The sequence below is a fragment of the Anomaloglossus baeobatrachus genome, chromosome 2 (assembly GCF_048569485.1).
Source record: "Anomaloglossus baeobatrachus isolate aAnoBae1 chromosome 2, aAnoBae1.hap1, whole genome shotgun sequence".
Classification (NCBI taxonomy): Eukaryota; Metazoa; Chordata; class Amphibia; order Anura; family Aromobatidae; genus Anomaloglossus; species Anomaloglossus baeobatrachus.
The window spans coordinates 623,840,427-623,984,605 of NC_134354.1; the positions used below are offsets into that span (position 1 = coordinate 623,840,427).

Here is a 144,179-nt window from a genome sequence, read left to right on the forward strand (position 1 = left end):
ACAAACAACATAAAAAGGTTCTGGCCCTCCTATCGTCTCAAGGATTCATATAAGCCCAGAAATTGTTTGGACCTTTAACCCAAATGTAATCGGACTTCAATACCCGTCAATACAGGTGCCAATTAACATCCGTGTCCAAAAAAATGGATAATTCTTACCTCACTCCATAACAAAGATATGAATTGGTCTCACCACATATTATTTGGATGTCATCAAACGCACATATTGGGGTCACGAAATACCCCTACCTCCCGACGCGTTTCATTCAAGTATCGAACTCTTCAGGGGAGTCTCAAAAAATATATTACATCCTTTTAGGGTCCTTCAGAAACTGAACCCATATATCCGCATGACATGCTGAAAACAAATATACAATATCATAGGCATCAGCATGTCAGCCCACCAAACAAATCCATAGATGAAATTGGTACATAAAAAAACTCACCAACTAGTGAGGATTCATCACATAACCACTCTGTGACGCATCTAACTTCGGTCCCAAAGGTTATGGACCCATAGCCTATACACCATGCTGGGAGATAATGTGCAACTTCATAAGATAAGAGTCAGCACATCAAAGCTGCTGTACACACAAAACAAACAAGCAATTAGGGGACTCACCATGTGGCTGGAGCGGCCGTGCTTATCGCTCTATCAAAGGAGCCACTGCACGCCGCCCAGATTTAAATATTCCCACCACGTCATATCATATGATGTAACTTCCGGTCATGTGACTAATGAACAGCTCAGAATGATTATACAGTTTCCATGGTGCCCGGACAAACCATCCAGCGTCACTACCGCCCTCCGAGTCACATGACCGCATCTGAAGCATACCACGTCATATTGTCTATTAGGTTACCATGGCGCCGGGCTACACCCACCCGGTCATGTGACGCAGACAAAATCAAAACATCTATGCGGCCACACAGAAGCCAGGACCTGATACCCGGCTCCTATCAGATCACATAACCGCAGCTAAGTCCGACTATATCATACTGCTGGAGCGGCTCCCGTCGCGCCGGAATTCGCCGCAGTGCACAGTGCCTGCCTCCAAATCACATGACCACAGTGGGGCTGCACCGTACAAGAAAATATATGCAGTTACCATGGTATTCAATGACGCTAGATGGTGCTGACTTACCGTTCAGAGCAACGCATTGTCAGCTGGGTGAACCCAATCCGGCCACAAAAGTCGTCGGGTTAGATCACCAGGCGACACAACTGTCCCCAGGTTATAGAGCTGCAATTAAACCCCCTTAACAATGTTAAATATGGTTACAAAAGCTCAAAATAACACTCATGTCAACACACGCCATTCTATCACAAACGATTGCCATGATAACTCATACAATCGTCCATGAATGGTGTACATAGAATAGTGTGCGTAAAAAAACAGCAACATTTTTTCACCTCCTACCCAACAAAAATTGAAACAAAAGAGGGCATATCAAAATATATTTTCATTTTTAGGGCATATCAAAATATATTTTTATTTTTATTTTTTTCTTTGTGATGGGGAGGCTGCCCCCGTTCAATAAAAACGGTGCCACCCTTAAACATCATAAAAGAATACACGGTGATTGCATACTGCATAATTACAGATCTCGGCCAAATCACCAAAAATATTTTTTTTCTCCATTCTGATACACAACTGGAGAAACATTAACTGGAGAAACATTAACTCCATAAAGATATGTTTTCATTTTTGTTGGGTAGGAGGTGAAAAAATGTTGCTGTTTTTTTACGCACACTATTCTATGTACACCATTCATGGATGATTGTATGAGTTATCATGGCAATCGTTTGTGATAGAATGGCGTGTGTTGACATGAGTGTTATTTTGAGCTTTTGTAACCATATTTAACATTGTTAAGGGGGTTTAATTGCAGCTCTATAACCTGGGGACAGTTGTGTCGCCTGGTGATCTAACCCGACGACTTTTGTGGCCGGATTGGGTTCACCCAGCTGACAATGCGTTGCTCTGAACGGTAAGTCAGCACCATCTAGCGTCATTGAATACCATGGTAACTGCATATATTTTCTTGTACGGTGCAGCCCCACTGTGGTCATGTGATTTGGAGGCAGGCACTGTGCACTGCGGCGAATTCCGGCGCGACGGGAGCCGCTCCAGCAGTATGATATAGTCGGACTTAGCTGCGGTTATGTGATCTGATAGGAGCCGGGTATCAGGTCCTGGCTTCTGTGTGGCCGCATAGATGTTTTGATTTTGTCTGCGTCACATGACCGGGTGGGTGTAGCCCGGCGCCATGGTAACCTAATAGACAATATGACGTGGTATGCTTCAGATGCGGTCATGTGACTCGGAGGGCGGTAGTGACGCTGGATGGTTTGTCCGGGCACCATGGAAACTGTATAATCATTCTGAGCTGTTCATTAGTCACATGACCGGAAGTTACATCATATGATATGACGTGGTGGGAATATTTAAATCTGGGCGGCGTGCAGTGGCTCCTTTGATAGAGCGATAAGCACGGCCGCTCCAGCCACATGGTGAGTCCCCTAATTGCTTGTTTGTTTTGTGTGTACAGCAGCTTTGATGTGCTGACTCTTATCTTATGAAGTTGCACATTATCTCCCAGCATGGTGTATAGGCTATGGGTCCATAACCTTTGGGACCGAAGTTAGATGCGTCACAGAGTGGTTATGTGATGAATCCTCACTAGTTGGTGAGTTTTTTTATGTACCAATTTCATCTATGGATTTGTTTGGTGGGCTGACATGCTGATGCCTATGATATTGTATATTTGTTTTCAGCATGTCATGCGGATATATGGGTTCAGTTTCTGAAGGACCCTAAAAGGATGTAATATATTTTTTGAGACTCCCCTGAAGAGTTCGATACTTGAATGAAACGCGTCGGGAGGTAGGGGTATTTCGTGACCCCAATATGTGCGTTTGATGACATCCAAATAATATGTGGTGAGACCAATTCATATCTTTGTTATGGAGTGAGGTAAGAATTATCCATTTTTTTGGACACGGATGTTAATTGGCACCTGTATTGACGGGTATTGAAGTCCGATTACATTTGGGTTAAAGGTCCAAACAATTTCTGGGCTTATATGAATCCTTGAGACGATAGGAGGGCCAGAACCTTTTTATGTTGTTTGTCTGGTGTTTGTGATACTTCATCACTTTTAGTTGCACTATTAAAAGTTAAATTTTAAAATAATTTTTTCGGACCAAAAGAAAAACTTGCTACTTATCAGGAAGTTACCAGGCAGATTAGCTCAGGAGGAGCTTGAGTGAAGAGCAGAGAAAGCTCAGGGAGGAGCAGGAGTCGAGTCAGGGACATGAGGGAGTGAACAGCAGAGTAGCCCGGGTAGGGCAAGAGTGCAGTCAGCTCAGGGACGAGCTTAAACAAACAAGAAGTGAAAGTGAAGGAAAGGAAAGTGGAAAAGGAGGAAAGCAAGAAGTGGTGACAGAGCAGAGAGAAGGAGAAGCCTGAGAGCCCAGCTGTGTGTAGGGCTAGAACAGCAAGGTCAGCGACGGCGGTGACTGTCCGGAGGGGGACCGTTTGGAAGTTCCTGGAAGGACCCCGTTGGCTGTGTGCCCGGTGGTCTGGAGCAGTGTTCCGAAGGACAGTCAGCACCAGGGCAGGGGCCTCTCGGACCCCGGCAAGGCTAGGAGTCGCCCAATTTGTCGAATCCGTCAGCGAAGGGGACGCAGATCCCCCAGCAACAAAGTCCCGATTGACGGCAACAGCCCGACCATTACCGGGGAGACACCGCCACCGCCAAGGCACCAGTTTCCCCAGGGCCAGCGCCTGCGGGCAAAGTGTAGAGCTCCTCCGGCCCAGATTGCAGTCGGGGAGCGGGTAACCGGAGGGAATCCACCGCTACCATCAGTCAAACAGGTGCAAGGAAGAGAGACGTCACCGTCACCTACCGGGAGTGCAGGTGCAACCGTCTGTGGGACCGTCCTACCAGCCGTTGGTTTACCGTACAAACTGTGTCCGTGTCTCAGGCTGAGTGAGTACCACAGTGCCGCAAGACACAGCGCTGCCCCACGTCCCTGCGCCCTCCAGGCCCTACACTTCACATCTCTTCACCGGGCCCCGGGATCACCAACCCCTACCCACGGAGGGGCAACACAACACCTGGCTGCTCCCATCACCATCCCCGGGACCCCCACACTGAGCAGCGGTGGTGCCATCACCACAACCGTGGGTGGCGTCACGAACTATAATCCCAACAAACACCCCCCTTTTCACTCACGGGCGAGGAGTGTCGCTCGAGACACCCCGGGATCCGGCCCGCAGCTCGAGCCACCAGGAGCAACTGCCGGACCCGAGCAGAAGGGGTGAGCGCGGTGTGCTGACACCCTCCTCCCCGCCCGCGACACATACAGTCCTGGATGGAGTATGCTGAGCCTTGTAGTTCTGCAGCTGCTGTCTGCTCTCCTGCATACACTAGTGAATGGAGCATGCTGAGCCTTGTAGTTCTGCAACTGCTGTCTGCTCTCCTGCATACACTAGTGAATGGAGCATGCTGAGCCTTGTAGTTCTGCAGCTGCTGTCTGTTCTCCTGCATACACTAGTTAATTGAGCATGCTGAGCCTTGTAGTTCTGCAACTGCTGTCTGCTCTCCTCCATACAGACAGCAGCTGCAGAACTACAAGGCTCAGCATACTCCATCCAGGACTGTATGCAGGAGATTTTGCCCCCCCCAAAAAAAATTACGTGCGCTTCGCCATGTTTTTGTATGCTAGCCAGGTACAGCAGGCAGCTATGGGCTGCCCCCAACCCCCAGCTGCCTATTTGTACCCGGCTGGGAACCAAAAATATAGGGAAGCCCTTTTTTTTTTTAATTATTTCAAGAATGACGTCCAATCCGGATCCAATATCATTTGATCGGTTTGCTGGAAGGCAAAGCGATCAAATGATGTGTCAGGTTCAAGGGCCTGAATCACATGACACAGCAGCTGATTTAATAAACAGCTTTTATACAATCAGCTGATGCATCAGTGCAAAAAAACCCCCAAAAAAACAAATTACACACTTCTGTGCAGACTCCTGTCCGACAGCAGCAGCTGAAAGTTTAGCCGGCCAGGCGGTAAAAAGCCGACCTCACTGCTTGACTTATAGTGTCAACTGATTCCGTCAGGTCACCGCATCAGCTGATCATTGCCAGGTCTGAGAGAGAGAAAAGAGAGAGAAAAGAGAAGAGAGAGAGGGAGAGAGAAAAGAGAGAGAAAAGAGAAGAGAGGGAGGGAGAAGAGAGAGAGATAAGAGAGGAGAGAGAGAAGAGGAGAGAAGAGAGAGAAGAGGAGAGAAGAGAGGAGAGAGAAGAGAGAGGGAGAGAAGAGAGAGAGAAGAGGAGAGAAGAGGAGAGAAGAGAGAGAAGAGAGAAGAGAGAGAGAGAAGAGAGAGAAAGGATAGAGAAGAGAGAGACGAGGAGAGAAGAGAGAGAGGAGAGAGAGAAGTGAGAGAGAGAGGAGAGAGAGAAGAGAGAGGAGAGAAGATGAGAGAAGAGAGAGAAGAGAGAGAGGAGAGAGAAGAGAGAGAAAAGAGAGAGAAGAGAGAGATGAGGCGAGAAGAGAGAGAGGAGAGAGAGAAGAGAGAGAGGAGAGAGAAGAGAGAGAAGAGGAGAGAAGAGAGAGAAGAGAAAGAGAAGAGAGAGGAGAGAGAGGGAGAATGAGAAAAAAGAGAGAAAAAGAGAGAAAGAGAGAGAGAGAAAAAGAGAGAAAGAGAAAAAGAGAGAGAGAGACAGAGATGAGGCGAGAAGAGAGAGAGAAGAGAGAGAGAAGAGTAGAGAAGAGAGAGAAGAGAGAGATGAGGCGAGAAGAGAGAGAGGGAGAATGAGAGAAAAAGAGGGAAAAAGAGAAAAAGAGAGAGAGAAAGAGAGAAAGAGAAAGAGAGAGAGAGAAAATGACAGAGAAAAAGAGAGAAAAAGAGAGAGAAAGAGAAAGAGAGAGAGAGAGAAAATGACAGAGAAAAAGAGAGAAAAAGAGAGAGAAAGAGAGAACAAGAGAGAGAGACAGAGAGAGAGATGAGAGAGAGAAGAGAGAGGAGAGAGCAATGGAGCCTCATTCTGTGAACTGCTCCGATTTTAGAGGTGTGGCCCACGGCTCACAGCTGATGTCCGGCTCCTCCCCTCAGTGCATAATTAAATTAAATTAAATTATAATTATAAATAAATAATAATTATAATTTAAAATTAAAAATAAATTAAATTCTTTACCGAGGCGGCCGGGACTTGAACTCGTAAACTAATGCTCCCTAGGCAGTAGCTCTATCCATTGAGCACTGCCTCCAATGAGAAACATAGGAAGATTTGGTAGTGTTCACCTCTGCATTACAGAGTGAATTCTCCAGTGACAGCGCGGCTCACTTCAGGTGCTGCGTGGCGAGGACACACAGCGCTCGTGTTCTACGGGGCACCCTGTCATCTTCATGTAGCAGAGCTAAAATCGTCGTGTGGATTACTTCGGACCTGGATTGTTGTTTGGGGATTAATAAAGAGGTAAATGAGGTTTTTTTTGTCTTTTATTCCAAATAAAGGAATTTTCGCTATGTGTGTTTCTTTACTTTCACTTACAGGTTAATCATCGATTAACCCCCGTTATTACCTTGATTGCCACCGCACCAGGGCAATTGGAGATGAACTGGGTAGAGTCCCATGACTGTCGCGTCTAATGGATGCGGCAATTCCAGGTGGCAGCCTGCTGATATTGTTAGGGTGGTGGGCTCCCCATAACGTGGTGCTCTCCATCCTGACAATACCAGCCTCCAGCCGTGTGACTTTATCCTGACTGGTATCAAAACTTGGGGGAACCGCATTTTGTTTTTTAAATTTATTTACTTATTTTACTGCACGATATAGACCCGCCAACCAGCGGCTGTGATTGGTTGCAGTGAGACAGCTGTCACTCATCGTGGGGGCGTGTCTGACTGCAACCAATCATGGGCGCTGGTGGGCGGGGAAGGCAGGGAATACCTGATTGAATAATGAACCGGCAGCCATTTTCAAAAGAGGAAAAGCCGCCGGAGATTTGTGACAGCCGTGCAGCGCCGCGCCCGTGATCGGTGAGTAGAAAAGAGAGACGGATTGTGCTGGGGATGCAGTACGCATGCAGATGCGCAACGTGGGCACATACTTACTGTGAAAAGCCATGCTTTTGGTGATCAAACCGTTCTCGAACGTAACTCGAACTGCCGAACTTTAAGCAAATCGTTTGAGTTTGTCGAACGAATCGAACACCGCCCAAAATCACTCGAACATGAAATTGGCGAACCGTTCGACTTGAACATCGCTCAACTCTAGCAAACAGCATGTGTGACTCCAGCCAATCTCGGACACTGTCACACAGGGTGGGTGCATGGTCTGACTGCAACCAATCCCAGATGCCTGGACTGTTGGAAGCAATGTATGATGGTTAATGAGCGGAACTGGAATTAGTGTTACAGCTGTGTGGGGGACTCGGTAAGTATAACTGTCCTGCTTTAATCCCCCTAGCCCTTTCTACCATCATTTTACAGCATAATGTTCTGGTTCCCATTAGACTTACATGGGCGACCGGGCAGATGTTCGGATTCAAGTCTGGTCTTGAACCAGATTTTTTTTCTAAATCCAGTTGGACCCGCCAAATCCGAATATCTATGGGTTCAACCATCTCTATTTATAACTCAAAAAATTGGTGACAGGTTCCCTTTAATGCGGGCTCACGAGACAAGCCTGGATTATTCCCCGCACATGTCTGCTGATCTGATGAGGAGACATGTGCAGCTACCATCGATCCACCCGCACCTGTTAACTAGTTAGATCATGCTGTCAAACACTGACAGCATGATCTAACACACGACAGCGGGGATTGCGTCATTCCCAGCTGCCATCAGCAGCACCGAGACACGATCACAGAGTCCCGATGTGTTGTCATGACAGCAGGGGTCAGCTGAGGACCCCTGTCACTGTTATGATGTGCTTCCTGTGAATGCTGTCAGAGTGTTGCCACTCACAGGAGAACAGCCTTTTTGCTGTTCAGAGGGATGCTGAAATAGAGACATGATCATGGTGTGTAAGGCCGGTTTCACATTTGCGTTGTTTTGACGCAAACGGAATCCGTCACTAATGTAGTACAGTTCATTTATTTACAGTGTAAGCGCGACACCATGTGGACACATGCGGGTAGTGCAGGAAGCATGGTGTCGCTCTTCCACTGTAAATAAATGAACTGTACTACATTAGTGACGGATTCCATTTGCGTCAAAACAACGCAAGTGTGAAACCAGCCTAAGCTTCAAGGGGGATATTAAAATCAATAAAGAGTAAAAATAAAAGTTTTAAAAAATAAAAAAAACTCTAAAAAGTACCTTTTGCCTAACTGAAAATAAACAAAAAACACATATTTGGTATTGCCGTTTTCAGAAATGCCCAATCGATCAAAATATAAAATCAAATAATATGATCGGTACAAGGCGTAGTGAGGGAAAAAAAATCAAAACGCCAGCAATTTTGTTTTTGGTCGCTGCAACATTGCATTAAAATGCAATAACAGGTGGTCAAACATCTCATTTAGCCAAAAATGATATAGTTCAAAACGTCAGCTCAAGACCCAAAAAATAAGCCATCACTGAGCCCCAGATCCCTCAAAATGAAAACGCTATGGGTCTCAGAACATGGCGACAAAAATCGCAATTTTTTTTTCTTTTACAAACTTCGGATTTTTTTTTCATTACTTAGATAAAAGTAACAGTATAAACATTTGATATCTACGAACTCGTCCTGACCTGGGCAGTCATAATGTCTGGCCAGTTTTACCATATAGTGAACATGGTAATTAAAAAACTCAAAAAACAATCGTGCAATTGATTTGTTTTTTCACCGCACTTTTTTTTTCTTGTTTTCCAATACAATATTATTATTATTATTTATTATTATAGGGCCATTTATTCCATGGCGCTTTACAAGTGAAAGAGGGTATACGTACAACAATCATTAACAATACAAAACAGACTGGTACAGGAGGAGAGAGGACCCTGCCCGCGAGGGCTCACAGTCTACAGGGAATGGGTGATGGTACGATAGGTGAGGACAGAGCTGGTTGCGCAGTGGTCTACTGGACTGAGGGTTATTGTAGGTTGTAGGCTTGTTGGAAGAGGTGGGTCTTGAGGTACAATATGTGGTAGAATGAATGGTGTCATCCAAAAGTACAATTCATCCCGCAAAAAAACAAGCCCTCATATGGCTATGTTGACAGAAAAATTAAAAAGCTATGCCCCTTGGAAGAAGGCGAGGAAAAAACGGAAAAGTCACCGGGTAGAGAAGGAGTTAAGGCAGTTCAGCTATCTCTTTCAAGTTGGGGAAGTAGAAGTGGAAACACCTTTGTTGTGATCAGCTCTGTAGAGACTGATGTAGATGTATGCATTAAGTGCATTATATATCTTAGGAGTTTTTCATATTGTATACGGATATGTATTTTTTTCTGTTCATTTCTTTAAGTACTGTATATATATTTTTTGTTTTGTATTCTTGTGTATATTTATCAATGTCCCATGCAGCGTCAAGTTAAATAGTGTATTTGAATCCCTATTAAATGTAAATTATACACCTTTGCTGTTCATGAACACCTTGTTTCATTAGATCAGTTGTTTTTGCTCAGATGATGATTAATTAATTAATTGATTTTAGAAGCGGACATAAACATCTGTATAGCTTAGTGTTTGCTTGTAGGCAGTGACTGAAGACTGTGTAAGATCAGAAACGCGTTGCTGTTATCAATTTTATCCACATTTGCTCTGTGCCTCTGTGTTGAATTGCCTTCACTTTTTAATGGAATGAAATAAATAATTTTCCTATTTTTCTGGTTCTCTGCATGGATTGTGCTGGTCTTACCTTTCTCATGATTTCATAATGTGGAGGCTGTCTGGTTTGGAAAAACCTGCGAATGAGACATCTATGGACTGTTTTTGTTTTCTTGGGCTAAAGTAAGGCTGATTTTTCTGTTTGTATTCCTCTGGAAGACTTACGACTTAAATAAATCTTCCCATTTAATCACGTACCTGCTGTTTGTGCCTACCTCAAGCGCTGCCAGAATTAAGTGAATCCCTAATATATATATATATACATATATATATATATATATATATATATATACACACAGTACAGATCAAAAATTTCAACACACCATCTCATTCAAAGAGTTTTCTTTATTTTCATGACTCTGAAAATTGTAGATTCACATTGAAGACATCAAAACTATGAATTAACACATGTGGAATGAAATACTTAACAAAAAAGTGTGAATCAACTGAAAATATGTCTTATATTCTAGGTTTTTCAAAGTAGCCACCTTTTGCTTTGTTTACTGCTTTGCACACTCGGCATATATATACATATATATATATATATATATATATATATATATATATATATATATATATATATATATATATATATATATATATTCTGCCCACTACCTATAGCAATGTGTAGTATCTAGTGAGTCACAGATGGTCTATCTATTGGTAAGTAGTTGCTATGAACCTAGGAAGAATGTACTGTGACATGATATACTGTCATGTATGATTTCCAGTCCATAATGGCTTCTGTAAACTTGGACGTACGGTATATTTATAGAAGCTATTTAGCCTCCTCTGGTGACAGTAAGGTTAATGACACCAGTTTACACAGTTAAACTTCAGTTTGATGACTGTTGTATTTATTATTTCATATTATATTAGGAAACAATGTTTTGCTCCATTCCTTAAAGGGAATCTGTCAGCAGATATTTGATATGTAATCTAAACACTGAGGGAGATAAGCACTAAAACACTGAACTGAGTGATGTGTTACTTATTTAGCTCTATTCTGTTGTTTACTTACAATGAATGTTTAATCACCAGGTGATTATCACTACCCCAACTACAGGGCTTGTGAGTAGTTGTTCAGACAACTCACTGTCAATGAACAATGTGCAAAGAGAGCTGTGGTGTGGGCGGGGCTATATTTCTGAGCTCTGCTAGTGCTACATGCTATATCTAAGAACTCTGTGTCAAAACTGCTGCACTCAGTAAACTAAGTGATACTTTGCTGAAATCAGGGTCTCTTTTCCTGCATTATGCTGCTGTCAAATGAAGTAGCAAAAGCTCTGTGACAGATTCCCTTTAAAGGGAACTTGTCACTTGATTTATGTTGCCCAAACCATGGATGTGGTGTGGATTACTAGAAAACTGGGCGTAAATGAGATCATATGAGACCCACCTACTTGGAAATTGAGGACTGAAAAGATCAAATAAGTCCTAATTTGAGCTTAATAGTGTTAATATTAATATTTTTGAATTTACTTTTAATTTAATCAATTTAACTGTGCTGCCGCACTGGGATTATTAGAGAGACTGTTTATTGTTGCTGCACATATATACTATCTGCTCTCCTTTCCTAAAAACTAAATACACCCTTTTTGAATATTATGGTTTTATGTATGTGACATATCATAATAAACATCTGGCGCTTAGACAACAACCCATGACAAATGATTTGTTCATCAGGAAGTGTGACTATTTTAGTAAAAGCAGAAACCTAGGCAATTTGCTGGTCTGGACCTTTCAGGATTTAGTTAACATAATGCTAAGAAGAAAAAATTCTTAGAAAAATAATTGTTGCAGTCTATTAATTTGGGAAGGGTATTATTAGTGATGAGTTTACTCATGTATTGACTATGATGGAAGTCAATTTGGAACGTGAGCATTTTAGCAACATCTGGAATCTTGACTTTCATTATACTTGTGACACCCTGGACTATTCAGGTCGTCACAGGGTTCTGCACAATCTGCCCTTCCCGTGCAGAACTCAAACCCCCATGGTTCTGGGAACCTAACCTGCGGTACTGCCTCCACCAGCATTCACAAATCCTAGATACAGCTTGCACCACACCTGTCAGGCACACCAGTGGGCTGCTTAAGCAGGAATAGGGCCGCCCACCTAGGGGTCAGGCAGAGAGGTGGGTGGTGTCAAGTTAGTTGAGTGGTAGCCCTCCAGCTGTGAGGAGCTCTGAGGAAGCTGGGAGTTGGAGCTCCCAGGGGAGAAGTAAACTAGGTCGCAGACGGTGGTCTGGACCTAGAGGAGTGTGCTGCCCCTGCAGTGGTCGAACCGCTCGGATCCGGGGGTGATTATTCATGGATCGAGGGTCTCCGGACCCGGGGGCTCGGGCCACACTCGAATGAAGAATGGTGGTATTTACAGGGGAAATATAGTTCGTGACGCCACAAGTGGTATATGGTAATTGGGAGTACCGCCGCAGCCGTTGGGAGTACCCGGGGTGATAGAGTGGCGCAGCTAAGGTGTCATCGCCCTCCACAGGTAGGGGAAGGCCCCAGGACTCAGTGGCATGCCGTAGGATGCATGGGTCACTCAGGTATTCACTCAGTCAATAAGCAGACGCTGACAACCAGGTAAACCAAATCTCGGGGTATCGCTGCCGCTTGAGGGGAGCACGTCAGGATCCTGTCCCCTATGGTGTTGCCTGGTGATCCGTGACCTGCCTCCTGGCACTAAGTTTAAGTTCAACGTGGTGGCCCAGAAGTCTGAAACTTGCTGGGACCCGCTCCCCACTATGGCTAAGAGTGGGAGCCTGCTCTCAGGCTCACGCTTGGGATTTTACGGACTGTTTTGTTGGAAGGCCCTATCCCCCTCATTGCGCTAATGCCCCGATTCTAGAGCGGGTGGGAACAGATCATAAAGGCTCCGTTCTCCTCAGGTGAATTGTCGGGTCGCCCGAAGCTTCTCCCCGACCTAGGGCCCGTGTACCCCGTCGTGCCTTCAACCCTGGACCAGTGACAGTGCCAGGCTGCTGACCGTCCTCCTTGACAGGTCCAGGCACCTAGCCGCAATCCTATGCGGCCGGGGGTCAGACTCCTCTAGCTCCTCTCTCTTCCTCTCTTACTGACCTACTCACTTCACTACTCACCTCCGCTCCCTGACCCCCCAGGTGGGTGACTCTATTCCACTCAAGCCGTCCACTGGTGTGCCTGGTGGGTGTGCTGCAATGTGTATCTAGGATTTGATTTGCTGTTGGAGGCAACACCATAAGATAGGGATCCCCCTTCTTCCTAAGAACCCGGGTAGAGTCTACAGCTCAAGACCACTGGCCTCCTGCTACTCTTGGTGCCCCGCCTCTCGGGATGCTGAACTACTGGGCAAGACGTCCCATACCTTATGATTACCACCCCAGCACCCACCCCAGCCCAGTACCAGTGGAAGAGCTCCCCTGTTATGTGTTGAATGAATGTGTTGGTGGTGGTTTACCGGTGATGACCTCCTCCGCGTCCGAGACAAACATCGCACCCGGATGAGGTGCAGCACCATGTGGCGCCGAAGCCCCAGGGGCGCCACACTTACAAGGTCTAAAAATTTGGTAGATACAATCTCAAATGAACAACATCAATTGTAGAGAAAAAGCTAAACAAAAAAAAAAGAAAAATTCAGAACAGCCATCAATTCAATAGCTTGTAGAAGATGTCTGTAAAGCACTGTGGCATTAATGGCGCTTCATAAGTGAGTAGAATGAATAAATAAAAAACACCTTTAGTGGCAATAACATGAAATAATTGTTTTTTGTATGACCAGTCTCTCGCATTCTGGAGGAATTTTGTCCCACTATTCTTTACTATGGTGTTTAAGTTAATTGAAGTTTGTGGACATTTGTTTATTGAGAAATATCTAAAAGTCTCACCATGCATTTCAGTTGTTTTTAGTCTGTACTATGACATTGTCATTACAACACCTTGATTCTTTTATTTTTCATCTATTCTGATGTAGATTTCCTGGTGTGGTTGGGATCATTGTCCTGTTGCTTGACCCACTTTCGTCCACGCTTTTATATGTATACATTTGATGGCCTCACTTTTGACTCTAGAATACTTAGGTAAAAAGAGAGAGGTTTTGGTTTAATCAATGACTGAAGGTGCTCAGTTCCTATGGCTGCAGAACTAGCCAAAATCATCACCCCCTACACCCCTCTGGTTAACAGTTTGCATGAGGTGTTTGTACTGATATTATGTGCTTGGTTTTCACCAAACATGGCGCTGGGCATTATGGTCAAACATCTGCACTGCAGTCTCGTCTTTCTAAAGCAGAGGTTCCCAAACTCCAGTTCTCATGGCCACCAACAGGCCATGTTTTCAGGATGTAGTATTGCACAGGTGATGCCTTAATGATTCCATCACTTGTTGAATGCTAAGGAAATCCTGAAAAGATGACCTATTGGGGGCCGTGAGGACTGGAGTTTGTGAAACACTGGTCTAAAGGAGATTTTTTTCAGAAGTATTGTGCTTTAGCTGTGCTACCATGTTCTTTTTAGAAAGAAGACTTTCTCCTACTGAAGCGACCGGTGGTAGGGCCGCGGGTGTGTGTGTATGCTCTATTCCAACAAAATCCCCATACTCAGATTTTACCGGTAGTAACATTTCTTTACTAGGAAACATATTTATAATACAATCAACCGAACTATCTGCGCACATGAGTATAGTGGAGTCCCTGGATTTTCACTCCTTCCGGGTATGCAGCAAGAAGAAAGGAAAAACAACAACAAAGAAATGGCGGCAACTTTCCCTAACTTTCCCTACAATCACGTACCAGTCTATCCCGGAAGAAGATGCCGCTCCCACGTCGCAGGCCTGGAGTCTCACGATCAGGGCCGGCGTCAGCACCCGGCATACCCGGGCAAATGCCGGGGCCCTGGAGAGCCGGGGGGGCCCACTCGGCCTCGTCAGCTCTGGTGCACCTTGGCCGGGGCCCACTCTCCTTAGTTCTGCGGTCCCCGGGCCGAGTTCCGGGGACCGCAGTCCTCGGCAGGAATCTGCGGCGCCGTCTCTTTAAGGCGCGCATACTTCCTGGTTTGAACTTCATCTGTGGGCGGAGCTACAGACCGGCATCCTGCTCAGTCCCACAGATGAGAGTTGCAGTGCCAGCCAGCGACCCCCAGCACAGCGTGTCCCTCCGGCGCTGTGTGGGCCCCTTCTCCTCCGTGACCTGAGCGGTATGTGCCCTCCCCAACCCCGATTTATGCCCCCCCGGAGCCGCGCGTGTCTGTCTCTGTCTGTATGTAGCAGAGCTAGGTGTGTATGTATATAGCAGAGCTAGGTGTATATGTATATAGCAGAGCTATGTGTGTATGTATATAGCAGAGCTATGTGTGTATGTATATAGCAGAGCTATGTGTGTATGTATGTAGCAGAGCTATGTGTGTATGTATGTGGCAGAGCTATGTGTGTATGTAGCAGAGTTATGTGTGTATGTATATAGCAGAGCTATGTGTGTATGTATATAGCAGAGCTATGTGTGTATGTATATAGCAGAGCTATGTGTGTATGTATGTGGCAGAGCTATGTGTGTATGTAGCAGAGCTATGTGTGTATGTATATAGCAGAGCTATGTGTGTATGTATATAGCAGAGCTATGTGTGTATGTATATAGCAGAGCTATGTGTGTATGTATGTGGCAGAGCTATGTGTGTATGTATATAGCAGAGCTATGTGTGTATGTGGCAGAGCTATGTGTGTATGTATATAGCAGAGCTATGTGTGTATGTGGCAGAGCTATGTGTGTATGTATATAGCAGAGCTATGTGTGTATGTATGTGGCAGAGCTATGTGTGTATGTAGCAGAGCTATGTGTGTATGTATATAGCAGAGCTATGTGTGTATGTATATAGCAGAGCTAGGTGTGTATGTATATAGCAGAGCTATGTGTGTATGTATATAGCAGAGCTATGTGTGTATGTATATAGCAGAGCTATGTGTGTATGTATGTGGCAGAGCTATGTGTGTATGTATGTGGCAGAGCTATGTGTGTATGTAGCAGAGCTATGTGTGTATGTATATAGCAGAGCTATGTGTGTATGTATATAGCAGAGCTAGGTGTGTATGTATATAGCAGAGCTAGGTGTGTATGTATATAGCAGAGCTATGTGTGTATGTATATAGCAGAGCTATGTGTGTATGTATATAGCAGAGCTATGTGTGTATGTATGTGGCAGAGCTATGTGTGTATGTAGCAGAGCTATGTGTGTATGTATATAGCAGAGCTATGTGTGTATGTATATAGCAGAGCTATGTGTGTATGTATGTGGCAGAGCTATGTGTGTATGTGGCAGAGCTATGTGTGTATGTATATAGCAGAGCTAGGTGTGTATGTATATAGCAGAGCTATGTGTGTATGTAGCAGAGCTAGGTGTGTATGTATATAGCAGAGCTAGGTGTGTATGTATATAGCAGAGCTATGTGTGTATATAGCAGAGCTAGGTGTGTATGTATATAGCAGAGCTATGTGTGTATGTATATAGCAGAGTTATGTGTGTATGTATGTGGCAGAGCTATGTGTGTATGTGGCAGAGTTATGTGTGTATGTATGTGGCAGAGCTATGTGTGTATGTGGCAGAGCTATGTGTGTATGTGGCAGAGCTATGTGTGTATGTGGCAGAGGTATGTGTGTATGTGGCAGAGCTATGTGTGTATGTGGCAGAGCTATGTGTGTATGTGGCAGAGCTATGTGTGTATGTAGCAGAGCTAGGTGTGTATGTAGCAGAGCTAGGTGTGTATGTATATAGCAGAGCTATGTGTGTATGTATGTGGCAGAGCTATGTGTGTATGTGGCAGAGCTATGTGTGTATGTATATAGCAGAGCTAGGTGTGTATGTATATAGCAGAGCTATGTGTGTATGTATATAGCAGAGCTATGTGTGTATGTAGCAGAGCTAGGTGTGTATGTATATAGCAGAGCTAGGTGTGTATGTATATAGCAGAGCTATGTGTGTATATAGCAGAGCTAGGTGTGTATGTATATAGCAGAGCTATGTGTGTATGTATATAGCAGAGTTATGTGTGTATGTATGTGGCAGAGCTATGTGTGTATGTGGCAGAGTTATGTGTGTATGTATGTGGCAGAGCTATGTGTGTATGTGGCAGAGTTATGTGTGTATGTATGTGGCAGAGCTATGTGTGTATGTGGCAGAGCTATGTGTGTATGTGGCAGAGCTATGTGTGTATGTGGCAGAGGTATGTGTGTATGTGGCAGAGCTATGTGTGTATGTGGCAGAGCTATGTGTGTATGTGGCAGAGCTATGTGTGTATGTGGCAGAGCTATGTGTGTATGTAGCAGAGCTAGGTGTGTATGTAGCAGAGCTAGGTGTGTATGTATATAGCAGAGCTATGTGTGTATGTATGTGGCAGAGCTATGTGTGTATGTGGCAGAGCTATGTGTGTATGTATATAGCAGAGCTAGGTGTGTATGTATATAGCAGAGCTATGTGTGTATGTATATAGCAGAGCTATGTGTGTATGTAGCAGAGCTAGGTGTGTATGTATATAGCAGAGCTAGGTGTGTATGTATATAGCAGAGCTATGTGTGTATATAGCAGAGCTAGGTGTGTATGTATATAGCAGAGCTATGTGTGTATGTATATAGCAGAGTTATGTGTGTATGTATGTGGCAGAGCTATGTGTGTATGTGGCAGAGTTATGTGTGTATGTATGTGGCAGAGCTATGTGTGTATGTGGCAGAGCTATGTGTGTATGTGGCAGAGCTATGTGTGTATGTGGCAGAGGTATGTGTGTATGTGGCAGAGCTATGTGTGTATGTGGCAGAGCTATGTGTGTATGTGGCAGAGCTATGTGTGTATGTGGCAGAGCTATGTGTGTATGTAGCAGAGCTAGGTGTGTATGTATATAGCAGAGCTATGTGTGTATGTATGTGGCAGAGCTATGTGTGTATGTGGCAGAGCTATGTGTGTATGTATATAGCAGAGCTAGGTGTGTATGTATATAGCAGAGCTATGTGTGTATGTAGCAGAGCTAGGTGTGTATGTATATAGCAGAGCTAGGTGTGTATGTATATAGCAGAGCTATGTGTGTATATAGCAGAGCTAGGTGTGTATGTATATAGCAGAGCTAGGTGTGTATGTATATAGCAGAGCTATGTGTGTATGTATATAGCAGAGTTATGTGTGTATGTATGTGGCAGAGGTATGTGTGTATGTGGCAGAGCTATGTGTGTATGTGGCAGAGCTATGTGTGTATGTGGCAGAGCTATGTGTGTATGTGGCAGAGCTATGTGTGTATGTAGCAGAGCTATGTGTGTATGTAGCAGAGCTAGGTGTGTATGTATATACCAGAGCTAGGTGTGTATGTATGTAGCAGCGCTGTGTCTGTATGTATATAGCAGAGCTATGTGTGTATGTATGTAGCAGCGCTGTGTCTGTATGTATGTATCCAGCAGAGCTGTGTGTGTTTGTCTGCATGCATGTATGATGTGTATCTATGTATGTCAGTGTATATGACTGTATAGATGTGTCAGTTCTATATGTATTTTTGTGAGTTTGTCGTTAAATATGTATATGTATGTGTACGTATGTGTGTCTGCGTGTGGATGGGGCCCACTGGGACTCTTCCGCCCGGGGCCCACAAAAACCTGGAGCCGGCCCTGCTCACGATGATGGGTCCCGGTGCAGCGCTGAAGGGATGCAGCTCCTCGGTCTTTTCCTTTGATCTTCCCCCGCTGGTAACGGATTCTAATCAGTCTTTTAGTCCCGGGGCACGCCGAGCAGAAGAAGGGAGGTCACAGCCCCTGCACTTACACTCTGGTTGCGATGCTCTGCAGTCCGGTTAGATCCTTGGTGAAAACAAAGTCCTGCAGACCGGGAATGGCAGAAACCACTTCCACAGGGTGATTTCTCCAAGACTCCGGTGGCAAAAGAGCCCTCTGTTCAGGGAGACCACACGCAGCTCTCCTCTGGCTAAGCTCTGGAGCTGAACAACCTTCCCGCACTTTTTTTTCTTCCTGGTTTTCACACACAAGCTGCAGTAGGTGATTTCCCAGCTCTGTGTTTGTGATTGCACAGTTTGACACTGCCCCCTTGTGGGCAATTGCTGAAACAGTATTCAAATCCATTTCTACATTAATGATGCAGTCTGAATTGTTGATCCCATTACATACCCCCCCACTTAAAGGTTGGCAGTCCCTGTCAACTACCGTCGGTTCCCAGGCAGCGATGACTGCAGATGTCACAGGGGTTGGTTGAGAAGTGGGCCATACATACTGGTCCCGGTAAGACCGCCCGGGCGGGATCCCAGCAGTGGTGCGGTCAGTGCGTCTCAAGGGTCGGTTGTTCCCCTCCCTGTCACTGTCTTTACGCCCCACTTCAGTCAGCACTCCGGGGGAAGAACTGAGTTGTGTAGGTGGGTCACCGATGTCAGAGTCAATGTGATCACTATGCTGGGAAACGTCCGTGACGTCAGTCGTGTTGGTAGCGTCACCCCCTCCGGGTACTGTGGTAGGGGAGTCAGGCTGGGATCGGCAGGGACGCAACATATTTCGGTGCACAGTGCGGATGCTGCGACTGTCTTCACCCCGCACTCGGTATACATGCCCGTTGGGGTAGGGGCGTTCGATTACCCGGTAGACCTCAGTCTCCCACTTGGCTTGAAGTTTCCCTTGGGGCTTCTTGATACGGAGCAGGACTAGCTGTCCCAACTTCAAGGGCTGCTCTTGCACGGGGAGTGGGTCAGCATGTATCTGGCCCCGGATTTGTTGGCTCACCAGCCGGTGTACAGTCTCCATCTTCTGTCGGTGAGCATTTAGCCAGGAGGGGTAGTTATGGCAGACATCATCTCCAGGGCGGAATAGGTTCAGGTCATGGACCCCTTTTCCGGGGCGGCCAAAGAAAAGGGTGTGTGGGGTGTAGCCAGTCACAGAGTGGACCTGGTTGTTGTAGGCCCATACTAGATCAGGAAGGAATTGGGGCCATTGGTCTTTCTTATCATCGGCCAAGGTGTGGATCAGCTGGAGTAGGGTCTGGTTGAAGCGTTCACATGCACCGTTCCCTTGTGGGTGGTAAGGAGTGGTCCTCGACTTCTGGATCCCATACATCCGATGCAGCTCTTCGATGACTCGGCCTTCGAAACAAGCCCCCTGGTCGGAGTGCAACCTCTCCGGGCACCCGTAGACGTGGATGAACTGTCGACAGATGGCCCGAGCAGCCGATTCAGCCGTCTGGTCTTTGGTAGCAACAGCGACAGCGAATTTTGTGAAGTGATCCACCATGACTAGACAGTACTGATAGCCACTGCTCGCCGTCCCAATCAGCAGATAGTCCACCATCAACAGCTCAAGGGGCCTGGATGTTTTAATTGTCTGAACAGGTGCACGCTGCTCAGGGGACTTGTGTAGTTCGCAGGTGCGACAGGTCTGGCAGACGTCTTCAACCAGCTTGCGGAGCTCCGGACAATAGATGGACTGTTGAATCCACCGAAAGGTCTTGTCTATTCTGAAGTGTCCATTCCTTTTGTGGGCTTGGGCCACCATCTCACGGGCCAATTGCTCAGGCACCACAACTTGTGTGCATTCCTCCAGCATGTGCGACAAGAGAACCTTCCGGTATAGCACTCCTTCTCTCAGAATCAGCCGGTCCCACTGACTGAGCAGGGTCAAGGTCCCGGTAGACAGTCGTGCCCGTATATCGGCGGGAGGCTTCTGCTGCCGCTTCACCCATTGTTTGAGTAGAGCCCATTCAGGGTTCTGGTCCTGGATCCTGCACCACTCCTGGGGTGGCAAGGCGACTCCCACTGGAGTTCCAGCTTCGCCCACAACAAACTGGCGGTAATCCACCATCTGTTGGGCGAGCTTTGCAAAGTCAGGCGTCTCGTCCCCTTCTAATTCTTCATCCCGGTCTCGGTTGAGTAAGGGGTATGACACTCTAGACAGGCTGTCCGCATTTTGATTCTCAGCTCCAGCCCTATATTTGATATTGTAATTGAACTTAGAGAGCCGAGCCATCCAACGCTGCTCCATGACTCCGAGCTTCGCATTTTCTAAGTGGGCCAACGGGTTGTTATCGGTCAGGACTAGTACTTCGGTCCCCGTGAGGTACCCTGCAAATTTCTCTGCCATAGCCCACGTTAGGGCCAACAGTTCCAGCCGGAACGAGCTATAATTGGTGGGGTTCTTCTCGCCCTCATGTAGGGACCGACTGGCATAGGCTATGACCCGTTCCTTGCCTTCTTGTACCTGTGAGAGTACTGCCCCTAGACCCTGTAGACTGGCATCGGTGTGTAGTTGAAAGGGCAGGTTGTAGTCCGCATATGCCAGGATGGGGGGAGACGTTAAGACACCCTTTAGGGCTTGGAAGGACTCTTCCTGGCTGGGTCCCCAGCTGATGGGTCGTCCTCTGGGGCTGTTGGTGGTCCCTCGAAGCAGGTCATGCAAGGGTGCAGCAAGTCGGGCGAAGTTTTTGACGAACCGGCGGTAGTAGCCGGCCAACCCCAGGAAAGCCCTGACCTCCTTGACGTTTGTGGGCTGCGGCCAATCCCGTACGGCGGCTATCTTCTCTGAAGATGGCTGGACACCTTCGGCTGAGATCCGGTGGCCCAGGTAATTGATCTCGGGCTGCAGAAGACGGCACTTGCTGGGTTTCAACTTCAGGCCATGTTCTCTCAACCTACTGAACACACGGCCCAGCTGCTGCAGGTGTTCTTCAAATGTGGCCGAATAGACTACAATGTCGTCCAGGTAGATGAGGGTGAAGTCGAAGTTGAAGTCTCCCAAGCAGCGCTCCATCATGCGTTGTTCAGACCAAAGGGCATCCGGTCGAACTCGTACAGGCCCATGGGTAAGATGAAAGCAGTCTTCTCTCTATCTTTCTCATGCATAGGTACCTGCCAATATCCGCTGGCCAGATCCAACGAAGAGAAGTATTTGGCTTTCTTCAGGGCTGTCAGGGATTCTTCGATCCTTGGCAAAGGGTACGAGTCCCGGATGGTGCAAGCATTCAAACGGCGGTAGTCCACACAGAATCTCAGGGATCCGTCCTTCTTCTTGACTAACACTACCGGTGCCGCCCAGGGGCTCTGGCTTTCTCGTACCACTCCTGCGTGTAACATGGAATTCAGGAGATTTTTCACTTCTTGGTATTGCTGGGGAGGAATTTGGCGGTACCTTTCACGGATAGGAGCAGTGTCACCGGTGGGGATTTCATGCTTGATACTGGTGGTGCACCCAAAGTCGGTGTTATGCCGGGCAAAGGACGCCTGATGCTCTTGAAGTAGCTCTTCCACCTGGGACACCTCCCGTTTGGAGTATTGGGATACGTCCAACTGACACTTCTCTCGTAGTTCTCGCCCCGCGTTGGTGTCACCCGCGACAGCGGCCATGGCAGAGACCGTCACTGTCCAATCTCCCTCTGTAGACGGTACAAACTGGAGGGGGCTCATAGGGTTCACCTCTTCGGTTAGAGCGTAGACTCGGGCGAGCTGTGTCCCGGCTTCTAGGTCAACGCTCACGTTAGCCGTGTTGCCCAGCCTGACAGGAATTCTTCCCTTTCTCACTACTGCTAGAGTTCGAGCGACTAGTGGATTCAGCTTCCCTTCCTTCGGGGAGCGCGGCTCAATCAACACCTCCACGCCTTCAAGCTGTCTCATGGTGCTAAGGGGTAGTGAGATAACTGTCTCTTTCCCAGCTGGTAAGGTGATCCTAGTATGGCGGGGTACGGTGACCGTGGCCAGCGGCAGTTGTTCTTCTGTCATTCGCTGGATGTTGCAGGTCCGGACCACTTGCTGAAAGGCACGGCGGGTGGCCCTATGTGCGGTCACTTCTTGCCAGTACTTGGGCCCCTTCTTGGTAAACAACACCAGATTCAGGTCTTTCAAGATGTTCATCCCAATAATCATGGGCGTTTCTGATCCAAAGCCTTCCCTGACCACGATTATCCCTCTCTTCCCGAGATCTTGGCCACAGATTTCGGTGTTCATCCAGGCAACTCCCGTCACCGGAATGGGTAGATTATTGGCTGCTTTGATCTTGATGGCGGTATCAGGGTCATAGGCAACCCGCGGCTTTAGACATTCTTCGTAGAACTGCTCGGAGATGGTGGATACCTGAGACCCAGTATCCATTAACCCTTGTACGGCGATCCCTTCCAGTAATACTTCCAGGGTGGGGCTATTTGATGCAAGTTTGTTCCGTGGCTGGCTCTGTTTTCCTACACCCCTCTCTTTGGCATCCCCTGCCGAGTGAGCCTCTTTGGCAGGGGCGTCTAGTTTAAAGGCGGCCACTGTTGTGGGACATGACTTGCTGGTTCTGGTAGAGCGGACTGTGGAGGAGCTTGAAAGTTCTGGGGGCAACGGTTGGCTCTATGGCGGGGATCGCCGCATGTCCAGCATCTTCCCATCGGCCGGCTGGGTTGTTGTCTCGCTTGCCGGCCCGCCTGTTGGTCTAAGGTGAGCTGTAACACCTGTTTCTGCAACTCTGCCACCATCTGTTTCAGTTCTTCCGTGTTGCTGTTCGGAGTCCCGATACCAGATATGGACCTGCAAGCCGCGGTATATGTCTGTGTCTCCACGACAGGTCCCCTTGAACGTTCTATAGCTTCTTGTTTGGCCTCAGCGAACGTAAAGGCCGGATTTATCCGGAGTAGATCTTGCAATGAGCGGTTAAGGTACGGGTCTCTCAATCCGGTCACGAACTGATCTCGCAACACCAGGTCACGGGTACCCGTACTAGCTATCTGTTCTTCGTTTCTACCGACTTGTTCTAGTAGCACTTGAAGGGCATTGGCATATTGAGGAATATCCTGCCGACTACGCCACATGAAGCGACCGGTGGTAGGGCCGCGGGTGTGTGTGTATGCTCTATTCCAACAAAATCCCCATACTCAGATTTTACCGGTAGTAACATTTCTTTACTAGGAAACATATTTATAATACAATCAACCGAACTATCTGCGCACATGAGTATAGTGGAGTCCCTGGATTTTCACTCCTTCCGGGTACGCAGCAAGAAGAAAGGAAAAACAACAACAAAGAAATGGCGACAACTTTCCCTAACTTTCCCTACAATCACGTACCAGTCTATCCCGGAAGAAGATGCCGCTCCCACGTCGCAGGCCTGGAGTCTCACGATGATGGGTCCCGGTGCAGCGCTGAAGGGATGCAGCTCCTCGGTCTTTTCCTTTGATCTTCCCCCGCTGGTAACGGATTCTAATCAGTCTTTTAGTCCCGGGGCACGCCGAGCAGAAGAAGGGAGGTCACAGCCCCTGCACTTACACTCTGGTTGCGATGCTCTGCAGTCCGGTTAGATCCTTGGTGAAAACAAAGTCCTGCAGACCGGGAATGGCAGAAACCACTTCCACAGGGTGATTTCTCCAAGACTCCGGTGGCAAAAGAGCCCTCTGTTCAGGGAGACCACACGCAGCTCTCCTCTGGCTAAGCTCTGGAGCTGAACAACCTTCCCGCACTTTTTTTTCTTCCTGGTTTTCACACACAAGCTGCAGTAGGGGATTTCCCAGCTCTGTGTTTGTGATTGCACAGTCTGACACTGCCCCCTTGTGGGCAATTGCTGAAACAGTATTCAAATCCATTTCTACATTAATGATGCAGTCTGAATTGTTGATCCCATTACACTACCATCACCTGTCTTTTTCTAATTGTACTATCCTGAACATTTAACATGTTAACTATGTCCTCTACAGCCTGAACTGTATGTAGCTCTTGGGTTTTTTGCAATTTCTCTGACACAGTCTGACTTTGGAGTGAATATACTGGAACCCCCACTCTTGAGAATCTTCTCCACTGCCTAGAATATTAACCACTTGTGATTAATCTTTTTCACAGTAAGCTAATAATGAACTCCATAGTTTTTTGAAAATGGCATTATACCTCTTGAGTGAGCACTGCCATGCTTGGGTGCTTGGTACTCTTAACAAGCAGTTGGATGCTCGAACGGGCTCAACTCGTGTGCTGAGTATGTGCCGCCCCTGCAGCGGATCGAACCGATCGGATCCGGGGGGGGGGATTACTCGTGGCTCAAGGGTCTCCGGAACCAGAGGCTGGGGGCCACACTCAAATGTAAAAGGGGGGTTATTTACAGGGGAAATGTATAGTTTGTGACGCCACCTGTGTTGTACGGTAATTGGGAGTACCGCCGCTGCCGTTGGAAGTACCCGGGGTGATGGAGTGGGGCAGCAAGATGACGTTACCCTCCACGAACTCTGGATAGGGATGAGGGGTTGCAGTGCAGGGGTCAGTCGGCTACTCACTCAGCAATGAAGCAGACGCTGACAACAGGGTAAACCAAGTCTCTGGCTGCTGTTGCCTCTCGAGGGGAGCTCGTCTGGGTCCCGTCCCCTGCGGTACTGCTGGTGGTCTGTAACCTGGCTCCTGGCACAAAAGTGTTAAATTGTCCCTTGTGGCCCGGTAACTTGGAGCTGTCCGGGCCCCGCTCCCCACTGGGGCTAAGTGAAGGAGCCTGCTCTCAGGAGCCAGGCCCACTCGGATGCCTTCGGCGCCGGCTACAACCGGCCTCACTAACTGCCGAGGGCTCCATCGCTCAGTGGCCTGCTCCTCCTCTCTGCAGGTGCACCCCGGCTGCTCCACAACCGGGACGGGGTACCTGGGAGCGGATGTTGCCGCATCTGGGGCAGACTTCCGGACGGGTGCTGCCGTCGTTGCGGCCGGGCGGAGTGCTGTAGCCGACGTCATCTCTGTTGCGGCCGGGGATAATGTCATGATTATTCATGGATCGAGGGTCTCCGGACCCGGGGGCTAGGGGCCACACTCGAATGAAGAAGGGGGGTTTTTACAGGGGAGATATAGTTCGTGACGCCACACGTGGTATATGGTAATTGGGAGTACCGCCGCAGCCGTTGGGAGTACCCGGGGTGATAGAGTGGCGCAGCTAAGGTGTCGTCGCCTTCCACAGGTAGGGGAAGGCCCCAGGACTCGGTGGCATGCCGTGGGATTGAGGGGTCACTCAGGTACTCACTCAGTCAATAAGCAGACGCTGACAACCGGATAAATCAAATCTCGGCGTATCGCTGCCGCTTGAGGGGAGCACGTCAGGATCCTGTCCCCTATGGTGTTGCCTGGTGATCCGTGACCTGCCTCCTGGCACTAAGTTTAAGTTCAACGTGGTGGCCCAGAAGTCTGAAACTTGCTGGACCCAGCTCCCCACTATGGCTAAGAGTGGGAGCCTGCTCTCAGGACTCACACTTGGGATTTTCCGGACTGTTTTGTTGGAAGGCCCTATCCCCCTCATTGCGCTAATGCCCCGATTCTAGAGCGGGTGGGAACAGATCATAAAGGCTCCATTCTCCTCAGGTGAATTGTTGGGTCGCCTGAAGCTTCTCCCCGACCTAGGGCCCGTGTACCCCGTCATGCCTTCGGTCCTGGACAGCAAACAACTCGGTAAGAGTCATATCACTGGAATCAGGGTCTCTGGCTCTATATCATGCTGCTCTCAGATGGGGCAAAAACCTGGTGACAGATTCCCTTTAAAGAGGACCTGTCACCAGATCAGAAGATGCTGTTCTTTTTCTGTTATTTTGTTCCTTGCGCTCCCAAGTTGTATGCAATTTTTTTTCTCTCTTTTTTTTTTTTAAATCCATCATATGGATCCAGATATATGGGCCTTTTTATTTAACGTGACAAATACATTGATTTTATGCTCTTTACTGACTAGTTATGTAGAGCAGCCTGAGGACACACTTCTGCAGAATCCAGTAAGCAAAGCCAGCCGAGAAATGACCATAAAAATTTGAGTATTGTATATAAAGGCCCTTATATGTAGAACTTGTATGGCGGATTAAAAAAAAAAGTTAACGGAAACCGCAGAAGTGAAATAAGAGTAGCAACTGGCAAGGTTTGTCCATAACAGATCCTCTTTGACCCCTTCACCACCCCAGTCTGTTTTCACCTTCATGACCATGGCTGTTGGATAAGCCAAGCTCCCAGCGGGGGGGGGTCAGTGCTTGTGCCCGCACGATTTCCAGGATGTTCTGGTACATCTAATGCGGGCGTCACACATTAGCGATCGCACCCGCCCCTGTCGTTTGTGCGTCACGGGCAATTAGTTGCCCGTGGCGCACAAAGTCGTTAACCCCCGTCACACGTACTTACCTCCCGAGCGACCTCGCTGTGGGCGGCGAACATCTTCTTCCTGAAGGGGGAGGGACGTTCAGCGTCACAGCGACGTCACACGGCAGCCAGCCAATAGAAGCGGAGGGACGGAGATGAGTGGGACGTAACATCCCGCCCACCTTCTTCCTTTCGCATTGCCGGTGGGATGCAGGTAAGCTGTGTTCGTCGCTCCCGGGGTGTCACACGGAGCGATGTGTGCTGCCACGGGAACGACGAACAACCGGAGCACAGAAGGAGGAACAAGATTATGAAAATGAACGTCATGTCAACGATGAACGAGAAGGTGAGTATTTCTGCTCGTTCATAGGTGTCACACGGTATGATATCCCTGACGATGCCGGATGTGCGTCAGTAACGATGTGACCCCGACGACATATCGCCAGATATATCGTACCGTGTGACGCCCGCATAAGGTCTGGAAGTCCCCGCAAAATAGGACGTATCAGTATGTCCATGGTTGTGAAGGGGTTAAAGGGAATTTATCTGCAGGTTTTTGCTATGTAATCTGACAGCACCATGATGAAGAGACAGATACTCTGATTCCAGCATTGTATCTTAGTTTACTGGGAGCATCAGTTGTGATAGAATCAGTTTTCCCTGCTGCAGATCTAGCAGAGCTTTGAATGTTGAGCCTTGTGTAACCACACTCAAACTACTGATTGTCAGCTTTCTTTGTACACTGTATATTGCCAGAAAGCTGCTAATAAATGATGGGGCGGGGTTGGACAAAGGCAGGATGCAGCTTATCTTGTACTGATAATCTCTTGCTGATAAAATACTGATTGTATTGAACCAGCAAAACACAGTCTAGAAAGTGACATCCCTTGAATCAAAATCTCTACTTCATGCTGCTCTCAGATTACATAGAAAAAACCTGGTGACACATTACCTTTGATTGTGCAATTTTCAAAGTAGCAATATACAGAGAAAGTGGAAGCATATGCAAACAAAAGGAATTTCATTAAGAGTACAAAAGGTTTAATATCAGTGTACAAATAGGTTTTTTAGTCATGCCAGAGAATTTTTTTAAAAAAGATATCAAGCAATGAGATAAAACTATGACACTGAGGTATAACAAAAGGCAGAAGTAAGGGCCTGTATATTTTAAGTGGATGTATCACACAAAACCTGCAGTAAAGTGTGGTCTTGCTGCCCTTATTGCACGTAGGCTTATATGTACCGGAACTCTCAATTCTCATGCCATTCTATTTCAGTGGGCGGCTCCTCTTCAAAGCCATTCGATCGACACCTTAGATGCTGACATTTTTTTTTCCTTCACCTCCGAGCATGCACTGGTACTGTAAGGCTGGCTACACATTTATACAGCGCAGGTTCTTTCAGATATAAATCTGCCAACATACAAATGTGTGTCAGTATAAAGAAAACAGAGTAGGCACTCACCGATTTTTGCACTTCCATTGTGTGCGAAACGGCCGTCGTCTAATGTGCTGTCCTGTTTCTCCCCCTCCCCGCTTGCCACAACATGTAATTTCAGCGCACAAATAAATGCCTGCTTTTTCTACACAGCAAAAATCGGTGAGTGCCTACTCTGTTTTCATTATACTTACCCATTGGATTTCTTGTCTGCCTTTTGGAGAGAGCACGACGTAGCTGCAGTAGATGTTTTCAGCTGAGTCTTGCTGGTTATACCAGTATGCAGTAGGTAACCACTGTATGTGAATACGGACAGAATTGTTTAGTCGGAAGTAGTGCCCTGTATTTTCCTTCTTTATTCCTGCTCATACAAATGTGTGTCTCTGTCCCCAATTTTTAGTGAACACTAACAAACTCTAAATAAGTCATCATTTTGGTTGGCCGGCCACTCCTGGGAAAGTTCGCCAATGTTCCATATTTTAGCCTTTAGTAGATAATGGCTCTCACTCGGGTTCACTAGCGTTGCAAAGCTTTAGAGATGGCTTTATAACCTTTTTCAGACTGATAGATCTCAATTAATTTGTTTATCATTTGTTCCTGAATTTCTTTGGCTCATGGCATGATGTCTAGCTTTTGAGGATCTTTTGGTCTACTTCACTTTATCAGGCAGGTCCTATTTAAGTGATTTCTTGATTGAGAACACGTGTGGCAGTAATCAGACCTGGGTGTGGATAAGGAAACTGAACTCAGCTTCCCTAAAATGTGATAGGCTATGTCCGCTCGCTGCATTTTTATAGTGACCACAAAAATGAACCAAAAATGCATTCTGTGGTGAAAAAAAAAGTGTCTTGTGGCAAAAAAAAGCATGCATTTTTTATGCATTTTTTGCAGACTTTTGGCATTCTAGCTGTTAATATGCTGCAGTAATCTGGAGATATTTCACCGCATGCTTCCAGAAGCCCCTCCCACAAGTTGGATTGGCTTGATGGGCAATTTTTGCGTATGATACTGTCAAACTGCTCCCACAACAGCTCAATAGGTTTGAGATCTGGTGACTGGGCTGGCCACTCCATAACAGATAGAATACCAGCTGCCTGCTTCTTCCCTAAACAGTTCATGCATAATTTGGAGGTGTGCTTTGGGTCATTGTCCTGTTGTAGGATGAAATTGGCTCCAATCAAGCGCTCTCCACAGTGTATGGCATGGCGTTGCAAAATGGAGTGATAGCCTTCCTTATTCAAAATCCCTTTTACATTGTACAAATCTCCCACTTTACCAGCAACAAGGCATCCCCAGACCATCACATTACCTCCACCATGCTTGACAGATGGCGTCAGGCACTCTTCCAGCAGCATTTCAGTTGTTCTGTATCTCACAAATGTTCTTCTGTGTGATCCAAACACCTCAAACTTCGATTTGTCTGTCCATAACACTTTTTTCAAATCTTCCTCTGTCCAATGTCTGTCTTCTTTTGCCCATATTAATCTTTTCCTTTTATTAGCTAGTGTCAGATATGTTTTTTTCTTTGCCACTCTGCCCTGAAGGCCAGCATCCCGGAGTCGCCTCTTCACTGTAGATGTTGACACTGGCATTTTGCGGGTACTATTTAATGAAGCTGCCACTTGAGGACCTGTGAGGAGTCGATTTCTCAAACTAGAGACTCCAATGTACTTGTCTTGTTGCTCAGTTGTGCAGCGGGGCCTCCCACTTCTCTTTATACTCTGGTTAGAGCCTGTTTGTGCTCTCCTCTGAAGGGAGTAGTACACACCGTTGTAGGAAATCTTCAGTTTCTTGGCAATTTCTCGCATGGAATATCCTTCATTTCTAAGAACAAGAAAAGACTGTCGAGTTTCACATGAAAGTTCTCTTTTTCTGGCCATTTTGAGAGTTTAATGGAACCAAAAAATGTAATGGTCCTGATTCTCAACTAGCTCAAAGAAAGGTCAGTTTTATAGCTTCTCTAATCAGCAAAACTGTTTTCAGCTGTGCTAACATACTTGCACAAGGGTTTTTAAGGGATTTCTAAAGATCCATTAACCTTCTAACACAGCAAACACAATGTACCATTAGAACACTGGAGTGGTGATTGCTGGAAATGGGCCTCTATACACCTATGTAGATATTGCATTAAAAACCAGACGTTTGCAGCTAAAATAATCACCACATTAACAATCAAATAATCACCACATTAACAATGTATAGAGTGTATTTCTGTTTAATTCAATGTTAGCTTCATTAAAAAAAGTGCTTTTCTTTCAAAAATAAGGAAATATCTAAGTGACCATAAACTTTTAAACTGTAATGTAGGTGTACAGAGCAGGGTCACTTCTGGGCACACGTGTGTATAGTGCAGGGTCACTTCTGAGCACACGTGTGTACAGTGCAGGGTCACTTCTGGGCACACGTGTGTATAGTGCAGGGTCACTTCTGAGAACACGTGTGTACAGTGCAGGGTCACTTCCGAGCACACGTGTGTACAGTGCAGGGTCACTTCCGAGCACACGTGTGTACAGTGCAGGGTCATTTCTGGGAACACGTGTGTACAGTGCAGGGTCACTTTTGAGCACACGTGTGTACAGTGCAGGGTCACTTCTGGGATCACGTGTGTATAGTGCAGGGTCACTTTTGAGCACACGTGTGTACAGTGCAGGGTCACTTCTGGGATCACGTGTGTATAGTGCAGGGTCACTTTTGAGCACACGTGTGTATAGTGCAGGGTCACTTCTGGGATCACGTGTGTATAGTGCAGGGTCACTTCTGGGATCACGTGTGTATAGTGCAGGGTCACTTTTGAGCACACGTGTGTACAGTGCAGGGTCACTTTTGAGCACACGTGTGTACAGTGCAGGGTCACTTCTGGGAACACGTGTGTACAGTGCAGGGTCACTTCTGGGAACACGTGCGTACAGTACAGGGTCACTTCTGGGCACACGTGTGTAGAGTACAGGGTCACTTCTGGGCACACATGTGTATAGTGCAGGGTCACTTCTGAGCACACGTGTGTATAGTGCAGGGTCACTTCTGGGCACACGTGTGTTTAGTGCAGGGTCACTTTTGAGCACACGTGTGTACAGTGCAGGGTCACTTCTGGGCACACGTGTGTATAGTGCAGGGTCACTTCTGGGCACACGTGTGTATAGTGCAGGGTCACTTTTGAGCACACGTGTGTACAGTGCAGGGTCACTTCTGGGCACACGTGTGTATAGTGCAGGGTCACTTCTGGGCACACGTGTGTATAGTGCAGCACACGTGTGTACAGTGCAGGGTCACTTCTGGGCACACGTGTGTACAGTGCAGGGTCACTTCTGAGCACACGTGTGTACAGTGCAGGGTCACTTCTGGGATCACGTGTGTATAGTGCAGGGTCACTTCTGGGAACATGTGTGTACAGTGCAGGGTCACTTCTGAGCACACGTGTGTACAGTGCAGGGTCACTTCTGGGATCACGTGTGTACAGTGCAGGGTCACTTCTGAGCACACGTGTGTATAGTGCAGGGTCACTTTTGCGCACACGTGTGTACAGTGCAGGGTCACTTCTGGGCACACGTGTGTACAGTGCAGGGTCACTTTTGAGCACACGTGTGTACAGTGCAGGGTCACTTCTGAGCACACGTGTGTATAGTGCAGGGTCACTTCTGGGCACACGTGTGTACAGTGCAGGGTCACTTCTGGGCACACGTGTGTACAGTGCAGGGTCACTTCTGGGCACACGTGTGTACAGTGCAGGGTCACTTCTGAGCACACGTGTGTACAGTGCAGGGTCACTTCTGAGCACACGAGTGTATAGTGCAGGGTCACTTCTGGGCACACGTGTGTATAGTGCAGGGTCACTTCTGGGCACACGTGTGTATAGTGCAGGGTCACTTCTGGGCACACGTGTGTATAGTGCAGGGTCACTTCTGGGCACACGTGTGTACAGTGCAGGGTCACTTTTGCGCACACGTGTGTACAGTGCAGGGTCACTTCTGGGCACACGTGTGTACAGTGCAGGGTCACTTTTGAGCACACGTGTGTACAGTGCAGGGTCACTTCTGAGCACACGTGTGTATAGTGCAGGGTCACTTCTGGGCACACGTGTGTACAGTGCAGGGTCACTTCTGGGCACACGTGTGTACAGTGCAGGGTCACTTCTGGGCACACGTGTGTACAGTGCAGGGTCACTTCTGAGCACACGTGTGTACAGTGCAGGGTCACTTCTGGGAACACGTGTGTATAGTGCAGGGTCACTTCTGGGCACACGTGTGTATAGTGCAGGGTCACTTCTGGGCACACGTGTGTACAGTGCAGGGTCACTTCTGAGCACACGTGTGTATAGTGCAGGGTCACTTCTGGGCACACGTGTGTACAGTGCAGGGTCAGTTCTGGGCACACGTGTGTACAGTGCAGGGTCACTTCTGGGCACACGTGTGTACAGTGCAGGGTCACTTCTGGGCACACGTGTGTATGGTGCAGGGTCACTTCTGGGCACACGTGTGTATGGTGCAGGGTCACTTCTGGGCACACGTGTGTATGGTGCAGGGTCACTTCTGGGCACACGTGTATAGTGCAGGGTCAGTTCTGGGCACATGTGTGTATGGTGCAGGGTCACTTCTGGGCACACGTGTGTACAGTGCAGGGTCACTTCTGGGCACACGTGTGTACAGTGCAGGGTCACTTCTGAGCACACGTGTGTACAGTGCAGGGTCACTTCTGGGAACACGTGTGTATAGTGCAGGGTCACTTCTGGGCACACGTGTGTATAGTGCAGGGTCACTTCTGGGCACACGTGTGTACAGTGCAGGGTCACTTCTGAGCACACGTGTGTATAGTGCAGGGTCACTTCTGGGCACACGTGTGTACAGTGCAGGGTCAGTTCTGGGCACACGTGTGTACAGTGCAGGGTCACTTCTGAGCACACGTGTGTATAGTGCAGGGTCACTTCTGGGCACACGTGTGTACAGTGCAGGGTCACTTCTGGGCACACGTGTGTATGGTGCAGGGTCACTTCTGGGCACACGTGTGTATGGTGCAGGGTCACTTCTGGGCACACGTGTGTATGGTGCAGGGTCACTTCTGGGCACACGTGTATAGTGCAGGGTCAGTTCTGGGCACATGTGTGTATGGTGCAGGGTCACTTCTGGGCACACGTGTGTACAGTGCAGGGTCACTTCTGGGCACACGTGTGTATGGTGCAGGGTCACTTCTGGGCACACGTGTGTATGGTGCAGGGTCACTTCTGGGCACACGTGTGTATGGTGCAGGGTCAGTTCTGGGCACATGTGTGTATGGTGCAGGGTCACTTCTGGGCACACTGTTAGCACTGTCTCCCGTGTTAGCGCTGCCTCCCATTGTACAGTACAGCGCTGCCTCTCACTTCCCGCAGTAATGCCCGGGGAACCCCGCAGCCGCCCAGCCCGTCCTCTGTACCGAAATACTCCATGGTGATAGCCCCGCCCCGGCCCCGCCCCCTGCAGGTAGTCTTATCACAGCTGGCCGGGGCACAGAGCTGCCAGTCTGGTGACAGCGCTGGGTGCTGCGGCTCCTCCAGAGAACGCTGCGGGGATGAGCCCCAGCGGGTACCTGCGGGGGGCAGCGGAGCTCGGGGGTCCCCCGGAGATCCGTGACAGGGGGCAGACCTTCCCCAGGTCCGTGTTCCTGGCTCTCCTGCTCCTGGCTCTGCTGCAGGTTGGATGCACGTTGGGCTTATTCTTCTACGTCAAGGCTCAGGTAAGCGCTGTACAGGAGAGTGGCTGCAGCCTGTGCTGGGACTGGAGCGGGCAGTATGGAAAACATCCCATAGTGGTGGATCGCATCACATTGCTGCTTATCTGCTCTATGTTATGTCAGTGGGGTCTATTGGAGTTTCATTTGTTTGGGAAGTTTCATCAGTTTTTCTCAAATTAATAAAAAAAAACTGATTGAGGTTTCTCAGCTTCTCTCATCACACAATCTGGGAAACTGGACAGCACTAGGATGGCGTATAGATGGTGCATATATGGCATATAGATGATGTATAGATGGTATATACAGTAGCTGGCATATGAATGGCGTATAGATGTATAGATGGTGCATAGATGTATAGATGATGTATAGATGGCATATAGATGTATAGATGATGTATAGATGATATATAGATGGCGTATAGATGGCGTATAGATGATGTATAGATGATGTATAGATGGTGTATAGATGATGTATAGATGGCGTATAGATGATGTATAGATGATGTATAGATGGCGTATAGATGATGTATAGATGATGTATAGATGGCGTATAGATGATGTATAGATGGCGACTAGATGATGTATAGATGGCGTATAGATGATGTATTGATGGCGTATAGATGGCGTACAGATGATGTATAGATGATGTATAGATGATGTATAGATGGTGTATAGATGTATAGATGGCGTATAGATGATGTATAGATGATGTATAGATGGCGTATAGATGATGTATAGATGATGTATAGATGGCATATAGATGATGTATAGATGATGTATAGATGGCGTACAGATGATGTATATATGGCATATAGATGATGTATATATGGCATATAGATGATGTATAGATGGCGTATAGATGATGTTTGATGACGTATAGATGATGTATAGATGGCGTATAGATGATGTATACATGGCGTATAGATAATGTATAGATGGCGTCTAGATAATGTATAGATGGCGTATAGATGATGTATAGATGATGTATAGATGATGTATAGATGGCGTATAGATGGCATATAGATAATGTATAGATGGCGTATAGATGATGTATAGATGGCATATAGATAATGTATAGATGGCGTCTAGATAATGTATAGATGGCGTCTAGATAATGTATAGATGGCGTCTAGATAATGTATAGATGGCGTATAGATGATGTATAGATGGTGTATAGATGGCATATAGCTGATGTATAGATGATGTATAGATGGCGTATAGATGGCGTATAGATGATGTATAGATGGCGTATAGATGGCATATAGATGATGTATAGATGGCGTATAGATGGCATATAGATGATGTATAGATGGCGTATAGATGATGTATAGATGGCGTATAGCTGTCGTATAATAATGGACGCAAAGGTAAGTTTGATGAGATTACTGATGATTTTGTGTGGCCTGAGTGATTAGTCAGACATGTGAACAGCGCCATAGTCTATGACAGGTACGAGCTCCATCGGAAAAACATGTCTACACCTTGTATGCGAAAAATGCCGTCTGAAGGAGTCTTACAGGAATACTTCTGTGATGTAAATCCAACTCATTCTCATGATAAATGATTGAACGACAACATGTAGACATATTGTCCATGTGCAGCATTGGGAATAGTGGAAAATCACAGACATCTTTGCAACCAGTGTCCCATTCCATCAGTGCATTAATCATCCCCTGTAGGATAATAATATATACTATATATAGTTACTAGTATATTCACGTTGTAAGTAAAGTTCTTAAATTGTAGAAAAAAGTGTGAAGAAATGTATGGAAAGTGAGCGCCAAATTCCTCTGTATCCTGGAGGTTGGGGACACAGAGTCCTGGTTATCTGTATAATGTGATTTATGTCCTCAGAATTGATGAAACATATTCTGTGTACTGGCTGTAATCTGTGACCTCCATATCACACGTACCGCTGTATGGTCCTTCCTGGATTATAAAGGGTGTAGCGCGCCCCGCAGTGCCCGTGCAGTGTCCTATCACCCCTCATAATCTTCAGTCTCAAATACACAGTGATGTGATGTCTTTGCATTTCGTAGCATACCTACTTCTTCTTTCTCAGAATTTGACACTACTCTTGAAATATGACAGTATGTCCTGACTTCCTTTTCATCATATTGTCACATTCTGTGTAGGAAGCTGTTCTGTGTGTGGAGGGAAATACTGGCCCTTCAGTCCATTGGGGACAGAGGAGTTACTGGTAACCACCATTATTTTGTAGCCTCTGTAGAAGACATGGGTCTCTGCTCACAGCTCTTGGAATGAAATCAGCGCATGAATATGTTTATTCTCAGTTAAAAACTTTTAGAGAATTAAAGTTCATCTTAAACATATAATATCGATTTTCCCAATTAAGGCTACGTTCCCGTGATGAGCTTTTGGTGAATTTTTGATGTTGCACAATCTCTGCACCATTTCTGTACATATTATCTTAATTAGGTTACATACATTTTATTTATTATTTTTTTTTGCTGATTTTTTTGTCTCTTGTTGATATGTTTAAAATAAACTGCTCTGCTTTTGATACTTCCAGGTATTTGACTTTGACAAACATTTATTGCTAGGCTTCTGTGATATGCATGTGCGTTTCTGCATGTAATGCAAGTCTATGGGGAAAATCTGCACGGAAAACTCAGCGTACACGCAAAATAAATTGATATGTTTTAAAATTGAAACAAGCACCGCAGGTCAGTTTATGTTTAGTAAAAACTAAGCACCGTGCGGTGAGACTTCTATAAATCCCATCCACTTTGCTGGAACCGTAAGATGCTGCATTTTGGATGTAGAGTCAAAAACTCACCGTGGAAGAAAAACACAGAAAAGCACTCCCTGTGTGAATCGGCACCACACACAAAACTATTCCAGGTGAGAATCACTCACCTTCAATCATTCTACAGGACAGGCACAATGCTGGATAAAGACACAATGGAGGATATCCCTGTTCACCTTGCAGCACCAACCACCTGCTCCATACCCTCCTGCGCAGGCACTTCGATTGTTGTGGTGGGTAGGCATAAGTACCTACCTTACGCAGGTAAGCTGATGTTCCTCACTCCTGAGGCTTCTCACACAGCGATGTGTGGTGCCGCAGGAACGAGGAACAACATCGTACCGTCGCTGCAGCGGAATTATGAAAATGTCGGACACTACACCGATGATACGATTACGACGCTTTTGCGATCGTTAATCGTATCAAAAAGGATTTACACACTACGATATCGACATCGACAGCGACGCCGGATGTGCGGCACCTGCAATATTGTAGTGTGCAAAGGGCCCCTAAGGGCAATTCATTCAGACATTTTATTTTTCCACATATGAGAACAATGGACTGATTTTTGGGATCAAAGTACAAAATAAAGCACTGATGGCATCGCGGGGCCTACTTTCCTGCAATCAGGTTTAGCCTCAGCCCCTGATGAAGCCAGGCATGGTGAAACATGTTGGGGAGGCTAGTAGAGGAATGATTTTAAAATAAGCAGGTTTAGGGGGGATTTGATTTATAATAGGACTAGAAGGTGGCCCGATTCTAACGCATCAGGTATTCTAGAATTTATTGTGTAGTTAATGTATGATTTTTGTTATATATATAGATGTTGTTGTGTGTAGTTGCCAAGTGTTTGTGTAGGGCCTGTAAATGTTCTGGGTGTTGTCTGGGTGGGTGTGTGTGTGAGAGCGGTGTTGTTTGTGTGGAGCGCTGTGTGTGTGTTGTGTTGTTTGTGGAGCGCTGTGTGTCTGCAGTGTTGTCTGTGTGTGGTGCTGTGTGTGTTGCGCGGTTTGTGTGGGTGTGTGTGAGTGGGGTGCGTGTGTGTGTTTTGGGGGAGGTATGTTTTGTGCAATGTGTGTGTGTTGCGCGGTATGTGCGTATATTTGTGTATGCTGCGGTGTTTGTGTGTTGGGTGTTGTGTGTGTGCAGCGTTGTCTGTGTGTGTGGGTGTCTGTGTAGGGCGGTGTTTGTGGTTCCCAGTGTGTGTGTGGTGTGTTGTGCGGTGCGCGTGTGGCAGTGTGTGTGTGTGTGTTTTGGGGGGAGGTGTGCACCCCCATCGTGCTCCATCCCCCATCGTGCTCCATCCCCCATGCTGCATATCCCCATCGTGCTCCATCCCCCATGCTGTGCACCCCCCATCATGCTCCATCCCCCATGCTGCGCACCCTCAATCGTGCTCCATCCCCCATGCTGCACACTCCCCATCGTGCTCCATCCCCCATGCTGCGCACTCCCCATCGTGCTCCATCCCCCATGCTGCGCACTCCCCATCGTGCTCCATCCCCCATGCTGCGCACCCCCCATCGTGCTCCATCCCCCATGCTGCGCACTCCCCATCGTGCTCCATCCCCCATGCTGCGCACTCCCCATCGTGCTCCATCCCCCATGCTGCGCACACCCCATTGTGCTCTATCCCCCATGCTGCGCACTCCCCATCGTGCTCCATCCCCCATGCTGCGCACACCCCATCGTGCTCCATCCCCCATCGTGCTCCATCCCCCATGCTGTGCGCCCCCCATTGTGCTCCATCCCCCATGCTGCGCACTCCCCATCGTGCTCCACCCCCCCATGCTGCACACTCCCCATCGTGCTCCATCCCCCATGCTGCGCACACCCCATTGTGCTCCATCCCCTATGCTGCGCACTCCCCATCGTGCTCCATCCCCCATGCTGCGCACACCCCATCGTGCTCCATCCCCCATCGTGCTCCATCCCCCATGCTGCGCACCCCCCATTGTGCTCCATCCCCCATGCTGCGCACTCCCCAACGTGCTCCACCCCCCCATGCTGCACACTCCCCATCATGCTCCATCCCCCATGCTGCACACTCCCCATCGTGCTCCATCCCCCATGCTGCGCACCCCCCATCGTGCTCCATCCCTCATGCTGCGCATTCCCCATCGTGCTCCATCCCCCATGCTGCGCACTTCCCATCGTGCTCCATCCCCCATGCTGCGCACTCCCCATCGTGCTCCATCCCCCATGCTGCGCACTCCCCATCGTGCTCCATCCCCCATGCTGCGCACCCCCATCACGCTCCATCCCCCATGCTGCGCACTCCCCATCGCGCTCCATCCCCCATGCTGCGCACTCCCCATCGCGCTCCATCCCCCATGCTGCGCACTCCCCATCGTGCTCCATCCCCCATGCTGCGCACTCCCTATCGTGCTTCATCCCCCATGCTGCGCACCCCCATCGTGCTCCACAGTCACACAGACAGTATATACGCACACATCTGATCGCATACACTCACACCCCACTTCTGCCTGTGCCCTCCGGTGGGTGGTCCCAGCAGCTGTGCTGCACTCCGTGTTCCTCTGCCTTCTGCCGACACGCACACATCCGATCGCATACACGCACACACCCGATCGCATACACACACACATCCGATCGCATACACGCACACACCCAATCGCATACACGCACACACCCGATCGCATACACGCACACACACGATCGCATACACGCACACACACACACATTGACGATATCGCACATACGCGCTCACACACTCACAACATCCGGAGATACCACATGCTTCCGGCCATGTGATCCTCCGGCAGGTCCTGGAAGGTCACTACACGCACAGTATCGCCGCCGAGAAGCAAGCGATATCACTGGATGTTGTGAGTGTGTGGATGCGATCTGATGTGTGTGTGAGGTGTGTGTGAGGTGTGTGTGAGAGTGAGTGTGATCTGATGTGTGTGTGTGTCTGTTCTTATGTGTGTGCGTGTGTGTGTGTTCCGCCGCTGCAGGACCTTGATGCACTCACCTGCTCCCGGTCGGCTTCTGGTGAGTATGATCCGGGGTCTTCTTTCTTCAGTCTTCTCTCTTCTGCACATGTGTACTGGGAGCCGGTGTACGCTGGTAACCATGCTACACAATATTACCCGATGTGTACCATGGTTACCAGCGTACCCCGTCCCCCGCACGCACGGGAGCCCACAGCAGCGTACGCCGGCAACCCCAGCAATGCGAGGGTATGTGTCGGCTGGGTTGCCGGCGTACGCTGGTGTGGGCTCCCGGGGGTACAGCACTCACCTGGGAGTCGGGGCTCCGTGTCGGTTCGGGGAATGTGTGCGGGGGGCGGGGCCAGGGTGGGCATGCAATGCGTGAGGGGGCGGGTGTGGCCGAGTTGCCAATGCGTGCAGGGGGCCGGGGCGAGAGGCCAATCCGTGTAGGGGGCGGAGCCTGGGCGAGCAGCCAATCCGTGCGGGGGGCGGAGCCGAGGCGAGCGGCCAATGAGAAGCTTGTCGCGGTAACGACAGAATTTTGGAGCAAGACAGACAGACAGACAGAATAAGGCAATTATATATATAGATATTAATAGTCAATTTTGGTCTGCGGCCAGAAAATCCACTTAATCCTGAGATGATTTAATAATTTTCCCCTATCTGCTACCTTTTAAATTTAGTCACTTAATTTAACTAATAATAAAAGTTAATTTTTAATGGTCTTTTGTTAGGCTACCGCTAGTTACCTTTGGCAAATTGTGTTTCATTTAATTAACCCTATGCTGAACGGGTAACAGAATTGAGGTTTAGTGTGTATTCATCTAAAAAGTTGGACACCATCAGAACAGACGCCAAACATAGTCCAAACTGTCTCTATCTGCCTCATTATAGCGAGGGGTTTTGTCCGGGGTGTTGTGTGAATCACATTTTTTGGTGATTTACACGAAAACCTGACATACAGTAAGTGCTCAGCAACAATTTAATCCAGCCTTATACTGAAAGCGATCAGGAAAGTAAAGTTCCCCAAAATGTTACCAATAAAAACCCTAATTTAGGCCACCAAAAAACAGCCCCCCACTCAGGTTCATCATCTGTCACTTGAAATATTGGGGGTTCCCACGTTACTGTTAGAAGACAGATTCTGGACTAGCGATATGGCTCCTACCAACCAAATAAAATACAGTGAAATCTACACTCCGAAATTCAAATGCGCCCTGAGCCCTCCTGTAGCTAAACCGCAGTAAATGGCCATGTACCAAATTTTTCGGACTATAAGATGCACCGGACCATAAGACGCACCCTGGTTTTAGAGGAAGAAAATAGGAAAATAAAATTTTAAGCAAAAAATGTGGTCATGACACACTGTTATGGGGTGAGGATCTGCTGCTGACACTGTTATGGGGGTAATGTCCCCAAATTTTCCACTAAGTTACCCCATTCTGGTAATGATCCTCCCGCCTTGTATATGATCCCAATCCTTGTATATATATTTGTCCCTCATACTGGTATGTGCCAACATCCAGGTACCATATATGCCCCCATCCAGATATATGCCGACATCCTGGTATGTGGCCCGTATCCTGTGGCACACAAAAACATAAACGTTTATACTTACCCTTCCTCACTCCCTGCAGCATCGCTCGTCTTCCTGTCTGTGCCAGCAGCAGCGCCACTGACCTGTGTGGAGCCGTGCGCACAGCGATGACGTCATCGCTGTGCGCACCGTTCTCCACACACATCAGCGGGTAGGCAGACAGGAGGACATCTCGATGCTGCCAGGATCGGTGACTGGTGAGTATACAGTACTTATTCACTGCCTGCCGCGCTGATGATGATACGTGGGGGGGGGGGGGGGGGCAGTGAATATAGCCACACGTGATCACTCCAGGCTGTAGTTGCCAGGGGTGATCACGCAGGTCGGTTGGTAATTATGCGCGCATCCCCCGCACATCATCCCGCCCACCTGTCAGCGCCGCCTTCAGCGCTGAGAGATGATGGGCGTCGGGATGCAGTGCATATTAAAAGAGATAATGAGCTGGCCCACGTAGTCACGGTAGGCACTGCTACAGCCTGCTCCTGCCTCTGATGACCTGCTCCACCACCACCGCACCCCCCTTCACCGCAGCTATCGGACTATAAGACACCCCCCCCACCTTCCCCCAAAATTTTTGGGGAAAAACTGCGTCTTATAGTCTGAAAAATATGGTATGTGACGGTACTGTAGCTGAATTAATTCCTATGTAGCACCTGAAGGGTTAAAAAAACGTCCTGACAGCAATTTGGGAAGTTTCCAATACATAGGCATATATAGGCATAGGATTCTATATACATAGAAAATAGTTTTGTAAATCCGATAGAAAAAAAATGACAAATTGTTGCTAAACTTTAACCCTTCTAACATGCTCAGAAAATAAAATAAAAATTTATACAGATGTAAAGTAGACATATGGGAAATATTATTTTCACCTAAAATTCCAATGTTTTCACAAATAAATGCAAAAAAAAAGTTACCTATATTTATCATTAAAATTGGTAGGTCACCAAGTGAGTTGTGTTATTTTTCTTACCACCAGTTTCAAAACCTCTTCAGAAAGATTAAAAAAAAAGTTCAAAACTCCTCAAATGAGCTGGAAAAGAGACTTCCATATAAATTATTAGGAAGAGACTTTGAAGAATTTTTGAAGTGGATTTTAAAGAGAATTTTGGAGCAACTTGGCTTCAAAAAGCTAATGGAAATTGTCCATGTGATCATAGCCTCAATCTCTTACAAAGCGGTCAGATTTCTGTTGCCTAGTAAGAGCATATGTTTCGTCTGCATAGAACCCATAGGTCAGCGCATCAATTTCCTATGGTTCTGAAGGCACTCAGAACCAAATGTTGCACCTGTATATTTTGCTGTCTACGTCACACTTTAATTGCACAGGGGAGGTAAAATAAATGTTGTTTTGCAAGAGATGGAATGTGTAAACTTCTCCAGGCCAAGAACTCTCAGATCATGAACCAGGGACGTGTGAAGTGCTTGTAAGGAGCTTACACAGACGTTTTCTTTCCACATAAAATATCAAAAATTGCATTATTAACTGCTTATGAGAGTGATTTATTTATTTCAAGTAAAGCGTCTGTGATTGCTTGGAATCACACACACTGTCTACGTCTGTATAGTGGTGTAAAAATAAATAAATAAAAAAAATTAGCATAGGGTCGCCCGATATTTTGATACCCAGTTCAGATAAAGCATATGGCTACAGGCTGCAGCCCTCAGCTGTTGGCTTTATCATTGTTGTGTATCAAAATAATAGGGACCCCATGCAGCTTTTTTAAAAAATGATTTAAATAAATAATTTAAAAAAATGGCTTGCAGTCCCCCCCAATTTTGATACACAGCCATGATAAAGCCGACAGCTGGGGGATGGTATTCTCAGGCTGGGGAGTCCCATGGTTATCAGGTTCCCCCAGCCTAAAAATAGCAGCCTACAGCTGCCCAGAATTGCCGCATCCATTAGATGCAACAGTCCTGGCACTTTACCTGGCTCATCCAATTGCCCTGGTGCTGTGCTGTGTCACGGTAGTATAAGGGGTTAATAACAGCTCACAGCTGCCAGTAATCCCTACATTAGTAATGGGAGGCATGTATGAGACCCCCATTACTAATCTGTAATTGAAAAGAAATAAGTACAAATACCTAAAAAATCCTTTATTTGAAAACACAAAATACATAAATATTTGAAAATACAAAAACCCCCACTCTCTTTCACCCCTTTTATTAACTCCCAAAACATCCAGGTTTGATGTAATCCACACAAGGTCCCACAACGATTCTGGTTCTGCTACATTCTGCAGTTACATCTCCTGGCAGAAAACTGCACCGAAACTGTGTCAAAACTGTGTTTGTGCATTTTTTTTGCCAATTTGATACACCATATTACTGCACCAAATCTGCATCTCCTGGCAAAATATCTCATCAATACCAAATCAAATCTGCATTGTGTTGTGATGTGTTTTTTTGCCAGAAGATGCAGATTTGGTGCAGGACTATGGCTTATAAATTTCAGCACCACATCTACATCTTTTGGGACCCCCCCCTGCAGTTTTCTGCCAAGAGATGCAGGTCGAAGGTGAGGTCACTAGGTTCAATGAGGTTACTGGAGGTCAGCCTACCTGCTGTCACAGATGGGGTACCGTGGGAACCTCCAGCTGTGACCACAAATAAACTGAGTGATATACTCTGTGCCCGCACGCTGTGACTTCAGTATATAGCAGAGCCAGAATCATCGTGGGTCATGTGGAGTACGTCGGATCTGGGTATTTGGGGTCAATAAAGGGTTGAAAGAGGGGTTTTTTTTGTGTATTTTATTTCAAATAAAAAAAATTTTGGTGCTTGTTTATTTCTTTTCACTTACAGATTACTAATGGGGGGGTCTCACAGATGCGTCCCATTACTAATTTAAGGCTTAGTGGCAGCTGTGAACTGTCATTAACCCCTTATGTTACCCCGACTGCCACTACATCAGGGCAATTGGATTGAGCCCGGTACAATTTTGGGCAGCTGCAGGCTGCTAATTTTAGTTAGGCTGGGGCGGGGCAATAACCATGGGTGTCTGCAGCCTCAGAATACCAGCCCCCAGATGTCAGCTTTATTACTCACTCGGGCCTCACTCGGGCCGACTGCGCATGCGCCACTAAGTGTGTCGCTACCGCTTGGATTCAGATCAGCTGTTTTGCGGGTATTTATACCCTAGGAAACACACCACTCATTGCGACCCCCAGTGAAGAAGCCCTCGCGAAACGCGTTGGGGTCTGTGGAGCTGCACCTCACCTTTGCTGATCTGGCTATCATGGGTATGTGTCCTTGTTTATTATTTTTCTGACCTCCAATCCCTCTGGGTAATTTTATTGTGCTAGGGGCGAACTCTCGCCCCTTTCCTACTTCAGTCTAGCTTAGTGCATGTGCATTGGGCACTTTTTGTACCATCTCTCTGCCCAGTATTTTTGCACTATGTTGCACTCCACTTGGTTTATATGGTAACTATTGCAGTCTTAGAGCTATTCTGAGAGTTATCACTTTGTGACACAGGTTCCCAGTCAGTACTTGATGTGCTTTTGCATATATTCAGCATAGGTGTGCAGTTCTTCTCTTTTTGTATCCTCTCCAGCACTCTTTTGAACCTTTTTAATCTGTGTATTTTTTATACAACTGATTAATAAACTTTGTATACTCATTTGCATTAAGGTAGTGTTTGTGACTCGTTCTCTTTTGTTTTTTTGATATTCATGGAGTCTCTACCGGGGATTTATTACCCTTGTTGTCCTATATAGCGGTTATGGTGATCGGATGTGACCACCAAAAATTTTCCCCCACCTGTTCAGATGTTGTTTATATTTATTATGGCTGGGCACAACGTTTTTTAGATTTATTTATTTATTTCTTTAATTGATTTTAAAAAAAGCTGCATGGGATCTATCTTATTTTGGTACACAGCAAAGGTAAGCACAAGGCTGGGGGCTGCAGCCTGTAGCTGAATGCTTTATCTGTGCTTGGTATCACAATATTTTTTATTTAGTTATTTATTTTTACACCACTAAAGTTTAATGAGCGATCCTTAAAATAGTGTTACCGCCACGCTGGAGTCTCAGTAAGTATGCTCTAATGCCCTTAGTCTTTCTACCACTATTTTAAAGCACAATGTTTGGGTCCCCTTTTACTTATATGGGGATCGGCGTCTGGGCAGATATTCAGGATTAACTATGGTCCTGAGTCCGTTTTTTTTTTGCTTAGTGTAGTTTTTATAAATCACTGTTTTTATCAACAGGAGATTATCACTAGAGTGGTAATAAACCTGCTGCCATGCAGTACAACTATACATCCACCACTGATTCACAGCTTTCTGCCTATGCACAGTGTACACAGAAGCTGCCAAACAATAGTGTGGGCGTGATTATACAGTTTTAATCAAAATTTCACCACCCAGTAAAGTATTGGATACAACGCTGGAATCGGGGTTCTCTGCCCCTATATCATGCTGCACAGAGATAGGGTAGCAAAACCTTGGTGATAGAATCTCTTTAACGGATATGGACACCTTTTGTGGACTTTTTTATACTAACTTTTTCTTAGCCTTATCTTACTTCTGAACTTTTCACTTAACAGATTTATGTACAGATGAAAATTCTGTTCATAAATCCATTTAAAGAGGCCCTGTTACGAGTAGAGATGAGCGAACTGGCCGTGGTTCAGCTCGAGCTCGGTTCGCCGACGGAGGTCTCGTTCGAGTCGGTTCGTCGAACGTTCGACGAACCAAACTCGAACCAATAGGCTATAATGGGAGGCAATCACAAACACATAAAAACGCATTATAAATGTACACATACAGTTAATAAACATTTGCCATAACACTTACCAGTCCCCGCGATCCCTCCTGCACTCTGTCTCTTGCCGCTATTCCATCCGATGATTGCTGAATCCTCCCGGTGACCGGCACTGCCAGCAGTGATGCAGGACCTATCGTGACGTCAAAATAGCCATGTGACCAGTCACGTGGCTATTATCTCATTGGCTACAGACTGGTCACATGACTATGACGCGTCATGTAGGACCTGCGAGTGCATCTCTCCGGTACACGGTGCACATTTGTGTATCGCCGTGTACCGGCGACATGCTGTAGCACACGGTCGACTCCCCGTTCCGTTAGGGACCGGCTGACACAGCCGGTCATTAACGGAGATCACCGTTGCCATAGCAACGCAGTTAGCGGTGACGTCACCGCTAACCGCGGCTCCAGGAATCACATGATCGGAGCCCTGTTGCTATGGTAACGCGTCTGTCACCGCCAGCAGCCAGCAGCACTGATCTCTCACTCCGTGAAGGCTGCACGCTGCTTTCCGTGCAGCCTTCACGGAGTGATTTCTGCACGGGAAGCAGCGTCTTCCCCAATGCAGCAGTGATGGGTCAGAGCTGCATTTGTTGAATGAGAAAGACAGAAGACCATGGATCGTGGAGGGCTGACAGGGGGTAATAAAGATGGAGTCTCTAATGTGTCTGTGTATTTATTTCTATTAAAGTATTTTTTCTCTGTGTGGTGTCTTTTTTTAACCCTTTATTGGAGATTCTTAATGGCCGGGTCAAAAGTGCCTGACATTAAAAATCTCTGGCTTAATACTAGCTAGTAAAACAAAGCCAGTATTAACTCATGATTACCCAACAAGCCACCCGGCTCCAGGGCTGTTGGAAGAGTTGGATACAGCGCCAGATGATGGCGCTTCTATGAGAGCGCCATTTTCTGGGGCGGCTGCAGACTGCAATTCACAGCAGAGGCGCCCAGAAACCTCGGGCTAACCTGTGCTGCGGATTCCAATCTCCAGCTGCCTAGTTGTACCCGGCTGGACACAAAAATGGAGCGAAGCTCACGTCGTTTTTTTTTTAATTATTTCATGAAATAAGTGAAATAATTAAAAAAAACGGGCTTCCCTATATTTTTGGTTCCCAGCCGGGTACAAATAGGCAACTGGGGGTTGGAGGCAGCCCGTGGCTGCCTGCTGTACCTGGCTAGCATACAAAAATATGGCGAAGCCCACGTCATTTTTTTGGTGGGCAAAAAACTTCTGCATACAGTCCTGGATGGAGTATGCTGAGCCTTGTAGTTCTGCAGCTGCTGTCTGCTCTTCTCCATACAGACAGACAGCAGCTGCAGAACTACAAGGCTCAGCATACTCCATCCAGGACTGTATGCAGAAGTTTTTTGCCCCCTGAAAAAATTATGTGGGCTTCGCTATATTTTTGTATGCTAGCCAGGTACAGCAGGCAGGTACGGCTGCCCCCAACCCCCAGTTGCCTATTTGTACCCGGCTGTGAACCAAAAATAAAGGGAAGCCCTTTTTTTATTATTTCATGAATTTCATGAAATAATTAGAAAACAAATGACGTAGGCTTCGCCCCATTTTTGTGTCCAGCCAGGTACAACTAGGCAGCTGGGGATTGGAATCCGCAGCACAGGTTGGCCTGAGCTTTCTGGGCCCCACTGCTGCGAATTGCAGTCTGCAGACGCCTCAGAAAATGGCACTTTCATAGAAGCGCCATCTTCTGGCGCTGTATCCAACTCTTCCAGCACCTGCCTGCTATACCTGGCTAGCATACAAAAATATGGCGAAGCTCACGTCCTTTTTTTGTAGTTTTTTGGCAAAAAAAAATAAAAAATGCTTCCCTGGATTTTACATTGCCAGTGAAGGTAACACCAAGCAGTGGGGGTTAGCAGCCAGTAGCTGCTTGGATTACCCTTAGCTAGCAATACAAAAAATGCAGCGGGAGCCCATATATATTTTTTTTAATTATTTATTTAAATAACTAAAAACAAAATGGGCTACCCTGTATTTTGATTGCTGGACATCACAGTGCTGTAAAAATAAATCTTTAAAAAAAATGACGTAGCGCTCCGCGGTATTTTTGATTCTCAGCGCAGATAAAGCAGACAGCTATGGGTTGCCACCCCCATCTGCCTGCCATTACCTTGGTTGGCAATCAAAATACAGGGAAGCCCATTAATTTTTTCTACTTAAAAAATAGTTAAAAAAAAAATGACGTTGGGTCCCCCCATTTCTGATAGCCAGCTAGGGTAAAGCAAACGGCTGTAGCCTGAAAACCACAGCTGGCAGCTTTACCGTGGTTGGGGATCCAATGTGGAGGTCCCCTCAAGCTCTTTTTTTTATAATTATTTTATAAATATTAATAATTACACAAAAAAAGTAGGGTCCCCCCCAAATTGGATCACCAGCCAAGGTAAAGCAGACAGCTGTGGTCTGGTATTCTCAGGGTGGGAAGGTCCATAGTTATTGGACCTTCACAGCCTAAAAATAGCAGGCCGCAGGCACCCCAGACGTGGCGCATCCACTAGATGCGCCAATCCTGGCGCTTCACCCCAGCTCATCCCGTGCCCTGGTGCAGTGGCAAAATGGGTAATAAATCGGGTTGATACTAGCTGTAAGGTCACCTGACATCAAGCCCAGCAGTTTGTGATGTCATGGCATCTATTAGATACCCAACATCATAAACTGTCAGTACTAACAAAAAAAAAATCGACAAAAGAAATTTATTTGAATAAACAGTCCCCAAAACATTCCCTCTTTCACCAATTTATTGTAAGAAAAAATAAAGGAGTCCCACGACGACTCTGGACCGTCTAGAATATGGGGGGTAGACACTCAGGGAACGTATCCCCCATTTTATAGGAGTGCAGACCCTTCATGTGAGGAATGTGGGTGCAATGAATCTGCACTCACTCTCCCCGGGTCCACAGCAGCAGAGTCCATGTCATAATGGTTGCTACCAAAGCTGCAATGCCCTGCTCATGAGGTAAGGGCATTCCTAATCAGGAGAACTATTCTACATTTCCAAATATTGGTATTTGCTGATATTATTGCTCTTCCACCTACTATATATTGGGGATAGGATCTTGGAGATGGAATACCCCTTTAAGTCCAGTTATCCAGCTGAATGAATACTTAACAACAGAGCTCGCTATTTAGATGTATTTTCTTGTGGTGTATAATGGACTCTCATGTTTGGTAGTCATTCAGCAGGGCAACTATAAAAGCAAATCCCTCCATTTGGAAATGATCAGTCTCCTGATCAATTATGTTCCTTACCTCATGAGCAGGGCATTGCAGTAATAATAATAATTTATTCATTTATATAGCGTTATTAATTCCATAGCGCTGTTTGTCTTTGGAGTGTGGGAGGAAACCCATGCAAACACGGGGAGAACATACAAACTCCTTGCAGATGGTGCCCTTGGTGAGAATTGAACCCAGGACCTCAGCGCTGCAAGACTGTAGTGCTAACCACTGAGCCACCGTGCCGCCCATTTAGCTTACAGATGCATAACCACCACTCACTGTGTCTGAACACAGGAAGCTGAGCTGACAGCCGCTCTGTGCATGCGGCAGCGTCTATTGTGAAGGAGAGGGCCTCGGGGGATCAACGCTGCACAGGTACCGTGGGACACCGGGGAACACCGGTGGGGTTATAGGGGGTGACCTGGCAGGGCCTGGGGAGGAGTTTTCTGTTGCATGTGTCATGGCACATGCGATAGAAATCAGAGGAGTAGGGTGAATGCGGCCGGCGCGCTGCTGTGCGCGCGGCCATCTTGGATTTCTGGGAGGGCATCAGGGGGGGCACTTTGGCGACACCGGGGGACCGGGGAGGAGATTTATCATGTTTGTTCATGCAAGATGGGAGATAAATAATTTTTTACCGGCGCTGTCATTTACTGTAACGTGATCATCGGTGTACGGTGTATACCTGTGATCACGTGAGCGGGGACCGGAAAAACCGTCCTGAATCATGATCTCCAGGGTCTCAGCTAGCCCTGAAACCCCGGAGATTTTCTGATGCTGGGGGGCGCTATTCACTTATTTCTGCCTGCTGTTTATAAATGGCAGATCAGAATAAGGCTACATTAACACGACCGATCCATTTTTGCGGTCTGCAAAAAACAGTCCGTTTTTTTTCACGGGTGCATCCGTGTGGCATCCGTTTCTGTTCCGTAGACGGTCCGTATGTCATCTGTTTGTCATCCGTGTGCCTTCCGTTTTTTTTGTGTACTGCAAAAAAACTGAAGGAGGGTAAATGCATAAATTTACCCAGGATCCATAGCTTCATCCTACATGAGGCGGTCACATGTTCACTCCAGTGCCATTTTCTACTGCTTTTCACAGCGTAGAGCGCTCTGGTGATTTTCTTGTGCTTGTGCACTTCATATCAGTCTTTTCTGTCATTATAATGGCAGAAAGACACATAATGTCCCACTCTCCTGCATTTTGTAATTTTGCACCCTTTGGTGCCTTTCATGTGGCACTAAGGGGTGCTTAGCTTTGTATTTAGCCAAAAAAATGAAAAAAAAATGACGTAGGGTTCCCCCTAGTTTTGTAGCCAGCTAGGGTAAAGCAGACGGCTGCAGCCTGCAGACCACAGCTGGCAGCCTCACCTTGGCTGGTAATCCAAAACTGAGGGCACCCCACGCTGTTATTTTAAATTAAATAAATAATTAAAAAAAAAACCACGTAGGGGTCCCCCCAAAATTGGATCACCAGCCAAGGTAAAGCAGACAGCTGGGGTCTGATATTCTCAGACTAGGGAGGTCCATGGTTATTGGACTCTCCCCAGCCTAAAAATAGCAGGCCGCAGCCGCCCCAGAAGTGGCGCATCCATTAGATGCGCCAATCCTGGTGCTTCGCCCCAGCTCATCCCGCGCCCTGGTGCGGTGGCAAACGGGGTAATATATGGGGTTAATACCAGATGTGTAATGTTACCTGGCATCAAGCCCTGGGGTTGGTGAGGTCAGGCGTCTATCAGATACCCGACATCACCAACCCAGTCAGTAATAAAAAAAAAATAGACGACAAACACATTTTTATTTGAAAAAACACTCCCCAATACATTCCCTCTTTAACCAATTTATTAGAAAGAAAAACAAATCCAGGTCTGGTGTAATCCAAGGGGTTGCCATGACGATCCACACTGTCCCAGTCAATGAAGAGCAGGATGTTCCCCATTGGCTGGGAGAGCAATGCAGTGACTTGAGCTAACATCAATGGGTCAGCCCAGGTCACTGCAGGGCATGACAAGTGCTGCTGTCAGCGAGGTACATTACCTGCGCTGATCTCCTGCACACTGACAGCACCTGTCACTGAGTTCAATGACCGCCGCCTTCACAGCCAAGTATCGTGAGAGGCCCGTGACATCACCGCTAGTCAGTCTCGGGTCGGAAGCGAGAGAAGGTGATGTGACAAGCGGCGGCCATGGAGGACAGTGACAGCGCTGAGGTCGGGATGGCGGGACTTCATCACCGCAGGTAAGCCGAGCGGAACCATGTGTGCAGAGTGCAGTGTGTGTGTGTGTGTGTGTGTGTGTGTACACGTACATGCCGCGTGCAGGAGGGGGCGGAGTGAGCTGAGCGGGGAAGTGTGGGCTTCCTGCACGTAACTAGGATAAACCTCGGGTTACTAACCAAAGTGCTTTGGTTGGATACCCGATGTTTATCTTGGTTACCAGCTTCTGGCAGGCTGCCAGCGATGGCTCCTGCACACTGTAGCTATAAAAAGCCCTGCTTTTTGCTGCTAGAACCGTTCTCGAACGTATCTAGAACTATCGAGCTTTTAGCAAAAAGCTCGAGTTCTAGTTCGATCTAGAACAGCCCCCAAAATCACTCGAACCGCGAACTGGAGAACCGCAAACCGCGCTCAACTCTAGTTACAAGTTCAGATGTGGCCCTTTTTTGCTCATATTTTATTTGCACTGCTCCCTTGAGTAGTCCATTTTTTATTCTTTTATATATCCATTATGTGGTTCCAGAAATATGAACTTTTTTATTTACTGTGCCTAGGATGCTAATTTCTATGGACTTTACTAAGGGGGCATTGTTCTCTGGATAATTATGCAGAGCAGCTTAAAGACTTATCCCCAGAGAATCCTGTGAGTTAAAGGCCTTAAGGGTGCTTTACACGCTGCGACATCACTAGCGATTGCTAGCGATGTCGACCGCGATAGCACCCACCCCCGTCGTTCGTGCGACATTTGGTGCTCGCTGCCGTAGCGAACATTATCGCTACGGCAGCGTCACATGCACATACCTTGTCAGCGACGTCGCTATGACCGCCGAACAATCCCTCCCTCAAAGGGGAGGTGCGTTCGGCGTCATAGCAACATCACTACGGCGTCACTAAGCGGCCGGCCAATAGAAGCGGAGGGGCGGAGATGAGTTGGACGTAACATCCCGTCCACCTCCTTCCTCCCGCATTGCCGGTGGACGCAGGTAAGGAGATGTTCGTCGCTCCTGCGGTGTCACACATAGCGATGTGTGGTGCCACAGGAACGACGAACAACATCGTATCTGTGGCAGCAACGATATTAAAGAAAGGAGCGACGTGTCAACGATCACCGTTTTTGAACGATTTTGCGATTGTTGATCGTCGCTCCTTGGTGTCACACGCTGCGATGTCGCTACCGGCACCGGATGTGCGTCACTAACGACGTGACCCCGACGATATATCGGTAGCGATGTCGCAGCGTGTAAAGCATCCTTTTAAGGCCACGTCTCACCAAGCGAAATTGCTAGTGACATCGCTGCTGAGTCACGGTTTTTGTGACGCAACAGCGATCTTGCTAGCGAAGTCGCTGTGTGTGACATCCAGCAATGACCTGGCCCCTGCTGTGAGGTCGCCTGTCGTTGCTGAATGTCCTGGACCATTTTTTGGTCGTTGCTCTCCCGCTGTGAAGCACACATCATTGTGTTTGACAGAGAGAGAGCAATGATCTGAATGTGCAGGGAGCAGGGAGCTGGCTTCTGCGGACACTGGGAACCAAGGTACACATCGGATAACCAAGCAAATAGCTTTGCTTGGTTACCAGATATTTACCTTGGTTACCAGCATCCGCAGCTTCTAGAAGCTGCTCCCTGCACACGTAGCCAAGGTACACATCAGGTAACTATAAGCAAAGCGCTTTGCTTAGTAACCCGATGTGTACTATGGTTACCAAGCACAGGATCGTTACACGGGTCGCTGGTGGCTGGTGGCTGATCTCTGATCGCTGTGGATATCTGCCTGATTGACAGCTCACCAGCGACCATGTCATGTAGCGACGCTCCAGCGATCCCTGCCAGGTCAAATCACTGGTGGGATCTCTGGAGCGTCGCCAAGTGTGACGGTACCTTAACACTATCTTGGTAAAGACCACAAAAATTTGCATGAAATAAGAAAAAAAAAATATTTCTGGATCAATATAGATTTTAAAAAGTAGAAAAAAAATAATTGCGGTAGATGAGCAATGGAAAGAAAATAATAGCAAAAACTGGACACATTTGAAAAGAGGAAAGATAGTGAGGATCAGTGATGGATGCAAAGTCAGCTTAGTGGTTAAAACGGTTAATTCTGCGGCCAGCTATGCACAGTGCTATATAGAGGTGTATGTGGCGCCCCTGAGGCTTCAATCGCCACAGGGTACTGCATCTCCCTTAAGATGTAGTACTCATCCCGGGTAAGAAGAGGTTAATCGCTGGTGATTCTCACATTCACAAACCGCACACAGTCAGGTGCCTTCCCACCGGGGGGATGGCCTGGGGTAGATAGGGGGGTGGCCATCACGAAGCATGGGACTTTCCCAGTCACTGGGACAACCACCTGGGAGGCGGGAACCACTTGGGGAAAAGGGAAAGAGCATCTTCACATATAGTCAGTTAGCCCCGGGCACAGCTTGGGGTGAGGAGCATAGTCGGGACTTTGGTCCAGGCACATTCTCTCTACCTTCACACTTCTGAGAGCACTGCAAGATCCGTGGCTTGGAGCAAGCTGCTCGGCCCGGGTTCTCTACAGCTACACGAGATTCGAGGGTCTACGGAGAGTGCAGGAAACACCCGCAGCCAGTTCCATATTCGACCTACACCGGGATTGGAGGGACCCCGACCAAAAAGAACTTACAGTGGGAACATCAGTGATGACCTCGAATTGCTCAGGATCGGCTGGGGCCCATCACGGCGAGGACCGGCATCTCCCGGGTAAACCAGGACTGTGAGTAAAAGAAACCGTATACCCGCAGAGACTGTGTCCACCTGTCCTTGCCGTCGCCCTGCGCTTCGGTGCCCGCCATTACTACTCCCCTCATCATCCCCCCCGGGTCCCTCTCCAGCTGCGGAGAGCAGAAACATCTTAGCTGCTATATATATATATATATATATATATATATATACTCATGTGACCCCAGCCTTAGTCAAAGATTCCACTGGTGAGAAATGCTGTGGGTGTGTTGGATAAGCACTGGGTGTACTTTCCCTACATTACTAGACCTACTGTATAGTGTATGTGATACCAGTCATGTACCTAATTGCCAACCAATTTTTCACATTTATTTATCTCTTTTTTTTCAATTGGATATGAAGATATAAAAAAATTATAACTTTTTTATTTTCTTGGTCTAGTAATAATTGTTCTGCTCTTATTAATGTGGATTGTGTGTATGTAAGGCTGGGTTCACATGACCGTATTTTCTTCATCCGAGAATAACAGGCCAATTATGGGCGGCACGGTGGCTCAGTGGTTAGCACTGCAGTCTTGCAGCGCTGGGGTCCTGGGTTCAAATCCCATCAAGGACACCATCTGCAAGGAGTTTGTATGTCCTCCCCGTGTTTGCGTGGGTTTCCTCCGGGTTCTCCGGTTTCCTCCCACACTCCAAAGACATACAGATAGGGACTCTAGATTGTGAGCCCCAATGGGGACAGTGTTCCTGATGTATGTGAAGCACTGCGGAATGTGTTAGCGCTATATAAAAATAAAGATTTGATTTTTTAAAGATTTGAATTATGCTAATGAGACTCTGATCAAAGTTTGATAAGAGCCTGATCATTTTTCTCAGAGGTCAAGTGAAAAAAAAAGGTTCTTCATCTCCATTCTAGCAGTCTGTGAAAAGTGGAACACACTTGGATGCCGTCTGATTGCGGTTCGATGGTTTTTCGCGGACCCATAGACTTTAATGGACGATTGCCATTTGATACTCAGAAGAAAATACTGTATGCTGTGAATAGTCTGAAGAGAAAATCGTATATGTGCACTGCCTCTATGAATAACATTGATCCGGGCGTGACCTGATTTATTTTTTTGACAACTAGCACTTAGACCATAAATACGGTCATCTGCACAAGCCCTTACCGTAAGTGCAAATGTTAAGTACCGGTATTTGCAGCAGACAATTCTGCAGCAAAAACGTGTCTCTTCCCAAGAAAATTGCTACATAAAATATGTGCATCTTTGCCGTGTTTTTACATTCTTTTTTTTTTTCATTGATTTGAATGGTTGAAAAACACTGAAAGAATTGACATGCTGCAGGTTTGACACTGATTCAAATCATTAAAGAGGACCAACCACCAGGATTGTTCTGTATAAAGTAAAGCCAGTGCTATACTGGTGCTATCATGCTGATTTTATACACACCTTTAGTTGTGAGATGGGATGTATAGTTTCTGAAATACAGGCAAGTAAAGTTTGTGAAATGCACTGTTATTTGATGAGAGGTGCAACGGAATATCTAATAGGTGGGTCGGGTTTTGCTAGTTATTCCTGCCCCTGTCTGCCTGCCTGTCCTTCCTCCCCCTGTCTCTGTTATTACAGGAGGAGGAAGGAGGGAGGAAGGACAGGGTGAAGGAGGGACAGGCAGGCAGACAGGGGCAGGAATAACTAGCAAAATCTGAACCACCTATTAGATATTCTGTAGCCTCTATCAATCAAATAACAGTGCATTTCACAAACTTTACTTGCCTGTATTTCAGAAAGTATACATCCGATCTCACAACTAAAGGTATGTTGAGAATCAGAATAATAGTGCCACTATAGCACTGGCTTTAGATTATATATACAAATCCTTGTGGCTGGTTCTCTTTAAGGAAAAAATAAGCAGCATGTGCATGAAATTTAAGAAATCTCATTCACTTTGCTGATCTTATAAAATGTTGCATCTTTTTGCTGCAAAAATAGGCATAAAAATGCAGCAAAAATGCAATGTGTTACCAAGGTCAACAGCTAAATGTTTGTTACATTTACATCATATTGGTGTTTCTGTGAGCTACTTAGCCAGATTTAGTTCCTTGGCAATCCTGAAAGGTAACATAATGTGTAGATGTGTGAACATACCAGCGCCCCCTGAGGAAGACTACCGCACAAAACGCACGTCGGGGTATGCAGCAAGCAGGACCACCAAACCATACATTAAGGTAGAGAATCTCTCCTATAAAATTTCTTGCATTCAGTTCTTTGTATACACGAAATATGTAATAGGAACAATTTTATACTTTGAAATAACTTTGACCTAATCAAGCACCTTATAACATTCCATCAGAATATTTATTTTTTGATAAAAAATAATTATCAGGAAGTATTCCCTGCACAGTGCACTTTATTTTCCTGTATTGTTGCTGCTATTATAAGGGAACATTTTTGTCCATTAATTGTTTTTTTATAATGTAATTGGAATTTTAACATATTTCATTAATAAAATGTAGCATTTTATTCTTACATTATTGTTATGGTCATTATCCCCTTTTTTTAGTGTTTGATGCTGACTCTTGATTGGGGATATTTTGATTGTTTATTTCACTACGGTGACTCTCTGCAGAGTTTTTAATTACTCATTATTATAAAATGCTGCATCTTTTTGCTGCAAAAATAAATATAAAAATGCAGCAAAAATGCAATGTGTTACCAAGCCCAAACAGCTAATTATTTTTTTTATATTTACATCATATTGGTGTTTCTGTGAGCTACTCCTTGGCATTCCTGAAATGTAACATATTGTGTAGTCATGTGTGCACATACTCTTTCTTAACTAATTGGAGTGGTTTTGTATCTATAGCACATGACCGCTGCAGCCAATCTTAGACCTAAGCGGTGAAATCGATGTAAATGGCTCGAGGCCCCTAAGGGTGCATGCCCAGCATCACTGTTCACAGCGTATTGGATGTAGCATGTTTTCACTGCGCCCAAAACGCTACATTGTACAGTGCAAGCATAATGGATGGGATTAATAGAAATCCCATGCCCACTGTGCTTGTGTAGCGCCCCTGAAAGTTTCAGGATGCTACAGGGAACTGCATCCTCTCCTAGGTTGCAGGGCCTACCCCCGGGGTCCGAGGGAACTCAGTGCCACTACCACCACAACACAGAAAATCCCAGCTACCACCCACACCAGTGCCTGACAGTCCAATGTCCCAGGGCCAGCCCGGGGGTGACTAGACAGACTGGTGGGTGGGGACAAGTCAGTGTAGTGTGGAGCTCCAAAGGGAGAGGAGCTAAGTGAAAAACCTCTGAGCTGGGTGTGCAGCGGTGACCCAGGAGCAAAGGCAGATGGTCACCAGTTTCAGGGGGAGCTGTGACCTGAGGCTTTTGAAGGAGCCCAGAGAGTGCAGGGACCTGACTGGACCGAGCACTGACGGGGCACAGGGCCCTAGACCAAGGAAGTCTTCAGGAGCCTTTGTCATTGACCTTACCGGGGAGGTAACCTGTAAGGGCCTCTCCGACCCACCTGAACATAAGAGCATGAGCAGACAATGAATAGGACCAGTGTCTGGGACAAAGGGACTTAACCTACAGGGTCCACACTGCCTGCTCTTTAGAGAAGAGTGACTGCAGGACATAGCAGTCTGGTCCCAAAAGTTCCACACAGATATCATCTGTTTCCTTCTCTTAATGACATCTACATCAATATTTCCCTTAGTTTTAGATTAACATGTGTGTTTTAGTAGAAAACAATAGACAGCAGAGTTTATGTTTCTCTATGACATATTTAAGCTCAATTCTACTTTAAATTGATTTAGTTCTTGTAAGAAGAATGTGTTGGACAACCACAAAGAAATGAAAGATGAGTGAAAGTTTATAAGGTTTTGCAAGCTCTAGTCTACAAGCTTATGTTATAACCACAAAAATCAGTCACAGGATGTGTGGAAAAGAGACAGAATGTTAATCTCAGGCTTTAAGATTATTATTCCAGCCTTGCAGTTACATTTATCTTGTGGAAATCTCTTCTAGTTGGCCTGTCCCATAAATCGTACACTCTTAGGTCCCAATTATTGGGGCAGTCCAATAGTTGGCATTATTTTAGGTCTAAAAATTTTTTGTATTATACTTAGAAGTATTATTTTGTGCATTTAGGAGTTTAAGTTCTTAGTTAGAATTCTGTGTTCTGTTTTGGTCGCAAAATACTCAATGATGTCTTCATGATTAATGGCATATTATAAATCCATATTACAAGGCTCATATACTGGCCTATCTGAAAACTGGTGGATTCTCCAGTGGGCCCCCGACAGTCTCTCTTTTCAGTGTCTGTTATACCATCAGCTTGGATCGGTGGAGAGCAAGAGATTGCTGCGCCATAGAATGGTGACCCTGGGTTGGGAGCCCCATAGAACCGTTCCCTCCCTCTTTCTCCTGCACTACTAGGGCAGGGCAGCTCTATAGTCAGCAGTAGCAGGAGTGGAAGGAGAGACTCCAGAGTCACACAGTGCCCGACCGGAAGTGAGTACTGGAGCTTCCTGCATTATGTCTCTAGCCCTAATGCCCTCTCTTGACCTTTACAATACCAAAAGATGCTTTTTCCTGTTTGCCCCAAGCAACTCTACCTTACTGCCCCCTCCTCCTCTTCTTGCCCTCTAAATGATGATATAACAAGGAATTCCTCCATATATATTAAAGCGCTGGCAAAAATTAAGAGACCACTGCTAAATTTTCAGTTTTTCTGATTTTTCGCTTTATAGGTATATTTTTCAGTAAAATGTAAATTGTTCTTTTATTCTATAAACTACTGACATGTCTCTGAATCTCCAAGCAATACATTGTGTATTTATCTTCTGAAAATGAGAAATGGTCAAAATAACAAAAAAATGCATTGCTTTCAGACCTCAAATAATGCCAAGAAAACAAGTTCATAATTATTTAGAAACAACAATACTAATTTTTAATTCAGGAAGAGTTCAGAAATCAATATTTTGTGGTATAACCATGTTTTTAATCACAGCTTTCATGCGTCTTGGCATGCTTTCCACCAGTCTTTCACACTGCTTTTGGTTGACCATATGCCACTACTGGTGCAAAAATGTAAGCAGTTTTTCTTTGTTTGATGACTTGTAACTATCCATCTTCCTTTTGATTACATTCCAGAGGTTTTCAAAGGGATTCGGGTCTGGAGTTTGGGCTGCCCATGACAGGGTTTTGATGTGGTGGTTCTTCATCCACACATTGATTGACCTAGCTGTGTGGCATGGCGCATTGTCCTGCTGGAAAAAACATGTCCTCAGAGTTCGGGAACATTGCCTGAGCAGAAGAAAGCAACAGTTTTTTCCAGGATAACCTTGCATGCAGCTTGAGTCATACGTCCTTCGCAAAGTTTAATCTCCCCAATTCCAACCTTGCTGAAGCATCCCCAGATCATCACCAATCCTCCACCAAATTTCAGAGTGGGTGCAAGACACTGTGGCTTGTACGCTTCTCCAGGTCTGTCTCCGTCTAACTATTAGACGACCAGGTGTTATGCAAAGTTAAAAAATTAGACTCAGAGAAGATTACCTTACTCCAGTCCTCTGTCCTCTATGGTCCAATCCTTATGGTCTTCAGCCTGGATCTCTTTTACTTCTTATTGATGAAAGGCTTTTTTCTAACTTTACATGACTTAAGCCCTGCCTCTAGGAGCCTGTTCCGAACTGTTCTTGCCATGCACTTCACCCCAGCTGCCAATTGCCATTCATTTTGTAAGTCACTATCATGGCCAGCCCAATCTCCAGACCTGAACCCCATTGAAAACCTCTTGAATGTAATCAAGAGGAAGATGGATAGTCACAAGCCATCAAACAAAAAAGGACTGCTTACATTTTTCCTCAAGGAGTGGCATAAGGTCACCCAAAAGCAGTGTGAAAGACTGTTGGAAAGCATGCCAAGATGCATGAACTCTTCCTGAGTGAAAACGTTAGTATTGTTGTTTCTAAATGAACATATTTTCTTTGCATTATTTGAGGTCTTAAAGCAATGCATTTTTTTGTTATTTTCAGAAAATAAATACAAAATTTATTGCTTGGAAATTTGGAGACATGTTGTCAGTAGTTTATAGAATAAAATAACTATTTACATTTTACTCAAAAATATACCTATAAAGAGAAAAATCTGAAAAACTGTCAATTTTGCAGTGGTCTCTTAATTTTTGCCAGAGCTGTATATATTCACTCAATTGAAACCAAACGTTTACATACATTCTCTAAGAAGACACATATGCATGTTTTTCTCACTATCTGACATGAAATCAGAATAAACCTTTCCCTTTTTAAGTCAATTAGGAACCAAAATTATTTATATTTACCCAATGAGAGAGAGAGAGAGAGAGAATGCATTTTTATTACTTTCTGCAAAGTCAAAAGTTTACATACATTTCATTAGTATTTGGTACTTTTGCCCTTAAACTGTAAGAATTGGGTCAAACGTTGTGGATCTCATTCCACAAGCTTTTCACAATAGTTGGTGGGAATTTGAGCCCATTACTCCTGACAGAACTGGTGTAACTGAGCCATGTTTGTGGGTCACTTTGCTCGCATCGGCATTTTCAGCTTTGCCCATAAATTGTCAATAGGTTTGCGATCAGGGCTTTATGATGGCCACTCCAAAACATTTACTTAGTTATCCTTAAGCCACTTTGTAATCAGTTTTTGCAGTATGCTTCGGGTCATTGTCAATTTGGAAGACCCATTACCTCCCAAACTTTAAGTTCCTGGCTGATGTCTTGAGATGTTGTTTCAGTATTGACACATAATCTTATTTTTTCATGATGCCATCTATTTTGTGAAGTGCCCAAATCCTTCACAACAGCCCCACAACTTGATGCTGCCACCCCCATATTTCACAGTTGTGATGGTGTTCTTAGGCTTCAAAGCTTCTCCTTTTGCCTGCGAAGTGGGAAACAAAGGACCAAAAAATGTTCCTGAGAGATGTATAGCGATCAGCGACCTCACAGCGGGGGCCAGGTTGCTGATGCGTTTCACACACTGAAATGTCGCTGGGGAGGTCGCTATTACGTCACAAAACCGGTGACGTAACAGCGATATCGCTAGCGATGTTGCAGTGTGTAAAGGGGCCTTATCTCTCTGTCTGTCTCTGTATCAGTGTCTCTGTCTGTCTGTCTCTCTCTATGTTTGTGTCTGTCTGTCTCTCTCTATCTCTGTGTCTGTCTGTCTGTCAGTCTCTTTCCCCGTCTGTCTCTTTCCCCATCTGTCTCTTTCCCCGTTTGTCTCTTTCCCTCTCTGTCTATTTCCCCGTCTGTCTTTGTTTCTTTCCCGGTCTTTTTCCTTGTCTCGTTGTCTTTCCCTGTTTTTGCTCCTTTCCTTGTCTCTTTCCCTGTCTCTGTGTCTTTCCCTGTCTCTTTCCCTGTCTGTCTTTTTACCTGTCAGTCTCTCTCTTTCCCTGTCTGTCTCTCTGTTTGTGTCTTTTCCTGTCTGCCTGTTTCCCTGTCTCCCTGTTTCCCTTTCTGTCTGTTTCCCTGTCTGTCTGTGCCTGTCTCTTTCCCTGTATGTCTGTGTGTCTGTCTCTTTCCGTGTCTGTCTGTCTCTTTCTCTGTCTGCCTCTTACTCTGTCTGTGCCTATGTCTGTCTGTCTCTTTCCCTGTCTCCCTCTCTTTCTCTGTGTCTCTTTCTATCCGTTTCTCCACCGACATCTTATTACCTCACACATAACCTTCTTATACTAACAATTTATTTTGTTCCTATAGCAACTACTCACAGCTGCTATTAATAACCTGTAGGTTGCAGCTCCATTCACTTTAATGGAGGCAGTTTTTTTGGAGAGTAACTGTAAAGCGCGGGGTTAAATTTTCCGGTCAAAACATAGTCTATGACGTTCCCTGAGTTACATGAGATGTCTGCAAAATTTCATGATTGTAAATGCAACGGTGTGGATTCCTTTAGTGGACATACACACACATACTGTACATACACACACACATACACACATACATACACTCAGCTTTATATATTAGAATAATTAATGCAAACATAACCTGAACCGATTGTTGAAATGATAGCTGGTTCCCAGAACCGGCAAGAAGAAATGGTGTCAGTTCTCGGGGCAGTACAATCCTCCTGCAGCAGGAGCGCTGACTATGTTGCCCACTGAGAGATGGCACTCAGTGCTGGCTTCACTGCAGTCTGCTCAGGTACAGAAATACTTCAGTCTGCAGTCAGCACAGGCCAAGGCTGAGCAGCTGATCCCTCTCCTTCAGCCATGGAGCCACATGGAAGGGGCAGGCATAAATGGAGTGGGCAGAACCAATGACAACCACAGAGACAGAGAAAAAAAGGAAGCAAAGAGTGGGAAAGAGAAAAGATGGAAGAAATGACTGGAGGGAGTGAGGCAGGATAGAAGAAGCAAGCAGGAGACCTGAGAGAGACAAGCAGGATATATGAGACAAGCAGGGGACCTGAGAGAGAGACAGGCAGGATACAAAAGACAAGTACGGGACCTGAGAGAGAAACAGGAGACACAAGAGACAGGCAGGAGGAGAAAAGAGACAGGCTGGAGACTCAAGGCACAGGCAATAGACAGATGAGACAATAGACAGATGAGAGTGTTGTAAATAAGACATTAGCTGTCTCCTATTTCCCTTAAAGGGGTTGTCTGGTGTAAAAGGACAAGTCTGCAGTCACTGTCACTTTATGTGACTGTAGACATGTGAATACTCACATCCCCTGCACTGTGCGCTGTGAATCACCCCCCTTTTCCCAAATTAACAATACAGATCTGCAAAAAATACACATATTTGATATAAATATGTTCTGAAAAGCCCGATCTATAATGATATAAATTAATTAACCCAATCTGTATAAACCGTAAAGAAAAAAATGGAAATGCCAGAATTATGGGTTTTTGGTTGCTGCAATGTCACAAAAAATAAATGCACTAAGAAATGATCAAAGAGTCATATCTACCCTAAAATACTATTGATAAAAATATCAGGTCACCACGCAACAATGAGCCATCACATACCTTGATGGAAATATAAAAATTTTACTGGTTTCGGAGAGTTTCGACTCAAGCTAATTTTGGGGGTGTTTTTTTATGAATAATTGAAATTTTTATTCTCCACTTAAAGGGAATCTGTCACCAGATTGATAGTAATTCATTGTGTACAATGCCATAACTTAGTATTTTGTAGTATATCATCTTGCTTTAATTACTGCACCACATTGATGGGGCATTGAAGCCACTCGGGTATTCAAGACATCTTGAGGAAGCTTGCTCCATTTAATTTGCAAATCTGCAAACAATTCATCTTTATTGCTATGGGTACAGAACTAAATCATCGCCCTAATCCATCCCAAACGTGCTCTATAGGATTTAAAGAAGTGGTTCACCCATATTAATTATTTGCTAGATGGATAGATCAATATTATATTATGCATGTCTCCTGCTTGCAGCACTTTGCTGTAAAGGAGGAGGGAACAGAGAGCTGATGGGCTGTCATGCTGGGCTGTGCTGAGTGGTGAAACGCCACCCACATCCAATCACTCATGGAGACTTCGGCCGGCCGCGGTGATGTCACGTGATCAGGAAGTTGACGTGACATCACCAGATCCCCGAGGTCACGGGGCCCGAGGGTCAGGCGATGGGGAACAGTGGTCAGCAATAGCGCCTCTCACAGGCACGATTGCCAACATAATGTATTTGAGAGAAACATTGTTTCTCAAAATAATATCGATCTAGCAAATAATAAATATGGGTGAACCACCCCTTTAAATCAGGTGAATGGCTTGGCCATTGCAACTGGCGAACAGCTTTCTTTGCTAACCAATTTTTTTCTGAATTGGATGTGTGCTTAGGTTCATTGCCTTGCTGGAATTTACATCTCCAGCTTACTTTGGTTTTACCATGTGGCAGCATTACATTCTCCAATATATCTTTGTACATGGTTGCATTCATATTTCCATCAATTCTATTCAGATGGCCAATGTCAGATGCAGAAAAGCAGCCCCAAACCATAACATTGCCACCACCATGTTTCACGGTGTTTGGTACTTTGCTTTGCATCTTTACATTTTCAAATTGGGCAGTATATATAGTGCTTGACATCACTAATCACTACCAAACAGATTGAGCTTTTGGATTGTCACGGATGTGTCACGGCCTGTCACTGAGGTATTACTGTTGGCTGACAATCGAGTGGCAGCGAATGCTAGAAGATTACAGAGATTGGCGGCACATGTTGTAATCTGACAGTTTTTTGTTCCTGCAGCCAGTGGACTCTAAGATACTGGGGAACGGTTAGTCCTTCCTAGCAGTTAATATCCTCTGACTTCCTTTATTAACCCCACCCTGGGGTGATTTGGGTGCAGATTATAGTTTGCTTATTGTTGTGGTCTATAGTGGTCTTGTTCTGTTGCTCCAGAGACTTCTGTGCTTGCTGCTCCTCAGATAAATGTTGACTGGGCTCAGGTGATAGCATTCATGTTTACTTTGCATTGTTTCCTTGTGTCTTCCTTTAGTGTTAGTGGTGTTGACTAGTGCTCATACCTGCTATCCTTACTTAGGGTCTTTTTGCAATGGGAAGACAGGGCCCCAGGTATCCAGCAGATGCAGAACCAGTTTAGAGTCAGTGAGGGTGAGCTGCAGGTTGTTGTCAGGTGTAACCACTTACCTCTTTCCCTAGCAATAAGGCATTCCTCTATCATTCCTTTGTGATGTCCTATATGGCTTGTATAGCCTCTCTTCCCTGCCGTGACATGGGTTCATCCAACCACACCACCTTAAACCAATTTCTCTCTGTCCATTGGCTGTGATCTTTGGCAAACACAAGTCGGACCTTCCGGTTCTTTGCAGAGATGAATGGCTTCTTGATTGGAACTCGTGTATTCAAGCCTACTGCTCTTAGCTGTCGCACCACAGTTTGGCGACTCCCTTTCGCCTCATATTCTTCATTCATTTTGTGTGAAATCTGTACAGCACTTTCATAGACATCAGATACAGAGTTTTTCTTAATAATGTGATCAACTTTGGAGGACGTTTTCCATGGTCGTCCACTTCTAGGTTTATAAGCTGTTCCATAACCTTCTTCTTTCTTTACTATATTTGACACTTTACTCTTAGAACAGTTCAGGTCCATAGCTACCAGGCTTTTGCCTGACTTCATTCTCAGAATATTAAGCTTCCTGAGATCTGGTGATAAATTTGGCTTTGTATTTACCATGTTTTATCAAAAAAACACACTAACACAAAAAAAAAAATTGTGGCAAAATTAGACTACCTATGACAAAATATACAAAACATTTCGCCCAGCAAATGTGGCAAAACTAGCACATAAAGGGATAAAACGGTGTCAAACACAACTTTCATCCTTCCAACTGACAACCATTTGCTTCCGATTCACTAAAATCACCAGGAAAATGGCATCACAGCAAATAGACAGAGATAATCACACTTTAAAAAAAGAAACAGAAAACTTTTGGTTTCTACTGTAGATATGTGCACAGAACTGCTTGTGTTTCTGGGGGCTCAGAGGACCTGATAGATTCCCTTTTTAACTTGTTTTAACCGCTCCACTTTAGGTTTTCAGAGATGAAAAATGGTTAAAAAGAAAGCCAGCATTCTAACACTCTAAGCTGCTGCTTTGAAGAAGTTCACTATTAACACACTCTCTATCTATCTCTATGTATAATCATTAAGATGCTCAAGATGACATTTAAAAAGGCATTTCCTGAAGAGACTCTTCTACAGAAAGGCATTATGGCGTCTAAAATGTGTGCACATACCCTAAAAACTCAGGGGTTTTGTGCCCCTGAACCTATGGAGTAATATTCTTTCATATGGGACATTCCTTTTAAATGGTATGCACCAGTTGACGGTATTGCATAAATCAAGACCATATTTAGGGGCAAAAATAAAAAAAGAATTTGCTCTGGGAAACTAAAAACAAAATACTGCATCCTGAAGGTCTAAAAATTAACAGGTACAGCTAGGATCACATTTTGCACTGTTATAGGAACAGAAAAATTTAACGCCAAAAGGAAATTCAATTGTCACACTACAAACGGATAGCTGCATATGATCAGTTCTTTTTTTTTTTTTTCTTTACGTTGTCTATCTTTTTAATAGAAAAAAAAATGCGCAATGTCTTGTTTGAGACTCCTCTCTAATTAACAACCTTAAAAAGTAGTTAGGGTGTAAATTTAGATACGTATAAAGGAAATTTCAGGTGCCGGATAATCCCTTTAATTTTTGCAAACAAAAATCTTTCATGCCTTTCATCTCATATATTACATGTTTTAAACACATTTTTCAATATGCTTAACAATAGGGTACTCCTTATTGGGAATTTGGCTTAAAAATGTGTGGTCTAAATTGTGCTTTTTTTACCCCTAAATTCCTATTTTATAGCACTACAGTTTGACGTTAGTTTAATTTACGAAAAAAAAAACAACTAACGGTGTAAATTGATTTAATCTGGCGCATTTTTAGATCATTATGTCTAAACCTGCGTTCTACAAGTAACCCAACTTAGAAAACCTTTTGTGCAAGGTGTCAATTCGTATTGAATTGATGATGCCCTACAACTTTGTAATTCACTTTTTTTCTCTATCTTGTTCTGTTTTCAAGATAAAAATGCTAACTCCGTTGTTTCCACCAGGTGGCGCTATAGGTGGTTTCATTGCGTAGCGCATGGGTACTTTACTATACCTAGACACCACTTCTATGCCTATAGCTGCCGCCGTTTTCAAGTTAATGGCGGTGGACAGGATATGGGTTGACACACTGTATACTCCAGTCATTGACTGAAGTAGCATTTTTGGTGAGGCTCACAGAGGAGCATTCCAGTGATAGGCCTTGAAATCATTAAGTGGCATGCACCTCTTAATGAATTAAGTGCATCTTGTTCTTGCGTGGCCCTTCATTCAGGACTGGCATGTACAACACCAGTGTTAATGAATCAGGCTCCATATGTTTAGTTCTCACAAAACACAGTAATAATAACAACACGTCAGCAAGGATAAAATTGTTTGTAAAGTAAGAGGTGATTTTTTTTATATAATTTTGATGTCTGAACTCAGTAAAAATATTGAAAAAATTCCATCATGTATTTTTTTCACAAATACTGACTCCATAGGCTGTTTTTGCACCTTGACCCTTTTGCTTATACTTTGATGTTTTTCATGGTACATAAGCAGAGAAAAGGAATACCTTCCTTTCTTTTCTCAATACAGTGCTCTAGTGTATTGCAATGATGTTCCTGGGCTGATGGAAAAATGTCACATTAAGGATGTGAATGAGTGAAGACTCTTTATTGATTCATCCTCAAAAAGTCTGCAAGCTGCTACTGCACAATGACAGCAAGTATGCTTCATTGCCTGTAGAATACTCTGGGCACTTGAAGGAAAGCTATGATAATTAAGACTAAATACAAAGATTAAGGATGGTCAATACATGGTGATCTGGAAGTTCTCTTTATGTTCCTTGGGCAGCAAGGAGGATACACGAGGTAGCCATGCTTTCTGTGTGAACGGGACAGCCGGTATAGGACTCATCACTGGAGACAAAAAATATGTCTACAAGAACGATTCCGGCAACTAAATAAGAAAGGGTTCTTTACAGTTAGAGCAGTCAGACTGTGGAATGCCCTACCACAAGTGGTAGTAATGGCAGATACCAGAACAGCTTTTAAAAAAGGGCTGGAGGATTTCCTCAGTACACTCAAGATTGTTGGTTATAAATAATTTAGTGACTTTAGTGACAAAATGTATAATTGGTGGAGGAAGGTTGAACTAGAAGGACCTAGGTCTTTTTTCAACCTATGTAACATCTTTGCAACCTGGACTCAAGAACATATTTGTGGAAAGTTTAGTTGATCCCACTAAAGTTCTCCTGCCAGCACTGCATAATAAGCTTGGACTGATGAAGCAGTTTGTTAAAGGTATACTGAAAGAAGGAGACACGTTTACGTTCCTGTGTACTAAGTTTCAGAGACTGTCCAAAGCAAAACTGAAGAAAGGCATTTTTGTGGATCTGAGTACTCAGAAACTCATGAAGGACAATGTGTTCAAAACAAAAAAATTAAGCTGTTGAGAAAAGGGCTTGGGATTCTTATAAAGAAGTTGTGAAGACATTTCTAGGTTACATCAAAGATCCAAAATTTAGGTAGATCATGGAGAACATGTTGAAACGTTTCAAAACCTTGGGTTGTCCAATGAATTTGAGGTTACATTTTCCATTTGGACTACTTGCCCGAAAACCTAAGTGCTGTTAGCAAAGAGCAAGGAGAAACATTTCATTAGGATATCAAGGAGATTGAATGACAATAAGAAGGTAGATGGAACGTGAACATGATGGAGGACGACTGCTGGAGGCTTCACAGAGAAGATCTGCAGGCCTTCTATAAGAGAAAAGGTATCAAGAGAAGCTTTGAGGAGAAATGGAAAAGGCACAAGAATTATGGCTGCTTTATACGCAGTGAAAGCAACCGCCCCCGTCGTTTGTGCGTCATGGGCAAATCGCTGCCTGTGGCGCACAATATCGCTAACACCCGTCTCACGTACTTACCTTCCTAATGACGTCGCTGTGGCTGGCGAACAACCTCTTTGTTAAGGGGGAGGTTAGTGCGCCATCACAGCGACGTCACACAGCGAGCGACCAATAGAAGCGGAGGGGCGGTGACCAGCCTCATTAACGACACGCCCACCTCATTGCTGGAGGACGCAGGCAAGCTGTTGTTCGTCGTTCCCGGGGTGTCACACGTAGCGATGTGTGCTTCCTCAGGAACTACGAACAACCTGCGTCCAGAACGACCAACGAGATTTTGAAAATTAACGACATGTCAACGATCAACGATTAGGTGAGTATGTTCGATTGTTAACACTCGCTCGGAGCTGTTCAATGCAACGACGTCGCTAACGACGCCGGATGTACGTCACAAATTCCGTGACCCCAACAACATATCGTTAGATATGTCGTTGCATGTAAAGCCCCCTTTAATTTCCCATAAAGTTGCAGAATGAATGTTTGATACATTTTTTATATAATGTTATGTATTTTTTTTCTACAATAAAGATTTTTCTTGTTCTTCTCACTTCTAAGTAATTTCACTCGCGTTTTGTGCAAAATCCATACTTGATGTTTAAAAATAGAAGTTTTTTTTATTTTTAAATCAGGGCATAAGAAAACATCAGAATCGGCCATTAGATTTGAAACAATTTTCATAAACCCAAATTTTTCATACTTGGGTAATCAATTTAGCTATCATTTCACATTTTCAGGACTTAAGTGTCAAGACCTTGTGCTCATTGGTTTGTGTAAGGCTTCATGTTTTGGGTCTTTAATGTTATAAATTCTACATGCTGTAAATTTTACACATTTTTAGAAATGTGGCACTAGTATGGCAAAAGTGCTCCTAACGGGTGGCTGCACCGGTAGTGGTTGTGTACGCATGTACAACTGAAAGAAAAGCTGTGATCAAATCTCACAGGATATTCTACTGTGTGGAAGCTCTCACAGGCAAAACCAGGTTCCCATGGTGGGTTTAAGCTTTGCATCTTTTGGCTGGTTTCCTTCGAGTTCATGAAGAGGAAGTGGTAGATAAACTTTGCCTTTTAAAGACCTTTAAAATAATGTTTCCTTTGCCTATAATTATATATAGCTTAAATACTTGGCCTCTGTTTTACTAAACCTTGGTCTAATATGTTTTCCAGTACGGTATATAATAATTTATTACTTCATTGATTTAGCAGGGGTATCTGACAATATCTCTCAATTGAAGCAAAGGGTTCATAGCAATATGGCAAGTCACAAGAAATGGATTTCATTTTGCACGGTTTGCCTTCTTTAGGTTACATTCCCACGATGAGCATTTGGTGTTCTTCTTGTTGTAGATTTTCTGCACTAAGTTAATTAGCTTAGTTGCGTTTTTTAACGCTGTGGTTTTTGTATTTTAGGAATGTCATTTTAAATTAAACTGCTTTGTTTTTCATACGTCCTGCTATTTGGTTTTGATAAAACTTTATTGATGTCATTTGTATATTACATATGTTTTTAGTGCATTTCCACAGCATAAACGCACTAAAATCGCATATGCGTTTTTCTGCTCGTGGATTTTCTACATCTAATACAAGTCTGTGATAAAATCTGTGAATAAACCTCGGCGTACCCACAAGAGAAATTATTCCAGGTTTAAAAAACGCATCTCAGATCAGCTTGCTTATGTTGCGTAAAAGAAAATGCAGAGTGGGCGCAAGATTTCTATAAATCCAATCTACTTTGCTGGATCTGTAAGACGTTACATTTTTTGCAAAGCAAAATATATGTAGTATCAAAAACTCATTGTATGAACTTAAACATAGCCTCTGTGTTGCACTGTCAATTGTTGGCTGCAGAATGAGTTAAAGGTAACCTGTCACCAGGATTTTCTTTTATAAACTGCGGCCACCACCAGTGAGCCCTTATATGTAGCATTCTAGAATACTGTATATAAGAGCCCAGACCTCGCTGTATAACATAAAAAACACCTTAACACCTTCACGACCATGGACGGAAAGATCCGTCCTTGTGCCCTGGACCTTAGCGACCAAGGACGGATCTTTCCGTCATGGCGGAATCGCAGCACCGGAGCCTCCGGTGACTGCGATCGGTTAACATAAACCGCAGATTCGGGGAGGAGGGGACCTGTACCTGACCTCAGGAGGGGTGGTGCCTCCTCCCCGGACCTACGGAGGCTGTGATTGGCTGACGAACGCCGCTCAACCAATCACAGCCACTGTAATGTTCCAGCCACTTAAAGTGACTGAAACATTGAAATCCAGCCCTGGCCAGTGCAGCTATAGCACTGGCCATTGGCTGGACCTTGGTGACCTCACTGGAGCACCTCACTCACGCCAGCACAGTGAGTGTACACAGTGCAATGGCAGGGCGACAAGCTCCGGTCCCATGCTGTTATGAGACCGGAGCATGGGACCCGGAAGTTGCCGCGCTGCCATTGCACTGTATGAAACCGGCCTCCCGATCCGCCGCCGCCGCTGCCCTCCGCCGCAATCTGCCACCCTCATCCCCACCCCTCGTATCTGCTGCCCGCACCCTCACCCCCACACCTCCCGATCCGCCGCTGCCCTCCGCCGTGATCTGCCACCCGCACCCTCACCCCCACACCTCCCGATCCGCCGCCGCTGCCCTCCGCCGCGATCTGCCACCCGCACCCTCACCCCCACACCTCCCGATCCGCCGCCGCTGTCGTCCGCCGTGATCTGCCACCCGCACCCTGACCCCCACACCTCCCGATCCGCCGCCGCTGCCCTCCGCCGCGATCTGCCACCCACACCCTCACCCCCGCACCTCCCGATCCGCTGCCCTCCGCCGCGATCTGCCACCCGCACCCCCACCCCTCGTATCTGCTGCCCGCACACTCACCCCCACATCTCCCGATCCGCCGCCGCCCTCCGCCGCGATCTGCCACCCGCACCCTCACCCCCACACCTCCCGATCCGCCGCCGCTGCCCTCCGCCGCGATCTGCCACCCGCACCCTCACCCCCACACCTCCCGATCCGCTGCCCTCCGCCGCGATCTGCCACCCGCACCCCCACCCCTCGTATCTGCTGCCCGCACACTCACCCCCACACCTCCCGATCCGCCGCCACCCTCCGCCGCGATCTGCCACCCGCACCCCCACCCCTCGTATCTGCTGCCCGCACACTCACCCCCACACCTCCCGATCCGCCGCTGCCCTCCGCCGCGATCTGCCACCCGCACCCCCACCCCTCATATCTGCTGCCCGCACACTCACCCCCACACCTCCCGATCCGCCGCTGCCCTCCGCCGCGATCTGCCACCCGCACCCTCACCCCCACACCTCCCGATGCGCCGCCGCTGCCCTCCGCCGCGATCTGCCACCCGCACCCTCACCCCCACACCTCCCGATCCGCTGCCCTCCGCCGCGATCTGCCACCTGCACCCCCACCCCTCGTATCTGCTGCCCGCACACTTACCCCCACACCTCCCGATCCGCCGCTGCCCTCCGCCGCGATCTGCCACCCGCACCCCCACCCCTCGTATCTGCTGCCCGCACCCTCACCCCCACACCTCCCGATCCGCCGCCGCCGCCCTCCATCTGCCACAGTGCCACCGGTCCCCCCCGATCTGCTGCCCGGCCCCTTTCCCTCGTGATCGGCTGCTCGTCCCCTCACCGCCGTGATGTGCGTTCCCTCCCCTGTCACCGCCGTGATGTGCGCTCCCTCCCCTGTCACCGCCGTGATGTGCGCTCCCTCCCCTGTCACCGCCGTGATGTGCACTCCCTCCCCTGTCACCGCCGTGATGTGCGCTCCCTCCCCTGTCACCGCCGTGATGTGCGCTCCCTCCCCTGTCACCGCCGTGATGTGCGCTCCCTCCCCTGTCACCGCCGTGATGTGCGCTCCCTCCCCTGTCACCGCCGTGATGTGCGCTCCCTCCCCTGTCACCGCCGTGATGAGCGCTCCCTCCCCTGTCACCGCCGTGATGTGCGCTCCCTCACCTGTCACCGCCGTAATCTGCGCTCCCTCACCTGTCACCGCCGTGATCTGCGCTCCCTCACCTGTCACCGCCGTGATCTGCACTCCCTCCCCTGTCACCGCCGTGATGTGCGCTCCCTCCCCTGTCACCGCCGTGATGAGCGCTCCCTCCCCTGTCACCGCCGTGATGTGCGCTCCCTCACCTGTCACCGCCGTAATCTGCGCTCCCTCACCTGTCACCGCCGTGATCTGCGCTCCCTCACCTGTCACCGCCGTGATCTGCACTCCCTCACCTGTCACCCCGTGATCTGTGCTCCCTCACCTGTCACCCCCGTGATCTGCTGTCCGCTCTCCCTCACCTCTCACCCCCGTGATCTGTGCGTTGCTCACCTGTCTCCTCCGTGATCTGTGCTGCGCTCCCTCCCCCACCTCTCACCCTCCCCGATCTGCTGCCTCCTTCATCTCCTGTGATCCAGCTGCCTAGATCCATCCTGTAGAGATCCCCTTCCCACCCATCAACCCCATCCCCCCCTCTTCCCCCCCCATCCTCTGCCGCTCCTGCATCCACTGCGCCCTCTCCCATCCACCCCCACCCTATCCCAGCCGCCGTCTCACAATCACAGATGCTCCCTTTATATGCCGCTGCCCCCCCATCTGCTGCCGCCCCATCTGCCGCCCACCCCCCCCCACCCCATCTGCCGCTGTTTTTTTTTTATATGCCATGGGGGTCTAGTTTCCAAAATGGGGTCACATGTGGGGGAGCTCTACTGTTTCGGCACCTCAGGGGGTCTCCAAACAGCATGGAATATGCTAATTATCCCAGACAATTTTGCGTTTGAAACGTCAAATGACGCTCCTTGCCTTCCGAGCCCTGCTGTGCGCCCAAACATTTTATTTCCACCACATATGAGGTGTCTGTGTACTCAGGAGAAATTGCACAATACATTTTATGGTGCAATTTTTCCTGATACCCTTGTGAAAAAAAAAGCTACCTGGTTGAAGTAACAATTTTGTGGTAAAAAAATGTTTCTTTATTTTCACAGCTCAACTCTATTAACTTTTGTGAAGCCCCCAGAGGCTCAAAGTGCTCAATAAACATCTAGATAAATTCCATGAGGGGTCTAGTTTCCAAAATGGGGTCACATGTGGGGGAGCTCCACTGTTTCGGCACCTCAGGGGCTCTCCAAACGCAACATGGTGCGGCTAACGATTCCAGCTAATTTTCTGTTCAAAAAAGTCAAATGGCGCTCCTTCCCTTCCGAGTCCAAACAGTGGTTTTTCGCCACATATGAGGTATCTGCGTGTTCAGTAGAAATTGCCCAACAAATTTTGGGGGTTCATTTTATCCTGCTACCCTTGTGAATATGAAATATTTGAGGCTAAATTAACATTTTTGTTGCAAAAAGTAAAATGTTCATTTTTTCCTTCCACATTGCTTTACTTACTGTGAAGCACCTGAAGGGTTAATAACCTTCTTGAATGTGGTTTTGAGTAGCCTGAGGGGTGCCGTTTTTGGAATGGTGTCACTTTTGGGTGTTCTGTGTCATGTAGACCTTTCAAAATTGCTTCAAATGTGATGTGGTCCCTAAAAAAAGTGGCTTTGTAAATTTTGTTGTAAAAATGAGAAATTGCTCATAAACTTTGAACCCCTATAACTTCCTTAAATTTTTATTTTTTTCCCAAAATTGTTCTGATGTAAAGTAGACATGTGGGAAATGTTATTTATTAATTATTTTGTGTCATATGTCTCGTTGGTTTTAGAGCATAAAAATTCAAAGTTTGAAAATTAAAAAATTTTCAAAATTTTCGCGAAATTTCCGTTTTTTTCACAAAGAAACGCAAAAAATATCGGCCTAAATTTACCACTAACATGAAGCCCAATATGTCACGAAAAAACAATCTCAGAATCACCGGGATCCGCTGAAGCGTTCCAGAGTTATAACCTCATAAAGTGACACTGGTCAGAATTGCAAAAAATGGCCTGGTCTTTAGGGTCAAAATAGGCTTGGGGCTGAAGGGGTTAATTACACCTGCGGGGGCGGTCAGGTCCAATGGGCATAGCTGCTCTCCGGCGCCTCATCTCTTCCGTCCACCTTCTCAGCTCCGTGTGGATGATGTTTCCTACGTCATCCACACAAAGGCCTCGATGGCACTCCTGTGCATGCGCAGTTTCATCTGCCATGTTGAGGGCACAGCAAAGTACCGTAATGCACTTGCGCGAAGAAAGGTGAAAGACCGCCCGGTCTTGCACACTACAATACTTTGATCTGCCCTCAGCAGGGCAGATAAAAGTGCGCTTGTGCAGGAGCGCCATTTAGGCCTCTGTGTAGATGACGCAAGGTGCATCATCCACACAGTACTGAGAAAGAGGACAAAAGAGAGAAGGCGCCCATTGGACCTGACCACCCCCTAGGGGAGTATAATAAAGCTCTTTTTTATGTTATACAGAGCAGCCTGGGCTCTTATATACAGTATTCTAGAATGCTGTATATAAGGGCTTACTGGAGCTGGCTGCAGTTCTTAAGGGATAATTCCAATGACAGGTTCCGTTTAACTGATCATCCAGCAATGAGCTTGTTTTGATGGCAGTGCTTATAACTATAAGGGCTAAAACACACGGCGAGTAAAACAGGTCGAGTGGAATGTGATAGAAAATCATATTCCACTCGGACTCATGTTACTCTATGGGGCTGTTCCCATCTGCAATTTTTTTTTTTTCCTCAATCCTTATCGGACCGAGAAAACAATCATAGTATGCTGCGGATGTAATCTGATCCACTTGCACCCATACAAGTCTATGGGTGCGAGTGAAACATCGCACTGAACTCGGATGACACCGGAATGCAGTGCGATAATCGCAACAACTGATAAATGGAGGAGAGAAGATGGGGAGATTAATCCCTCCCTCTCCTCCGCAGCTGTGATCCAATTGCAGGATCGGATCACAGTATAATGACACTCGGCTCATGCTCGCTGCAGAGCTTGAGCTGACAGTCATTACCATATTGCTTCCGATGCTCTCGCATCGCATGCCACGCTCGTGTGACCCCAGCTTTATCTTTGCTCTTCTGAGCTCCAGCAGATTTATGACTAGTTAAGCACAGACGATGAGACTGACTGATCCTCATTCTACAGCCAGTAATAGGGAAGGTAACAGGTACCCTATAGAAAGCAAACTGTTAAAAAATGTTTAATGAAATTCAATTGCAAAAATGATTTTTAGCCAAAAATTAATGATGAATTTAAAGAGGACTTGTAAGGATTTGTTGCTCTTATTTTCTTGCGACTGCTCCTCTGAGTATTCTATTGGTTTTGTTTTTTAAATCCTCCAGTAAGATAATCTGTTGGCATGTCCTTAGGTTGCCCTGTATTATTATCCTGCGAGCCTTGCCAATAAAAAGTAGCACCAAATAAAAAGGCACTTATCTCTGGAACCGTACGGCAGATTTAAAAAGAAAACAAAAATTGGATATTTAGTAGAGTAGCCGGAATATAATAAGAGCTAAAACTGGCCACTTATAAACTGTGACAGGTCCTCTCCTCTGTAAGTTAAGCTGGGTTTACACACTGCAACATCGCAAAGGACATCGCTGTAACGTCACCGGTTTTGTGACGTAACAGCGACCTCCCTAAGTCTCTGCTAAGTCGCTGGTGAGCTGTCAAACAGGCAAACCTGGCCAACAACTCAACAGCGATCCGGACCTGCAGAGCGACCTAGCTGGTTGTTGGGGACGTTGATAAGCAGCCTTTTGAAAGGGAAGTTGCTAACAAAGTCGCTGCAAAGTCTTTCACACGCTGAAACTTTCTAGCGATGCATGCTGCACAGCTGGAAACAAAGGACCTAGGAATGGTCCTGAACGATTTGTAACGATTACAATTTCACAGCAGGGGCCGGGTCGCTGATAGGTTTCACACACTGCAACATCGCAAACAACATCGCTATTGCGTCACAAAACCGGTGACGTTACAGCGATGTCGTTTGAGATGTTGCAGTGTGTAAACCCAGCTTAAGACAAATTGCAAACAAAGCCGTCCATATCCTTTAAATCTTTCTCAGTCCCCTACAGAATTACAATCTCACTGCTGGACAACTCTTTTATGGGTTTCGGCATAGAACATTTATTTTTATTGTTCTACGAAAAACATGAAAAGATAATTTGGGTTTTTCTACTGTAAATTAGACGCTACTGATGTTTAGCATTGTAATTTCAGAAGAATTCATATAGGGGTCAAATCAGATCACTGAACTGTGGTAAAGGCAAACCCGGGTAATTACAAGTGAGGGTTTTACAGGGGGATTATGGAATGTGAGAATCTAACCTCAAGTGATCTCTACTGTAAACACTACATAAATGTCCATACTTAGCCTGGAATCATTGCCATTATCATGGTGCGACCAAGCGGGTACCACACTTATTTATATTTTCTTGATAGTGAAGTCTGTGTGATTTAGTAAGATGTTTTATTGCTCTTAGCAAGGCCTCATTCAAATATACGTGTTTTTCACATACGCAAAAACATGGTACTTGTGTCATCAGTGTTTTGGATCTGTGTGTCATCAGTGATTTTCAAGTATGAATAAATAACAAAGCTTCTCCTATCATTTGCAATGTTAAACATGGACAGCACACCGATGACACATAGATACATCCATGTGATTTGCGTATTTTACATGGACCCGTAGACCTATATTGGCACTTCCCGTAGACCTGTATTGGCACTTTTCACCCAAGCTGTCCCTGTGATCCACATAAAAAAATACGGACACGTGAACAGCCTCATAGACGTGAAAAACAACAATAGAACATCTACATGCAACACGGACTGAATGAAGCCTTAGGGTACGCTCACACTGGGGTATAAAATACGGAGGAGTGTGATGCGAGAAAATCTCACATCGCACTTTGACGACTGTTATTCAATGAGGCAGAGCAGATCTTCACTTTTTTTCTCATGCCGAAACAGTATGAGAAAAAATCGTAGCCTTCTGCATTTGGCAGCGTTTATCGCATACAAGTCCATAGGTACGTGTGACACATCAGATTGCACTCAAATGTCATCCGAGTACAGTCCGATATTCTTTCTCTCGCTCTTTTGTCAAGGTGACCCAATGCACATTGCATATGTAGTATCCAACACCTGTTGTTCCACACGACTATGGCATCTTATATATTTTCTTATGAACGTTCAACAGACATATTGCTTATACTATTTAAATTTGTACTCTTTTTAGTTTATTGCTATATCACCATAAAGGCAGTGCGGTCACTATGACCCCATTGTACTGTTTGTGTAATAAGGCAATATTTTTTTTTTTATTTTTGTATTAGGAGATAAATATGGCCTATTGTTGTTCCTTTTGCAATTCAATTGGAGGGACAAGAGGCAGGTGTTTGTTGTGCCCAAGTGTGAAGGACCACAAAGTTCGAACATACTGCAAAGAATGTAAGAACTTTATCTGTGAGGACCACAGCAACTTGACTAATATGAAAATTGTATATTTCTACTACTCCACTCATGACGATGATTGATGTAAACTTCAATTCTTCATGTCTATTAAAACACCCAAACATTAAAAAAGGTCAAAGGATGACTGTGATGTGGTGTATTACATTATTTTAATAAATCCATTACAAAATACATGCATAGAAATACTAAATTTGTTGGTGGTTAGGCCATATCTGCCCTGGTGCAGAGTTCAAGCCTGCCCCTCCCCCCATATGTTGTCAGATGTATGGGCCATTGCCATTGCAGCATTCTAAATCCTATAAAGACATTCAAGTTGCCCCCTCCTCCTTTATTGTATATTAATGTTACCCACCCTGTACTAATGTCCGCCATTCTGGGCCACTTCCTGGTAAATATGTCTTCCATCCTGGCATATGTTCATATCATGGACCCATCCTGGTATACGACCCCCCCATCATAACTGTATCTTGTAATGTATGGTGCCATCCTGGTATATATGTCTATCATGACCCTAAGCTGATATATATATATATAACCCCATCATGATATATGTCCCCATCATGTCCCCAGCCTAGTGCATGACCCCCACCATGCGTATATCCTAGTATATATGTCGCCATCATGGCCCATCCTGTTGTATGACCCCGATCGTGGATATAACCTGGTATATATGGCCCCATTGAGGTATGTATGTCCCCATCATGGCCCATCCTGGTATATATGGCCCCATCCTGGTATATATGGCCCCACCCTGGTATATATGTCCCCATCCTGGCATATATGGCTCCATCATGTCCCCATCCTGGTATATAGCCCGTTCCTGATATATGTCCCAAGCATGTCCCCATCCTGATATATTGCACCCATCTTGGCAAATAGCCTCCTCATCCTGGTATATAGCCCCCCATCATGGTATATAGACCCCCATCATGGTATATAGCCCCCGTCATGGTATATAGCCCCCATCCTGGTATATAGCCCCCATCATGGTATATAGCCCCTTTATCCTGGTAATAGCCCTTCATCCTGGTATATAACCCCCCACCACACCGCACACAGTAAAAAAAAATAAACAATTGTACTCATCTACCATACGCTCCCCCAACATCCTCCTGTGATGCTGGCATGGTGGCAACTGGCCAAGTGTGTAAACGGCACAGTGCATGATGTCATTGTCATGCACGGCCACTTGCAGCACGGGAAGCTGAAAAGATATTCTCTGCTCCCCATGCCCTGGAATTGTGTGCTTTGCTACCAATGAATATTCATGGACTTAATTGGCGTCCGACACATCGCAGTGCAGGGACCCGATTGGTCTCTCTGCTCTATGTATTTCAGCTGGATTTGTGCCCTCAGACACACATCCCTCTGAATCAGGGGCTGGGGCGGCCAGGCCTCCTGCAACCCTGGGCTCAGTCGCAGTCGCTATCTCTGCGACCACGGTCGTTACACCCCTAATGGTACCACTAGTGATATTTTTTTTTCTTGGTACCAGTCAAGGGTTAAAGCATATGAAGAAACATGCAAAAGCACAAAAGAGCAGATCTTTTGCTTCCATTCTAAAAATCGGAATCCACACTGACCCCATAATAATAAATGGGGGTTGTCTCTGCTTTAATTTGCTTAACTTATGCAAAGGGCACATTTATTTGCCTGTTCGTAAAGAACACAAAATTGAAATTTCTGAACAAAGCCTTATTTTGAGCAATAAAACATCTTTCAATCTGCCTACATGCTGCCAAACTTTTTATTTTTTAACTGTGTAAGATATAGCACATTAGTGCGCAACGTGTTGCTAAATTTTAATATCAAATCTTTTGTTTCAAAAGGTGGAGCCATTCGCTAAAGCAGACGGAAATGTATGTGAAGGAACACAGCTGGCAATTAATAGAGCGGTAGAAAAGGTATCTGCGCTGAAATAAATGTTGAATGAATCTTGAAGATGCCACTTCCTCTAGAAGAGTTTACAATTACTGTCTTCCGACACTCATTATCTGTCTGTCACATTCAATGATTTTGCTGTTAAAATAAATTTACCGGAAATATCTTCAAATACGAAGTAATAAAATCCCCATTGCATTGTGATTGAAAGATACTGATGGTTTACTGGTTCCCACCCCATATAGAGCAGGCTGAGCCCCTGAGTCCATTCAATGCAACCACACCGAATATGTGAAGTACATGTGAAAAATGCAAACATCACTGAAAAATTAAAAGCAGGTATTAAAGGGTTTTTCCTATGAACAAAGTTAATTTTAATCAATAGATCTTGGAATAATAATAAGTTCCACAAGTGGATGTTAAAAAAAAATGTCCCTGTGCTGCGATAATCTTGTATATGAGCCCCTGCTGTGTACTGTGTAATGACCATGTGACCGTTCAGGAGTATGGTCTGATTATACCACATAAAGAAAAAGATTCCAGCGCAGAGAGGACCGAACTAACAAGACTTATCATATAAAATTTCTCTTTTATTTTTTCATTAAAATCATTTGCCAAATGGTCAGACGGCTGAAAAACAGACATCCATGAAAAAGGGGGGGTGGTAGGGAGAAAAAACTGACGCGTTTTGGCCTATGCCTTAATCATGGCAAATGATTTTAATGGAAAAATAAAAGAGAAATTTTATATGACAAGTCTTGTTAGTTCGGTCCTCTCTGCACTGGAATATTTTTCTTTGTTGGACTTTCTGCCTTGTCTAGGCCTCCGAGCGGTAGATCTAAAACCGGACTCTATACTCAGAAGGTCAGTTGACACAAGTTTCTTTGCATTTGTGATTATACCACATCTCCTGGGCCGAGGAGAACACAAAACAGAGTATACAGACAGCACAGCACAGCATCACAGTTGATTTTTTTTGTGAGGTAAAACATTTCACTGCCTATTTTTTAATAATGTTTTACCTCAAAAAAATAATTATTTGTGATCCCGTGCTGTGATGTCTGTATAGTTTTTTACTTCCTCCCTTGCCCAGAAGATGTGGTATGATCAGTCCATTTTCCTGTACGGTCAGACACAGCTACAACACAGAGTACACAGCAGGTACACAGTTAAGGGTACTTTACACGCTGCGACATCGCTAGCGATGTCGAGCGCGATACACCCGCCCCCATCGTACATTTGGTGATCTCTGCCGCAGCAAACATTATCGGTACGGCAGCGTGACACGCACATACCTTGTTAGTGACGTCGCTGTGACCGGCAAACAATCCCTCCCTCAAGGGGGAGATGCATTCGGCGTCACAGCGATGTCACCGCGACGTCACTAAGCGGCCGGCCAATAGAAGCGGAGGGGCGGAGATGAGCAGGACGTAACATCCCGCCCACCTCCTTCCTTCCGCATTGCCGGTGGAGGCAGGTAAGGAGATGTTCGTCTTTCCTGCGGTGTCACACATAGCGATGTGTGATGCCGCAGGACCGACGAACAACATCCTACCGGCAGCAGCAACGATATTAAGGAAATGAGCGATGTGTCAACGAGCAACGATTTTTCTCGTTTTTGTGCTCGTTGATCGTCGCTCATTTGTGTTGCATGCTGAGATGTCGGTAACGGCGCTGGATGTGCGTCACTAACGACGTGACCATGACGATATCTCGTTACTGATATTGCAGCGTGTAAAGCACCCTTTACAGTATAAGATTATCTCAGCACAGGGACATTTTATTTAAACACATCCAATTGTGGAAGTTATTATTATTCCAAGATCTATTGATTAAAATTAACTTTGTTCATGTGAACAAAAGAGTATTGGTATTTAAAAAAACACTTCCAAAATTGCTGGTGTTTTTACAAACCGGTACATTATAAATGGAAAAAATAAATGCTGCAAAAACTGTGCGTGAAGAAATCACTAACCCAGTCATCAACAGAACTAAGCCAACTTAAATTTTATATAGAGAAGTATTGGCTACATATATTGTAGGATGCACAGATATTCATAGTTACGTAGACTAAGCAAGCGTTATGGACAGTGTAGTTCAGTGATAATATTACTAATATGCTGGGGATTTAAAATTCTTCTTTCAATTAAGTAGGTATAATATGTAACATATGTCTTGAGTAGAGGAGTGCCAGTAAACAAAGCTATAGCAATTTTATTACAGACCCACTGATATACCTGGAATGATTCTTGTTCAGTTACCTTGAAATGCACTTTTTTAGTAATTTAATAGTATTTTCTGCAAAGCAGTTCTTAAAGGGTTTGTCCAAACTTCTGGTGCAAGACTGTATGTCACTGTATGTGTCTGCAGACTTGCGAATCCCCCCAGCACACAGTGTGCACACTGTTAGGGTATGTGCGCACGTTGCTTTTTACCTGCTTTTTACCTGCTTTTTTTGCTGCTTTTTCTTCTGCGCTGTTTAATGCCAAAATGGATGTGTTCTTCTATTCAAGCAAAGTCTATGGGAATTTGGGTTTCTTGTTCACACTATGTTGTTCAAAATGCTGCCTTTTTGAGGCAGAACTTTGGTCAAAAACTCAGCTTTTCAAAGAAGCAACATGTCAATTGTTTTTGCCATTTGGGTTTTGCACTGCAAAGCTGAGTTTTTGACCAAAGTTCTGCCACAAAAAGGCAGCATTTTGAACAACATAGTGTGAACAAGAAACCCAAATTCCCATAGACTTTGCTTGAATAGAAGAACACATCCATTTTGGCATTAAACAGCGCAGAAGAAAAAGCAGCAAAAAAGCAGGTAAAAAGCAGGTAAAAAGCAACGTGCGCACATACCCTTAGGATTCTCCGGTGCTGCCACCAGGAGTGGGTGGTGACCACAAGTATGTGATTTGCATACTTTCTGACACATTCGCACCAGATTCGAATATCAGGCATCAATTAACTTGTATTGAGCAAGACCACACATGTCTAGTCTGTACGTGACTGCATGTATGCAGATAGCATACTTTCAGTCTTGTTCGAAGGCTCCTGGCACTAGAGAATCATGGCACAGCACACACTGCATGCTGTGAGGGATCACAAGTCTGCAGTCACATAGAACTTGGGCAAATCCTTTAAGACTAAAGGGGGATTTACACGCCGCTATCTCGCTAGCGAGATCGCAAGTGATCGTACCCGCCCCTGTCGGTTGTGCGACACTGGCAAATCGCTGCCCGTGGCGCACAACCTCGCTTAACTCCATCACACGCACTTACCTGCCCTGCGACGTCGCTCTGGCCGGTGAACCGCCTCCTTTCTAAGGGGGCGGTTCGTGCGGCGTCACAGCGACTTCACACGGCAGGCGTCCAATAGAAGCGGAGGGGCGGAGATGAGCGGGACGTAACATCCCGCCCACCTCCTTCCTTCCGCATTGCCGGTGGAGGCAGGTAAGAGATGTTAGTCGCTCCTGCGGTGTCACACACAGCGATGTGTGGTGCCGCAGGAACGAGGAACAACATCGCTAATAAGCAGAAAACGATTTTTTGTTTCAGGACGACCTCTTCGCGGCAAACGATTTTGACCGCTTTTGCGATTGTTTAAGGTCGCTCATAAGTGTCACATACTTCGATATCCTTAATGACGCCGGATGTGCGTCACAAACACCGTGACCCCGACGATAATTCATTAACGATATCGTAGCGTGTAAAGCCTGCTTTACAATTTAACTGGGTATTTTGGCAGCACATGTATGTCATATTTTTATTATTAATATTATCAGTTTTGTATTAGAAATATTATAATATTTTATAAAGTCATGGCCAAAAGTGTTGGGACCCTTGAAATTATTCCAGAGAAGGAAGTATTTTTACAAGAAAATTATCTCAATGACATATGTTTTGTTATACACCTGTTTATTTACTTTAGGTGCATTGGAACAACACAGAAAAAAAAGGAAAATTGGACATAATTTTCCATAAAATTTTACAAATAAGACAGGCAAAATTCTTGGCACCCTCAAATTAATACTTGGGTTTACACCCTTTGTATTATATAACTGCAATCAATTGCTTCCCATAACCATCAATAACTTCTTACCCATCTCCACTGGAATTTTGGACTCTTCTTTTACAAACTGCTCCAGGTCTCTCATATTTGGAGGGTGCCTTCTCCCAGCAGCAATTTTAAGATCTCTCCACAGATGTTGAATGGAATTTAAATCCAAAGTCATTGCTGGCCACTTCATAACTATCCAGCACTTTGTTTCTATTCATTTCTGGGAACTTCTTGAAATATGTTTGGGGTCATGGTCCTACTGGAAGACCCATGACTTAGGACATAAACCCAGATTTCAGACACTGGGCACTACATTGCAACTTAAAATCCTTTGGTAATCTTCAGAATTCATGGTGTCTTACACACAGTCAAGACACCCACTGCCAGAGGCAGCAAAACAATCCCAAAACATCTTTGAACCTCCACCGTATTTGACTGTAGGTATTGTGCTCTTTTCTTTGTAAGCCTCATTCAGTTTTCAGTAAACAGTAGAATGATGTGCTTTAACAAAAAGCTCTATCTTTGTCTCATCTATCCACAAGATGCTTTCCCAGAAGGATTTTGGCTTACATACATTTTTGCAAGCTGCAGTCTAGTTTTTCTATGTATCTGTGTCAGCAGTGGGTTCCTCCTGCCATAGCTTTTAATTTCAGTCAAATGTCCAAGAATAGTTTGTGCTGACAGTGATGCACCCTGAGATTGCATGACAGCTTGAATTTCTTTGGAACTAGATTGGGGCTGCTTATCCACCATCCAGACTATCCTGCATTGCAACCTTTCATCAGTTTTTCTTTGCCGTCAACGTCCATGGAGATTAGCTACAATGCCATGAGTTGAAAAACCTATTGATTATATTGCGTACCATGGTCAAAGGAACATCAAGTCCTCTGGAAATGGACTTTGTAACCTTAAGATTGCTGATATTTTTCAACAATTTTGGTACTTAAGTCTTCAGACAGTTCTCTTCACTTTCTGTTCTCCATGCTTAGTGTGGCACACAGACAAATTCTCCCCTTTTTATGTGTTTTCAGGTGTGACTTCCATGTTGGCACAACTGTTACTTGCCATAAGTGAATTTGAACGAGCATCACATACTTGAAACAAAGTTGTTTATCCACAATTTTTGAAAGGTGCCCATTTTGTCCTGCCCATTTTTGTGGTTTTATGTAAAATTATGCCCAATGTACCTTTTTTTTTATTTGTTCCAATACACAAAAAGAAAATAAACATGTGTATGAGAAAAATATGTAATTGTAATAATTTTCTGGGAGAAATATTTCATTGTCTGGAATTTCAAGGGTGCCAACACTTTTGGTCATGACTGTATTTATATTATTTCAAGAAAGTAGTCATCAAACAAATGGATAAACAATTGTACTTAAAGGGAACCTGTCAGGTCCAATATGTACCCAGAACCACGAGCAGTTCTGGGTGCATATTGCTAATCCCTGCCTAACTGTCCCTGTATATACTATCGTAGATAAAGAGATCTTTAGAAAAGTATTTCTAAGGATCTTTTATCGTGTGCTAATGAGCGAGGGGTGATAATTCCCCTGTCTAGTCGGGTCCATTAGCATGTTAGTACACCCATGTGGGTGTGCTAACATGCTAATGAATGCACAGCGTCAGAGGATAAATCTCACTGACCTCTCGCTGCCACCGCGTCCAACGCTGGATTTCGGCTCAATGCGCATAACCCTGGAGTATCGGTCATGCGCACTACTTCAGATTGAAGCTAGGACGCGTACACCCGGCTTCATAGTGCACATTACCCAAACTCCGGGGTCATACGCACTGAGCTGAAATCCAGCGGCGGAGAGGTGAGTGAGGTCATTCTCTGACGCTGCGCATTCATTAGCATGTTGGCATGCCCACAGGGGAGTACTAACATGCTCATCGAGCTGACTGGCCGGGGAACTAACGCCCAGGGGAGTAGTCCCCTCGCTCATTAGCATGCGGTAAAAGATCTTTAGAATACTTTTCTAAAGATCCCTTTATCTATGCTAGTGTATACAGGGACAGTTAGGCAGGGATTAGCAATATGTGCCCAGAACTGCTCGCAGGTCTGGGTGCATATTGGACCTAACAGGTTCCCTTTAATCTCCTTTTGTTCAATGCTGGCTTCCTGTTATTGCTCTTATCTCTGGGTTTAAGCTGCAGCAGTGACGCCATGACTTCAGCGGACACAACCGCTGCAGCCAATCACTGAGCTTACCTACTCGTGAGGTCTTAATCACTCTTGAGCTGATTGGCTGCAGCAGTGATGTGTACAGTAGTCATGACCTCACTTCTGAATACAAAAAATAGAGATTGAAGCTGGCGCTGGACCAGAAGGAGGTGAATATTATCTGTATTATTATTTTTAACAATTATCTAATTGTTTGGGGACCATTTTCTTGAAAGGGGTAAAAAACCTTTTAATGTTCCTCTAATATGACATATTTGTGCATTAAACAGATTTAGACACGGAGTTTCCTAACCTTTTCATACTTTATGACTGCGGAAGGAAGCTCTCACTACCTGATAATTATAGCTATTCTCCTCCTTATTTATGTTTTGTGTTTTGACATTTCCAGGCAGTACAAGGGCTGTCACAAAAGCAGTTTCATATAGGAAATGGTAAGTTGCGGTTTAGTTACATTTAACATTGTACATTGCTGTAAAAGTTTTACATCACTTAATTTCTATTTCATTTTTAGAAATAATGCCGGATCCAGTGTTGTCAAGGATCCATAACCACGAGACGTGGCCAGCTGCACATCTCACATTAGGTAACAGCACTTCAGGTAAGTTGGAATACTGCACAGTGCCTGGCTATATAATATGGAGCTAATTGTGCAAAAATCTTGTTTTTATTCAATAGAATCTGTTGAAAGGTTTTTGCTTCCCCATCTGAGAGCAGCACGATGTAAGGACAGAGACCCTGATTACAGCGATCTGCCACTTTCTGGTTTGCTTTCTGCAAATCATTGTTTTATCTGCCGCAGATCTAGTAGTTCTCTGAATACTGATGTCACGGTCATCTCCCTGTTTTTGGAGACTAGTGACAGCTTCCGGACTGCAGCCTCTCATCTCCATCTGGTTATCTACATTTAAAGTTGGTTTTGTTTCCTTTTGTGCCTAAACAGGTAATGTCAGTTTTACTGCTGGCAGCTTCTCCATCAGTCTCTAGCTGAGTGCTTCAGCTGCAGTAGCTTTGTAGTCACCCCCTTCTTGTTTAAATAGAGGTGTTAACGAGGAATCCCTGCTGAGAATACAAACTCATTTGTATACTGTCCCCCTTGGTGGAAGGAGCTGTGTTGGAGCATTCTAAGAAGCTGACCTTTATCCTTTTGTGTTGCGGTATGTCCTCTGCTTGTTTTCCTTCCCTTGTGTTTCCATATTGTAGTGGTGAGTCTAATGAACTCGTCGGCCTACACACTAGGCAGGGTGAGTTTAGGGCCATCTGAGGGCCCAAGGTATCCTCCTCGCTGTCAGGTTGAAAGAACCTGTATAGGGGTGCTAGGGAGCTCAGGAGTCAGCTTGAGGTTAGTTCAAGAGGTGCCCTCTCACCCCTCTCCCTAGTGGCAGGGACCTCCGTTGTATTGTGTTCCCTCCCAGTTTGTGGTGTTGTTTTAGTTGTTTAGTCGTTGTACGTCAGACTTTCGTCAGTCTGAATGCACTCGCCATGCCTGTAGCATGACAACTGAGCTCTGTATAACCCTATCCACACCACTGTTTGACAGCTTTCTGTGTATACTATGCATGGGCAGAAAGCTGCTATTTGTTGGTGGAGGAATTGGGCTATTCAGAGATCAGATGAATATAAAGGACTACAGGGCAGCAGATTTATTAGTCCTCCAATGTTAATCTCCTGCTGATAAAATTAGACCATAAAAACTACAGCAAGCAGCCCAGTAAGTGACATATCGGTGGAATCAGGGTCTCTGCTCCTACATTATGCTGCTCTAAGATTAGCTGGCAAAGGGCTGGTGACAGATTCCCTTTATCTTATGAGCGTTAGCATGTTCATAGGTCTATTTCTTCTTTCACTCCTGTTGTTGTTGATATAATTTTCCTTCTGATTTGGTGCATAAGTACAGCTTTGTAGCATGTAGAGAGACAGATCTCACAGTAAAAGTGATGCAAATGATAATTGTTGTAATATTTCAGGGCTGGATATGTGTATATTTCCTATTATGATGTCTGTAAAAATCAATGGCAAAGAGATCAGGAATAGAGATGAGTGGATGGATTCCTGGATGTTCAGGTTGTCCGGGTTCAACTGGACTTTAGTTAAAAGATCGTTACAGGACAGAGACTTGACCTGATATTGTTCCTGGATCCCAAGCCCCATATAAGGGTACATTTACACGACCGTCCTGTTTTTGCGGTCTGCAAAAAATGGTCCTGTTTTTCCATGGATGCATCCATGGGACAACCGTATCCGTTCCGTATATGGTTCGTGTGCCTTCCATTTTTTTTGTGGACTGCAAAAAAATGGAAAGAGGGTTACATACAGTCAAAATCTAGAAAGATAGATAAGAAAGACATATATAATGTCCCACTCCCCTGCATTTTGTAATCTTGCACCCTTTAGTGCCTTTCATGTGGCAATAAAGGGTGTTTAGCCTTGTACTTATCAAAAAAATATATAATTTAAAAAAAACGATGTGCGGTCCCACCTATTTTTTGTAGTCAGCTAAAGTGAAGCGGACAAAGGCAGCCTGTAAACCACAGCTGGCAGCTTCACCTTGTTTGGTAATCCAAAACAGAGGACAACCCACACTGTTATTTTAAATTTAAATAAATAATTTAAAACAAAAAATGTGGGGTCCTCCCCAAATTGGATCACCAGTAAAGGTAAAGCAGACAGCTGTGGTCTGGTATTCTCAGACTAGGGAGATCCACAGTTATTGGACCCTCCCCATCGTAAAAATAGCAGGCCGCAGCTGCCCCAAAAGTGGCACATCCATTAGATGCGCCAATCCTGGCTCTTCATCCCATTGCCCTTGTGCGGTGGCAAATGGGGTAATATATAGGATTGATGCCAGCTGTGTAATGTCACCTGGCATCAAGCCCTGGCATTAGTGATGTCACGGCGTCTATCAGATACTTGACATTCCCTCTTTCACCAATGTATTTGAATGAAAAATAAAATCCGGGTCCGGCGTAATCCACTAAGGGAGTCCCATGATGATCCATACTCTCTGTCTTAGTCAATGAAGAACATAATGCTCCCTATTGGCTTTGAGAGCAGTGCAGTGACCTGAGCTAACATCATTAGGTCAGCCTAGGTCACCGCAGGGCATGATGAGCACCGATGTCATGAGGTTAGCTAGGAGCATTACCTGCGGTGATAAACTCCACTGAAATCGTGATGTCGGTGCTCGTCACTAAGTTCAATAACCGCTGCATTGTCACACGAAGAGCCCGTGATGTCACCGCTAGTTACAGTCTCGGGCCGCTCGCAAGATTTGAGGTGATATTGCTGTGGGCATAGAAGTCAGTGAGTGTTGATGTCAGTAGTACAGCGGACTTCAACACCGCAGGTAATGAACTTAGCTAACCCCCTGATGTCGGTGCTCGTCATCCCTACCGCCGCTCACAGACTGCTATGTGAGCAGATGCTGACACATTGCTGTGCGAGCAGCTGCGGGGCTGGCGGGGGAGTGGGACATAGACATAGACTCTGCAGGGGCACCGATAGACGGAAGCCACACGGAAGTGCTTCCATGTGCCATCCGATCCTACACAAAACACATTGTAAAGAAGATCTTGTCAGTAGGTGGACAAACTGATCAGTCGTCTGAATGAGCCCTTAGTCAGTGGGGACCCAAATTAAAAGGCTTGACTCAAGTATAATGGAAGTCAATGATTAAGTAGTTCACATACATCCAGACATGTACAGAGAATTTCGGGGGAGGGAAAGCAGGGTTGTTTTTTTTTTTTCTTGATACACTACATTTAAAAACTTTTCATAGCCTGTTTACATAGACAGGCTACCAATGTTCTCGGCAGCACATATCTTATTTGCACAGGATGTGCTGCTGAAAACAATTATTTTTAAGTCCACTTAAAGTTCATATCGCATCTTGAATGAGCATTTTCGTCACGTAATTGGCAGCCTGTTTACACTGGTTTATCTGGATATGACTGTTCCTTGAAAAGCTCTTTCACAGTAATGGGGCTGTGTAAAGCCTGATTATCACAAGAGCTCCACCCTGGAGAGGCTATCTATGAGACTTTTTTGGCTAAATCTTTGGTGCAGTGTTGGATAGATATGCTCATGTAGCTTTATTTTTAGCATATGGATAATGGCAAATCATTATCAGTTCTGCAGTTTATCATCCAGTTCATATATGTTTCTACTGACCTGACCTTCCTATTCACTTTCTTCTGGAAAACTCTTCCTAAAAATGTTATCACTTGGGAAATCTTTTTTGACCACCCACACATAAGGTCTGTGAGAGCACATAGCAATAAACTGACCAAAACTTGGCTAAAATTATTACATGATTTTAACCAAACCATAGCGCATCTTGCCAAAAATTGTTGAGAGCTTTTTATATTCCTCTTCAAATATATAATTTTTTTGCTAGCTTTTAGTCAGCCTCTCCTAAATAAATATTGACCACTCAACCACTTGTCTAATCTCTAAGCAAAAGCATTTTTCAACGTGGTCCTCTTATTTAAATGTTTTTCAAAGCTTGGATTTTTTTCAGTCCTTTTATGAATGACATTAGTTAGGGATGTTTCTGCATAAATAAATCTCCATATTTAACCACCATGTAAGTGCATAGGTTCATGGCCCTATTTTTTTTATTCCTTTTCTTTTTTTTGGAACAAGTAGTAATGAAAACAGTTCACAAAATTATGGTGCAGGATTTGGAAAATAAACTCAAACTCCTGGCTAAGTTTTTTTTTTTCCTACAGTCAATGTTTAAGGAAATTCTACAAAAAAGAGCCAATGTTTTATAATGGAATAAAAGCAGTACATTATTTTTCATACAGTCCCTTCACAAATCTTCTTAAAGGGAACCTGTCAGGTGCAATATGCACCCAGAACCACGAGCAGTTTTGGTGCATATTTCTAATCCATTCCTAACTGTCCCTGTATACACTAGCATAGATAAAGAGATCTTTAGAAACCATGCCCATTGCCTAGCGTCATCAGCAGTCACGCGCATACCTGTGTCCATTGTCAACGCTTCAGACGCCGGCTTTAGGGTCAGTGCGCATGATCAGAAGTCCCAGAACTTCTGGTCATGCGCACTATGAAGCCGGGTGTACGCGTCCCAGTTTCAGAGAAGTCTAGTGCGCATGCCTGGAAGTGCCAGGCATTCTGATCAAGCACACTAAGCCTAAAGCCGGCGCATGAAGCGGTGACAATGGACAATGGGCATTGAATATCCTGTGGACGTACCAACATGCTAAGGCCTCTGTCACACACCCGTGCCTCCGGTTTGTGTATGGGCAGTCTCTCACGTACCGGAGACACGGGCACACGTTGACATATGTTTTCCTATAGTTTCGGGCACACGTAAGTATTTTTGCATGGAACGTGTGTCCGTTCCGTACTTACGTGTGCCCGTATGCTCCACACGCCGACATGTCCGTTTTTCACCGGCATCACTGGTGTCACACGGAACGCAAACGTGTCACACGTAACACACACGGACCACACGGATGTGTTCCGTGTGACACGCACCGAAGAAAAGACATGTGTCTTTTAAAAAAACCCAAAAAACTTTACTCCCCTTCTCCAGCCCTCCTGTCTCTGCCGCTGCTGTCACTTGCTGCCGACCGCCGCTCATTATGCTCATTTAATATTCACTTCACTGCGGCCGGAAGCAGCAGCAGCGGGGAGTCGGCAGGGCTGGAGATTGAAGATCAGCACCACAGACAGCGACGCCAGGGACAGGTGAGTAGAAAGTTCCCGTTCTCCGTGTGTTATCACGGATAACACATGGAGAACACACGTGTGCCATACACACAGCTCACCGAGGACAATCCGCATCTTTGACACGTCCGTGAAACACGTACGTGATTTTCACGGGCGTGTGACAGAGGCCTAAGAGGACGGACTAGTCGGGGGAAACTAACACACGACTGGTCCCTGCGCTCATTAACATATCATAAAGGATCTTTAGAAATACTTTTTCTAAAGATCTCTTTATATATGCTACTAGATGCTGGGACAGGTAGGCAGGGGTTAGAATTATGCACCCAGAACTGCTCATGCTTCTAGGTGCATATTGCATCTGACAGCTTCCCTTTAATGTGACTATCTGTGAGTGAATTGTACTATCAGCAGAAAGACTGCACCCCCAAATTTTTAAAGATTTGCCCTACTACTATTTTATTGATGGCCTATTATTTAGATAGGTCATAAAGATCAGATCGGTGGGGTCCGACACCCGGTACTCCCCTCTGATCTGCTGTCTTCTATCCTGGCAGTTAGTGGATGGGGGTGGCACGTATCAGACCCCCACTGATCTGATCTGATTCATAAGAATAGGTCATCAATATAAAGTATAAGGTTTAATTTAATATGAAATATTTACATACATATACTTTGGGGTACGCTCAATATTTTAATTATACATACGGTCCCAAAAAACACATTTAAAAGTATACTTTAGCAATCTACTATAGACTATAGACCTAAAGACAACAGGCATATTCATTATTTGACAGTGACAGGTCCAGAAAATGTCCTCGGACCTCCCATTGAGCATCCAGTTTGGCTCCACTCATTTGCTTACAGTCTATGCCAGCAACCACATTACCAGTTCTAGAAACCAAGGCTGGGAAAAAAAGTTACTAAAGTACAATGAAGATAAGAATTGAAAAATATCCGGCTTAGGTCCAAGATCCTCTAATTTGGGTAATTCATGTTTAAAGGGAAGGGGTGTTCCAATCTGGGACTTTTAGCCAGTTGATAGGCCCTAAATTTCATGAACAGGACAACCACTTTCAATCCTTTCCTACAAATCATAGAAGGTCCATATTTGGAGATTTTCTATCTTGACATCTCCCAGAATTATTTGTATGTAAAAGTGAGTGCAATGCTAGAATGACACTTTTTTCTTTTTTTTATTCAAGGTGACAGTACCATAGTGCACTTGAGGTCCTGGAATCATAAAGAAGGTTGGGGAAATATACAAAATATGAGCTACAACAATGGAACCTTAAAGGTCCTACAAGATGGATTTTATTTTGTGTATGCTAATATTTGCTTCAGACATCACAAAGGGGCTCCAAAGACCACCCAAAGCAATTTGCAGCTCATGCTTTATGTCTGTAAATTAAAAAAGAGTGGACAATCTCCTGAAAACTTACTAAAGGGTGGAAGCACTACAGTGTGGTCTACTAATTCAACGTTCAACTTATATTCAGTCTACCAAGGCGGCATTTTCAAATTACTTGCTGGAGAGGAAATATTTATCAAGGCTTCAAATCCAGCACTATTGGACCCTGCGCAGGAAGCAACCTATTTTGGAGCCTTTAAGATCCTTGATATTCACCTGTAATTTTGTATTTTTATCGGCAGCTACAAACCAACGAAGGATAAACCCAATATTTTTTTGCCTACAGTGTTTGATATTTTTGGTATCTAGGTACTGTAAATCCTTTGTTATTAATACAGGTATGGGTATTACTTAAGTGTATATCATACATTGCCTTATTTATGGAAATTATAACCAACCTTTCAACAGAAAGAGATGATTGTGTTCATGCTGGCATGATATTTCTCTTTATTAGCTATTTAATTTTTCTGTATTGGGTGTATACAATGCTTATCCAGAAAATTTTGTGTTGCTAAATTTATCATATAGTGTTTGCAAGTAGAAAAAAAATGTAATTTTATTCCTTTCACACTGAATCTATACAACTGGTACCAAGTTATTAATTCACATTATGTGAGCAGTATTGAGTGGCTATGTCTTTAACAAGTTTCTCACATTGTGCCTTATCATGGCTTTTTATGGGCAATAGTTACAAATTTTAGGCAGGCACTAAAATGAGGAAATGGCAGGCTTTTTCTAAGCTATCGGAAACAGGATAGATTCCGATGAAACTGCCCTTGCCGAAACTATATACCAACAAGATGTTTACCACTTAGAAGGTGCTCCCTTCTACAAGGAACGCATAGGAGCCACCAGGGGCGGATATAGGTGCAACCTATGTAGCCGCACAGGGGCCCAAGAGGTTGGGGTACCCATGTTTACCTACAAAGCAAGTAGAATTGTGCATTTTGATGAGTTATGGGACTGAAAAGGGCCCCATAAACTAATCTTGCACAGGGCCTCTTTTCTGATTGTGTCTGCCAATGGTAGCCACGTAGTCTGCCTCTATGGTACTTACTCTCTTGTATCCAGTGCTCCAGATGTAATAAAAGAATTCAGGTTTGTGTTAGACTTTATGTTATACATTTTCATTCTTCAATTCCTAAAAGTGAACTTCTAGAAACAGCATTTAATAATAGGCACAATAGACTTTGTCCTCTGTGTCGTATGAAGTGACATTTGCACTCGACAAGTTCTGCTGGTCTATTCAGCTTTACTTGATAAACTTTTCTTTTTTTTAAGTGTGTGTGGGAGTTTAGACAGGAAGAGCTTTTTTCCCTTTGAATTTGAATTGAAATGTGTATAAGATAGATAACTTGTGGTGTTTGTTCAGCAAATGTGCCTGAATCTAGACATTTATGATCAGACTTGCATATAATCCGAGGAAGAAATGAGTCTTCTTTTTTTTATAATTTAAGAATTCCACCTCTTTATATAGAGTTTTATATATAATCATGTGACATTTTGAAAACATCTTTCATTAGAAATCCTTCCATCTCTAAAAATAAGCTGATCACAGCTGCAATCTGTAGAGGACACTGGCAATAAGTATTCAGCTCCTCTGCAGATCGGACACTTGGGAAATTAATTTTTATATGGGGCCTATTGAAATCAATGGGCCGTACATATAACACAATGTGCTGCCCTCAAAGAGAGTAAAAAACACTTTCTGCTTAGAATAATATTTAAAAAGTAACTGAACTTTTTTTTTAAAATTACAATACTGATCTGTTTTTGCAAAGATATGAATCTTTGTAATACGCTCCATGATCTTATATCGCTTGCTTTTCTTTCAAATTCCATGCTGAACGGGCTGTTATAGTTGACCTGTTCATGCACTAAAGGCTGCTTTACATGTGTCAATTTCTCGTGCGATCGCATTTGCGATCGCACCCGCTCCATCGTTTGTGCGGCACAGGCAATTTGTTGCCCGTGTCGCACAGTGTTGTAACCCCCCATCACACGTACTTACCTTCCAAACGGCCTTGCTGTGGGCAGCGAACATCCACTTCCTGAAGGGGGAGGGACGTTCGGCGTTACAGCGACGTCACACAGCGGCCGGCCAATAGAAGCGGAGGGACGAAGATGAGCGGGACGTAAACATCCCACCCACCTCCTTCCTTCAGCATTGCAGGTAAGCTGCTGTTCATCATTGCCGGGGTGTCACACGGAGCGATGTGTGCTGCCTCGGGAACAATGAACAACAGGACGTTCGGTTTTTTGAAAATGAGCGACGTGTCAACGATGAACGAGAAGGTGAGTATTTCTGCTCGTTCATAGCTGTCACACCCTACGATATCACTAACGATGCCGGATGTGCGTCACTTATGACATGACACCGCCGACATCTCGTTAGATATATCGTAGCGTGTAAAGCCTGCTTTAGAGCAGCTGTTTTGAACTACAGATCAAGCACTTATCTAAACATCTGTGTGATCTTCTCTATTTTACAACCCCATGCTTAGATGCTTGTCTGAGCATGAGGATGATGTATGAAAGCTGATATTTGCTAGATCTGCCTTTCAAAACAACTACTCTAAGGGGTACTTTGCACGTTGCGACATCGCTACTGCAATATCGTCTGGGTCAAATCGAAAGTGATGCACATCCGGCGCCAGTAACGATGTTGCAACGTGTAAAGCCTAGATGCGCCGATAAATGATCGCAAAAGCGTCGTAAATCGGCGATCTGTGTAGCGTCGGTCATTTCTATAATGTCGGTACAATGTTGTTCCTCGTTCCTGCGGCAGCACACATCGCTGTGTGTGAAGCCGCAGGAGCGAGGAACATCTACCTGCGTCCACCGGCTATGCGGAAGGAAGGAGATGGGCGGGCGGAATGTTTACGTCCCGCTCATCTCCGCCCCTCCGCTTCTATTGGCCGCCTGCCGTGTGACGTCACTATGACTCCACACGACCTGGCCCCTTAGGAAGGAGGCGGATCGCCGGCCAGAGTGACGGCGCAAGGCAGGTAAGTGCGTGTGAAGCTACCGTAGCGATAATGTTCGCTACGGCAGCTATCACAAGATATCGCATCTGCGACGGGGGCGGGTGCTATCGCGCTCGGCATCACTATCATTGGCTAGCGATGACGCAGCGTGCAAAGTACCCCTAAGGCTATGTGCGCACGTTGCATAGTGTCGATGCTGAAAAATCTGCAGTGATTTGGCAGTGCATGTGCACTTCAAATCGCTGCAAAAACACTGCATAATAGATGCAGTGTGTCTGCAGAATAGATGCCAATTTCATGCGCTCTGGATGCTGCCTCTCCCATAGACAAAGTGGGGGCAGCATCCAAAGCGCACGAAATAAGTGACATGTTGCTTTTTTGAGCGCAGCGATTTGGAACAAAATTTCAGCATGGAAATCGATGCGTTCTCAAATGCAACGTGCGGATGGATTATGCACAATCTTCATAGATTGTGCTGGGGACGCAGGTCGCATGCAGTTTCGTTGCAGTGCAATATGCAGCGTAAACGCATGAAATTACGCAACGTGCGCTCATAGCCTTCGAGTATTGACAAGGCAGTTAAAACAGCCCATGGAATTCACGAGAATAGGAAGCAAGCAAAGGTAATGGAGTATCAAGTTCATAGAGACTGATCAGTAATTAAATGTTATTCATTTAGGTTTAAATACTGACACTTGAGTTGATTATTTTTAGGGTCTGCTGGCACAGATCAACCATTAGGAAGTGATTTATATAGCTTTGTCTTGGGGGAAAAAATTGGTCCTAACTGTACTTTATTAATGACCATTGTCTAATTTTACCAACTGACGGCAACATTATAGGGGGTGGTCCAAATAATGACTAGTGAATGTTTAGTATCTAGACATTCTCACTTACTCTGATGTACAATCATATCAAGAACATGGTAAATAAACATTTATTTTCCCCCTTTTTTTTATAAATATTGTCTTTTACAAAGTCCCTCAAATATGCCTGCATCTTGAACATATGAATCATTTTTGTCAATAACCTTAGGGTTTTGGGTGCATTTATTAATGCCGTTTTTGAAGCTCAGTATTTAGCTGAAAATCATGTTAAGGTTTTATCAGGCATAAAAAACGAACTATTTTATACAAATGAATACAGTATTACTAAATAACTAAATTTTAACATATGTAAACTTTTTTGTGTTTTTCTACATTTTTCCATTTCACATCAAATATTTAATTTTTTGTACTGTAGAGTTATTGTTTTCTTATGTATATATATTTAACTTGTGCTAAATGTACATACTTTTTTGATACTTGCAGCTAAAACATTTTGTATTAAAATTAATATATTTTGTTATTGTGAATCTGCTTCATTATATATTTTATAATAACTTATAACCTATCCTAAAATGTCAAGTATTCCTGCCAAATAAAGATAACATGATTACAAACTGTAAGACTTGAGTGAATTTTCAGTGTAGGAATCACAACCCTGAAAAAAAAACGTTTAAGTAACAACATTGTTTCTATGGATGTGTCATGGGTGGCAGACAGTCCTGTGGTGTCCGGCTAAAGGAAGGTCACAGTGTTTGGCTGCACAAACTGCTCCCTGACCTTCTATTACTTCTGCTTAATTTTCATACCTTTCCCGTTAGGACCCTGTGGGTTTCCTCAGCATGTCAGCTGCTGTTCATCAGTACTTCCCTTGTCTTTATATACCTTCACTTTCTATTACTTGGTGCTGGTGATATTTCATGTTTCTTTATCAAGTCTTCAGTGCTAGCAGTTGGTTTGCATACATCTGGAGAATGTTGGTGGTTGTTCCAGTTTCTCTCCCGGAGTCAACTGGAGATAAGTTGTTTGTTATTTTCCCTTGTTTGTTATCTCTGTGTGTCTTTTAACGGTGTTGATGAAGAAGTCATTCCATCCGTTCCCTACCTAGGGCCCATATCAGGGTCAGCCTAGGGCCAGGTTTCCAGCTGGGCACATAGGTGCAGAACCTATCTAGGGTGGTGAGGGAAGCCAGGGACAAGAGGTAGATTTCATCAAGGGTCACCATCTCCCCCATCTCTAGACACAAGGTTTCCCTTCCATTTTCTTGGTACTTCCCCATACCTAGTGTGACATTCTAGCCACAATAATTACTGAAAGTAAATTCAGTATTTTATGAGGCTAGAAAAATAATAGTTACTTTGTTATTTAATTTTCCTCCTAAATGCAGAGTTGAGTAATTATAACATTTCTATCATTTTCCTGCTTCTGTAATTGTTTTATCTAGATGAGTGTTTTGCAAAAATGTTACAAATAAGTCACAGCTCCTACTTGGTCTCTCTCCTCTTCCCTTCTCTCACTTTTACGAGTAGAGATAGCAGCAGGGAAGTTCTGTACAGGTTTCCACAGTCTGGAGGGAAGGAATGATGCAGGTCAGATCTGCAAGTTTTCCTCAGTGCTAATCGAACTGAGGAAAAAAATCGTATCATGTTGCATTTGGCAGTTAGTCTCTCATCACACGCAGCCATTCAAGTCTATGGGTGCGTGTGAAACATCGGACTGTACTGATGTCTGAGTGCAGTCTGATATACGCAGAGACAGGCAATGGAAAAGATGGAGAAACTAATCTCTCCCTTTTGACATTCGAGAATCAGATCACAGTAAATGACATTCGCATCACGGCTGAAGCACAGTTTGAGCCGAGTGTCATTAGCATATCACATCCAAAGCTAAACGCTTGTGTGACCCCGTCCTAATAAAGGGAATTGTAATGCACAGTTTCCAATGTGTTTATAATAAGTATTTAGCAATAGTAAAGGCACGATGCAGAGTGATGACAAGACATTCTAAAGTTTTTATTTTTGGAGAAATACAAGCATTAGACATGTCAGGAATGGTGACAAGTGCTTAATAAGTCATTTTAGGTTAAATAAATACTTTTAAATTAAGTGGCGATTAAGAATAAGGAAAAAATAAATTATACGTAGAAGTCTCTGAGTGTTAAATTTTACATTGGACACTCAATGGGGTTGTCCCCTTTAAAAAGCTTTTTTTTGTCTCTAACCTCCGCTAGTAGTTAAAAAACTAATTGTGCTTTACTTCACCCTCCCTGAATCCGACACTGAGTTCTTGGTATCATTTATTGTCTGCTAACATCATGTAGACCTGGGGTCCCCAACTCGTTGCTCGCGAGCAACATGTCACTCGCAACGGTCACTGGAAATGTAGCTGTACAGAGCCGCGGGCCATCTGTTTCTCGGGACCAGTGGTTATTGGTGGGCAGAGTGGACAACTGATTCAGGGCCCCCACGCTCTGAGGGGCCCCCAGCCTTTCAAGGATAATCTTCAGTGATCGTAAGGTTCTGCACGATCTTGGAAGCTTCCGCAGTTGCAGAATGACCTTCGGTGACATCACAGTCATGTGACTCACCTAAGGTCCTAACACTGCACTGCGGGAGTCCCCAGACCTACACATATGTGATGTCAAGGACCTGGAGATCCCGCCTCTATTCAAATGTATGCGCGTCTTTCAGGCGCGCATACATTTGAACAGTGCGGCGACAAGACTAAGGCAGATGACCTGCTCAGCACTGCACCGCAACATAGCGTCAACACTGGGGCTGCAGAGAAGAGGACGACGCGCAGGCACAGATAAGCGCTCCAGAGGAGCCGAAGAGGACATGTAGGCAGGAGCGTAACTACCGCAATTGCAGAGATCACCACTGCGACCAAGCCCAGGCCTGTCCCAGTACCTGATTCAGATGGATGTGTGTCCACGGGCATGCATCCAGCTGAAATACATCAGAACACAGAGACCCGTTGGGTCCCTGTACTGCGAGGAGCCGGCCGTCGATTAACACTATGAATATTCATTGCTCCCCACGCACATAATTGTGGGCATGGTGAGTAGAGAATACACTGACAGCTGCCGCACATCACACTGACCTCATGCGCTGCGCCACTTACAAGCTGGTCAGTTGCCGGCATGCAGGAGGATGCCGGGAGATCACAGGGTAGGTGAGTTAATCGTTCATTGTTTTCTTTTTTTTTACTGTATGCTGGAGTGCGACTATATTCCAGGAGGATGGGGAGGCTATATACTGGGAGGATGGGGAGGCTATATACTGGGAGGATAGGGATGCTATACACCAGGAGGATGGGAAGGCAATATACCAGGATGATGGGGAGGCTATATATCAGGATGTGGACATGCTTGAGACATATATCAGGATGGGGCTATATACCAGGATGGGGACACGATGGGAGCATATATACCAGGATGGGGCCATATATACCAGGATGGGGTTATATGTGATCTGATCATAGTGTCGCGGTATTTCTCCCCTGTATGTGGTAATATTCAGTTACTATGTGGTCTAATTATGGTGTGGTGGTATTACTCTCTTGTATGTACCTGTATTCGGTCACTATGTGGTGGTAATATGTTGTCTAGTCACGGTGTGGCGGTATTTCTCCCTTTTATGTGGTATTATTGGTCTTGGTATAGTGGATTGTGTTGTGTATGGAGGTCACTTTTTCACTCTGATAACAATATGGGGAAGGTTCTTTAATTCCAATTATTGTTTCCTGTTTTCTACTACTAAATTGGCTTTGACTACGTCTTCATCTCTACAATGTGGCTCTCGACCAACTTTCAAAGTTGAATGTGGCTCTCAAGGTCAAAAAGGTTGGGGACCCCTGATGTAGACAGTTCTCCAGATAATAACCCAGCACAGTGCCTTCCTCGGTGTAGACGACACAAACCACTAAAAGATGCTGAGTTCACTACTTGACTGCGACGCTGACGACAACCCTTCTAGGAGCAATAATAAAAGGGACAATTTATTTAAACACAAAATAATTTTTGGAAAAATTTAAAGGCTAAAAATATAGTGTGGCCTCTGAAATACTATATTAAAGGTTTACTGTATTGTACTGTAAAATTCAAGTGACATTTCATTAGAAAGTCTTACACAATAGCTGTCTCATTGCATTCACATGAACAGAAGTATTATTACACAACACAATGAAGGTTAATATTTTCTTACTGTTTTTGGCAACATTTCAACAAAGTAAGTTTATTCTTGTCTAACACTCCTGCCTGTGCATTTTTGCACAGTCATTACAAACTGCTTGGTTTCTACAGATAACGGTTCAGTCGACTCATGGCGGACACTTAAGAAAACAAGAAACTTGCAATTACAGTTAGATACCATTCTGCAAGATGATCCTGAACAGCCATAGATGAGGCTAAAGAAAATGTGCACCTGTTTCTTATAAGAAAACTTGTTCAAAGAAACTTTCTTCTGGTGGGCCCCTTTCTTAGTAAACCGAGTATTTATGTGGTTGCACACGATGGTCAAACAAAGCACAGTTGTTTTATTCTGTTAATCACATGCAAACTTACAGTATATCACAAAACTAAGTACACCCCTCACATTTTTGTAAATATTTTAGATCTCTTCATGGAACATCACTGAAGATCTGACAGATACAATATAAGGAAAAAAAAAGGAAACCAGCACGATCTGAAATTGGCATGCATCATATAAAAAGTGAAAATTCACAAATTTATTCCAACTGTACTATAATAAAAAAATGAGATTTTTAGCAAATAATTGATCAATTTTTTGAGCCACCCCTGCCAACGTCACGGCAAATCTCAATAGGGGGGTCCTACTCTACATTCTGTATTTCATGTGCCATGCGGCCTCCTAGATAAAGTTAAAAGCAGAACCATAATGGAGCACACATACCTGCAACCTGTATATAGCCGCTTCCATGTTGCAAAAAAGGCACTTCTGGATAGAGACCAGCCCAGGTCCCAGCATGTGGAGCAGGCCCTACACATACCAGGACTATATCAGTTCTGCTTTTAACTTTATCTAGGAGGCCACATGGCACATGAAATACAGAATGTAGAGTAGGACCCCCCTATTGAGATTTGCCGTGACGTTGGCAGGGGTGGCTCAAAAAATTGATCAATTATTTGCTAAAAATCTCATTTTTTTATTGTAGTACAGTTGGAATAAATCTGTGAATTTTCACTTTTTATATGATGCATGCCAATTTCAGATCGTGCTGGCTCCCCCCTCTCTCTCTGTTTGGTCGTAGTTATGCTACAAATTCTGGTGGCCGGTCACCACCATGCCATGCACGCCTGATTTTGGTTTGCTATGTATTCCTCCTGTTGGTAGCTGTTCAGATTCAGTTACCTCACCCGTTTCCACAGGCAATGCTAATTAAGCACCATCTTGGATCTGGTCCGCCTTTATCAATGGTTGCTGTTTGGCACTGGGAGGATCAGTTCTGATATAGTCCTGGTATGGTGCAGAGCTTGCTCCACATGCTGGGACCTGGGCTGGTCTCTATCCACAAGTGCCTTTTTTGCAACATAGAAGCGGTTATATACAGGTTACAGTTATGTGTGCTCTATTATGGTTCTGCTTTTAACTTTATCTAGGAGGCCGCATGGCACATGAAATACAGAATGTAGAGTAGGACCCCCCTATTGAGATTTGCCGTGACGTTGGCAGGGGTGGCTCAAAAAATTGATCAATTATTTGCTAAAAATCTCATTTTTTTTATTGTAGTACAGTTGGAATAAATCTGTGAATTTTCACTTTTTATATGATGCATGCCAATTTCAGATCGTGCTGGCTCCCCCCTCTCTCTCTGTTTGGTCGTAGTTATGCTACAAATTCTGGTGGCCGGTCACCACCATGCCATGCACGCCTGATTTTGGTTTGCTATGTATTCCTCCTGTTGGTAGCTGTTCAGATTCAGTTACCTCACCCCTTTCCACAGGCAATGCTAATTAAGCACCATCTTGGATCTGGTCCGCCTTTATCAATGGTTGCTGTTTGGCACTGGGAGGATCAGTTCTGATATAGTCCTGGTATGGTGCAGAGCTTGCTCCACATGCTGGGACCTGGGCTGGTCTCTATCCACAAGTGCCTTTTTTGCAACAGTGAAGCGGTTATATACAGGTTACAGGTATGTGTGCTCTATTATGGTTCTGCTTTTAACTTTATCTAGGAGGCCGCATGGCACATTAAATACAGAATGTAGAGTAGGACCCCCCTATTGAGATTTGCCGTGACGTTGGCAGGGGTGGCTCAAAAAATTGATCAATTATTTGCTAAAAATCTCATTTTTTTATTGTAGTACAGTTGGAATAAATCTGTGAATTTTCACTTTTTATATGATGCATGCCAATTTCAGATCGTGCTGGCTCCCCCCTCAGATACAATATAAGGTAGTCAGTGTACAGTTTGTATAAAAGTGTAAATTTGGTGTCCTCTAAATAACAACACACAGCCATTAATGTCTAAACTGCTGGCAACAAAAGTGAGTACACCCCTAAGTGAAAATGGCCAAATTGTGCCCAAAGTGTCAATATTTTGTGTGGCGACCATAATTTTTAATCACTGCCTTATTCTCTTGGGCATGGAGTTCACTAGGCCTTCACAAGAGCCACTGGAATCCTCTTCCTCTCCTCCATGACGACATTATGGTGAATGTTAGAGAATTTGCACTCATCCATCTTCCATTTGAGGATGTCTCAAAGGTGCTCAACAGGGTTTAAGTCTGGAGACATGCTTGGCCAGTCCAGCACCTTTAGGCCTAAAACACACGGCATGAAAATCGGTGCGAGTGGAATGCGATAAAACATCGCATTCCACTCAGACCAATATTAGCCTATGTGTCAGCACCCATGAGCGATTATTTTCTCAGCCCTAATCGGACCGAGAAAACAATTGCAGCATGCTGCGATTGTAATGCATTCCTTTTTTCTCTCGCACCCATTCAAGTCTATGCGACAAGAGAAAAATTGCACTGCACTCGCAGTACACCGGTGTAACTCGAGTGCAGTGCGAGAATGGCAATAGCTGGTTACGGAGGAGAGAGGGAGATAAATCCCTCCCCTCCGCAGTGCCGGCCCGCCCGCCGCAGCTGAGGTCCGATTGCATGATTGGACCTCAGTCGCAGTGACACTCACATGACACTCGGCTCCCGCTGTGCTGCCAGTGGGAGCCGAGTGTCATGCAAGAATCGCGTTAGTCCCCCGTGTGGCCTCGGCCTTAAAGAGTGCTTTACACGCTGCGACATCGCTAACGATATATCGTCGGGGTCATGTTGTTAGTGACGCACATCCGGCGCCGTTAGCGAAATTGCAGCGTGTGACACCAATGAGCGACGATCAACAAGCGCAAAAACGTGAAAAATCGTTGCTCGTTGACACGTCGTTAATTTCCTTAATATCGCTGCTGCCACAGGTACGATGTTGTTCGTTGTTCCTGCCGCAGCACACATCGTTATGTGTGACACTGCAGGAACGACGAACATCTCCTTACCTGCATCCACCGGCAATGAGGAAGGAAGAAGGTGGGCGGCATGTTCCGGCCCCTCCTCTCCACCCCTCCTCTGAGATTAGGCGGCCGTTTAGTGACGCCGCAGTGACGTCGCTATGAGGCCGAACGCACCTCTCCCTTGAAGGAGGGATTGTTCAGCGGTCACATTCACGTCGCTGACAAGGTATGTGCGTGTGACGCTGCCGTAGTGATAATGTTCGCTACGGCAGCGATCACAAAATGTCACACCAACGGCGGGGGCGGGTGCTATTGTGGCGCCCTGGACAAGCCAGGGGCCACAGGTAACAACACACACAACCCCCCACCCCCAGCAGTTCACAGCAGACATCCCCAGTGAAACTTGATTCCTTTCCTCGGGCTCGGACAGACACACCAGGTGGGTGGAGTCAGGAGATGGAGACGCCCACCCAGGAGTTTAGCTGGCCTGAGGCAGGAAACAAGGAGAGTCAAGTCCTAGGAGAGGAAGAGAGAGGAGGTCTGCAGAGAGGCAGACGCAGACTGGGGCCTAGGTTAGAGCCTAGGGCCCTCGTGCAGCAGAGAGTGAGGCAGACGGTAGTGGCCGTCTGCAGGGAGCCGGGCAGACAGTTGGTGGAACCGTAGGTAGCCGGGGCTGGGCGGTGGCCCACCGGTACTGAATCGGGGAGCCAGCTGGAAACCGGAGCGCAGGAGGAGCGTATGGAGGGTGCAAGAAAGGACTTACATTACCAACCTGAGGTCAGGGGAAAAACACCGCAGCCGCCTGTGGGACCCGTCCATCCAGCCGTTTGTTTCAGCAGAGACTCTGTGTGCATCATTGGGCTGAGTGTGTACCACCGTGCCGTGCGGCACAGCGCTGCCTCTGCGACCCTGCACCTCTCCAGGCCCCGTAACCCGCCTGCCATCCATCCCTACCCCATCACCGGGCCCCGGGACAACCAACCCCCTACCCACGGAGGGGAGAACTAACATCAAAGCTGCTCCCTGTCACCGCTCCCGGGATCCCTGTCAAGAGCAGCGGTGGTGTCACCAAAATCACCACAACCATGGGTGGCGTCACGGACAATCTCCCTTACCTAATCCCCTTTTTTACTGTGGAGCCTGGGATCACAGACCGGGTCACGCCACCGTGATACCCACAGAAGTGACCCCGTGGCCCGGATCTGAGTACCCCTGGTCCCCGGGCGACACATTTGGCGTCACGAACAGGATCCTACCGCTCTGCCGTTTGGTAGAGGTGCGCCTTGTTACCGCCGGAGGTGTCCGGCCGAAAATTTTGCAAAGCCGCCATCTCGGGCGCGAAAAATTTCCCGCTCGAGCATCTTCCCCAAGCAGGAAAGGCGCGAAAGTGGAGCCCCGCACCCTGAAGAAGGAAGTGCTAAAAAGAGACTAAGGGGGACGGGATGGCGTCCGGCTGCATGTGAACCGCGGCTGTGGAAGCAGGGACGCCAGAACTCTGCTAGTGTTTGGTTCCTGGAACACCGCTGCACGAGATGTCCCGTCCATCCGACAACTGCTGAAACCTCGGTGCCCGTGCCCGCGGCCAACGCCCCGACCGACCTGTTACCCCTGTCACCGGTAGCGGAGCTCGCAGCGTCTGTGAGGGAGGGCCCAGGCCTTACCATCGTCACTGCCCTGCCACCGGTCCCGGCTTCCATCCCAGCCGCACCGCCGATGACAACGGCCCCGGCAGTCCGCCCGGCCGCGACGGAGATGACGACGGCTCCGGCAGTCCGCCCGGCCGCAACGGCAGCGAAGCACCCATCCCGTTAACTATCTGGGCAGCCTGGTTCTGGACTGGGGTCAAGGGGTGCTGCCCATTTCTTAGGGGCAGCATCAGGGCCAGGTTGTTTGGGTGGGTGACTAAAGGACCCGTTCCGTTGCCATTATTAAAAGTGTTTGATTGTTGTTGCAACGTTAAAGTGATATGCATCCCGTGATGGGAAGTTAAAAAGTAATGCTTGTGTTTTAATGTTTGATATGCCTTTCTACTTTTTGCAGTTAAAAGAAAAATAAAACCGGTGATGGACGGGCAGCCCGCAGACGGTCTGCATTTTGCTAAGGGGGAATGTGGCGCCCTGGACAAGCCAGGGGCCACAGGTAACAACACACACACACCCCCACCCCCAGCAGTTCACAGCAGACATCCCCAGTGAAACTTGATTCCTTTCCTCGGGCTCGGACAGACACACCAGGTGGGCGGAGTCAGGAGATGGAGACGCCCACCCAGGAGTTTAGCTGGCCTGAGGCAGGAAACAAGGAGAGTCAAGTCCTAGGAGAGGAAGAGAGATGAGGTCTGCAGAGAGGCAGATGCAGACTGGGGCCTAGGTTGGAGCCTAGGGCCCTCGTGCAGCAGAGAGTGAGGTAGACGGTAGTGGCCATCTGCAGGGAGCCGGGCAGACAGTTGGTGGAACCATAGGTAGCCGGGGCTGGGCGGTGGCCCACCGGTACTGAATCGGGGAGCCAGCTGGAAACCGGAGCGCAGGAGGAGCGTACGGAGGGTGCAAGAAAGGACTTACATTACCAACCTGAGGTCAGGGGAAAAACACCGCAGCCGCCTGTGGGACCCGTCCATCCAGCCGTTTGTTTCAGCAGAGACTCTGTGTGCATCATTGGGCTGAGTGAGTACCACCGTGCCGTGCAGCACAGCGCTTCCCCTGTGACCCTGCACCTCTCCAGGCCCCGTAACCCGCCTGCCATCCATCCCTACCCCATCACCGGGCCCCGGGACAACCAACCCCCTACCCACGGAGGGGAGAACTAACATCAAAGCTGCTCCCTGTCACCGCCCCCGGGATCCCTGTCCAGAGCAGCGGTGGTGTCACCAAAATCACCACAACCGTGGGTGGCGTCACGGACAATCTCCCTTACCTAATCCCCTTTTTTACTGTGGAGCCTGGGATCACAGACTGGGTCACGCCACCGTGATACCCACAGAAGTGACCCCGTGGCCCGGATCTGAGTACCCCTGGTCCCCGGGCGACACACTATCGTGCACGACATCTCTAGCAATCGCTAGCGATGTCGCAGCATGTAAAGCACCCTTTACCCTCAGGTTCTTTAGCAAGGCAGCAAACACACAGTTGTGCAAGCCTCAGACAGGTGAATGTGACTGTGACTTATCTGCAAAAATTCTACAATCATAGTAATGTACCTTTAAATAACTTTGATATTGATGGTCTATCCTTAAAGGGAACCTGTTACCAGGATTTTCCCTTATAACCTGTGGCTACCACCTGTAAGTTCTTACATACAGCATTCTAGAATACAGTATATAAGTGCTTAGGCCGATCTGTATAATGTAAAAAAGAGCTTTTATTATACTCAGCTGCGGTGCGGTCAGGTCTGATGGGTGACGCTGGTCTCGGTCTGGCGCCTCCTATCTTCCTTCCATCGCCATACTCCTTCATAGCTCCGTGTGGATGATGCCTCATCCACACAGAGGCCTCCATTGTACTACTGCGAACGTGCACTTTGATCTTCCCTGAGGGCAGTAATGTAATGTTAATACCACTTATATCCTCAGACCAAGAATATATATGATGCTCAGCTTTCATAAAATTAATACTTTATTTATATAAAGACAAATAAGACATATAGACAAACGAACAGGCACAACAGGGTGGAGAGAACTACAACTGTGACTCCCACGTGTTGTGGGGAAAAGGAAGTAGGTGGGGCACAAAACTAATTATTTTCAACTCCTATACATAGTACTTCAGAAAACTAATTGTAGCGAATGTATATATGCTATATCACCATCAAGTTTCTCAAATGGCTATGCAAAAAATGGTCAAGGATATATCCACGTGAGTTTATTAATTCAATTATATTGCCAAATTCGACCACAAGACTTCACAATATATTTATCAAAATTGCTAGGTGCCTAGTGGCACATAGGTCTTTATCTGCTCACTATAGAGATCCACGATCATGCACCGCCAGATGGTCCAAAATAGGTGCCTACAGGACATGTATACATTCACTTGTACATTTTAGTATGGTTAGCATCAAATAGCTATCGCACCCATGGACCACAATAAGGAGCTGAATGGTCATAATTATCCCCGTGGAGCTCCATAAATGGAAAACTCCCCTTAGGGGTATTAACACACTCTCACTGAAAACTTTCTTAGATAGAGATGTGTATAGCTCCCAGTCTAAATTACTTGTGGTCCACCGGCCATGCAAAGAGAAGTCACAAGATAGTAATCAACATATCAAGATAGCAAATGCATCATAATAGTGCCAAAACCAAACACCAATGTACAGACCTGAGTTGAAAAGATCGCAGTCCCACCTACCACGCCTCAATCCGTGTAGGGGAACACGTCAGAGATATAAAAAACTCGAAAGAAACATCTAGTAATGAGAAACTCAAGACGATTCCCCGGCATTTTAAGGATTTCCATAATTCGGATTCTCGACTATTGACCATAAAGGCCATCGATCAGATTAAAACTGATGTGCATGGTGGGGACATTGGCAGAACCCTTGCACGCTTGGAAAGACGATGGATATATAGGCTGGGCACTGTAGCCCCCGAGGGCCTTAATGAAAACTTCGGGTTTAACGCCTTCCTACGAACTGACCTCTTGTATTGGTAGAGACGTCTTTTTAATTTTCATTTTTTAATCATTTTTGTATATGTTGTTTATGTGTTATACTGTTGGCATATATCGGATACAGGGGAAGATACACCTTGCTTGTTTGCTAATCTATACCTTTATTTTTTATTGAGGTTGTCACTAGCCAGTCCTTTGGATCCTTTACCTTCTGTAAAAAGTGCAAGACCGGAGAATCGCATCACGATATAGTTGGACTACCCATCTCCATCGGGGCATTTATATATATTTGCCAGCTACTATCAATAATCCAGCCGGAAGGATGTAATAAGATTAATGGAGTGGATCATAAGCCTCTTGGAGAAAAACGTAATATTCTTATAACTCAAGAAGGTGGAAAGTTGGAATACAGAAGGTGGACTGGATGTTGAGACCTATTATATAGAATTGGACTTTATTTCCACCTTTGATCTTAGTTGGCTCACTTTCCGATTATGATGGATTTATATCCTGGATGAAGAATAATGTATTTGGATTTATCCTGGGTAGGGTGGCTGACCTCCGTCGGCTGTGTGGTCCCTGCACCTCTCTCCAGCTAATAAATATATGTGGCGTAGAATAATATAAACATGCCCCTTAGTGTATTATTGAAATTGTAGGGGACATGTTGACATACAAGTGCCCAAAATGAGGTGTACAATAGGTGCCCCTAGATAATGACTGTACCCCTGGGGGGGGCTGTGGGAGCATATAGTCCATGGAGTCAGCCCCCAGTTGAGATATAGGTATATAATTGTAGAGTCTGTGCGATGTGTAATACACTGCTGATGTTGTCTAGACTTGCGAAGTAATTTAAATAGATGTGACACAATCGTTTTATCAGTCTTTATTGCCCCTTTAATATATGTAAAACTACTATGGGTATATGGTGGGACCGGATGGTCTTGATCCCCAGGTGGTGACGTGCGCAGTTTATATGTACGGGTCGGATTGCTGCCGCTTCGCTATCCATGCTGTGCGCGGCTGGGACCATGCTGGAGGATTCCTTGTTGTGCAGTACGGCCGTTGGGTAGGGGCGGAGCGCACGCCCGGCAGTGGTGGCATCGCGTTGCCATGGCTGCCGGGCCTGCGCGCGTCCCTCTCCTGGCCGGAAACAGAGTGAGGTCATTTCCGGTTGATCCTGCGGCTGGAACTATGCTGCGCCGATAAACATGGAAGCAAACAGGTAATTAGACAACACGTGCACATAACCTCTGAAGGGTATATAAAGGTTGGCAGCCACGCAGGGTGTATATCGGCCTCCTGATGAAGCCCTAAGTGGTGAAACGTGTTGAGGCGTGGTAGGTGGGACTGCGATCTTTTCAACTCAGGTCTGTACATTGGTGTTTGGTTTTGGCACTATTATGATGCATTTGCTATCTTGATATGTTGATTACTCTCTTGTGACTTCTCTTTGCTTGGCCGGTGGACCACAAGTAATTTAGACTGGGAGCTATACACATCTCTATCTAAGAAAGTTTTGACTGAGAGTATGTTAATACCCCTAAGGGGAGTTTTCCATTTATGGAGCTCCACGGGGATAACTATGACCATTCAGCTCCTTATTGTGGTCCATGGGTGCGATAGCTATTTGATGCTAACCATACTAAAATGTACAAGTGAATGTATACATGTCCTGTAGGCACCTATTTTGGACCATCTGGCGGTGAATGATCGTGGATCTCTATAGTGAGCAGATAAAGACCTATGTGCCACTAGGCACCTAGCAATTTTGATAAATATATTGTGAAGTCTTGTGGTCGAATTTGGCAATATAATTGAATTAATAAACTCACATGGATATATCCTTGACCATTTTTTGCATAGCCATTTGAGAAACTTGATGGTGATATAGCATATATACATTCACTACAATTAGTTTTCTGAAGTACTATGTATAGGAGTTGAAAATAATTACAGTACTTTTGTGCCCCACCTACTTCCTTTTCCCCCCAACACGTGGGAGTCACAGTTGTAGTTCTCTCCACCCTGTTGTGCCTGTTCGTTTGTCTATATGTCTTATTTGTCTTTATATAAATAAAATATTAATTTTATGAAAGCTGAGCATCATATATATTCTTGGTCTGAGGATATAAGTGGTATTATCGTCTGATAGGATGTACAGTAGCTCTGATTATATCAGTGCAATATGTGGAATATGTGGTTATACGCAGTAATGTGATGTGCAAGTGCAAGGAGAGGTCAGAGACAGAATGCACATGTGCATTACGATACTTTGATCTACCCTCAGCAGGGCAAATCAAAGTGCGCTTGTGCAGAAGCACTTTGTGTGGATGCCTTTGTGTGGATGACATAGGACATGTCATCATCCACACGGAGCTGGGAAGGAGGACAGTGACTGCACAAGATAGAGGAGACGTCAGACTCAAAACCAGCGATGCTAATGTCGCGGGCGGCGGAGAGGACGCTGCGCTCTCCCACTGCTCGGGTCCGGCCGCGGCTGCTGCGGCTGCTCGGTGGTGGCTCGAGTGGTGGGACGGATCCCGGGGACTCGAGCGGCGCTCCTCGCCCGTGAGTGAAAAGGGTGGGGATTGGATTGTGGGGATTTGGTTATTGTCCGTGACGCCACCCACGGTTGTGGTGAAGTTGGTGACACCACCGCTGCTCTGGACGGGGATCCCGGGAGTGGTGACAGGGAGCAGCTTTGATGTTAGTTCTCCCCTTCATGGGTAGGGGGTTGGTTGTCCCGGGGCCCAGTGATGGAGTAGGGATGGATGGCAGGCGGGTTACGGGGCCTGGTGAGGTGCAGGGTCGCGGGGGCAGCGCTGTGCTGCACGGCACGGTGGTACTTACTCAGCCAATGATGAGGACACAGTTCTCGGTAAAACACTTGGCTGGATGGACGGGTCCCACAGATGGCTGCGGTCTTGTTTCTCCTGGCAGGTTGATGGTGACTGCCTTTCCCTGCACCTATGTAGTGTAACGGTTCCAATAGGTTCCCACCGGTAACCCGCTCCCCAGCTTGGATGGTTGCTGGAGGAGCCCCTTTTGCCCGCAGGCTCTGGCCCTGGGAACTTTAGCCTTGGCGGTGACTGTGTTTCCCTCTCTCGGTTGGACGGTTGCCTTCTGTCGGGACTTGGCTGCTGGGAAACCCAGGAGGTTCCCTTTGCTTACGGATTTGGCAAATTCACGGCGACTGCTAGCCTTGCCGGGGTCCGTAAGCCCCTGCCGGATGGTGCTGGCTTCTCTTTGCATACCGGTCTGGTACCGCCGGGCCACCGCCCATCCACGGTCCTTACGGTTAGCTCCAATAGGCCACTCCTGCAGACGGTCACCACCGTCTGCCAACCTTGCTGATCCGTCCGGGTCACACACCTGGACCAACTTCAGTCTGCTCCTCTACCACTTTCCTTCCTTCCACTTTCCACTCTCAAACGGAACTGCCCACTTTTCCCGCCTCCAGGACTGTGTACTCCTCGGTGGGCGGGGCCAACCGCCTGGCCCACCCCCCTGGTGTGGACATCAGCCCCTGGAGGAAGGCAACAAGGGTTTGTGTCTGACTTCGGTGTGCCTGACCGGGAGTGTGGGGTGTGTAGTTGTTGTTCTCTGTGGCCCCTGGCTTGTCCAGGGCGCCACACTAATCAGACCTGACCGCCCTGCAGGTGTGTATAATAAAGATGTGTTTAATGTTATACAGATTGGCCTCGGCTCTTATGTACAGCATTCTAGAATACTGTATATAAGAGCTTAATGGTGGTGGCCACAGGTTACGAGGGAAAATCCTGGTGACAGGTTTCCTTTAAGATAGTTATCGATATCAAATAGGGTGGGGTCCAGCATATGGACCAGCTGTTACCAGGTTCTGCTGTGGCCAGAAAAACACAGTGTATGGAGCTGGAAGAGCACAACGTCTTGCCCTATGCAATGTCATCAAAGGACCTGTTATCAGATGATAGTGTCAGGTGTCTCACCCCCAATGTAATACTGATGACCTATTTTAAGGATTTGCCATTAATCTCAAAATCTTTGACAACCCCTTTAATGTATGTGGTCACAATGTGCTTTTCGCTGCATTTTTGTCACTGGAAAAATGCATAATTTTACAGAATCAGGAACGTGAATGAGATTTCTGACATGTCATGCACACGCTGCTTATTATTTCATTGCAGATTTGAAGCCACTTCATATCTGCAGCATGTCAATTCTTTTAGCATTTTTGCAGTTATTCACCCATGCTAATGAATGTGGGGAAAAAAAACGCATCCAAAAAGCATGCAAAAAATGTGTCCAAAAAGGCGTGTATTTTATGCAATGTTTTTCCTGCTAATGCTAACACATTAGAATTTGCAGATGACTTTTCTGCTGCATTTACTGTGCATATGTGTGGCTCCCCTGAGGCTTCAGGCGCCACAAGGGTACTGCACCTCAATTAGGGTGTAGTACTTATCCTGGGTCCAAGGAAGGTTGGTACCGGTTTCCACTCATACATGCAGTTTGGACATGTGCGCACATGTGCGTATTGCATGCATTTACGCTGCATATTGCTCTGCAGCGTAAAGGCATGCGTCCTGCGTCCCCTGTACAATCTATGAAGATTGTGCATAATCCTTGCGCACATTGCTTTTTTGAACGCAGAGATTTGGATGCTGAAATTTTGCTCAAAATCGGTGCATTCAAAAATGCAGCATGTCACTTCTATCGTTCGCTTTGGATGCAGCTCCCACTCTGTCTATGGGAGAGGCAGTATCCAGAGCTCATGATATCGTAATTTTTTCTGCTGAAACACTGCATCCATTATTAGTGATTTGAAGTGCACATGTGCTGACAAATCGCTGCAGAATTTTCAGCATGTACGTGCACACACAGCCTAACACTGGGTTGCCCTCTGCAATGGGGACCGGGCCAGGGTTGGGTCACAGTAGGGGGTCACTACAGCGATGGGTTTACAGGACGCCACTGCAGGGGCTCCCTGATCCACTGAGCCGGGGACTCAGGGTCAGGGAGAAGCAACCACTAGGGGGAGTCAGGAGCAGACAGTGGGAAGAGCAGGTTGACCTAGTGAGAGGAGTGAACCAGCCGGTGGCAGCGGCTGGGGGCAACAGCTTGGAACACACAACACAACTACAACAGAGAAGAACAGCTTCAGACACAGAGCAGAGCAGACTGCCGCGAGCAGCTCTGTGGGCCAAGGCGTTTAACACGGTTGCTGGCGAGAAGCAGGCGGCTGCTTCCACAGGACCGGCGCTATCGAGATACTGAATCCTAGGGCTGATATACTTCACTTTATCTACCAACTCTGCAAGGGTCGCGGGGAATGGCTAGAACAGTCACCAGACCCGTCTCAATGAGTCTGCAGCCAAATAGCATATAGGGTTGAGGAACGGCCCCACAACGGAACGGCACTATCAGCATACAGAACGGAACACTTTACTGACACCAGGAATCCGAAATGCTTCACGCCACGGGGATCCGATACTTAGCGCATCAAAGGAGGAAGGGCTCACAGGCTGACACACCGGACTTATTCAAAGCAAGAAGGCCTGCGGAGACACCATCACATGTTTCTCAACGCTGACAGGAAAACTAGCCAGGTCTTTCACCGGGAAGGAACAACCACGGGAAGGGCAGTCTCCAGTCAAGGAGACCACCTATGCCAAACATGGTATCCATCCACAGACAGCCGTTTCGGGGTATTTGCCCCTCATCAGTGTGGAGTAGGAATCTGGCTAGTGGGACATTGCCTAGTAAAAGACTATGTGAGCAAGGATGGTTGACCTTAGGGAGATCAACATCCACCACTGCGGAGACACCATCACGTGTTTCTCAACGCAGTGATTCTAGAGCAATGCCCCCTGGGAAAAATTCAAAGCAAGAAGGCCTGCGGAGACACCATCACATGTTTCTCAACGCTGACAGGAAAACTAGCCAGGTCTTTCACCGGGAAGGAACAACCACGGGAAGGGCAGTCTCCAGTCAAGGAGACCACCTATGCCAAACATGGTATCCATCCACAGACAGCCGTTTCGGGGTATTTGCCCCTCATCAGTGTGGAGTAGGAATCTGGCTAGTGGGACATTGCCTAGTAAAAGACTATGTGAGCAAGGATGGTTGACCTTAGGGAGATCAACATCCACCACTGCGGAGACACCATCACGTGTTTCTCAACGCAGTGATTCTAGAGCAATGCCCCCTGGGAAAAATTCAAAGCAAGAAGGCCTGCGGAGACACCATCACATGTTTCTCAACGCTGACAGGAAAACTAGCCAGGTCTTTCACCGGGAAGGAACAACCACGGGAAGGGCAGTCTCCAGTCAAGGAGACCACCTATGCCAAACATGGACTTGACTGGAGACTGCCTTTCCCGTGGTTGTTCCTTCCCGGTGAAAGACCTGGCTAGTTTTCCTGTCAGCGTTGAGAAACATGTGATGGTGTCTCCGCAGGCCTTCTTGCTTTGAATTTTTCCCAGGGGGCATTGCTCTAGAATCACTGCGTTGAGAAACACGTGATGGTGTCTCCGCAGTGGTGGATGTTGATCTCCCTAAGGTCAACCATCCTTGCTCACATAGTCTTTTACTAGGCAATGTCCCACTAGCCAGATTCCTACTCCACACTGATGAGGGGCAAATACCCCGAAACGGCTGTCTGTGGATGGATACCATGTTTGGCATAGGTGGTCTCCTTGACTGGAGACTGCCCTTCCCGTGGTTGTTCCTTCCCGGTGAAAGACCTGGCTAGTTTTCCTGTCAGCGTTGAGAAACATGTGATGGTGTCTCCGCAGGCCTTCTTGCTTTGAATTTTTCCCAGGGGGCATTGCTCTAGAATCACTGCGTTGATAAACACGTGATGGTGTCTCCGCAGTGGTGGATGTTGATCTCCCTAAGGTCAACCATCCTTGCTGACACACCGGACTTGACCTTTCATGGATCCGGGATCGGCTGGAGCCTATCGTGGCAGAATCCGGTTCTCTGGGGCAGCGCCTGAATGACTTGTGAGTAAAAAGACCTGGAACCGCAGCCCCTGCCTCTGCCTCTTCTTTACCGGCGCCGGCGCCCAGTGCTGCGGCGCCAACAGGGACTACCACCACCCCCATCCGTCCTCCATCATCCTCCCCGGGGCAATCCCGCTCCGCCTGTGGGGAGCAACACCATCCCGGCTGCGACCCTCATCATCAACCCTGGAGAGCAGCAGTGGTAGCCCATCCCTGGCCGCGTACCACAGGTGCCGTCATGATCATAAGAGACTTTCCTAACTGTCACTACCACCCCCATCCTCCGCCCTGCCTCCCGTCCACCGCTATCCTTCCCTTCCTGTACGTCTCAGGGTCAGAGAACCGGGCCAGGCCAGCCCGTGATGACACAAAGCATCTGGACCCCCGTCCCGGCGACGAGTTGGGTGAAAAATCACAAACCACCCCATCGACTCTGGGGTGTTACATGTGCACATACCCTAACGGGTACTTTGCACGCTGCGACATCGCTAGCCGATTGTAGCGATGCCGAGCGCGATAGTCCCCACCCCGTCGCAGATACAATCTCTTGTGATAGCTGCTGTAGCGAACATTATTACAAGCAGCTTCACACACACTTACCTGCCCTGCGACACGGCAGGCGGCCAATAGAAGCGGAGGGGCGGAGATGAGCGGGACATAAACATCCCGCCCACCTCCTTCCTTCCTTATTGCAGGCGGGACACAGGTAAGGAGATGTTCCTCGCTCCTGCAGCTTCATACACAGCGATGTGTGCTGCCGCAGGAACGAGGAACAACATTGTACCTGTCGCTGCAGCGAAATTATGGAAATGACCGATACTACACAGATCACTGATTATCTGTGCTTCTAGGCTTTACACGTTGTGACGTCGTTACCGACGCCGGATGTGCATCACTTTCGATTTGACCCCGACGAGATCGCAGTAGCGATGTCGCAATGTGCAAAGTACCCCTAAGGGTATGTGCCCACATTGCAGATTTGTGTGCAGATTCGCTGCACCCAAAACTACATGTTTAGGCAGAAAAAACGCTGCAGAAAAAAAGATTGAGGAAAAAAGGAGGTGGGCGGGATGTTCCACCTGCTCATCTCCGCCCCTCCGCTTCTATTGGGCGGCCGCTTAGTGACACCGCTGTGACGCCGAACGAACTGCCCCCTTAGAAAGGAGGTGGTTCGCCGGACACAGCGACATCGCTAGACAGGTATGTGTGACGGGTGTAAGCGATGTTGTGCGCCATGGGCAGCGATTTGCCCATGACGCACAACTGACGGAGGCGGGTGCTTTCACCAGAGACATCGCTAGCGATGTCGCTGTGTGTAAAGCCCACTTCAGAGTGTTGGTCACAGCTCCACAACAGTTTTATAGTGCAAACTTTGTGCTCTCAGAAAGTAAAATCGCCTTGCAAAGTTAGAATTACCACAATTGTGGTCCCTACATAATACCGGTAATAATAACAATTTTATGCTACCTAGACAGTAATAATCTCTCTCACTGTTACAAGACAGTGGTAATGGCTACGCTTGTGCTCTCTAGAAAGTAATAATGCCCACAGTTTGCCATCTAAAGAGTAATAATCACCCATTAAAAGACTTTCTTTGTAGCCAGGACAGTGAGTTCTATTGCGCCCCTAGATAGTAATAATGTTCTCTGTGTGCCTTTAAAATCTAATATTGTCTTCTTCATATTCTTCAAAATTTATAATGTCCCTTGTGCATTCATTTACCAGTGATTGTACCGTTATGTGCACTCTGTGGAGATACAGGGGTCAGTGCAGTGGGTGCTCTCGTCCACTGACCTGGCCGCCTTTAGAAAGACAGCATGGCCCAAGGCTCATCCCAACTGAACACCTGACCTCCTTAACTGTGGGCAGAACACTACTCAGACAACACAGAATGAAGTAATCACAATATTAAGACTTTATTAGATCCCCAAGCAATTAACGGCATATGGCACATAACCAGCAAAACTACAGAATGTAACCGGCAACAGTTTCTCACCCTTCCGCTGGCTCACCAGGGATTAGACTGGTTACCCGATATTTACCTTCATTACCAGCGTCCGCCGCTCTCATACTGCCAGTGCCGTCTTCCTGTTCCCTGCACTCCTAGCCACAGTACACATCGGGTTAATTACCCGATGTGTAGTCTGTCTACGTGTGCAGAGAGCAGGGAGCCGGCACTGACAGCGTGAGAGCGGCGAACGCTAGTAACTAAGGTAAATATCGGGTAACCAAGGTAAGGGCTTCTTGGTTACCCGATGTTTACCGTGGTTATCAGCATCCGCAGAAGCCGGCTCCTGCTGCCTGCACATTTAGTTGTTGCTCTCTTGTTGTCACACACAGCGATGTGTGCTTCACAGCGGGAGAGCAACAACTAAAAAATGGTCCAGGACATTCAGCAACAACCAACGACCTCACAGCAGGGGCCGGGTTGTTGCTGGATGTCACACACAGCAACATCGCTAGCAACATCGCTGCTACGTCACAAAAGTTGTTCCTTAGCAGCGATGTTGCTAGCGATGTTGCTTAGTGTGACGTGGCCATATGAGTCTTGTAGAAACAATGAGGGGCTTATGCCCCGTTTATAAACAAACTATCATCATGTCTGGCTGAATTTTAAGAAACTTAACCCATGCTAGGCACTGACAGAATCCATGTCGTCACACACTCTAAAATGTAATTAACCCTAAACAGACCCAATCGTGGCAACCAGGTATAGTGACACAAGTGGCATTGGAATATGAAGAAACTATCACATATTTCAACTGTGTCTTTGCCAAGAGGACTTGAAAACATTGTGCACCCATAATCTGGGGCAATAGCTAAAATTTGTCTCAGATGCCCAATGCTAGTAAAGTTACTATATATCAATAATATATCCCGAGTACTATCATGTTATTCAAGGTCATATTGTCCTGGATGCAGAAATGCATCTAATATTTGATGCCGCGATCATGTGCTGGTTGTTGTTTTTGTTCCAATAATCATAGGCTTGTCTGGTGAACAAAAATTCCGATTTGAAATGAATTTATTCCATTTGAAATGTAAGAAAATAACCTGGGTCGGTCATACAGGGATACATGGCCGTGTTGTGTATCTGGATGGCGTTGTATATTTGGCTGACGTAGGCCTCTCGACCACAGTTTGTTGCTTTGTCTGGAGGTTTGGGTGTTTCTGGCTTCAGCACAAGGGAATGCACTCGAGGAACCACAAACTTGACTCCCACACGTTCCCATGGGTCACAGTGAGCATGCAAACAATGAACTAAAATAATATACTTAAGGATGATTTGTCACCAATCTAATCCAATCGGCTATATCTACTGTCCACTTTGAATATAATGGTAACTATTTCAACTTACAGACAGTTTTCAATAACCCTTATGCATTTAGGGTAATTAATTAGAATTATGAAGACCCATCCCTTGCAAAGAGATTACATGGTGGTTGTAGTGCACATAAATATATGATTTGACAATAATGTAATGGGTTAATATATAACATTAAACAAAATGGTGTCGACAATTTTAAGGGGTTATTCAGGCTTGGGGTACATGTCTATAGTCACATAGAGTAACTGCAAACTTGTGAATCCTCACAGAACGCAGTGGGTATGCGGTTAGGATTCCCTGGTGCCGTTGACGGGAGCAGGCGGGCACCTAATCACAAGTATACAATTTGCACTGGAGAATCCTGACAGCGTGCACACTGCGTGCTGTGAAAATTCACAAGTGTGCAGTCACATAGAATGACTGTAGACTTGCAAATCAAACCTGGACAACCCCATTAATGGATTTCTATTTAGTCATCCATTATTCTTGCATTTGTAACAGGTCCATTTTTTTTCTTACAGGATCCGTTTCAAATGGAAGACAAATAGTAATCGGTTAACGGATCTGTTCTCCATAGACTCTCATATTAAAAAACGCATCCAACAGACATCATTTTGCCAATGGATCTCTGCAGGATCTGTTCTGATGATTACAGGATATGTGAACTCAGACTAGCACAGTACAGCAGAACTGAACATTCTTTCATTACAAAGACATTTGCAGCTGTAGTTGACATCTCATAGTGTTATCAGCTGTGCTCTACTGCCCTTCCCCCTATACTGGCTACCTGTGAGCTGGAAGCTTAAGAACTATGAGAGGATAACTGTAGATGGAGCGGTTGTCCAGGGCCTACCCAGAGCAACCGCTCCTCTTAACTGAATTAGATTGGATTGTATGTAGGGTGCTGAGAAGTCTGATGTCCGGCAGAAATGAGCTGAATATAGAAGAGCTGAGAAGTTTGATGCACTGCAGAAAGGCAATTTATTTAGTGGCACAGAGTGCGATATACTGTAGGATTAGGTTTATGAGAGGTGTGATGTTCTACAGGTTGGAGCTGTATATAGAGAAGATGAGTGAAGCAATGTACTGTAGGATGGGGAAGTATATAAAGGGGTTGAAAAGTTTGATCTGCAAGAGTGAGGCTTTATATAGAGGGGCTTAGTGATGTACTTTTTAAAAGGATTGGGCTGTATATAGAGGGGCTAAGTGGAGTGATTTACTGCAGGATGGTGTTGTATGTATAGGGGGATGAAAAGAGAGGTTTATTTCTTTGTGGGACTGAATGTTGGAGGAAACTGAAGGTGGTGAATTGATGTTATTCACATCGGATTTTATTTTGAAAGAAGATGAGAGGGATATTCTGCAGAATGTGATAGAATGGTCGATATTAAATTGTGGGCATAGGGCTGCAGATGAAACAGTAACTTTTCCTGTGATATCACTGATTTTCATGGGACAGTGATGAAGGGAAGAGAAGGACGTAGATAAACTGTTCCTAGAACCAGGCTTACCCTGAGAGGGGCATGACTAATTGCCTTCCTTGTCTTCACATGAGCCTCTGATGGTGAGGATGGACTTGTCTGATAATAGGTACCAGGTACCATTCCAGGGCAGCTCCTGGTTGTCGCGCTCCACCAATAATGGAACAAGGCAAGATGGGGGAAGTGATACACTGCCACTTGGGAAGTATAGGGAGGAGCGACCTCTAGCAGGTGCCCATAGTAGCCCTGAGCTTATTGATGTCCCTAGACTGTTTTTTTCACCTTATGTGGTGGTCACGTTCCCATGCCTGTCTTTGCCTAAACACAGCTATGTCTAGTGTGCATTGCAGCAGGAACACTAGTCCCACTCTAGGTAAAACGAAAGAGAGGGTAAGACAGACAGGGGTAGAAGAAACAGCAATCGTACAGGGCACTCCAAACTATAGGAAAAAGTGAATGGGAACGGACAAGTGAGGCAAACTGAAATGGGATTAAAGAAGGAAAAACACACAACTTCCACACAGCAATCTCCAGCTATGTCCCCCAAAATGACTTCAAGGTCCTCAGCTTACATGTTAAGTCTAGAGACTAGCTTATCAGAGCTATTATTGGCGGCTCCTTTATCTGAGAGGGAAGTATGTATTGCAGATGTAAATGTTGAACTCAGAACAGCTGAGGCCTGGCTTTTCATCCAGAATTAGTGTAGCATCCCATGGGGCAGGCGGTTAACCTACTCATTGTCGGGCCATCGACAGTCGTCGTCACGTCAGCCTAGCCCGGCTTCGTTGCCCTGAGGCGTACAGTAAATGGCCGGGAAGATGATGGGGGATAATAGTAGGATGAATGTCCTGACGCCACGTGTGGTATGCGGCCAGGGAATTGGCCGCCGCTGCTGTTGCTGTCCTCCAGGGTGGATGGTGATAGCAGCTATGGATGGTATTGCTCCCCACAGGTGGAGCGGGCCCCGGGGAAGATGATGAGTGAACGAGTGAAGTAGTAATGGGGGGCGCCGAAGCACGGGGCGGCAGTGCCGATAATCAAGAGACAAGAGTCTATGGCTGTGGTTCCAGGTGTCTTTACTCACTCCTTGTGCTGTGCTGCTTGCCCAACTAGTACTGTTCAGCCGCTGTGATAGGCTCCGCCCGCGCCGACTCCGGATAAGTTAGGAGAAGCCACTGGTGTTGGAAAGAAGAAGAAAGTCCCTTGTCAGGGTGGTTCTTGTAATTGTGAGGCACCTGGGCTGAGCGGTAGCACCCCCAGCCCCAGGCCCTGTGAAGAGAGAAGAAAGTGGTGTTGTGTCCCAGAACTCATGTCCCGGGTAGACTGACTAGTGATTGTGTGTGTTTGCCATACTATAAAGAAAAAGACATGGATCGCACATCCCAAAAATACAATGATCTAAAAGCCGCTAGGCAAAAAATTTAATAGAACATGAGGTTCTTTTGTTACCATTCTGATCAGATTGTATTAAGCCCACTGCCATGTCACGGCAAACCTCTTGAGTGGGTCCCTAACCTGACCTTTTTGTGTGGCACCGTGCACCGACCACCGCCGCAGCGACAAAGCGCCAGCAGGGCGGGCGACCTGGTGCCTCACAGCACCCATGCTGCAAGGCAAAGCCCCCAAGGCTCCAGGCCGCGCCGCCCCACCGACACCACACCACCACAACAGCAGCCACCACACAGAACCAACACACAGTGAGAGGAGCTGTGCACTCACCTCCCACTGGCTCCCATATGTGAACTGGGAGCAAAAAGAAGGCTGACCCCTCTTGCAGTCTCCTGCTGATTAAAATCACCTGTGCCAAATGGGGGAGAGTGCAGATCCAAGCAAAAAAAGAGGGGGATAGACTGATATAAATACCATACTATAAAGAAAAAGACATGGATCGCACATCCCAAAAATACAATGATCTAAAAGCCGCTAGGCAAAAAATTTAATAGAACATGAGGTTCTTTTGTTACCATTCTGATCAGATTGTATTAAGCCCACTGCCACATCACGGCAAACCTCTTGAGTGGGTCCCTAACCTGACCTTTTTGTGTGGCACCGTGCACCGACCACCGCCGCAGCGACAAAGCGCCAGCAGGGCGGGCGACCTGGTGCCTCACAGCACCCATGCTGCAAGGCAAAGCCCCCAAGGCTCCAGGCCGCGCCGCCCCACCGACACCACACCACCACAACAGCAGCCACCACACAGCACCAACACACAGTGAGAGGAGCTGTGCACTCACCTCCCACTGCCCGCGCCGACTCCGGATAAGTTAGGAGAAGCCACTGGTGTTGGAAAGAAGAAGAAAGTCCCTTGTCAGGGTGGTTCTTGTAATTGTGAGGCACCTGGGCTGAGCGGTAGCACCCCCAGCCCCAGGCCCTGTGAAGAGAGAAGAAAGTGGTGTTGTGTCCCAGAACTCATGTCCCGGGTAGACTGACTAGTGATTGTGTGTGTTTGCTCCTCTTCTACCCCAAGTGGAACCCGCCCCCACATGGCTGGCTTTAGTGACCGGGGGAAGTCCCATGACTCATGATGGCCACCCACCCTGCCTATCCTGAGCCATCTCCCCTGGGAGAAGGCTCCTGAGCTTTATGGAAAGTGTGAATGTGGAACACCAGTGATTAACCCCCTCCTTACCTTGAGGTGAATACTGCAACTTGAATGAGCTGCAAAACCCTGTGGTGACTGAAGCCTCAGGGGCACCACATTCCCCCACAGCAAAATGGCAGCACTCCCGGGCTGCAACTAAACAAGATTAGTACACCGCAATATTTTTGTATGCATTAAACATATAATATAACACACTTTCCTATATGGGAGGCACCAGTAGTAAACATTTTCAAACATTTTCAACAGTTACCAGTCAGCAGTATCATCATGCAATTAATATTAACATTTGCATATGGAAAAGAAAACAAAACAGTCATTCTTGCTTGGGTGGCGGTGCCAGGGAACTTGTCCTAGCACCCCGGGTCTGGGCACTCAAGGGAAATCCAAGGGTAAAGTGTCCAACTTTGTCCCAGTGCTGGCAGGTCGGCTGCCCATCAGCATCATAACGATCAGGAACGGGTAGCAGCGGGAGGTCATCAGCACTGGAAGCAAGTTCAATGGTCACGGGTTGCTGAGTCCCCTGCTTGGGTTGCATCGCTTTGAGCAGAACAGCCATACATCCGGTCAGTTCCAGGACCTGGAGCCAAAGTTCATCGATGGAGTCTTTATCCAGAGTCTGTTCACGGGTTGGTTAAGAAGCTGTTTTACTGGCTTTTAACCAAAGGGTACACATGAAGCAAGCAGTACAGTCTGTCTTTAAAGTCACTCAAGTATGCGATTCTCCTCAGTGGACATGTCCTTGCAGGCACAGGGTTTCTTGTCAGTTGCTGGCAGTGGGGTTTGCTTTGGCACTCTTTTTGGGCTCCTCCCATGCTTTTTTGCACCCTTCAAGTGTACCGCCCACGATGACACGCCCCTTCTTTTCCCACGCAAAATGACTAATGGCGACTGTCCTTTTTAAGCAAAATGTTTAACACAGTCCAGTAAGACGCACAGTACCCAGGTTTTTGGCCTAGGCACGGTATCCTGTTCATGATGCCAAAAGTAGCGCCCCACGAGGCAGATTGCATTTAACCTACTCTTTGCCGGTCGTCGTCAAGGGCAGCCTAGCCAGGCTTCGTTGCCCCGAGGTGTACAGTAAATGGCAGGGAAGATCATCGGGGATAATAGTAGGATGAATGTTGTGATGCCACCTGTGGTATGCGGCCAGAGAATTGGCCGCCGCTGCTGTCGCTGTCCTCTGGGGCAGATGGTGGTAGCAGCTATCGATGGTGTTGCTCCCCACAGGTGGAGCGGGCTCCGGGGAAGATGATGAGGGAAGTAGTAATGGAGGGCATCGAAGCGCGGGGTGGCGGTGCCGGTAATCAAGAGACAGAGTCTATGGCTGCGGTTCTAGGTGTCTTTACTCACTCTTTGTGTTGTGCAGCAAAGGCGCCCAACACAGTGAAATCTTTGCCTTCGCTGGCTGCCGCCAGTGTTTTCTCTAGCTGGTCTCCCCAAGATCAGGGATTGTTTTGTCTTGCTGGTCTACTAGGCATTGCTCCCACCTAGCCAGAATCCTACTCCACACTGATGAGGGGCAATACCCCGAAACAGCTGTCTGTAGATGGACACCTGGCCTTGGTATTTCCCTTTGTCATATCTTTAAACTTGTCAAAGAGTTGGATATTGACTAAAAGGGACACTTAATTTGGTGGTTGTGGTGGTCTCCTTAAAAAGAGCCACTCCTTGGCTGGGTCCTTCCCGGAGGGATACCTGGCTATTTTCTCTGTTGAGACTCCTAACAGAGGCTCCACGGACCTTTATTGATTTTCATACTTTCCAGGGGGCAATGCACCTAGGATTTCACTGTATTGGGCGCCTTTGCTGGCTGCCGGCAGTGTTTTCTCTGGCTGGTCTCCCCAAGATCAGTGATTGTTTTGTCTTGCTGGTCTACTAGGCATTGTTCCCACCTAGCCAGAATCCTACTCCACACTGATGAGGGGCAATACCCCGACACAGCTGTATGTGGATGGATACCTAGGCTTGGTATTTCCCTTGTCATATCTTTAAACTTGTCAAAGAGTTGGATATTGACTAAAAGGGCCACTTAATATGGTGGTTATGGTGGTCTCCTTAAAAGAGCCACTCCTTGTCTGGGTCCTTCCCGGAGGGATATCTGGCTATTTTCAGTGTCGAGACTCCTAACAGAGGCTCCACGGACCTTTATTGATTTGTAGAGCACAGGACACAGAGATGCTGCTCTGTACAATGGAGCTCTGTGTCCAGTGTAATCTGCTGTGTAATTAGAGGCAGCATTGTAGGTTTATTCATATAAAATCCTCCCTCTGACATTGTCATACCTAGTGGTTCAACAGCTAGAAAAGCTAGGAGGGCTGCTGGACACATGTTTCAAAGTTACTGATTTGAATCCAAGGTGGTGAAAATAATAAAAAAAAATTGTATTTGTATTTTTTTTCCTCATTTCTTTACAGTAGTTTTATGGGAACAAATTAATATGACTCTTTCCTTCACCTACTAATACAGATGCAGTATTTATCAATCTATCTATCTATCTTTTATATATCTATCCCTCTGTTTATAATCGATCTATTATATATCTATCATGTATCTATCTATCTATCTATCTTTCTATCTATCATATATCCATTATATATCTATCCCTCTATCTATTATCCATCCATCCATCCAAATAATCTGCTTCTGGTTTCTGTACTGCAATACAGAGGTCAAGATTACCAAAACTTCCTATGTTTTTCAATACAGGCAGTGGCAGTTCACGGGTTCGAGTTCTGGCCGCCTGATAAGCCGATGAGAATTGAATTTAATTTATTAACTACACTGAGGGGAGGAGCGGTACATCAGCTGTGAGCCATGGGACTGCGGGATAGAGCTCTAAAATCGGGGCACTCCCGCGGTTGGGAGTTATGGTTTCAGTCTACTGACAACCTTGCACTCACATCTGAATACAGTTAGGTCCAGAAATATTTGGACAGTGACACAAGTTTTGTTATTTTAGCTGTTTACAAAAACATGTTCAGAAATACAATTATATATATAATATGGGCTGAAAGTGCACACTCCCAGCTGCAATATGAGAGTTTTCACATCCAAATCGGAGAAAGGGTTTAGGAATCATAGCTCTGTAATGCATAGCCTCCTCTTTTTCAAGGGACCAAAAGTAATTGGACAGGGGACTCTAAGGGCTGCAATTAACTCTGAAGGCGTCTCCCTCGTTAACCTGTAATCAATGAAGTAGTTAAAAGGTCTGGGGTTGATTACAGGTGTGTGGTTTTGCATTTGGAAGCTGTTGCTGTGACCAGACAACATGCGGTCTAAGGAACTCTCAATTGAGGTGAAGCAGAACATCCTGAAGCTGAAAAAAAAGAAAAAATCCATCAGAGAGATAGCAGACATGCTTGGAGTAGCAAAATCAACAGTCGGGTACATTCTGAGAAAAAAGGAATTGACTGGTGAGCTTGGGAACTCAAAAAGGCCTGGGCGTCCACGGATGACAACAGTGGTGGATGATCGCCGCCTACTTTCTTTGGTGAAGAAGAACCCATTCACAACATCAACTGAAGTCCAGAACACTCTCAGTGAAGTAGGTGTATCTGTCTCTAAGTCAACAGTAAAGAGAAGACTCCATGAAAGTAAATACAAAGGGTTCACATCTAGATGCAAACCATTCATCAATTCCAAAAATAGACAGGCCAGAGTTAAATTTGCTGAAAAACACCTCATGAAGCCAGCTCAGTTCTGGAAAAGTATTCTATGGACAGATGAGACCAAGATCAACCTGTACCAGAATGATGGGAAGGAAAAAGTTTGGAGAAGAAAGGGAACGGCACATGATCCAAGGCACACTACATCCTCTGTAAAACATGGTGGAGGCAACGTGATGGCATGGGCATGCATGGCTTTCAATGGCACTGGGTCACTTGTGTTTATTGATGACATAACAGCAGACAAGAGTAGCCGGATGAATTCTGAAGTGTACCGGGATATACTTTCAGCCCAGATTCAGCCAAATGCCGCAAAGTTGATCGGACAGCGCTTCATAGTACAGATAGACAATGACCCCAAGCATACAGCCAAAGCTACCCAGGAGTTCATGAGTGCAAAAAAGTGGAACATTCTGCAATGGCCAAGTCAATCACCAGATCTTAACCCAATTGAGCATGCATTTCACTTGCTCAAATCCAGACTTAAGACGGAAAGACCCACAAACAAGCAAGACCTGAAGGCTGCGGCTGTAAAGGCCTGGCAAAGCATTAAGAAGGAGGAAACCCAGCGTTTGGTGATGTCCATGGGTTCCAGACTTAAGGCAGTGATTGCCTCCAAAGGATTCGCAACAAAATATTGAAGATAAAAAATTTTTTTTTGGGTTTGGTTTATTTGTCCAATTACTTTTGACCTCCTAAAATGTGGAGTGTTTGTAAAGAAATGTGTACAATTCCTACAATTTCTATCAGATATTTTTGTTCAAACCTTCAAATTAAACGTTACAATCTGCACTTGAATTCTGTTGTAGAGGTTTCATTTCAAATCCAATGTGGTGGCATGCAGAGCCCAACTCGCAAAAATTGTGTCACTGTCCAAATATTTCTGGACCTAACTGTAAATGTCATCACTGAAAAAATAAAATTAAGATATATGCAATAAAAATGTAAATGGAATGCAAGACTCCAAAATGATTGTTATACAGTGGAATCTTGGTTTACAAGTAACAAAGTTTGCGAGCATTTCGCTATACGAGCAATGCTTGCTGTAAATTTGTAACTCAGTTTACGAGCAAGCTTTGCCGTACCAGCAAATACTCACTGCACACACTTCCGGTTCTGTACTTTAACCGCGCTCTGACCCGCTCTTGCACTCCGCACAAACATGCACGCATACACACATATTATGCTCCCCTTACCTTCCATTCCATCGCCGGCCTCATGGTTCTTGTAGTCTGCGAGTACAGGATGTGTATCGGGTAACCATCGCGACACTGGAGGAACTTCCGTTGTCAGCCGCTACTCAAAGGCAGCGTGCTGACCAATCAGAGGCAAGCGGCTGCTGCCTTTGACGTCAATGATCTGGCAGCGGAAGCTCCCGCGCATCGGTCGCGATGGTTACCTGATACACATTCTGTACCGGCGAACTACAACAATCGGGAGGCCGGCAATGGAAAAGAAGGTAAGGTGAGCATAATATGTATGTGTGCGTGCGTGTTTGTGTGTGCTTATGCGTGTTTGTGCATATGTGGAATGGCACAATAGGAGACCAGGATGGGACATTGCACAAGTTGTGGAACAAATTGTCTGAGCTTGCATTATTTCCTATGGGAAATTTTGATTTGCTAGACGAGTAACTTGGTTCACAAGCACACTCCCCGGACGGATTATGCTTGTAAACCAATGTTCCACTGTATATATTAAAAAAAAAAACTATCATATAATGTTTTATACCTAACAGTAGGTGGTTATCTGACCATCATTAACCTCTGTGAAGCATCCGCTTGCTACTCATTTCTGAAGTGAGACAGATAGAATGAGGTTGCTGTATGGAAGATATCCTTATAGAAACAACGGTGTACACAGAAACCATGACCCTCAATACAAATCATCATTCTGGTTTACATTAATTCAGTAATATAGTGCTTCTTATGAAAGACAGAGTGGGACTCAATAGACATCTCTGTCACATCAACCTCACTAAGAAGCTTTGGTGAGTGTCCAGGGTTGTGGAGCAGAAGAAAACACACTCACAGCAAGACCACCACATTCAAGAATGGAACACTCACATTCAAGTTGGCTCTCATCTCTGCTAAACACAACTTAAAAACACTTGTTTCCTCTTTATCCCACGCTATAGTAATAGTATAATAATTAGTGTAGTACAGTAATGGGAAAGTTTGTATTCACAGAACACAGATTTTGCCTTAGAAATGAGAATTTTGATAATGGCTGATTAATTCTGTCAGAAAAAGAAAAAATTGTCTGGTAAGATATACTACAAAATTGCTTATTTTCAGGTGTACTATTGATTTACGAAATAAAAAATAATAAATAAAGTTACTCTTTAATTTCTATTTTTATGTAGGGATTTTTTTTAATTAGAACCAGATACTGATTCATACTCTTTTTTTTTTTGAGATTGTAATACCATAGTTTTCAGAGTATAAGATGCACTTTTCCCCCCAAAATTTGGAAGGAAAATGCAGATGCATCTACAGTCTAAAGCGGGATTTACACGCTACGATATCGCTAATGCGAACTCGTTGGGGTCACGGAATTTGTGACGCACATACGGCCGCATTAGCGATGCCATTGCGTGCGACACCTATGAGCGATTTTGCATCGTCGCAAAAACGTGCAAAATCGCTCATCGGTGACATGGGGGTCCATTCTCAATTATCGTTACTGCAGCAGTAACGAAGTTGTTCCTCGTTCCTGCGGCAGCACACATCGCTCCGAGTGACGCCGCAGGAACGAGGAAGCTCTCCTTACCTGCCTCCCGGCCACAATGCGGAAGGAAGGAGGTGGGCGGGATGTTCGTCCCGCTCATCTCCGCCCCTCCGCTTCTATTGGGCGGCGGTTCGGTGACACTGCTGTGACGTCGCTGTGACGCTGAACGAACCGCCCCCTTAGAAAGGAGGCGCTTCGCCGGTCACAGCGATGTCGCCGGCCAGGTAAGTACGTGTGACGGGTCTGGGCGATGTTGTGCGGTGCGGGCAGCTATTTGCCCGTGTCGCTCAACAGATGGGGGCGGGTACCCACGCTAGCGATATCGGTACCGATATCGCAGCGTGTAAATCGGCCTTTAATGTACCTGGCTCGCTGGTGGGAGGGTAGTGGTGGTGGTGGAGCAGAGTTACAGGAGGCAGAAGCAGGGTCGCCACTGTAAGAAGCCATCAGTGGCGGAAACAGTGAATATTCATTCCACCATTAAAGGGAAATTAATATTCACTTCTACCCGTGTCTATAATCCCGCCCACCACTGTGCACCGAGGTCAGTGATAGTAAATGACTGTAAAGCTTTTCAGCTTTTGTGTTATATTGAGCCTGATGAAGAGACCTGAGTAGTCTCGAAAGCTTGCTATTATTACCATCTTTTCAGTTAGCCATTAAAAGGTATCATCCACTGAGGACTTCAGTTCTTTTAAACAATTTTTTATGTCTACTGGCTAACACGGTACAAAGATATATTTTACCTGTATCAAGCTTTTTACTATCACTGATGCAGGCGTCAATAGGTATGTGGGATTATAAGCATAGGGAGCAGTGAATATTTATTCCCCTTTAATGATGAAATGTACAGTACAGACCAAAAGTTTGGACACAGCTTCTCATTCGAAAAATTTTCTTTATTTTCATGACTCTGAAAATTGTAGATTCACATTGAAAGCATCAAAACTATGGATTAACACATGTGGAATGAAATACTTAACAAAAAATTGTAAAACAACTTAAAATATGTCTTATATTCTAGGTTCTTCAAAGTAGCTACCTTTTGCTTTGATTACTGCCTTCCACACTCCTGGCATTCTCTTTATGAGCTTCAAGAGGTAGTCACCGGAAATGGTTTTCACTTCACAGGTGTGCCCTGTCAGGTGTAATAAGTGGGATTTCTTGCCTTATAAATGGGGTTGGGACCATCAGTTGTATTGTGCAGAAGTCTAGTGGATACCCAGCAAATAGTCCAACTGAATAGACTGTTAGAATTTGTATTATGGCAAGAAAAAAGCAGCTAAGTAAAGAAAAATGAGTGGCCATCATTACTTTCAGAAATGAAGTTCAGTCAGTCTGAAAAATTGGGAAAACTTTCAAAATGTGTCCCCAAGTGCAGTGGCAAAAACCATCAAATGCTACAAGGAAACTGGTTCACATGAAAGGCCCCAGGAAAGGAAGACCAAGAGTCACCTCTGCTGCGGAGGATATGTTTATCCGAGTCCCCAGCCTCAGAAATCGCAGGTTAACAGCAGCTCAGATTAGAGACCAGGTCAATGCCACACAGAGTTCTAGCAGCAGACACATCTCTAGAACAACTGTTAAGAGGAGACTTTGTGCAGCAGTCTGTCATGGTAAAATAGCTGCTAGGAAACCATTGCTAAGGACAGGCAACAAGCAGAAGAGACTTGTTTGGGCTAAAGAACACAAGGAATGGACATTAGACCAGTGGAAATCTGTGCTTTGATGTGATGAGTCCAAATTTGAGATCTTTGGATCCAACCACCATGTCTTTGTGCGACGCACAAAAGGTGAACAGATGGATTCTACATGCCTGGTTCCCTTCATGAAGCATGGAGGAGGAGGTGTGATGGTGTGGGGATGCTTTACTGGTGACACTGTTGGGGATTTATTCAAAATTGAAGGCATACTGAACCAGCATGGCTACCACTGCATCTTGCAGCGGCATGCTACTCCATCCAGTTTGCATTTAGTTGGACCATCATTTATTTTTCAACAGGACGATGACCCCAAACACACCTCCAGGCTGTGTAAGGGCTATTTGACTAAGAAGGAGAGTGATGGGGTGCTATGCCAGATAACCTGGCCTCCAATCACCAGACCTGAACCCAATCAAGATGGTTTGGGGTGAGCTGGACCGCAGAGTGAAGGCAAAAGGGCCAACAAGTGCTAAGCATCTCTGGGAATGCCTTCAAGACTGTTGGCAGACCATTTCCGGTGACTACCTCTTGAAGCTCATCAAGAGAATGCCAAGAGTGTGCAAAGCAGTAATCAAAGCAAAAGGTGGCTACTTTGAAGAACCTAGAATATAAAACATATTATCAGTTGTTTCACACTTTTTTGTTAAGTATTTCATTCCACATGTGTTAAGTCATAGTTTGATGCCTTCAATGTGGAGCTACAATTTTCAGAGTCATGAAAATAAAGAAAACTCTTCAAATGAGAAGGTGTGTCCAAACTTTTGGTCTGTACTGTATATTCACTGCTCCTGTCGATGCCAGCTTCCTACAGTGGCAACCCTGCTCCTGCCTTCAGCGTGCCTGTGACTGGGGTGCATGGCATTGATATCACCTATCACTTACATGTCAAAGTCAGCTGTCAGCATCAGAAGAGACTGTTGTGTGCCTGGGGAAAGAGGTGAGTAGAATAGTTCATTTTAGTATGGGTGTGGCATAACGTGAGGCATATATACCAGTATCGTCCCATTTTGAGGAACATATATACCAGGATGAGGAGATATATACCAGGAAGGAGCTCAGGATAGAGAACATACATATATACCTGAATGAGGGACATATATACCAGGATGGGTGATATATATATATATATACATATATATATATATACACACACACACACAGTATATATGTAGATATATATATATATATATATATACGGTATATATATATATATAATGAGGATAAGGCCCAGGATGGGGGCCATTCGTACAGATTTGGGGGACATTACGCCCATAACAGTGTCAGCAGAAGATCCCCCCATACCAGTGCCTAAAGACCACTTTTTTTGTTTAATTTTTTTTCTATTTTCCTCCTCTAAAACCTAGGTGCATATTATGGTCCGTTACGTCTTAGGCTATGTGTCCACGCTGCGGAAAATGCGCGGATTTTGCCGCGGATTTCTCGCGGAAAAGCCGCGGATTTTCCGAAAATCTGCAGCAGCGGCACTTCCCAGCCATTTCTATGGCATTTTGGAAATGCTGTGCCCATGCTGCGGATTTTTCCGCGGCGGATTTGGTGCGGATTTTGATCCGGAAAAATCTGCAACATGTCAATTATTGTTGCGGATTTTGATCCGGATTTTGGCTATAGAATTGGGAAAAAAATAAAAATCCGCACCAAAATCCGCGGCAATTCCGCGGTAAATCCGCGGCAAATCCGCACCTTTGAAAAGGTGCGGATTTTGCGGGAAAGCCGCGGATTTTCATGCAGAAAAATCCGCAGCAACATTCTACCGTGGACACATAGCCTTATAGTCCGACAAATAGGGTAATTCTGTGCAGTGGGAGAGGGAGGTGAGCTTTAATTATCACTTATTGAGAATGGTGTGACCTATAAAAATTTTTAACATTTTATTGTTATCCTGACCATGGTGATGAGATGTCTACTGAAAAGCAATCTTTACATAACAGAAACAGTTATTCTTATATGAAAAGTGGAAAGACTGCAACATTTTATAACTTTTTAAAATTAGTGGCAAGGGAAATTTAAAGAGAATCACCAATGATTTAAAAAATATAAAACATGTTTTAAACAATGTGTATATTTCTGATGACACATCTATATATATAATTGCCTTATTCTGTCTGTCTGTCTGTCTGTCTGTCTGTCTATCTGTCTGTCTGTCATGCTCCGAAATTGTGTCCTTACGGTGACACAAAGCTGATTGGCCGCTGGGCTCGCCATGGCCCCGCCCCCCCACACGGATTGGCCTCTCGCCCCGGCTCTCTGCAGGCCCCGCCCCCCTCACGCAATGCACGCTCGCTCTGGCCGCCCAACTGACACGGGGCTCCGATTCCCAGGTGAGTACACACACATCAGATCACACTCACTCTCACACTCACTCTCACACACACCTCACACATCACAACATGCTGGGATATCGCTTGCTTCTACACCGGCTCCGTCAGGATCCCGGCAGCGCCAGACATAACCTTGCGATGCTGGGATCTTAACGGAGGCCGTGAAAGCTGGTAACCATTATACACATCGGGTAACTAAGGTCCCTTAGTTACCCGATGTGTATCATAGTTACCAGTGTACACCGGCTCACACTCACTCTCATACACACCTCACACACACATCACATCGCATCCACACATCAAGGTCCTGCAGCTGCGGAACATACATAACATAACAGCACACACATAACAGCACACACATACACACAAATCAGATCACACTCACACATACCTCACACATCACATCGCATCCAAATACTCACAACATCCTGGGATATCGCTTGCTTCTCGGCGGCGATATTGTGCTGTTGTGAGCTTCCAGGACCTGACGGAGGATCACATGGCCAGAAGCATGTGATATCCCCGGATGTTGTGAGTATCAGCGCGTATGTGCAATATCGTCAGTGTCTGTGTGTGTGAGTGTATGCGATCGGGTGTGTGTGAGTGGATGCGATCGGTTGTGTGTGTGAGTGGATGCGATCGGTTGTGTGTGTGAGTGGATGCGATCGGTTGTGTGTGTGAGTGGATGCGATCGGTTGTGTGGGTGAGTGGATGCGATCGGTTGTGTGGGTGAGTGGATGCGATCGGTTGTGTGGGTGAGTGGATGCGATCGGGTGTGGGTAAGTGTCGGCAGAGGAGCACGGCGTGCTGGAGGAGGCTGGGAGCAGAGAGGCTGATCTTGGGGAAAGCTGGGAGGGGGAGGCTGATGCTGAGGGAGGCTGGAAGGAGAGAGGCTGAGCAAACGTGCTCCATCCGCCATACTGCGCACTCCCCATCGTGCTGCATCCCCCATGCTGCGCACTCCCAAACGTGCTCCATCCGCCATGCTGCGCACTCCCCATCGTGCTCTATCCGCCATGCTGCACACTCCCAAACGTGCTCCATCCGCCATGCTGCGCACTCACAAACGTGCTCCATCCGCCATACTGCGCACTCCCCATCGTGCTCTATCCGCCATGCTGCACACTCCCAAACGTGCTCCATCCCCCATGCTGCTTACTCCCAAACGTGCTTCATCCGCCATGCTGCGCACTCCCCATCGTGCTCTATCCACCATGCTGCACACTCCCAAAAGTGCTCCATCCGCCATGCTGCGCACTCCCAAACGTGCTCCATCCGCCATGCTGCGCACCCCCAAACGTGCTCCATCCGCCATGCTGCGCACTCCCAAACGTGCTCCATCCGCCATGCTGCGCACTCCCAAACGTGGTCCATCCGCCATGCTGCGCACTCCCAAACGTGGTCCATCCGCCATGCTGCGCACTCCCAAACGTGGTCCATCCGCCATGCTGCGCACTCCCAAACGTGCTCCATCCGCCATACTGCGCACTCCCAAACGTGCTCCATCCGCCATACTGCGCACTCCCCATCGTGCACCATCCGGCATGCTGCGCACTCCCAAGCGGATGGAGCATGATGGGGGGTGCGCAGCATGGCGGATGGAGCACGTTTGGGAGTGCGCAGCATGGCGGATGGAGCACGTTTGGGAGTGCGCAGCATGACGGATGGAGCACGTTTGGGAGTGCGCAGCATGACGGATGGAGCACGTTTGGGAGTGCGCAGCATGCCGGATGGTGCACGATGGGGAGTGCGCAGTATGGCGGATGGAGCACGTTTGGGAGTGCGCAGTATGGCGGATGGAGCACGTTTGGGAGTGCGCAGCATGGCGGATGGAGCACGTTTGGGAGTGCGCAGCATGGCGGATGGACCACGTTTGGGAGTGCGCAGCATGGCGGATGGAGCACGTTTGGGAGTGCGCAGCATGGCGGATGGAGCACGTTTGGGAGTGCGCAGCATGGCGGATGGAGCACGTTTGGGAGTGCGCAGCATGGCGGATGGAGCACGTTTGGGAGTGCGCAGCATGCCGGATGGTGCACGATGGGGAGTGCGCAGTATGGCGGATGGAGCACGTTTGGGAGTGCGCAGCATGGCGGATGGAGCATGTTTGGGAGTGCGCAGCATGGCGGATGGACCACGTTTGGGAGTGCGCAGCATGGCGGATGGACCACGTTTGGGAGTGCGCAGCATGGCGGATGGAGCACGTTTGGGAGTGCGCAGCATGGCGGATGGAGCACGTTTGGGAGTGCGCAGCATGGCGGATGGAGCACGTTTGGGAGTGCGCAGCATGGCGGATGGAGCACGTTTGGGAGTGCGCAGCATGGCGGATGGAGCACGTTTGGGAGTGCGCAGCATGGCGGATGGAGCACGTTTGGGAGTGCGCAGCATGCCGGATGGTGCACGATGGGGAGTGCGCAGTATGGCGGATGGAGCACGTTTGGGAGTGCGCAGTATGGCGGATGGAGCACGTTTGGGAGTGCGCAGCATGGCGGATGGAGCACGTTTGGGAGTGCGCAGCATGGCGGATGGACCACGTTTGGGAGTGCGCAGCATGGCGGATGGAGCACGTTTGGGAGTGCGCAGCATGGCGGATGGAGCATGATAGGGGGTGCGCAGCATGGCGGATGGAGCACGTTTGGGAGTGCGCAGCATGGCGGATGGAGCACGTTTGGGAGTGTGCAGCATGGCGGATAGAGCACGATGGGGAGTGCGCAGCATGGCGGATGGAGCACGTTTGGGAGTGCGCAGCATGGGGGATGCAGCACGATGGGGAGTGCGCAGTATGGCGGATGGAGCACGTTTGGGAGTGCGCAGCATGGCGGATGGACCACGTTTGGGAGTGCGCAGCATGGCGGATGGAGCACGTTTCGGAGTGCGCAGCATGGGGGATGCAGCACGATGGGGGGTGCGCAGCATGGGGGATGGAGCACGATGGGAGGTGCACACCTCCCCCCAACACACACACACACGCGCACTGCACAACACACACACACTAGGAATCACAAACAACGCCCTACACAGACACCCACACACACAGACAACGCTGCACACACAAATATACGCACATACTGCACAACACACACATTGCTCAAAACATACCTCCCCCAAAACACACCACACACACAAACCGCACAACACACACACACACACAACGCTACAGACACACAGCGCTCCACAAACAACGCAACACACGCAACACACATACAACACCGCTCTCACCCCCCGCGACACTCAGAACATGTACAGCGCCCTACACAAACACTTGGTAACTACACACAACAACATCTATATATATATATATATATATATATATATATATATATATATATATAACAAAAATCATACATGAACTACACAATACGTAAATTCTAGAATACCCGATGCGTAGAATCGGGCCACCTTCTAGTTTTATATAAATACCAAAACACAATGGCTTTAAATGATTGTGTGGCGCCCTGGACAAGCCAGGTCGTCACAGGTACTACACCAACACACCCTACACCACGGCTAGGCACACCGAAGCCAAACACAAAATCCTTGTTGCCTTCCTCCAGGGGCTGATGTCCACACCAGGGGGTGGGCCAGGCGGTTGGTCCCACCCACCGAGGAGTTCACAGTCCTGGAGGTGGGAAAAGTAAGCAGATCAGTTTTGGAGAGAAGGGGGAGAGGAGCACTCTGACCGTGTCCGGGTGTGTGGCCCGGGCACTCAGCAAGGTTGGCAGACAGTGGTGACCGTCTGCAGGAGAGGCTAATTGGAGCAAACCGTATGGACCGTGGATGGGTGGTGGCCCGGCGGTACCGGATCGGAGAGTAAAGAGAAACCAGCACCATCTGGCAGGGCCTACGGACCCCGACCAGGCTCGGAGTCGCCGTAAAACCGGTCAAATCCGTTAGCGAAGGGAACCTCCGTGGTTTCCCAGCAGCCAAGACCCCATTGAAGGCAACAGCTCACACCATAGAGGGAAACACAGTCACCGCCAAGGCTACAGTTCCCAGGGCCAGAGCCTGCGGGCAAAAGGGGCTCCCTTAGCATCCATCCAAGCTGGGGAGCGGGTTACCAGTGGGAATCCATTGGAACCATAACACAACACAGGTGCAGGGAAAGGCAGTCACCATCAACCTGCCGGGAGGAGAACCACCGAATCCGCCTGTGGGACCCGTCCATCCAGCCGTTTGTTTGACCAGAGACTCTGTGTGGATTACTGGCTGAGTGAGTACCACCGTGCCATGCGGTACAGCGCTGCCCCCGCGACCCTGCACCTCACCAGGCCCCGTAACCCGCCTGCCATCCCCAAACCCTCACCGGGCCCCAGGACAACCAACCCCCTACCCACGGAGGGGAGAACCAACATCCAAGCTGCTCCCTGTCATCGCTCCTGGGATCCCCGTCCAGAGCAGTGGTGGTGTCCCAACTTCACCACAACCGTGGGTGGCGTCATGGACAATAAATCCCCAAAATCATTCCCCTTTTCACTCACGGGCGAGGAGCGCCGCTCGAGTCCCCGGGATCCGGCCCACCGCTCGAGCCACCACCGAGCAGCAGCAGCCGGACCCGAGCAGTGGGTGAGCGCAGCGTCCCCTCCTCCGCCCGCGACAACTTGGCGTCAGGAACAGGATCTTACCGCTCTGCCGTCTGGTAGAGGTGCGCCTTGTGACCGCCGGAGGTGTCCGGCCGAAAAATTTGAGAAGCCGCCGTTTTGGGCGCAAAAAATCCCCACTCAAGCATCTTCCCGAGCAGTGGAGGCGCGAAAGCCGAAACCCCGCCCCTATAGAGGAGGAGCCGGAAAAAGGCTAAAGGGGACGGATGGCGTCTGGCTGCATGTAGCCCGCGGCTGTGGAAGCAGAGACGCCGGGACTCTGCGATCTGCTAATTCCTGGAAAGTATGTCTGCCCCACCCAGCTACACCGAGGCTACAGAGCCGGTGCCCGGGACGGCGGCGTGGCTCAGGGCCCGAACGGCAGGGATTTGCCAACGCTACCGGAGTCAGATATGTATTCTGATGGAGCAGTGGACCGCGAAGGTGGAAGAGGTAGCTGCGGTCGCCCGGGTGTATGGAATGGAGGCCATGATGGAGGAGCTGGTGAGTGACCCACGCCCCTGTGTCCCTGAGGGACCGGCCGTTGCAGCTGAGGGACTCGGTCTACCCCTGGCCCCCATGCCGCCTCCGTCTGCCTTGCCCATGCACCGCGCTGCGCCTGGTCCAGCTGGCGTACACCCCTTCGTGGCAGTGGCCGAGAGAGTGGTGAGCCCGGAGGCTGCGGCAGCTGGCGGTGACCCGCCTGGCGCAGGGACGGATGATAGCGACTCCGGCCCGGACACAGAGCCTGTTTCCAAAGAAGACGAAGGGGTCATTGCCCTGTGTGACATGAAGGCCACTTACATCCCCCGGATCGGAAATAATGGGTACCGTGCGGCCCTTCCCCGTCGCGCATGCTATGCACTGGAGGGGCTGATTCCCGTGTTCCTCCACCCGGGGCCGGCTGAGGATGATGAAAGTGAGCAGTGATGGTGGCAGAGCCCCGCTGCAAGTTGCCCCCGTTGGGACCACCAGCAACGTTGTTTGAAAAAGTTCCTGAATGATAAGTGAATTAACCGATGAAGTCACCTGATTGGAAACCGTGATTGAACCGGTCGTTGCCGGCAACTGGTCCCCGTTGGGACCCCTTGAAACCAATGCGTAGAAACTGCTACGGACAAGCCCGAGAACTGGCAGGGCAACCACAAACTTAGTGGAATGTAAAAAGAAATGTTGGCTTGAAACCGTTACCGCCTCCGGAGAGGCTGATTTGGGAGGATGGGCCTGGAGGAAAGTGATGGCCCAGGCCCGCCACTACTGTAACTGGTGGCAATCCTCCGGGGGTTCAGGGGTCCCCATGGACGCGGGTCCTCTGAAAGGGACAGAACCCGCTCGGGCAACTTGATGCTGGACTGGGGTCAAGGGGTGCTGCCCATTTGCTTAGGGGCAACATCAGGGCCAGGTTGCTTGGGTGGGAGAGAGCGGAAGCCATAAATGTTATTTATTAAAATGTTGGTAACGTTTAAGTGATGTGCCTCCCGATGTGGGAAGAATGAAAAATGCTTGTTTTACATGTTTTATTACCATTTTATCTTTTACAGTTAAAAAAAAATAAAATAAATAAATAAAACCGGTGATGGACGGGCAGCCCGCGGATGGTCTGCATTTTGCTAAGGGGGAATGTGGCGCCCTGGACAAGCCAGGTCGTCACAGGTACTACACCAACACACCCTACACCCCGGCTAGGCACACCGAAGCCAAACATAAAATCCTTGTTGCCTTCCTCCAGGGGCTGATGTCCACACCAGGGGGTGGGCCAGGCGGTTGGTCCCACCCACTGAGGAGTTCACAGTCCTTGAGGCGGGAAAAGTAAGCAGATCACTTTTGGAGAGAAGTGGGAGAGGAGCACTCTGACCGTGTCCGGGTGTGTGGCCCGGGCACTCAGCAAGGTTGGCAGACGGTGGTGACCGTCTGTAGGAGAGGCTAATTGGAGCAAACCGTATGCACTGTGGACGGGCGGTGGCCCGGCAGTACCGGATCGGAGAGTAAAGAGAAGCCAGCACCATCCGGCAGGGCCTACGGACCCCGACCAGGCTATGAGTCGCTGTAAAACCGGTCAAATCCATTAGCGAAGGGAACCTCCGGGGTTTCCCAGCAGCCAAGACCCGATTGAAGGCAACAGCTCACACCATAGAGGGAAACACAGTCACCGCCAAGGCTACAGTTCCCAGGGCCAGAGCCTGCGGGCAAAAGGGGCTCCCTCAGCATCCATCCAGCTGGGGAGCGGGTTACCGGTGGGAATCCATTGGAACCATAACACAACACAGGTGCAGGGAAAGGCAGTCACCATCAACCTGCCGGGAGGAGAACCACCGCAGCCGCCTGTGGGACCCGTCCATCCAGCCGTTTGTTTGACCAGAGACTCTGTGTGGATTACTGGCTGAGTGAGTACCACCGTGCCGTGCGGCACAGCGCTGCCCCCGCGACCCTGCACCTCCCCAGGCCCCGTAACCCACCTGCCATCCCCAAACCTTCACCGGGCCCCAGGACAACCAACCCCCTACCCACGGAGGGGAGAACCAACATCCAAGCTGCTCCCTGTCATCGCTCCTGGGATCCCCGTCCAGAGCAGTGGTGGTGTCCCAACTTCACCACAACCGTGGTTGGCGTCACGGACAATAAATCCCCCAAATCATTCCCCTTTTCACTCACGGGCGAGGAGCGCCGCTCGAGTCCCCGGGATCCGGCCCACCGCTCGAGCCACCACCGAGCAGCAGCAGCCGGACCCGAGCAGTGGGTGAGCGCAGCGTCCCCTCCTCCGCCCGCGACAATTGTGCCATATTTCCTAAGTACATGAAGATGTGAACCACCAGGCTCCAGAGCTTTATTCAGACATGTTTTTATATGCTGTATTGCATAAACTGAGCTTTCTTGGAATACATAAGTGGCCACTACAGTTTTATTTATTACTAGAGGAAGGGTTCCCGTATTATGGCAGTTAGTAATTATTGTGTAATTTCTTTATTTCATTTTTATAGTTATTTTACATATGTGATTCAATCTTTTGTAGGATCATAGAACTTTCCTCATAAAATGACTCGTCTTGTTATTTCTGTATTTTATAGCTTGTATAAATATGCCTAAGGCATTTTTTGTGATTCACTCTAATTATCAGAGCAATAAAAAGAAATGATAAACCCATACCTATAATTTTCATTTATAATAATTCATTTCAGAATGCACAAATAAACTTATTTATATTAGATTTTTCTTTAATTTTATTTAGAGATACCGTAATAAAGATACTAAGTGCAAAATAACATGTTTACTTCCTTGGGGCTTAATGTCAAAGACATGTAATAGTGCCAATATTCATATTATCCGCATGTACAGAGTTATGTAAGCAAGGATGTAAAATTAGCAAAGGTGGCTCAGTGGTTCAAATCCTACCAAGGACAATATCTGCAAGGTGTTTGTATGTTCTCCCCGTGCTTATGTGAGCTTTTTCCAGTTGCCTCCCACACTACAAAGACAAACTGGGAATTTAGACACTGAACCCCAGTGGGGACAGTGCTGAAATGATGTCTGTAAGGTGCAGTGGAACTAATGGCACTATATAAGGGAGTAAAAAAAAATAAAATTCTGTGTCCAAATACTAAAGCAAGCTAATTATGCTGAAATACAATTGGACATAAAGCTACTAAATAGTACTTACATACAGAACTCAAATACAGTGCCTTGTGAAAGTATTGAGCCCCCTTGAATTTTTCAACCTTTTCCCACATTTCAGGCTTCAAACATAAAGATAAAAATTTTAATGTTATGGTGAAGAATCAACAAGTGGGACACAATTGTAAAGTTGAACGAAATTTATTGCTTATTTTAAACTTTTGCAAAAAAGAATAAACTGAAAAGTGGGGCGTGCAATATTATTCGGCCCCTTTACTTTTAGTGCAGCAAACTCACTCCAGAAGTTCATTGAGGATCTCTGAATGATCCAATGTTATCCTGAATGAATGATGATGATAAATATAAGCCACCTGTGTGTAATCAAGTCTCCGTATAAATGCACCTGCTCTGTGATATTCTCAGTGTTCTGTTTAAAGCTCAGAGAGCATCATGAAGACCAAGGAACACAACAGGCAGGTCCGTGATACTGTTGTGGAGAAGTTTAAAGCCGGATTTGGTTACAAAAAGATTTCCACAAATTTAAACATCCCAAGAAGCACTTTGCAAGCAATCATATTGAAATGGAAGGAGTATCATACCACTGCAAATCTAACAAGACCCGGACTTTCATCTCAAACAAGGAAAAGACTGATCAGAGATGCAGCCAAGAGGCTCATGCTCACTCTGGATGAACTGCAGAGATCTACAGCTGAGGTGGGAAAATCTGTCCATAGGACAACAATCAGTCGTACACTGCACAAATCTGGCCTTTATGTAAGTGGCAAGAAGAAAGCCATTTCTCAAAGATATCCATAAAAAGTGTCATTTAAAGTGTGCTACAAGCCACCTGGGAGACATACCAAACATGTGGAAGAAGGTGCTTTGGTCAGATGAAACCAAAATCGAACTATTTGGGCACATTGCCAAAACAATATGTTTGGCATAAAAGCAACACAGCTCATCACCCTCAACAAAGCATCCCCCCCACTGTCAAACATGGTGGTGGCAGCATCATGGTTTGGGCCAGCTTTTCACCAGCAGGAACAGGGAAGATGGTTAAAATTGATGGGAGGATGGATGGAGTCAAATACGGGACCATTCTTGAAGAAAACCTGTTGGAGTCTGCAAAAGACCTGAGACTGTCACGGAGATTTGTCTTTCAACAAGACAATGATCCAAAACATAAAGCAAAATCTACAATAGAATGGTTCACAAATAAACGTATCCAGGTGTTAGAATGGCCAAGTCAAAGTCCAGACCTGAATCCAATCGAGAATCTGTGGAAAGAGCTGAAAACTGCTGTTCACAAACGCTCTGCATCCATCCTCACTCAGCTTGAGCAGTTTGCAAAGGAAGAATGGACGAGAATTTCAGTCTCTCGATGTGCAAAACTGATAGAGACATACCCCAAGCGACTTGCAGCTGTAACTGCAGCAAAAGGTGACGCTACAAAGTAGTAACTTAAAGGGGCCGAATAATATTGCACGCCACAGTTTTCAGTGTATTATTTTTTATAAAAGTTTAAAATAAACAATAAATTTTGTTCAACATCACAATTGTGTCCCACTTGTTGTTGGTTCTTCACCATACAATTTAAAATTTTTATCTTTATGTTTGAAGCCTGAAATGTGGAAAAAGGTTGAAAAATTGAAAGGGGCCGAATACTTTCGCAAGGCACTGTACCAGCTGCATATAGTGCCCACATACTAGTGCCACCCATTTGTGCCGCCCCTGCAGCAGTTAAACCGCTCGGATCTGGGGGGTTGCTGCTGTGGCTGGAGGATCTCCTGACCCGGTGGCTCACGGCCACTTCAAATGAAAAAGGGGTATCTACGGGGGATAAGAGTT

The 144,179-nt window shown here is 46.3% G+C and overlaps 1 protein-coding gene across 1 annotated transcript; it reads left to right on the forward strand.

The window, feature by feature from the left end:
- Positions 1–33,803: 33,803 nt before the first annotated feature.
- TNFSF11 (TNF superfamily member 11) lies at positions 33,804–97,716 on the forward strand. Its single transcript, XM_075336865.1, has 5 exons — positions 33,804–34,006; positions 80,037–80,111; positions 86,712–86,754; positions 86,835–86,921; positions 93,223–97,716. Exons 1-5 carry the CDS (start codon positions 33,842–33,844, stop codon positions 93,648–93,650), a joined length of 798 nt encoding a protein of 265 aa, XP_075192980.1. The 5' UTR covers positions 33,804–33,841; the 3' UTR covers positions 93,651–97,716.
- Positions 97,717–144,179: the final 46,463 nt, after the last annotated feature.

Bases quoted from the DNA above. Each gene is read 5' to 3' on its own strand.
- TNFSF11 (XM_075336865.1), top strand. From the start codon at position 33,842: ATGAGCCCCAGCGGGTACCTGCGGGGGGCAGCGGAGCTCGGGGGTCCC. The intron at 80,112-86,711 runs GTATCTGCGCTG...TGACATTTCCAG, and splicing joins TTAATAGAGCGGTAGAAAAG to GCAGTACAAGGGCTGTCACA. The intron at 86,922-93,222 runs GTAAGTTGGAAT...TTTTTATTCAAG, and splicing joins ATTAGGTAACAGCACTTCAG to GTGACAGTACCATAGTGCAC.